Source organism: Cheilinus undulatus, linkage group 22, assembly GCF_018320785.1.
Source record: "Cheilinus undulatus linkage group 22, ASM1832078v1, whole genome shotgun sequence".
In the NCBI taxonomy this organism is placed as follows: domain Eukaryota; kingdom Metazoa; phylum Chordata; class Actinopteri; order Labriformes; family Labridae; genus Cheilinus; species Cheilinus undulatus.
The window spans coordinates 11,228,165-11,372,343 of NC_054886.1; the positions used below are offsets into that span (position 1 = coordinate 11,228,165).

Sequence of the window (144,179 nt, forward strand, 5' to 3'; positions counted from 1 at the left end):
ACGGGAGCTTTGCAAGATGGATTCCCCAGTAAGAAACAGGGAAACTGGTGTATCCATCTTCTTTACAAGGTTATGAAAAATCCCCCCAGCATCCGACAGTTCCCATAAAAATTCTTGAAATTTTTCAAGCAAATTTCCTCAAAATATCAATGACAGTCACTGAAAATTTCATATCAAATTCTCCAAACATTTCAAGCAAATGAGTGTAATAGCAGAAGTTCTGACTGAGTTGTAGGACAGCCATAGGTGCACACAGGGTATGAGAAGGTTAATCTATATTATGACTGGACTTTTCTATTTCTGTGACATTAATACTTCCCATTCTCCTGTGTTCTTCCGTGTTTTGTCAGCGTGTTTATCAGAGGAGAGGTGAGCTTTTGTCTCATAAATAAACCCAGAACATGACTTTGCAGGTGTGTCCTGATCAAAGTTTTCTCTTTATTACACAACCAGCTCTATAATATCTTTTAGTAATGTGCCGTTTGATGGACATCCCCACCCAGCATGTGAACTGCTCAGAGGTCAGAAAGCACATGCATGCAGAGGAGGACACACCCTGACTATCGATCTCTGTTACTCATTTACACATTCTGTAACTTTGAGAAAATGCAACGATTGAGCATCCATCCCTCTGCAGCCACCGCCCATCACCTCCACCATCACATCCACCCAGTGGTCCTGCTGCCCCCGCCCCTCGTCCTCCATATATAACCCAGTCTTCAGTGTCTTGCTGTCTTCCTTCCTGCTAACTGCTAACAGTTAGCCATGGACTCTTTACATTTTATGATCCTGCTCTTGTGGATGTGCAGCTGTGGAGCAGGATACGGGTGAGTCGACCCCGAAAATCAACAAATAAATCCATATGATCATCATCAATCGCTCCTAATAATCAATAACTGTCATTTATGTTTAAAAAGATCTATAAATGAATAATCAAATGGATTATTTGAACCTAAAGTGATCAATGTAATGATATTTTTTCATACTGACCTGATTAAAAGATGCTGAGTTTCTCAAAATTGATTCTTTTGTGCACATGTGAGGAGCTGATCACTTCTGATAATCAATCACTAATATTGGCCAATTGAACACATTTATATCTACTCAATTTTTACATAAATAAAAGCAGATCAATGGCTAAAACTTTCTTAAAATTAAAAGAATGTAATCAGGATGTCTAGAGAATTTTTATAAACCATTAAAATTTTAAAGAGTATTTGGATTTGTATATTACACTGTGGGGGATCTCCAGGCCAGCACAGAAAGACAAAACTAGGAGTGTTATGGGCAATGCAATGGAAATGAAGGACAGTTTCGGGATATTTTCATATATTTCATACTTTAAGCTCTTAGTTATGTGTGCTCAATGCTTTTACTTTTATTTCTTTTAAATGTGCTTCATTTAAATATCATTTTGTAATTGTTAACCCTTTTAATGTTAAAAAACTTTTGGAGTTAAGTACTTCAACAATGCCCCTCAGTGGATGATGTGATGTGAATCAAGTTTTATTGCCAGAACTGCACCTATTGGACATATTTGTGTGTGTGTGTGTGTGTGTGGGTGTGTGTGTGTGTGTGTGTGGAGGGGGGGCTAGAAAATGTCTAGAGCGTGGTAAAATGTTGAAGCCTCAGCAAAATTCTATACTACTCTTTTTTGCCAGCAATACAACAGAAATAGAGCCCTATTTCAGGATATTTTCATATTACTTCTATTCAAAGTTCTTTTTTAATAGCATACTAGTAAATCACTGTCGATGAACTTGCATTACCTTTATTTCTTTAGCAGTTAATCAGTGATGAATTTTCTTTGATTAAACTAATCAGATCGGCCTCTAAACACTCAATGCTGTTTTTACAGTAGATCTTTTCATACAATTAAATCATAAATCTTCACATTTATTATATTTTAATAATTACAACTCCTCATTGTTTATTGCTACTTGTGTGGTTCGTCACCTGCTAACTCAGCTCTTACTGATGGATTCAGTCAACAGGAGATTAAATCAAAACACTCTGTGTTGTATTATTTTTATTTAATTTAAACATGACCTGATGGATTTAATAGATATAACTGCAACTTTGGGACCTTTTTTTAGTTTTAAAAGTGCAACTGAAAACAAAAAGAGAGTATTTTAAATAATTGGTAAAGGGTTAAAGCCTAAGCAGATTTGTACGCCACACTTCTCTGTGGGGATCTCCGGGCCAGCATAGAAAGACAAAACTTGGAGTCTAAAACCCCAGCAATGCAACAGAAATGGAGCCCAAATTCAAAATATTTTCATAGATTTTATATTTTACATGCATAATTGTGTAATCACATATTTGAAAGCCAGTAATGCCCTGGGCTACATTGAACCAAACATCACATAACTAACAGAAAAGCCATGGAAGCGTCAGAGTTTGGGTTTTAACATCTTTGGTTGTGACTTTTCAGTTAGAGGACACTATGGTCATGCTGTCTTTATTTCACTGAGAAATCTGTGAATCTGATGGATCTTTGAGCTGGTTTTAGTTGTAGTTTTTGTAGAACTTGGATTTTCTTTCTGCTAAATTCAGAAAAATGTAAGAAAAACACCACAGGGTTTGATGAGTGTTGTTCCATTTCTTAATTTTCATCAGTGACTGTGTTTATATGTACTTGAGTATGGTTTCTGTCTGTTTGAGTATCCTGGTTTCTGTTTGTGCATGTATCTGTTATCAGAACCCGGGATATTCTAGCATTCTGGTTTGAGAAACCTGGTGTTGCTACCTGGAGAACTCTTAAATTCAACGGGATACTGTGCCATGCAAACACCGTATCCTGTTTTCTAACAGCTGTAGTCTACCTGTACTGGTGTGACTTTGATGAATCTGTTGATTCAACTTCAGACCCTCTGAAATCTGTTGGATGCGGTCGAGGGAGCTGGTCTGAACCGTCAGGAGAGTGAGATAATCAGACAGTCAGGCTTCCAATCAGATTTATCTGTGCACATGTAAATGCAGGATCCTGAATATGATCAGAACAGGGAAAAACAAGAATTGAACATTGGAAAAACCTGAAAAAGAAAACAAAAAACTCTTTGTTTGTTTTGGTTATTTTCTTTTTTTTTGCATCCCAGTTTAATCTGAGCTGCCTTAAAGGGCCATGTGCACTTTCCTCCAATGTTTTATTTTCCCATATTTAAATAGTGATTGGAAAACAGCTTGTTGATTCCTGAGGCTGGCTGCACACCGGAGCTGTGGTTTCAAAACAGTGACCGAGGCTAGTATAGGTGTGTTGTGAGAATTTGTACAACCAGTTCAACAAAAACTAAAGCCACTAAAACAAACATGGAGGCTGATGGACATCATTGGCTGGATTTGTGGCAGTAAAATGATTTTATCGATGACATTAACTTAAAGATTATGAGGACAAATAATCAGTAGTAAGAAGCCTCATATTGTATTGTTTTGGGGTGTTGACACTGGGTCTAAAATCAGTCGGTAAGTAGCCACCTTATCAGGTCAACCATTGTTTGTTTTTTTCAATAACCGAGAGGAAATTACACTGTTATTAATTGGAGCTAAATGTTTGGATTACTTCCTTCATACAATTACATAATCACACCACGCTCACGAGCTTATCCTTAAATGGTTTTCTGTTCTGTGACAATCAAACCTCCTCCAAACATGGCCCTTAATGTTTGTTTTAATGTCTTTTACAGGCTGCAGAAAACCAAGAGAGACGATGGTGAGTTTGATTTAATGATCCCATAAATTTTTACGGTCTTCTTAAACATGCAGATTAAACTGCATAACACATCATATTTAAATTTAGAAGGACTCATCACAGCAGCTCATGTGATCCAGGGTCTGTCCTTGGGACGGATGTGGACTTTAACTCTTTACTGCTCCTTATCGTCACAAACACAACCAACAAACATTTTCACACAGTTAAAACCAGGAATATCAGCACTCACATGAGTGATAAAACCACTTTCCAAGGTCTCCAATCCACAGATGGAAAATTCAGCATCAGAATACAAAAACAAAGTAAACATCTCTTGTCTACAAATAGGAAGAATGTTCATGAACTTCTTCTACAAGATAGAGCTGATAATTGACAGCAGTTTCAGAACGTCTAGTTACCTAAAAAACACTGTACCAGATCTCTTCTAACGGGTTAGGGTACCCTCACTCCTCGCCAGTTCAACCCACTTTTCCAAAATAAACATCCTGTCCCTTTCAAGATGATGTCATCAAAGTTCATAAAACATACTGTCCTTACCTTTAAAGTTGAAGTCATGGCAGCCTACTGTTGTACTCAAGACCACATTATCCGAAACTAAGACTTGCCTGAGACCAGAGTGCACCAAGACCAAGACAAGACCAAGACTTTTTGGGGCAAGACTGAGACCAAGACAAACCGAGACACGACCAAGACCAAAATATCAAATTTAAAAAAAACATGACAAGGTTGAACAGTTAAAGGGTATTCTCTCTTTTTTAGTTTTTAATTGTAATTTTCTTTATAATAAATTTGACAGATAAAACCAAGGTGTCTTCAACTCTTTCAAAGCACACTATGCAAAAATCTCCAATTTTTGTACATTTCTGCAACTAACTTCTTGTAAAAAATAAATCCTTGTATGTATTTAAAAGCCACTGACAAGTCTGGTATTATTTTAAATATCTGAAAATGAGATGTTTATCTACATTTGTCAGGTGAATGAGGCCTAAAGTAAGTGTTTAGAGGTATTTTTGACTGGAAATAAGATGGACTGATGTCTGAGTTTTTGCAGGTGTAGCTATTTGTTGTTACAGCAAGTGCCCCTCCTTATCACATAAATGAAGTCGAAGAATAGCAGATCAGTGCTGGTCTCGACCAGTCTTGATGGAACATTCCAAGTCCAGCCAGTCCGAGAACAAGACAAGACCAAGTAAAAATGCTCTCAAGTCCAAGACAAGACCAAGACATTCAAAATGTGGTCTTGAGACCAGTCTCAAGACCAAGACCGTTCTGGAGTTCTACAACACTATGGAAGTCCATAAAACATTCCGTTTTGCCTTTGCGCGAAGGCTAGTCTAGGTCCTGTCCTGTTTAAGTAGACAGTCCTAGTAGTTTTAACCCAAATACGACTAGCCCTATACACCAACTGTCTGCCCCTTATGTTGACTGTTCTTTGATTGGAATGGCCTACTAGCAAAAATGGAGGGAAAAAGCCCTAAAATCTTTAACTTATGTTGAGTGTCCTTTGTTGGCAACCATTGAAAAAGTGGGTGGAACCGACAAGGAGAGAGGCAGTTTCACCCACTTTTCTAAAAGTTGCCAACTATGGACTACTGTTTGGCCAACACTTGAGGGAAAATGCTCCAACATTGCATCCTTTTCTTTGAAGATGATGCCATTAAAGCTTAAAAAACATTCCATGCCATTTTACCACACCGTAATCCACCAGTTAAGAGTTTCAGTCTGTCTATAGGGATTTACCGTGCTATAATTAAATTGATATAAAGACACTTGGGGGATTTTTAAGGGGCTGAGACCCCCAGTCCCCCAGAGGTACTATTGGGATAGTCAAAATGTATTTTCATACTATTTTTTACACTAATAACCCCTCTTTGCACTCAAAAATACATGTCTTATTCATTTGAAGTCATTATAGATTTAACGTTCAGATACGATGCACATCTATAATGATCTTGAGGCCCCAAGAATGGGTCCTAGGCAACTGCCTATTTTTACAGATGGAAAAAAGGGACCTAAAGAAGGTCTAAAACCGAACAGAGCAACAGCAACAGCTGAAAAGTAGCCAAACAACCATGCGATGGGCCATAGAACTTGGCTTCAGAGAAGAACTAACCTTAAGGGAAAGCAAGAGACCAAAACCGGGAAGATGTCCAAAAAGACAGAAGATTGAAATACACCAAGCAAGCCACCCGAAGGCTGTAGGGCTTGGTACCCTTTAACTAGAACAGCTGGAGACCAAAAACAGGGCTATGGCCAAATAAACAATGCTGGATAAAGTGTTGACCAGCCATGTAATGCGTCACAGTACTCTGTAACCTTACCCTAAACAGTCCAACTAAATTAACTACTTAAAAGAAAAGCTTTAGACTTAAAACATGATCATGTCCAGAAGGAACAGACTGGAAAGGAGCCAAGCCAACCAATGGGCTGTAAGACTCGGCATCCTCCCCTTAACAGTGGTTTATTCACAGTGACGTCTCCTGTTTCTGTTTCTCTAGCAACAGTCCTAGCGTCCTGTGACTTTAATGAGAACAGCAACAAGTTTTGTAGCTTCATTCAGGATGAGACAGATGATGGCGAATGGATCAGACAACAAGGAGAAACCTCGACACCAGATACCGGCCCTCCTGGAGACTATCCTGATGGAGGTCAGTCTTGAATACTTTATTAGATTTTCACATATCTTATTGCTAACTCCTCGTGGCTGACCCATAGTAAACCAATGTGTCTGTTTGCAGCGGGATACTACATCTACCACGAGGGCGATAGCGTGTCATATGGAAAGAAGGCTCGTCTGTTGAGCCCGACCATCTCCTCATCATCCAGTCAGATCTGTGTCCGTTTTCATTACTACATGTATGGAGCAACCCTTAACAATGTTTTCAAGGTTCTGGCAAAGAGGTCTAGTGGAGATGACGAGGTCTTCAACAAGATCGGACCCCAGAGCCCATCCTGGCTGCTTGGTGAAATCACAGTGTCAAAACCCAGTGATGAAAATGTTGTGGTAAGTGTTGTTGCTGAAGGTCTAAGAGGTCAGCTGTTGGGACATGAAGACTTTGTGGTTTCAAATATCAAGTGTGCATCTTATGCTGACATGCTCAGGACAGCAGGGAAGGGAAGGGACAACTGCTGGACACAAGAGTTACACCAGGTGTCACCAGGTATCGTCCCATCTGGTCAGCTGAAAGGATACCTGGAGAGATTGGTTATTGGCCTGGGGCAGGCCTGGAGGATGGCCCTCAAAAGGCCAGAGAAGTACAGGACCAAGGTTGATCCAGGGAAGTTGGCAACCTGGCGTATGCTCCTATTCCTGACCTGATCTGGCCGACTGGTGATCAGTCCATTATGTAGTCATGTGTGTAGCTAAAGGAATGACGAATGAGGGCAGTTTCCTTTATTAACATAATCTAGGACGCTTACTATACAAGCAGCAGATCCCACAGCAGGTCATGCTTCTTTATGTAGCAACCTTTGGCATAGCATCAAGCGTGTCCGTGTCAATGACAAATAAAGCATGTCTGTTCATAGCTCAGTTAGAACCCCTTTGTCAAGAAACACACATGACTTGTAGCTATAAATACTTTTCTTCCTTACCAGTTATAAACGGCACTTTCTTCAGTCATTTATATTTGGCAGTGTGGCTGTTCTAAGAGGTACCTACTCTTCCTGTACCTATGTGGAAAGCCTGGGGCAGGGAGACGAGCAGCAAAAACCCAGAGCAGAGCAGGCTTCAACAGCAACAACAGAATGACCCTTATTAAGTTACAAGCAAACTAAAGGCGGAGCTGGAGTGGAGGAGAGATGCAAAAAGCAGCTTGCAGAAGGAGCAGCGTGATGTAGCAAGACTAGAGCAGTTTATATGACAGCATGAGTGTGATCAGCCAGTTGTGAGCTTAGAAGCTAATCAGCTGGCTGTTACATGATGAGGGCCTGTGTGAGATCTGCTGATCTCAATTAGGGCAGCTCTTGACTCTGTGGCCTGCCTGAACTCATGCTATATGTCAATATCTGGAACAAATAAAGCTGATTGAACCGAAAACATCTTAAACTTTGGTCATACACTAATGTAGTGTGGTGTCTGCTTTATTTTAAGTGTTATTTATGTCTCTTTTCCTCTGCAGATTGTGTTTGAGGCTCAGAGAGGCTCTACACCTTCCTGTGACACATCTCTAGACAACATTGTGATTACTGATGGACCCTGTGACAGTGAGTTTACACCCATCTACACTCACATATACTTACATGAACAAGCATTGGTTTATCACTGATTGTCTGAATTTTTAATCCACAGCCTGTATTACTAGCTGCAATTATGATGATTATGTCCTTTGTGGATGGACTGTTGAAAACGACAATGACGAAATGTATGGATTTGAAATGTGGAATGGGCCAACTGATACTGATGGCACTGGTCCTGAAGATGACTTCTCCAAGCCTGGATGTGAGTGGTTCTTCTTGAAATACTTATGATATCACACAATAGATTATTCCTATTTTTATACTCCCTTAAGAGAAATTTGTCCTGAACTAACACTATGATACATGTTCTGTTGGATTCATTGACCAAGGAAAGTATTGGATGAAGTCTGGGTGATGTCCGTTTGGGTACTGAAGCTGTCTTTTGAGTCCAATCCATGTCAATCACCATGATGATAAGGCTGCCACAAAATTACTTTAGACCTAGAAACAGACAAAGAGACGGAGTGAAGGCTAGTCTTAAGCCTCCTGAATAAAAAAACACCTATAACATACTGGCTTGTAGTCACATCAGCCTTTGCCCTTAATTATGCTGATTGTGTCTTTCTTTAACAAAAACAGTTGGAGATCTTTATCACTAGAATACATTTATTCAAGAATCTCAACCTTATGTTGACTGTCCTTTGTTGGCCACTTTTGCCAACAATGGCCTGCTGTTTGGTAGCAATGAAGAGGAAAAATCTTCAACCCCCCCAGCTTCACCAACACTCTGTCCCCTGCCTTTGAAGATGTCTTTAAAACTTATGAAACATTCTTCTCTTTCCTTTGAAGATGATGTCATCATTTTAAACCTTATATCTAATCTTAAATTCTCTATATAATTCCACAACAACTTGTTGTATGGTGTTGTATGGTATTTATTGTATAATATATTTTGTCACATAATATAACGTATCGAAATTTAGCTCATTTTGCCATATTGTATGCTATAATATTGTATGGCATCATACCTAAATGTATGTAACACAATGTACCGTGATGCAGCATACCTAGACGCAGCATACCGTGACGCAGCGTGCCATGACACAACATACGGTGACTCAACGTACTGTGATGCAGCGTACATGACACAATGCACATAGCACAACATACCATTACACACTGTTCTCTAACGCATCTTACCGTAATGCATTGTATCGTAAGGCAATGTACTGTAATGCAATGTACCCCAATGCAATGCAACTTACTGTCACGCAATGTATGTAACACAATGCATGTGACATAATACACGAAACACAATGTACCATAACACATTGTACTCTAACGCATCTTACCGTAACGCAGTGATTCCCACTCACTGGGGTACTTGTACCCCCAGGGGTATGCATAGTGATGTAGGGGGTACGTGAAAATAAAAATAAAAATACGATTTGAAAACAAAAAATTATTAAATCACATAAAAATAATTCACTTTTATTTTTAATTTTTTAGATTTAATTTGTATATTATTTTTTATTATTTATTATGTATGCTGGCCCTTGAAAACCTGTCAGGTTTCAACCAGTTGTTCCAGTAGTTAAAGTTCAAACTGGCAGATGTTTGTATTGTGAGCTTTGATAAAGGCCTGAAGTGTTGGCAGAAAGGCTGGAGGCTGGATTCATGAGGCATCTTGGAGAAGGAAATCTGTCCTGAATTGTCCAAGATTCTTATAGTAACGTATGTTCAGTCAGACACCTTTCTCATTAAAGTTGTGGTGAGTTTGTATTTAACAGTTTCAAGTTCATAACTGAATATGTTCTAGAAATCTTAATTTCTTTTTTCAAATGTGAACTGGTGTTGCTCACTGAAAATGCTGGTAAATAAATCTATTTTGTGAGAAATATTTCACTTTAAGAGATTTTTTTTTGTATGTTATGCATGTGAAATGTGGGAGGTGGGGAAGGCGGCAGGCTTACAGACACTTTTCTTTTTCTAGCTGCTATAAGCACGTGAGAGTAGGGGGTACGGGCTGTGAAAAGTTTGGGAACCACCGCTGTAACGCAATGTACCATATTGCAGCATACAGCATAATGCAACGTACCTTAACCAAAACATAGAATGTTATAATGATGTTTTATCAAAAGTGATTTGTTATATTCATTGCCTTAATACAATCAGCAAATCTGGAAGACAAGAGTGTTGGGTGCAGGGCATCCCCCAGGGTTCGGTGCTTGGTCCTCTCCTATTCATTATATACCTGTTACCCCTTGGCCATATCCTGCATAACCACGGTCTCCATTTTCATTGTTATGCTGATGACAAAACTAAATATCTCCACCACCTCCATCACCACAGATACACAGATACTTCACTTTGAACAACTGCCTCACTGCCATAAAAACCTGGATGTTCAACAACTTCCTCTCACTTAACTACAGTAAATCTGAATGATCATTGGCCCAAAATCCCTCACCAAATCTGCCAAAAACTTTAACTTACACATTGACTCATCCACCCTATCCCCCTCCCCTCAGATTTGCAACCTTGGTATTATTTTTGATCCCCAACTCACATTTCAACAGCATGTTACACAAATCACCAAAATGGCCTTCTTCCACTTAAAAAACATAGCCCGCATCTGTCCACTACTCTCCTTCTCTGCAGCTGAAACTTTAATCCATGCATTCATAACATCCCGACTTGACTACTGTAACAGCATTCTATTTGGCACATCCTCCAAAATCCTCAATAAACTTCAGCACATTCAGAACTCTGCAGCACGCCTCCTCACCCACACCCTGTGCTTCAAGAACTCCACTGGCTCCCCATCCCCTTCCGTATTCAATTTAAGATCCTCCTCCTCACCTATAAAGGCCTAAACCAACAGGCCACCCCTTACCTTATTGACCTCCTCCACCATCACATTCCTACCCATACCCTCCGCTCCTCTAACTCCAACCTCCTCTCCCCACCATCTACAACCAAGTACCGAACCTGGGGGCACAGAGCTTTCTCCATCGCAACCCCCTCCCTCTGGAACTCACTCCCAACACACATTCAAAACTGTTTATGTGGACTTTATCTACTTTTATTGTTCATTTATAAGTGTTCCGCATTGTTTTTCTGCATTGTACAGTGTCTTTGAGTTTTATGAAAAGCGCTTTATAAATAAAAAATGTATTATTATTTTTGAAACTAACTCGTTGGATTCCTGCGTTACATACTGAGAAAAGTAATTTGTTACGTTACTGTGTTATCTGCTTCTAAAGTAACTCGTTAGAGTAATTTTGCATTAGTAAATATTAAAACCCTTTAGCCACTCGTTCCACTCGGTGGTTGTAAAAACAACAGATAATGACCACACGTCTGCATTCAAATGTGCAGACTCTAATGCCAATGAACAGCGTAATTTACAGCCCAAAATATGTATCTCTGCAGCCTGAGAACACCGCTAACAGACAGCTCTTTAACATGCACACAATCTGACAACAAACTGAGCAGAGGCAGACAGAATCACCCAAATGCTGTGCTTAAACCGCGCGTAATTGAAACAGCTGATTCAAAGAAAGCAAACTGAGCTTTTAAACTTACGTTTCACCAGGATGCTGTTCTTGTCCCTTTCATTGAAAAATCCATCATAATGGGGATAACTCCACAGTGGCCTGCTGTCCTCTCTGTAATCTTTCTCTCAACAAGCTAACAATGCGCGTGTAATGGCACAGAATGTTTACTTTGTGCTGGCATGGCGCTACGTGCCAACATGCCAACAGGACTACAGGAAGAGAGAAGGACAAACAGAGCAGATGCTACAAGGCGCTTCTTTTATTCCTCTCTCTCTTTTTGAAGCCATGGAAGAGAGAGGAAATTTGGGATTTTTCTTTCAGTAACGGATTACTTTTATGAAAATGTAACTAATAACGGGATTACTTGAATTGTAAAACTAACACGTTATGTCAATCGTTACTCCAAAAAGTAATCTGAGTACTCTCACTGATTACTTTGTAACGCATTACCCCCAACTTTGGAAGAGAGTAATGGATTATTTCTGTTTGCAATCAGAGCAAAATGCCCTCCTTTGTAAACATGAAGACAAGCAACATCTTGAATAGTGCTATAGTAGTTATTTAAGTAAGATCCATAATAATATCTAAGTTAATATTTTAACATAAATGCCGGATATACACTGCAAAGTCAGATGTCTGACATCAAAGATAAATTTTCACTTCAGAAAAAAATATCAACAATATCTTAGCTAACAATTTGTTGGTCTTCAGTTTATGCATGCTAATTTAGCTAATACAAAGTTACTGTAAATCATCAGTATTGTGATTATTTATGAAGTTTTCCTTTATCAAAACTTAAAATAGAGGTTCATTTTGAGTATTGCATTTTCAGTTGGCTACTACATGTTGATGGACTCCCAGTGGGGTAACTCTGGTGAAAAGTCTAAGATCATCAGTCCTCTTGTAACTCCGGCCTCCGGGTGTCTGGACCTCACCTTCCACTACACCTTGTATGGTACCAGTAAGAACATGGCCATCAGCGTTCATACCATTGATACCAGTAAGAAAACAGATAAATATCTCCGCTGATAAAGACTCTCAGCCAACATTTTTTTTTGTTTGACTTAATTTCATTCTTCCATTTCCAAGGTGGAGTTCTTGGACCTGCTCTCTTTAACGTTAGAGGGAACATGGGTGAAGGATGGAAACCTGCCACGGCCCGCTATCAGGGATCTGCTGCTGTTAAGGTAAGCACTGGATACCTGAGTGTCTGTGTTTATGATTAAGAATGAGCCTGAAAAATAAAAAACTTTATTGTCCTGTTTCAGTTTGCCATTGTTGGGACCTTTGGTGAAACTCCACTCACAGATATCGCTGTTGATGATGTCTGCATCTCAACCTGTGAAGGTAAAGACTGACCTAAGGCTGGATTATAATGCTTTTGTAGAAACCCAAAGAATTAACTGTGTTGAAGTTACCAAAGTAAGGTCACCATTTACCCACCAAGCACTAAAAAAACTTCATTTGGTGGGGTAGTTGTCTAACAGGAAGTAGCCACATAAGGTGGCTCTACCAATCAGCGAGCCACCACTGAGCCAGCATGTCAGTGTGGGCCCCATATGAGTTCTGTATATGTTGCAATATTTGTCCCATGTGGGCTCGTCCATGTTGGCCCCACCTGTGATTAATTCTGGTAGGATCTACCTGGCATCCCTCAAGATCTGGCCAATATGGGTCTCATGAGGTTTACCACCCGAACTCCACATGTGTAGAGCCGACATGAAACCTGAACACAAGCCCACATAGGTCTATATTGCAGACCATATGTAACCCATGTGGGGCCCAGATGGACATGGTGGATGGGGAGGGTTAATCAAAGCTACTTTCCTCTTTATCAGATGTAAGTTAATGCTTTGCCAATGATGATGGTTTCAGGTTTGAACTGTTTTTATATCTACAGCAACACAAACAACTCCTAAACCACCAGGTAACAACTGTGGGTCCATCTGGGAGGACAACCTAGATGTTAGTTTTAATATAAGTGAAATGTTTTTAAACATGTTTGAAATGTGTCAGCCATAGGTTGTCTCATGGTCAAACTGTTATTTTTTATTTCAAGCACCACCAACAACTCCTCGACCACCTGTGACAACTCCAAAACCAGTCACTACTACAACACCAAGTATGTCATGCCATTGTCAAAATTGGGTTCTGGTGCTCTTCCTGTTTTGTTCTATATTCCCATTAACCAGCTGTTGTGTTTCTGCTGTCCAGATCCATGTCCTCCTAATGCAGAATACATCGATTGTGGTCCAGCTTGTATCCCCACCTGTCAGGAACCCTCCACCAACTGCACCGGCTCCTGTATCAGTGGCTGCTTCTGCAAACCAGGCTTTGTCTTCAGGGGACGGCACTGTGTGCCACTGGAGCAGTGTGGCTGCCTGGATGACAACAACAACTACTATGAGGTCAGACATCCTGCTTGTTATTGCACATGCTTTACTTTTAATGGTGGTTTTACTGAGTAAACCCAGTGAGACTCTGAAAACCTTACTGGTCCTGATTCTCGATGAATGTTGTTTCAGCCTGGGGAGATCATATACGGAGACGGCTGCTCAGAGCTGTGTCGCTGTGCAGGGAACTACTCTTTTGAATGTGTTGACAACTCCTGTGATATCACTGAGGAGTGTCGGGAGGTTGATGGTGTTTCAGGCTGCTATCCTAAAGGTAACAGAAACTGTTCCTGACATGTCTCAGCTCAACCTTGTCCTCTGAGGCCAGCATGGTCCCTGGAGATCTCTTGTCACCAACTGTTATATTCTGACTCTTTAGGTTGTGTAAACTAAACCTTTGAATTCAACCAGTTTTCCTTTTCTATTTCCTTTAGGAACATCTTCCTGCATAGCATCTGGTGATCCCCATTACACCACCTTTGACAAACGAAAGTACAACTTCATGGGCAACTGCAGCTATTTGATGTCTGCACCTTGTAATACAACATCTCTGCAGTACTTTGAGGTCCATGCTGACAATGAAAACCGCTACAACAGGCCCACCATCTCCTATGTGAAAGCCGTACATGTGTATGTACGTCATGTGAAGATCTCAATTCTCAAAGGTGGAACCGTCCAGGTAAGGAATGAGGAGAGGAATGGACACAGATTGCTTTGATGGAAAATGCGTTTATTTTACAACCGATTAACTCCTGGTTTTCTTATCCAGGTGAATGGGACCAATGTCAACCTGCCTGTGTCTCCAGCCCCTGGTGTCTCAGTACACAAATCCGGAAAGCACTACACAGTTACAACAGATTTTGGTTTAACTGTTCGCTATGATGGGAACCACTTCATGGATGTCAAAATCATCAAAGAGTGAGTAAAAATTAAGTCAACTTGTCAGCATCTTGCAAGGTTTTCAACTTGGTTCCACTGATTTTTCCAAGATCTCAAGTCTGAATTTTTATCATTTACAGCTATCATGACTTACTCTGTGGACTGTGTGGAAACTATGATGGAGACACCAAAGACGACTTCCGTAAACCAGATGGATCATTGACCAACAACCCCAATGACTTCGGACACAGCTGGAACACTGATCCTGAGTAAGCAGCATGCGTTTGTATTTCTGGATCCCTCTAAATGACTTTCCCAGTATTGCTCAAATGTAATTTATCAAACGGCTGGGTCATTGGATGGGGATTGAAGCAAACCTTGCTTTTCACCTCGAATCAACCCGGTTGAGGAAGCTTGTGATCTTCCTATGCACCGCCATTTGGAGGTTTTATTTAGCCTTCCGATGGGGGTTGGTCCCGAGCTAGATAGATGGATTATGTATCCTCTTTTGCCTAGAATTTCTCTGAATCTAAGGACAGCCAAAAAAATGTTGCTGAGCAGATGGAATGGGATGGCTGGTTCAGCCAGAATCCTGTTAAAACATCCAACCGACCTCTTACAGTCACCAGAGATGCTGTTACATTCTCAACCAGGTATTCCAGATGCTCCTCTCTCCAGCAATTGAAAATGTCAAGTTTTCCAAGTCCCTCCGTAGAGTTCCAGATAGAGTCTGGGGCCTTCTCCCAGTTTGAGCCCATCATCAATAACCAGAGATAAATTTGACTGACTTCCTGATACAGAGCTTCTTTGACTGTTAATCTTTGTTGGCAGGTGTAACAAGAAACCGAACACCACCATCCCTGATTGTAATGACGACGAACAGGACCTGTATGAAAGCTCTGGATACTGTGGCATTCTTCTGGACAAAACGGGTCCTTTTGCTGTGTGCCACCCCAAAGTCAACCCCAATGTAAGTCACTTAATACCACTTCATTATAGCCTTATAATTACAAGATACACACAACTGAATCCTTTTATTATGACTCATAGTCCCAAACCCATCCCTCTTCCATTCCTTTGTGTACCAACAGTAAGTCTAGGTTGATTTTGTCCTCTTGCTACTTATGCCTTGTTGTCATCCAACATCCAATTTCAGCCTCATGCAGTCTCCAGTTTCCTTCAGTCCTTCAAAAACTGGTGACATGGGACTTGGCCTGTAGTGCTTATAAAGAAACCCCTAACTCCTAAATATCCAGGATATAGTTTGAACTGAAAGGATATGATGTTGGGTCAGTTTATCAAGGTTTTTCCATAAAAGACACTCCACTTCGTTGATAAAACTTTGTGTAAACAATGCCAAGGTATGTCCATGTGGCCCCATAAAGGTTCATATTTGAGCAGCAATGTTCATCCCTTGTGGGCTTGTCCACAGGTTCCACTTGTGATTGCCCCTGTAGACCTTACGTAGGATCTACCTAGGATCTCTTGAGATGGGGCCTATATGGGTCCCATTTGGGTTGATACCACTTAAAGCACACATTTATGGGACCAACTTGGAACTGGCAAGCATGCCCACCTGGGACCCATATTTCAACCTGCATATAAACCATATGGGGCTCAAATGGACATGCTGGCAGAGTGGAAAGGTATATCATGGCTGTCTCTTTCAAATCAGTGGCAAGTGCTTTAAAAAAAATTGATCAGACATGGTGTCTAATGCACAGGTAAGGACTTGTAACCTTTATTCTTGCAGAGTCATTCTGGAGGTCTACTTACCAATCAAAGACTTACCAAAAGTAAGGGGTTGTTGGGTTTGATCCTTAGTTCACAACCCTATCTAAACCCCAAATCAAAATTCATAAATGACTAAGGGAGTTTGTCTGATACAGATTTTGATAGGTAGATTGATAGATAAGAAGATTCCCTGATCTCTTCTCAGGTCTTGCTAAAAACCACAGGTCTTTATAAATTACATTGGGTGACTCAGTAATAGACAAACATGCTCTTGCTGGTGTAAACCATGAAAGACTGAAGCCTGTAACGTTAATGCATGCTGTCATGGGATTTTAAGACAATATCTTGTTTCTGTCTCCAGAATTACTTCAGGGACTGTGTCTTTGATCTGTGTGAGCTGGATGGAGCCCAGAACATATTATGTGAAGCCATTGAAGCATATGTCAATGAATGCCAGGACCGTGGGGTCAACATTGGATCCTGGAGGAATGAGACCTTCTGCCGTGAGTACTGACTGAGCGAGGAGATGGAAAACTGATAATACAGTCATGGGACATGGGCAGAGTTACACAGTGGCAACTACTGCTGCATCTAAAGGCTTAAAGTATATTTTCCTGAAGGCAAAGTAAGTGCATAAATGCCTTAACCCCGAATACTTTCAAATGGCCAGCAGGGGAAATCTTTAGAGGGTGTGTTTCTACAATAAAACTGTAGCATCTTCTTTAATTGTGGCCTTAAAAAGTACCCTACTAATCAAAGAGTGAAGCTGCAGTGACTTCATCCATTTTTTAAACACAGCAAATACTCAACCCTTCTTGTCAGTATTAAGTAGAGTCATCTTTGGCTGCAATCACAGCACTGAGTCTGTGTAGATGGGTTTTAATCAGGCTTGCACATCTGGACACTGAAATTTTACTCCATTCTTCTTTGTAAAACTGCTTATTCTCTGTCATGTTACATGAGGATCCTACGCGAACAGCCCTTTTTCAGTTCATGTCCAGCCACAAATTCTCTATTGGATCGAGGTCTGAGCTTTGACTTGACCCCTCCAGAACATTCCTCTTGATGTCATAAACTATTTCATTTACCCTCTACCTTTACAAGCATCCCCACAGCATGATGCTGCCACCACCATGCTTCACAGTGTGGATGGTGTGTTTGTGGTTATGTGCAGTGTTTGGTGTCTTGTCTTATGGCCAAAAAGCTCCTTTTTGGTCTCATCAGACCAAAGAACTTTCTTCCACTTGACCATGGGGTCTCCCATATGCCTTTTGGTAAACTGTGGTCCATATTTAATCTGAGTTTTCTTCAACAGTGGCTCTCTCTCTGCCACTCTCCTACAAAGCTTTGACTCTTGAGGAACCTGGCCAATGGTTGTTGTATGCAAAGTCTCTCCCATCTCAGCTGCAGAAGCTTGTAACTCCTTCGGAGTAGTCATAGATGTCTTGGTAGCCTCTCTCACTAGTCTCCTTGCACTGTCACTCAGTTTTTGCAAATTGCCTTGATCTAGGCAGATTTGCTCATGTGCCATATTCCTTCCATTTTTTGATAATGGGTGTAACTGAACTCTGGGGCATGTTCAGTCCCTTAGAAATGTTTTTGTATTCATCTCCTGACTTATACTTTTCATTAACCTTTTCTCTGAACTGCTCGAAGTGCTCTTTTGTCTTCATGGTGTAATGGTAGCCAGGAATACTGGTTAACCAGTGACTGGAACTTTGAGACTCAGAAATCCAAATTATATTGACAATGATTGATTTCTAAAACTAATAAGCAGGTAAAACAAGCAAGGGGCAAATTCTTTTATGGGCTCTGTACCACAGAAGTAGTTCTGAGAAACGCATAGGTCATGCACTCAGCTTCTGACTCTCTTCCAACCTTGTCACTAACTTTAGTCTCCTTTCCTCCCTCAGCTCCAACATGCCCCCCCAACAGTCACTATGAGCCCTGTGCAGACCCCTGCCAGGAGACTTGCGCAGGAAGGCCTCCCTCCTGTAGTGGACCGTGCTCTGAAGGCTGTGTGTGTGACCCTGGCTACATCCTGAGTGCTGGAAAGTGTGTTAGCCAGAGTTCCTGTGGCTGCAAACACAACGGACAGTACTATGAGGTAGGTTGGACTCTGACCTGGTTAAGGTTTAGACCTGGTTGTTCTGACATACCTCAGTGCCTTTTTAAAATACAAATATGCAGTTCAAATGTTTGTTTTTTGTGTGTTTTAGCCTGGAGATGAGTTCTATGTTGAGGACTGCCTGCTGAAGTGCATCTGTAATGCTCCCTCAGTTTCGTGTTCAGCCTTTGACTGTCCCCCAATGACTGAGTGTAAAAACCAGAATGGAGATCTGGGATGCTATCCCATCGGTATGTGACCATCCATAAGAGTGAACCTTTGTGTTGTTATTTAACAAAACGAGGTTTTAGAGCCAAACTAAGAACTCATTTTTTAGTCTAAATGTCATGTGGTAACAAGAACTTTCAGAGGCAAATGGAGAGTCCTGCTGCCAATCCAGCTGGCTTGTAACATCAGCCCTGGAACCCTATAACCACAGTACCCTCACACAGCACACAATCATAGGCCCTCCCTAAGTCCACAAACCACATGTAGACTGGATGAGTATGCTTAAATCCTCTTTCAAGAAGGCCCACAAGAGCTGGCCCACAGTCCCACAGCCAGGACTGAATGTCCATTGGTCCTTCTTTGACCGAGGTTTGACCATCAGCCAGACCCTCTTGTCCAGCACCCTAGACTGAATAATATGATACCCTGAGAGTTGGAGTATATATATATCTAGTCCCCCTGTTTAAAAATGGGAACCACCACTGCCACTCCACAGATACATACCAAGATTTACACACAATGTTGAAGGGTTTTGTCAGCCAAGACAGTCCAACAATGTCCAGAGCTGCTGACATCTCAGGCCAAGTTCCATCAACACCTGGCACCTTGCCCTTGAAGAGGTATTGCAGTGCCTTTGACATGGATATTGTTTAAAACCCTTCTCTCCTGCTGAAAACAGCCTGAGCCAAGCCCTGCTTTCCCTCTTGAGTTGAAAGCCACTGGGGCTGATGCCCTTCAAATGAACACAGACATACCTGCTTCTTTCAGAAACCATTGGGCCAGCCTAGCCCAAAAGACTTCCCTTCTCAGCCTGATGCCCTCAACATTGTCATCCATCAGATGGTTGAGCTTTTTCAAAAGCCATTTCAAAAAAGGTCTGAACACAAAGCACTTGGGCTACATGTCCCCAGCCTCTCTAGAATGAACAAGAAATACATTTTGGGCCGGTGGTCAAGGGCTTAATGGACAAAGGCCTCTGCAGTTTGCTTCCTATGTGTGAATGAATGTATTAAATCTATAATGAGGGATGGTTTAATGTTCTGACATCTTTGATTTATAGCACCAGTAACCACTGCTAGACCACCTGTGACAACTCCTAGACCCACTACACCAAAACCATCAACTCCAGCACCACCAACCACTAGACCACCAAGTATGACATGTCCTTTACAAAGTTTGCTTCTGGTTTCAGGAAAACATAAAATTCTGTATGATCTTCCTGTTTTGTTCTATATTCTCATTAACCAGCTGTTGTGTTTCTGCTGTCCAGATCCATGTCCTCCTAATGCAGAATACATCGATTGTGGTCCAGCTTGTATCCCCACCTGTCAGGAACCCTCCACCAACTGCACCGGCTCCTGTATCAGTGGCTGCTTCTGCAAACCAGGCTTTGTCTTCAAGGGACGGCACTGTGTGCCACTGGAGCAATGTGGCTGCCTGGATGACAACAACAACTACTATGAGGTCAGACATCCTGCTTGTTATTGCACATGCTTTAATTTTAATGGTGGTTCTACTGAGTAAACCCAGTGAGACTCTGAAAACCTTACTGGTCCTGATTCTCGATGAATGTTGTTTCAGCCTGGGGAGATCATATACGGAGACGGCTGCTCAGAGCTGTGTCGCTGTGCAGGGAACTACTCTTTTGAATGTGTTGACAACTCCTGTGATATCACTGAGGAGTGTCGGGAGGTTGATGGTGTTTCAGGCTGCTATCCTAAAGGTAACAGAAACTGTTCCTGACATGTCTCAGCTCAACCTTGTCCTCTGAAGAGCCAGCATGGTCCCTGGAGATCTCTTGTCACCAACTGTTATACTCTGACTCTTTAGGTTGTGTAAACTAAACCTTTGAATTCAACCAGTTTTCCTTTTCTATTTCCTTAGGAACATCTTCCTGCATAGCATCTGGTGATCCCCATTACACCACCTTTGACAAACGAAAGTACAACTTCATGGGCAACTGCAGCTATTTGATGTCTGCACCTTGTAATACAACATCTCTGCAGTACTTTGAGGTCCACGCTGACAATGAAAACCGCTACAACAGGCCCACCATCTCCTATGTGAAAGCTGTACATGTGTATGTACGTCATGTGAAGATCTCAATTCTCAAAGGTGGAACCGTCCAGGTAAGGAATGAGGAGAGGAATGGACACAGATTGCTTTGATGGAAAATGCGTTTATTCTACAACCGATTAACTCCTGTTCCTTTCATCCAGGTAAATGGGACCAATGTCAACCTGCCTGTGTCTCCGGCCCCTGGTGTCTCAGTACACAAATCGGGAAAACACTACACAGTTACAACAGACTTTGGTTTAACTGTTCGCTATGATGGGAACCACTTCATGGACGTCAAAATCATCAAAGAGTGAGTAAAAATTAAGTCAACTTGTCAGCATCTTGCAAGGTTTTCAGCTTGGTTCCACTGATTTTTCCAGGAAATCAAGTCTGAATTTTTATCATTTACAGCTATCGTGACTTACTCTGTGGACTGTGTGGAAACTATGATGGAGACACCAAAGATGACTTCCGTAAACCAGATGGATCATTGACCAACAACCCTAACGACTTCGGACACAGCTGGAACACTGATCCAGAGTAAGCAGCATGCGTTTGTATTTCTGGATCCCTTTAAAAGACTTTCCCAGTATTGCTCAAATGTAATTTATCCAAAGGCCGGTCATTGGATGGGGATTAAAGCAAACCTTACTCTTCACCTCGAATCAACCCAGTTGAGGCAGCTTGGGAACTTCCTTTGCACCTCCATTTGGAGGTTTTATTTAGCCTTCCGATTAGGGTTGGTCCAGAGCTAGATAGATGGATTATGTATCCTCTTTTGCCTAGAATTTCTCTGAATCTAAGGGCAGCCAAAAAAATGTTGCTGAGCAGCAGGAATGGGATGGCTCTTTCAGCCAGAATCCTGTTAAAACATCCAACTGACCTCTTACAATCAACAGAGATGTTGTTGCCAAGGCAGCATTCTCAACCAGGTATTCCAGATGCTCCTCTCTCCAGCAATTGAAAATGTCAAGTTTTCCAAGTCCCTCCGTAGAGTTCCAGATAGAGTCTGGGGCCTTCTCCCAGTTTGAGCCCATCATCAATAACCAGAGATAAATTTGACTGACTTCCTGATACAGAGCTTCTTTAACTGTTAATCTTTGTTGGCAGGTGTAACAAGAAACCGAACACCACCATCCCTGATTGTAATGACGACGAACAGGACCTGTATGAAAGCTCTGGATACTGTGGCATTCTTCTGGACAAAACGGGTCCTTTTGCTGTGTGCCACCCCAAAGTCAACCCCAATGTAAGTCACTGCATACATTCAAACACAAATGATCACTTTAAATAACTACCATGTGAAGAATTCCGGGTAAAATTCTAAAACACCGTAGAACATTATTAAAACATCAGTTAACTGCTCTGGGCCTCAGCTCACCTGAGGGTCCAAGACCTGCAAGAAGGGATCTGATGATACAGCTACAAAGATGATCAGTAATCTGGTACTACTTGCACTCATGAATTACCTTTTACATGATGATCGTCATAGCCAGTCCATGACTTGCACAAGGGCTGAGTCGCAGCACCACCACTTGAGTTCAGATCAAGGAGGTCATTCAATCCGATCTCCCCACCAAGGTTCTCCAACAGTGCTTAGGAGGGCATTTCAGTCCCCCAATAGAACTGTGGAGGTCCTAGATGGAACCCCTTTCTGAGCCTCAGCTAATGATTCCAAGAAGGCTACAGACTCAAAACAGTTTTTTCTTGGTGTTTTTGGTGACATTCATGGGAGCATATGCCACTTTGGCACTTTGCTGCTTCCACTTTGGTCCTGTACTGCTCCAACCTCCTGATGGCCGTTGTCCAGGTCTGTGCCAACCCATGCCCAATCTCTTGAGGATTCTGACAAGAGTCACACTAGTGTTTGTGTAGGAGAAAGAACTGTACTGGACATAAATGGGCACAGCAAAATCAATCAATAACACATAAGCAGAGACTTCTGTGGTTTCTTCATGCAAGTGGAACATTTCTTGCAGAAGGTATCAACTTTCTGATGAGAGCAAGGCTCTGTCCTCTTTTTGGAGGGCAGCAGCAGAGTTCTTTCAGTGTCCTTCAGATTCCAGGGGCTGTCTGTGGCTCTCTTATCGGGGTCATTCCTTGATGTCAAAGAGAGGGATGAGGGAAAGCTCTGGGTGCTAAAGGTAGGGAACAAATCAACACAGTTGAAGCAAGCTGGCCTGCTGCTGGAATGGCGATGAGGGGGGTCACAGGACAAATTTATTGGCTGTGGACCCCCTATCAGAGAAAATAATGTGTCCTTTTCACACCTCAGTGGGAAGTGCTACCAGGACTTCCGGAAAGATGAGTCTCTCAGGTCTCCTGATGCTTCGTTTGAAATGTCTCTCCAGCCTACAAAAACAGGTTTCTACAGTGCTTGCTAGGCCTGAGTCTTTGTTGTCCACATGGCTGAGCCCAACAGCAATGACCTTGTGTCTTATGTCTGGCCAGGATTCATTAGTGGACAAGCAAAACCCTGCACCACAGTAAGGTGGGAATTAAGTGCTGGGACAGGAATGAAAATTGAAATACACAACAACAACACAATCGTGTTCTTTTTTATATTTTAAACGAAGTCAACATTCAATCCTGGTTATAGGTTTATGTTTTACATCTCTATTTGGTAACTCTGAAAAGCTGCAGATATGAAGATTCCTTGCACCTGAAATCTTTATAGAAGTCATGATTGTCCTTAATTGTCCAATCATTAGTTTTTTTGTGTTTGGTGACAAAATCTTGTCTTGTCTCCAGAATTACTTCAGGGACTGTGTCTTTGATCTGTGTGAGCTGGATGGAGCTCAGAACATTCTGTGTGAAGCCATTGAAGCATACGTCAATGAATGCCAGGACCGTGGGGTCAACATTGGACCCTGGAGGAATGAGACCTTCTGCTGTGAGTACTGACCAAGTGAATGAACAGACAGCTGATTGGTGCATAGAGGAAATTAGGGAGGGCTGGGCTGGATCAACTTGGTAAAGATGGGAAGTTCTAGTGTCCTGGTCATCCTAATTGGGGCCCAGTTAATTTGAAAAGTACAACAAAAAAAAAAGGGTCAGATTTAAGGGCAGGCAACGGCAGCTGCTATGACACACTGATCACCAGCAGTTTAAACTTGCTTTTGCTAAATTTGGCTGCTCTGATGAATCCCAAATGGTGCTAAATAAAGAGTCTCCAAGAAGCCCAAAATAGCGTCTTCTTGCTGAGCTGAAAAGATCCTGAAGTCAATCAATAATTATCAATTCTGCTTTCAAAGAAGAAGTCTAATAATTAATGAGTGAAGTTCAAGTGGCTTTAACCATTTTTGAAACACAGCAAATGCAATTGTCTGGGTACTCTGAGTTGTTTAAGTATTGCAGGAGTAATTCTGAGACCTTGACAGGCCATGGACTTATTTCCAGTCTCCATCACCCCAGTCACTGACTTCGGTTTTCCTTCTTCCTCCAGCTCCGGCATGCCCCCCCAACAGTCACTATGAGCCCTGTGCAGACCCCTGTCAAGAGACCTGCTCAGGAAGACCTCAGCACTGTAGTGGACCATGTACTGAAGGCTGTGTGTGTGACCCTGGCTACATCCTGAGCGCTGGAAAGTGTGTTAGCCAGAGTTCCTGTGGATGCAATCACACCAACGGACAGTACTATGAGGTAGGCTAAACTCAGAGCAGGGTTAAAGCAATCTGATGGTTAAGGGTAGGGGCTTGTCATCCTGACATCTCTCAGAGTCTTTTTAAAATGTAAATTTACAGTTGAAATGTTTGTTTTTGTGTGTTTTAGCCTGGAGATGAATTCTATGATGATGACTGCCTGCTGAAGTGCATATGTAACGCCCCTGATGTTACCTGTTCAGCCCATGTATGCCCCCCTATGACTGAATGTAAAAACCAGAATGGAGAGCTGGGATGCTATCCCATTGGTAATCAAGCAACCAAATGAGAAATAAGATTAACCCACAGATTCTGGAGGACAATCCAGATATTAATCTAAGTGAAATGTTTTTTAAACATGTATGAGATGTGTCAGCCATAGGTTGTCTCATGTTCAAACTGTTATTTTTTATTTCCAGCACCACCAACAACTCCTCGACCACCTGTGACAACTCCAAAACCAGTCACCACCACAACACCAAGTATGCCATGCCATTGTCAAAGTTTGGTTCTGGTGCTCTTCCTGTTTTGTTCTATATTCCCATTAACCAGCTGTTGTGTTTCTGCTGTCCAGATCCATGTCCTCCTAATGCAGAATACATCGATTGTGGTCCAGCTTGTATCCCCACCTGTCAGGAACCCTCCACCAACTGCACTGGCTCCTGTATCAGTGGCTGCTTCTGCAAACCAGGCTTTGTCTTCAGGGGACGGCACTGTGTGCCATTGGAGCAGTGTGGCTGCCTGGATGACAACAACAACTACTATGAGGTCAGACATCCTGCTTGTTATTGCACATGCTTTAATTTTAATGGTGGTTTTACTGAGTAAACCCAGTGAGACTCTGAAAACCTTACTGGTCCTGATTCTCGATGAATGTTGTTTCAGCCTGGGGAGATCATATACGGAGACGGCTGCTCAGAGCTGTGTCGCTGTGCAGGGAACTACACTTTGGAATGTGTTGACAACTCCTGTGATATCACTGAGGAGTGTCGGGAGGTTGATGGTGTTTCAGGCTGCTATCCTAAAGGTAACAGAAACTGTTCCTGACATGTCTCAGCTCAACCTTGTCCTCTGAAGAGCCAGCATGGTCCCTGGAGATCTCTTGTCACCAACTGCTTTATTCTGACTCTGTAAGTTGTGTAAACTAAACCTTTGAATTCAATCAGTTTTTCCTTTTCTATTTCCTTTAGGAACATCTTCCTGCATAGCATCTGGTGATCCCCATTACACCACCTTTGACAAACGAAAGTACAACTTCATGGGCAACTGCAGCTATTTGATGTCTGCACCTTGTAATACAACATCTCTGCAGTACTTTGAGGTCCACGCTGACAATGAAAACCGCTACAACAGGCCCACTATCTCCTATGTGAAAGCTGTACATGTGTATGTACGTCAGGTGAAGATCTCAATTCTCAAAGGTGGAACCGTCCAGGTAAGGAATGAGGAGAGGAATGGACACAGATTGCGTTGATGGAAAATGCGTTTATTCTACAACCGATTAACTCCTGTTCCTTTCATCCAGGTAAATGGGACCAATGTCAACCTGCCTGTGTCTCCGGCCCCTGGTGTCTCAGTACACAAATCGGGAAAACACTACACAGTTACAACAGACTTTGGTTTAACTGTTCGCTATGATGGGAACCACTTCATGGACGTCAAAATCATCAAAGAGTGAGTAAAAATTAAATCAACTTGTCAAAATCTTGCAAGGTTTTCAGCTTGGTTCCAAAGATTTTTCCAGGAAATCAAGTCTGAATTTTTATCATTTACAGCTATCGTGACTTACTCTGTGGACTGTGTGGAAACTATGATGGAGACACCAAAGATGACTTCCGTAAACCAGATGGATCATTGACCAACAACCCTAACGACTTCGGACACAGCTGGAACACTGATCCAGAGTAAGCAGCATGCGTTTGTATTTCTGGATCCCTCTAAAAGACTTTCCCAGTATTGCTCAAATGTAATTTATCAAACGGCTGGGTCATTGGATGGGCATTGAAGCAAACCTTACTTTTCACCTCGAATCAACCCAGTTGAGGCAGCTTGTGATCTTCCTATGCATCACCATTTGGAGGTTTTATTTAGCCTTCCGATGAGGGTTGGTCCAGAGCTAGATAGATGGATTATATATCCTCTTTTGCCTAGAATTTCTCTGAATCTAAAGGCAGCCAAAAAAAATGTTGCTGAGCAGCAGAAATGGGATGGCTCTTTCAGCCAGAATCCTGTTAAAACATCCAACTGACCTCTTACAATCAACAGAGATGTTGTTGCCAAGGCAGCATTCTTAACCAGGTATTCCAGATGCTCCTCTCTCCAGCAATGGAAAATGTTAAGTTTTCCAAGTCCCTCCATAGAGTTCCAGATAGAGTCTGGGGCCTTCTCCCAGTTTGAACCTATCATCAATAACCAGAGATAAATCTGACTGACTTCCTGATACAGAGTTTCTTTAACTGTTAATCTATGTTGGCAGGTGTAACAAGAAACCGAACACCACCGTCCCTGATTGTAATGAAGACGAACAGGACCTGTATGAAAGCTCTGGATACTGTGGCATTCTTCTGGACAAAACAGGTCCTTTTGCTGTGTGCCACCCCAAAGTCAACCCCAATGTAAGTCACTGCATACATTCAAACACAAATGCACACTTTGAATAACTACCATGTGAAGAATTCCAGGTAAAATGCTAAAACACCGTAGAACATTATTAAAACATCAGTTAACTGCTCTGGGCCTCAGCTCACCTGAGGGTCCAAGACCTACAAGAAGGGATCTGATGATACAGCTACAAAGATGATCAGTAATCTGGTACTACTTGCACTCATGAATTACCTTTTACATGATGATCGTCATAGCCAGTCCATGACTTGCACAAGGGCTGAGTCACAGCACCACCACTTGAGTTCAGATCAAGGAGGTCATTCAATACGATCTCCCCACCAAGGTTCTCCAACAGTGCTTAGGAGGGCATTTCAGTCCCCCAATAGAACTGTGGAGGTCCTAGATGGAACCCCTTTCTGAGCCCCAGCCAATGATTCCAAGAAGGCTACAGACTCAAAACATTTTTTCTTGGTGTTTTTGGTGACATTCATGGGAGCATATGCCACTTTGGCACTTTGCTGCTTCCACCTTGGTCCTGTACTGCTTGGACCTCCTAATGACCGTTGTCCCGGTCTGTGCCAACCCATGCCCAATCTTTTGAGGATTCTGACAAGAGTCACACTAGTGTTTGTGTAGGAGAAAGAACTGTACTGGACATAAATGGGCACAGCAAAATCAATCAATAATACATAAGCAGAGACTTCTGTGGTTTCTTCATGCAAGTGGAACATTTCTTGCAGAAGGTATCAACTTTCTGATGAGAGCAAGGCTCTATCCTCTTTTTGGGGGGCAGCAGCAGAGTTCTTTCAGTGTCCTTCAGATTCCAGGGGCTGTCTGTGGCTCTCTTGTCGGGGTCATTCCTTGATGTCAAAGAAAGGGATGAGGGAAAGCTCTGGGTGCTAAAGGTAGGGAACAAATCAACACAGTTGAAGCAAGCTGGCCTGCTGCTGGAATGGCGATGAGGGGGGTCACAGGACAAATTTATTGGCTGTGGACCCCCTATCAGAGAAAATAATGTGTCCTTTTCACACCTCAGTGGGAAGTGCTACCAGGACTCCCGTAAAGATGAGTCTCTCAGGTCTCCTGATGCTTTGTTTGAAATGTCTCTCCAGCCTACAAAACCAGGTTTCTACAGTGCTTGCTAGGCCTGAGTCTTTGTTGTCCACATGGCTGAGCCCAACAGCAATGACCTTGTGTCTTATGTCTGGCCAGGATTCATTAGTGGACAAGCAAAACCCTGCACCACAGTAAGGTGGGAATTAAGTGCTGGGACAGGAATGAAAATTGAAATACACAACAACAACACAATCGTGTTCTTTTTTATATTTTAAACGAAGTAAACATTCAATCCTGGTTATAGGTTTATGTTTTACATCTCTATTTGTTAACTCTGAAAAGCTGCAGATATGAAGATTCCTTGCACCTAAAGTCTTTATAGAAGTCATGATTGTCCTTAATCGTCCAATCATTAGTTTTGTTGTGTTTGGTGACAAAATCTTGTCTTGTCTCCAGAATTACTTCAGGGACTGTGTCTTTGATCTATGTGAGCTGGATGGAGCTCAGAACATTCTGTGTGAAGCCATTGAAGCATACGTCAATGAATGCCAGGACCGTGGGGTCAACATTGGACCCTGGAGGAATGAGACCTTCTGCCGTGAGTACTGACCAAGTGAATGAACAGACAGCTGATTGGTGCATAGAGGAAATTAGGGAGGGCTGGGCTGGATCAACTTGGTAAAGATGGGAAGTTCTAGTATCCTGGTCATCCTAATTGGGGCCCAGTTAATTTGAAAAGTACAACAAAAAAAAAAGGGTCAGATGAAAGGGCAGGCAACGGCAGCTGCTATGACACACTGATCACCAGCAGTTTAAACTTGCTTTTGCTAAATTTGGCTGCTCTGATGAATCCCAAATGGTGCTAAATAAAGAGTCTCCAAGAAGCCCAAAATAGCGTCTTCTTGCTGAGCTGAAAAGATCCTGAAGTCAATCAATAATTATCAATTCTGCTTTCAAAGAAGAAGTCTAATAATTAATGAGTGAAGTTCAAGTGGCTTTAACCATTTTTGAAACACAGCAAATACAATTGTCTGGGTACTCTGAGTTGTTTAAGTATTGCAGGAGTAATTCTGAGACGTTGATAGGCCATAGACTTATTTCCAGTCTCCATCACCCCTGTCACTGACTTCGGTTTTCCTTCTTCCTCCAGCTCCGGCATGCCCCCCAAACAGTCACTATGAGCCCTGTGCAGACCCCTGTCAGGACACCTGCTCAGGAAGACCTCAGCACTGTAGTGGACCATGTACTGAAGGCTGTGTGTGTGACCCCGGCTACATCCTGAGTGCTGGAAAGTGTGTTAGCCAGAGTTCCTGTGGATGCAATCACACCAACGGACAGTACTATGAGGTAGGCTAAACTCAGAGCAGGGTTAAAACAATCTGATGGTTAAGGGTAGGGGCTTGTCATCCTGACATCTCTCAGTGTCTTTTTAAAATGTACATTTACAGTTGAAATGTTTGTTTTTGTGCGTTTTAGCCTGGAGATGAATTCTATGATGATGACTGCCTGCTGAAGTGCGTATGTAACGCCCCTGACGTTACCTGTTCAGCCCATGTATGCCCCCCTATGACTGAATGTAAAAACCAGAATGGAGAGCTGGGATGCTATCCCATTGGTAATTAAGCAACCAAATGAGGAATAAGATTAACCCACAGATTCTGGAGGACAATCCAGATATTAATCTAAGTGAAATGTTTTTAAACATGTATGAGATGTGTCAGCCATAGGTTGTCTCATGTTCAAACTGTTATTTTTTATTTCCAGCACCACCAACAACTCCTCGACCACCTGTGACAACTCCAAAACCAGTCACCACCACAACACCAAGTATGCCATGCCATTGTCAAAGTTTGGTTCTGGTGCTCTTCCTGTTTTGTTCTATATTCCCATTAACCAGCTGTTGTGTTTCTGCTGTCCAGATCCATGTCCTCCTAATGCAGAATACATCGATTGTGGTCCAGCTTGTATCCCCACCTGTCAGGAACCCTCCACCAACTGCACTGGCTCCTGTATCAGTGGCTGCTTCTGCAAACCAGGCTTTGTCTTCAAGGGACGGCACTGTGTGCCACTGGAGCAATGTGGCTGCCTGGATGACAACAACAACTACTATGAGGTCAGACATCCTGCCTATTATTCTCCATATTCAGGAATTTATCAGACTCATGAGGGAGGTTCTACTGAGTAAACCCAGGGAGACTCTGAAATCCTTACTGGTCCTGATTCTCGATGAATGTCGTTTCAGCCTGGGGAGATCATATACGGGGACGGCTGCTCAGAGCTGTGTCGCTGTGCAGGGAACTACTCTTTGGAATGTGTTGACAACTCCTGTGATATCACTGAGGAGTGTCGGGAGGTTGATGGTGTTTCAGGCTGCTATCCTAAAGGTAACAGAAACTGTTCCTGATATGCCTCAGCTCAACCTTGTCCTCTGATAACAGGTTCCCTGGAGATCTCTTGATATGAGGTTCTCCAACATAGAACTTGATCCCTGATAATCTTTTAATGTCTTTTAATCGTTTTCCCTTTGAAGAGCCACTTAGGAGGATCTGTCACCAACGGCTTTATTCTGACTCTGTAAGTTGTGTAAACTAAACCTTTGAGTTCAACCAGTTATCCTTTTCTATTTCCTTTAGGAACATCTTCCTGCATAGCATCTGGTGATCCCCATTACACCACCTTTGACAAACGAAAGTACAACTTCATGGGCAACTGCAGCTATTTGATGTCTGCACCTTGTAATACAACATCTCTGCAGTACTTTGAGGTCCATGCTGACAATGAAAACCGCTACAACAGGCCCACCATCTCCTATGTGAAAGCTGTACATGTGTATGTACGTCAGGTGAAGATCTCAATTCTCAAAGGTGGAACCGTCCAGGTAAGGAATGAGGAGAGGAATGGACACAGATTGCTTTGATGGAAAATAAGTCTATTTTACAACCGATTAACTCCTTTCTTTTTTTTTTTTTTAATCCAGGTGAATGGGACCAATGTCAACCTGCCTGTGTCTCCGGCCCCTGGTGTCTCAGTACACAAATCCGGAAAGCACTACACAGTTACAACAGACTTTGGTTTAACTGTTCGCTATGATGGGAACCACTTCATGGACGTCAAAATCATCAAAGAGTGAGTAAAAATTAAGTCAACTTGTCAAAATCTTGCAAGGTTTTCAACTTGGTTCCACTGATTTTTCCAGGAAATCAAGTCTGAATTTTTATCATTTACAGCTATCGTGACTTACTCTGTGGACTGTGTGGAAACTATGATGGAGACACCAAAGACGACTTCCGTAAACCAGATGGATCATTGACCAACAACCCCAACGACTTCGGACACAGCTGGAACACTGATCCAGAGTAAGCAGCATGTGTTTGTATTTCTGGATCCCTCTAAAAGACTTTCCCAGTATTGTTCAAATGTAATTTATCCAAAGGCCGGTCATTGGATGGGGATTGAAGCAAACCTTACTCTTCACCTCGAATCAACCCAGTTGAGGCAGCTTGTGATCTTCCTATAGACCTCCATTTGGAGGTTTTATTTAGCCTTCCGATGAGGGTTGGTCCCGAGCTAGATAGATGGATTATGTATCCTCTTTTGCCTAGAATTTCTCTGAATCCAAGGGCAGCCAAAAAAATGTTGCTGAGCAGCAGGAATGGGATGGCTGGTTCAGCCAGAATCCTGTTAAAACATCCAACCGACCTCTTGCAATCAACAGAGATGTTGTTGCCAAGGCAGCATTCTCAACCAGGTATTCCAGATGCTCCTTTCTCCAGCAATGGAAAATGTTAAGTTTTCCAAGTCCCTCCATAGAGTTCCAGATAGAGTCTGGGGTCTTCTCCCAGTTTGAACCTATCATCAATAACCAGAGATAAATCTGACTGACTTCCTGAAACAGAGCTTCTTTAACTGTTAATCTATGTTGGCAGGTGTAACAAGAAACCGAACACCACCATCCCTGATTGTAATGACGACGAACAGGACCTGTATGAAAGCTCTGGATACTGTGGCATTCTTCTGGACAAAACGGGTCCTTTTGCTGTGTGCCACCCCAAAGTCAACCCCAATGTAAGTCACTGCATACATTCAAACACAAATGCACACTTTGAATAACTACCATGTGAAGAATTCCGGGTAAAATGCTAAAACACCGTAGAACATTATTAAAACATCAGTTAACTGCTCTGGGCCTCAGTTCACCTGAGGGTCCAAGACCTGCAAGAAGGGATCTGATGATACAGCTACAAAGATGATCAGTAATCTGGTACTACTTGCACTCATGAATTACCTTTTACATGATGATCGTCATAGCCAGTCCATGACTTGCACAAGGGCTGAGTCGCAGCACCACCACTTGAGTTCAGATCAAGGAGGTCATTCAATCCGATCTCCCCACCAAGGTTCTCCAACAGTGCTTAGGAGGGCATTTCAGTCCCCCAATAGAACTGTGGAGGTCCTAGATGGAACCCCTTTCTGAGCCTCAGCTAATGATTCCAAGAAGGCTACAGACTCAAAACAGTTTTTTCTTGGTGTTTTTGGTGACATTCATGGGAGCATATGCCACTTTGGCACTTTGCTGCTTCCACTTTGGTCCTGTACTGCTCCAACCTCCTGATGACCGTTGTCCCGGTCTGTGCCAACCCATGCCCAATCTCTTGAGGATTCTGACAGGAGTCACATGAGTGTTTGTGTAGGTGAAAGAACTGTACTGGACATAAATGGGCACAGCAAAATCAATCAATAACACATAAGCAGAGACTTCTGTGGTTTCTTCATGCAAGTGGAACATTTCTTGCAGAAGGTATCAACTTTCTGATGAGAGCAAGGCTCTGTCCTCTTTTTGGGGGGCAGCAGCAGAGTTCTTTCAGTGTCCTTCAGATTCCAGGGGCTGTCTGTGGCTCTCTTGTCGGGGTCATTCCTTGATGTCAAAGAAAGGGATGAGGGAAAGCTCTGGGTGCTAAAGGTAGGGAACAAATCAACACAGTTGAAGCAAGCTGGCCTGCTGCTGGAATGGCGATGAGGGGGGTCACAGGACAAATTTATTGGCTGTGGACCCCCTATCAGAGAAAATAATGTGTCCTTTTCACACCTCAGTGGGAAGTGCTACCAGGACTCCCGTAAAGATGAGTCTCTCAGGTCTCCTGATGCTTTGTTTGAAATGTCTCTCCAGCCTACAAAACCAGGTTTCTACAGTGCTTGCTAGGCCTGAGTCTTTGTTGTCCACATGGCTGAGCCCAACAGCAATGACCTTGTGTCTTATGTCTGGCCAGGATTCATTAGTGGACAAGCAAAACCCTGCACCACAGTAAGGTGGGAATTAAGTGCTGGGACAGGAATGAAAATTGAAATACACAACAACAACACAATCGTGTTCTTTTTTATATTTTAAACGAAGTCAACATTCAATCCTGGTTATAGGTTTATGTTTTACATCTCTATTTGGTAACTCTGAAAAGCTGCAGATATGAAGATTCCTTGCACCTGAAATCTTTATAGAAGTCATGATTGTCCTTAATTGTCCAATCATTAGTTTTTTTGTGTTTGGTGACAAAATCTTGTCTTGTCTCCAGAATTACTTCAGGGACTGTGTCTTTGATCTATGTGAGCTGGATGGAGCTCAGAACATTCTGTGTGAAGCCATTGAAGCATACGTCAATGAATGCCAGGACCGTGGGGTCAACATTGGACCCTGGAGGAATGAGACCTTCTGCCGTGAGTACTGACCAAGTGAATGAACAGACAGCTGATTGGTGCATAGAGGAAATTAGGGAGGGCTGGGCTGGATCAACTTGGTAAAGATGGGAAGTTCTAGTATCCTGGTCATCCTAATTGGGGCCCAGTTAATTTGAAAAGTACAACAAAAAAAAAAGGGTCAGATGAAAGGGCAGGCAACGGCAGCTGCTATGACACACTGATCACCAGCAGTTTAAACTTGCTTTTGCTAAATTTGGCTGCTCTGATGAATCCCAAATGGTGCTAAATAAAGAGTCTCCAAGAAGCCCAAAATAGCGTCTTCTTGCTGAGCTGAAAAGATCCTGAAGTCAATCAATAATTATCAATTCTGCTTTCAAAGAAGAAGTCTAATAATTAATGAGTGAAGTTCAAGTGGCTTTAACCATTTTTGAAACACAGCAAATACAATTGTCTGGGTACTCTGAGTTGTTTAAGTATTGCAGGAGTAATTCTGAGACGTTGATAGGCCATAGACTTATTTCCAGTCTCCATCACCCCTGTCACTGACTTCGGTTTTCCTTCTTCCTCCAGCTCCGGCATGCCCCCCGAACAGTCACTATGAGCCCTGTGCAGACCCCTGTCAAGAGACCTGCTCAGGAAGACCTCAGCACTGTAGTGGACCATGTACTGAAGGCTGTGTGTGTGACCCCGGCTACATCCTGAGTGCTGGAAAGTGTGTTAGCCAGAGTTCCTGTGGATGCAATCACACTAACGGACAGTACTATGAGGTAGGCTAAACTCAGAGCAGGGTTAAAACAATCTGATGGTTAAGGGTAGGGGCTTGTCATCCTGACATCTCTCAGTGTCTTTTTAAAATGTAAATTTACAGTTGAAATGTTTGTTTTTGTGTGTTTTAGCCTGGAGATGAATTCTATGATGATGACTGCCTGCTGAAGTGCGTATGTAACGCCCCCGATGTTACCTGTTTAGCCCATGTGTGCCCCCCAATGACCGAGTGTAAAAACCAGAATGGAGAGCTGGGATGCTATCCCATTGGTAATTAAGCAACTAAATGAGGAATAAGATTAACCCACAGATTCTGGAGGACAATCCAGATATTAATCTAAGTGAAATGTTTTTTAAACATGTATGAGATGTGTCAGCCATAGGTTGTCTCATGTTCAAACTGTTATTTTTTATTTCCAGCACCACCAACAACTCCTCGACCACCTGTGACAACTCCAAAACCAGTCACCACCACAACACCAAGTATGCCATGCCATTGTCAACGTTTGGTTTTGGTGCTCTTCCTGTTTTGTTCTATATTCTCATTAACCAGCTGTTGTGTTTCTGCTGTCCAGATCCATGTCCTCCTAATGCAGAATACATCGATTGTGGTCCAGCTTGTATCCCCACCTGTCAGGAACCCTCCACCAACTGCACCGGCTCCTGTATCAGTGGCTGCTTCTGCAAACCAGGCTTTGTCTTCAAGGGACGGCACTGTGTGCCACTGGAGCAATGTGGCTGCCTGGATGACAACAACAACTACTATGAGGTCAGACATCCTGCCTATTATTCTCCATATTCAGGAATTTATCAGACTCATGAGGGAGGTTCTACTGAGTAAACCCAGGGAGACTCTGAAATCCTTACTGGTCCTGATTCTTAATGAATGTCGTTTCAGCCTGGGGAGATCATATACGGAGACGGCTGCTCAGAGCTGTGTCGCTGTGCAGGGAACTACTCTTTGGAATGTGTTGACAACTCCTGTGATATCACTGAGGAGTGTCGGGAGGTTGATGGTGTTTCAGGCTGCTATCCTAAAGGTAACAGAAACTGTTCCTGATATGCCTCAGCTCAACCTTGTCCTCTGATAACAGGTTCCCTGGAGATCTCTTGATATGAGGTTCTCCATCATAGAACTTGATCCCTGATAATCTTTTAATGTCTTTTAATCGTTTTCCCTTTGAAGAGCCACTTAGGAGGATCTGTCAACAACTGCTTTATTCTGACTCTGTAAGTTGTGTAAACTAAACCTTTGAGTTCAACCAGTTTTCCTTTTTTATTTCCTTTAGGAACATCTTCCTGCATAGCATCTGGTGATCCCCATTACACCACCTTTGACAAACGAAAGTACAACTTCATGGGCAACTGCAGCTATTTGATGTCTGCACCTTGTAATACAACATCTCTGCAGTACTTTGAGGTCCATGCTGACAATGAAAACCGCTACAACAGGCCCACCATCTCCTATGTGAAAGCTGTACATGTGTATGTACGTCAGGTGAAGATCTCAATTCTCAAAGGTGGAACCGTCCAGGTAAGGAATGAGGAGAGGAATGGACACAGATTGCTTTGATGGAAAATAAGTCTATTTTACAACCGATTAACTCCTTTCTTTTTTTTTTTTTTAATCCAGGTGAATGGGACCAATGTCAACCTGCCTGTGTCTCCGGCCCCTGGTGTCTCAGTACACAAATCCGGAAAGCACTACACAGTTACAACAGACTTTGGTTTAACTGTTCGCTATGATGGGAACCACTTCATGGACGTCAAAATCATCAAAGAGTGAGTAAAAATTAAGTCAACTTGTCAGCATCTTGCAAGGTTTTCAGCTTGGTTCCACTGATTTTTCCAGGAAATCAAGTCTGAATTTTTATCCTTTACAGCTATCGTGACTTACTCTGTGGACTGTGTGGAAACTATGATGGAGACACCAAAGACGACTTCCGTAAACCAGATGGATCATTGACCAACAACCCCAACGACTTCGGACACAGCTGGAACACTGATCCAGAGTAAGCAGCATGCGTTTGTATTCCTGGATCCCTCTAAAAGACTTTCCCAGTATTGCTCAAATGTAATTTATCCAAAGGCATGTCATTGGATGGGGATTGAAGCAAACCTTACTCTTCACCTTGAATCAACCCAGTTGAGGCAGCTTGTGATCTTCCTATGCACCTCCATTTGGAGGTTTTATTCAGCCTTCCGATGAGGGTTGGTCCAGAGCTAGATAGATGGATTATGTATCCTCTTTTGCCTAGAATTTCTCTGAATCTAAGTAGCGCCAAAAAAATGTTGCTGAGCAGCAGGAATGGGATGGCTCTTTCAGCCAGAATCCTGTTAAAACATCCAACTGACCTCTTACAATCAACAGAGATGTTGTTGCCAAGGCAGCATTCTCAGCCAGGTATTCCAGATGCTCCTCTCTCCAGCAATTGAAAATGTCAAGTTTTCCAAGTCCCTCCATAGAGTTCCAGATAGAGTCTGGGGTCTTCTCCCAGTTTGAACCTATCATCAATAACCAGAGATAAATCTGACTGACTTCCTGAAACAGAGCTTCTTTAACTGTTAATCTATGTTGGCAGGTGTAACAAGAAACCGAACACCACCATCCCTGATTGTAATGACGACGAACAGGACCTGTATGAAAGCTCTGGATACTGTGGCATTCTTCTGGACAAAACGGGTCCTTTTGCTGTGTGCCACCCCAAAGTCAACCCCAATGTAAGTCACTGCATACATTCAAACACAAATGCACACTTTGAATAACTACCATGTGAAGAATTCCGGGTAAAATGCTAAAACACCGTAGAACATTATTAAAACATCAGTTAACTGCTCTGGGCCTCAGTTCACCTGAGGGTCCAAGACCTGCAAGAAGGGATCTGATGATACAGCTACAAAGATGATCAGTAATCTGGTACTACTTGCACTCATGAATTACCTTTTACATGATGATCGTCATAGCCAGTCCATGACTTGCACAAGGGCTGAGTCGCAGCACCACCACTTGAGTTCAGATCAAGGAGGTCATTCAATACGATCTCCCCACCAAGGTTCTCCAACAGTGCTTAGGAGGGCATTTCAGTCCCCCAATAGAACTGTGGGGGTCCTAGATGGAACCCCTTTCTGAGCCCCAGCCAATGATTCCAAGAAGGCTACAGACTCGAAACAGTTTTTTCTTGGTGTTTTTGGTGACATTCATGGGAGCATATGCCACTTTGGCACTTTGCTGCTTCCACTTTGGTCCTGTACTGCTCCAACCTCCTGATGGCCCTTATCCAGGTCTGTGCCAACCCATGCCCAATCTCTTGAAGATTCTGACAAGAGTCACACTAATGTTTGTGTAGGAGAAAGAACTGTACTGGACATAAATGGGCACAGCAAAATCAATCAATAACACATAAGCAGAGACTTCTGTGGTTTCTTCATGCAAGTGGAACATTTCTTGCAGAAGGTATCAACTTTCTGATAAGAGCAAGGCTCTATCCTCTTTTTGGGGGGCAGCAGCAGAGTTCTTTCAGTGTCCTTCAGATTCCAGGGGCTGTCTGTGGCTCTCTTGTCGGGGTCATTCCTTGATGTCAAAGAAAGGGATGAGGGAAAGCTCTGGGTGCTAAAGGTAGGGAACAAATCAACACAGTTGAAGCAAGCTGGCCTGCTGCTGGAATGGTGATGAGGGGGGTCACAGGACAAATTTATTGGCTGTGGACCCCCTATCAGAGACAATAATGTGTCCTTTTCACACCTCAGTGGGAAGTGCTACCAGGACTCCCGGAAAGATGAGACTCTCAGGTCTCCTGATGCTTTGTTTGAAATGTCTCTCCAGCCTACAAAAACAGGTTTCTACAGTGCTTGCTAGGCCTGAGTCTTTGTTGTCCGCATGGCTGAGCCCAACAGCAATGACCTTGTGTCTTATGTCTGGCCAGGATTCATTAGTGGACAAGCAAAACCCTGCACCACAGTAAGGTGGGAATTAAGTGCTGGGACAGGAATGAAAGTTGAAATACACAACAACAACACAATCGTGTTCTTTTTTATATTTTAAAGAAGTCAACGTTCAATCCTGGTCTTAGGTTTATGTTTTACATCTCTATTTGTTAACTCTGAAAAGCTGCAGATATGAAGATTCCTTGCACCTAAAGTCTTTATAGAAGTCATGATTGTCCTTAATCGTCCAATCATTAGTTTTGTTGTGTTTGGTGACAAAATCTTGTCTTGTCTCCAGAATTACTTCAGGGACTGTGTCTTTGATCTATGTGAGCTGGATGGAGCTCAGAACATTCTGTGTGAAGCCATTGAAGCATACGTCAATGAATGCCAGGACCGTGGGGTCAACATTGGACCCTGGAGGAATGAGACCTTCTGCCGTGAGTACTGACCAAGTGAATGAACAGACAGCTGATTGGTGCATAGAGGAAATTAGGGAGGGCTGGGCTGGATCAACTTGGTAAAGATGGGAAGTTCTAGTATCCTGGTCATCCTAATTGGGGCCCAGTTAATTTGAAAAGTACAACAAAAAAAAGGGTCAGATGAAAGGGCAGGCAGGGCAGCTGCTATGACACACTGATCACCAGCAGTTTAAACTTGCTTTTGCTAAATTTGGCTGCTCTGATGAATCCCAAATGGTGCTAAATAAAGAGTCTCCAAGAAGCCCAAAATAGCGTCTTCTTGCTGAGCTGAAAAGATCCTGAAGTCAATCAATAATTATCAATTCTGCTTTCAAAGAAGAAGTCTAATAATTAATGAGTGAAGTTCAAGTGGCTTTAACCATTTTTGAAACACAGCAAATACAATTGTCTGGGTACTCTGAGTTGTTTAAGTATTGCAGGAGTAATTCTGAGGCCCTGATAGGCCATGGACTTATTTCCAGTCTCCATCACCCCTGTCACTGACTTTGGTTTTCCTTCTTCCTCCAGCTCTGAAATGCCCCCAAACAGTCACTATGAGCCCTGTGCAGACCCCTGTCAGGACACCTGCTCAGGAAGACCTCAGCACTGTAGTGGACCATGTACTGAAGGCTGTGTGTGTGACCCCGGCTACATCCTGAGTGCTGGAAAGTGTGTTAGCCAGAGTTCCTGTGGATGCAATCACACCAACGGACAGTACTATGAGGTAGGCTAAACTCAGAGCAGGGTTAAAACAATCTGATGGTTAAGGGTAGGGGCTTGTCATCCTGACATCTCTCAGTGTCTTTTTAAAATGTAAATTTACAGTTGAAATGTTTGTTTTTGTGTGTTTTAGCCTGGAGATGAATTCTATGATGATGACTGCCTGCTGAAGTGCGTATGTAACGCCCCCGATGTTACCTGTTTAGCCCATGTGTGCCCCCCAATGACCGAGTGTAAAAACCAGAATGGAGAGCTGGGATGCTATCCCATTGGTAATTAAGCAACTAAATGAGGAATAAGATTAACCCACAGATTCTGGAGGACAATCCAGATATTAATCTAAGTGAAATGTTTTTTAAACATGTATGAGATGTGTCAGCCATAGGTTGTCTCATGTTCAAACTGTTATTTTTTATTTCCAGCACCACCAACAACTCCTCGACCACCTGTGACAACTCCAAAACCAGTCACCACCACAACACCAAGTATGCCATGCCATTGTCAAAGTTTGGTTCTGGTGCTCTTCCTGTTTTGTTCTATATTCCCATTAACCAGCTGTTGTGTTTCTGCTGTCCAGATCCATGTCCTCCTAATGCAGAATACATCGATTGTGGTCCAGCTTGTATCCCCACCTGTCAGGAACCCTCCACCAACTGCACTGGCTCCTGTATCAGTGGCTGCTTCTGCAAACCAGGCTTTGTCTTCAAGGGACGGCACTGTGTGCCACTGGAGCAATGTGGCTGCCTGGATGACAACAACAACTACTATGAGGTCAGACATCCTGCCTATTATTCTCCATATTCAGGAATTTATCAGACTCATGAGGGAGGTTCTACTGAGTAAACCCAGGGAGACTCTGAAATCCTTACTGGTCCTGATCTCGATGAATGTCGTTTCAGCCTGGGGAGATCATATACGGGACGGCTGCTCAGAGCTGTGTCGCTGTGCAGGAACTACTCTTTGGAATGTGTTGACAACTCCTGTGATATCACTGAGGAGTGTCGGGAGGTTGATGGTGTTTCAGGCTGCTATCCTAAAGGTAACAGAAACTGTTCCTGATATGCCTCAGCTCAACCTTGTCCTCTGATAACAGGTTCCCTGGAGATCTCTTGATATGAGGTTCTCCAACATAGAACTTGATCCCTGATAATCTTTTAATGTCTTTTAATCGTTTTCCCTTTGAAGAGCCACTTAGGAGGATCTGTCAACAACTGCTTTATTCTGACTCTGTAAGTTGTGTAAACTAAACCTTTGAGTTCAACCAGTTTTCCTTTTTTATTTCCTTTAGGAACATCTTCCTGCATAGCATCTGGTGATCCCCATTACACCACCTTTGACAAACGAAAGTACAACTTCATGGGCAACTGCAGCTATTTGATGTCTGCACCTTGTAATACAACATCTCTGCAGTACTTTGAGGTCCATGCTGACAATGAAAACCGCTACAACAGGCCCACCATCTCCTATGTGAAAGCTGTACATGTGTATGTACGTCATGTGAAGATCTCAATTCTCAAAGGTGGAACCGTCCAGGTAAGGAATGAGGAGAGGAATGGACACAGATTGCTTTGATGGAAAATAAGTCTATTTTACAACCGATTAACTCCTTTCTTTTTTTTTTTTTTAATCCAGGTGAATGGGACCAATGTCAACCTGCCTGTGTCTCCGGCCCCTGGTGTCTCAGTACACAAATCCGGAAAGCACTACACAGTTACAACAGACTTTGGTTTAACTGTTCGCTATGATGGGAACCACTTCATGGACGTCAAAATCATCAAAGAGTGAGTAAAAATTAAGTCAACTTGTCAAAATCTTGCAAGGTTTTCAACTTGGTTCCACTGATTTTTCCAGGAAATCAAGTCTGAATTTTTATCATTTACAGCTATCGTGACTTACTCTGTGGACTGTGTGGAAACTATGATGGAGACACCAAAGACGACTTCCGTAAACCAGATGGATCATTGACCAACAACCCCAACGACTTCGGACACAGCTGGAACACTGATCCAGAGTAAGCAGCATGTGTTTGTATTTCTGGATCCCTCTAAAAGACTTTCCCAGTATTGTTCAAATGTAATTTATCCAAAGGCATGTCATTGGATGGGGATTGAAGCAAACCTTACTCTTCACCTCGAATCAACCCAGTTGAGGCAGCTTGTGATCTTCCTATAGACCTCCATTTGGAGGTTTTATTTAGCCTTCCGATGAGGGTTGGTCCCGAGCTAGATAGATGGATTATGTATCCTCTTTTGCCTAGAATTTCTCTGAATCTAAGGGCAGCCAAAAAATGTTGCTGAGCAGCAGGAATGGGATGGCTGGTTCAGCCAGAATCCTGTTAAAACATCCAACCGACCTCTTGCAATCAACAGAGATGTTGTTGCCAAGGCAGCATTCTCAACCAGGTATTCCAGATGCTCCTTTCTCCAGCAATGGAAAATGTTAAGTTTTCCAAGTCCCTCCATAGAGTTCCAGATAGAGTCTGGGGTCTTCTCCCAGTTTGAACCTATCATCAATAACCAGAGATAAATCTGACTGACTTCCTGAAACAGAGCTTCTTTAACTGTTAATCTATGTTGGCAGGTGTAACAAGAAACCGAACACCACCATCCCTGATTGTAATGACGACGAACAGGACCTGTATGAAAGCTCTGGATACTGTGGCATTCTTCTGGACAAAACGGGTCCTTTTGCTGTGTGCCACCCCAAAGTCAACCCCAATGTAAGTCACTGCATACATTCAAACACAAATGCACACTTGAATAACTACCATGTGAAGAATTCCAGGTAAAATGCTAAAACACCGTAGAACATTATTAAAACATCAGTTAACTGCTCTGGGCCTCAGTTCACCTGAGGGTCCAAGACCTACAAGAAGGGATCTGATGATACAGCTACAAAGATGATCAGTAATCTGGTACTACTTGCACTCATGAATTACCTTTTACATGATGATCGTCATAGCCAGTCCATGACTTGCACAAGGGCTGAGTCGCAGCACCACCACTTGAGTTCAGATCAAGGAGGTCATTCAATACGATCTCCCCACCAAGGTTCTCCAACAGTGCTTAGGAGGGCATTTCAGTCCCCCAATAGAACTGTGGAGGTCCTAGATGGAACCCCTTTCTGAGCCCCAGCCAATGATTCCAAGAAGGCTACAGACTCGAAACAGTTTTTTCTTGGTGTTTTTGGTGACATTCATGGGAGCATATGCCACTTTGGCACTTTGCTGCTTCCACTTTGGTCCTGTACTGCTCCAACCTCCTGATGGCCCTTATCCAGGTCTGTGCCAACCCATGCCCAATCTCTTGAAGATTCTGACAAGAGTCACACTAATGTTTGTGTAGGAGAAAGAACTGTACTGGACATAAATGGGCACAGCAAAATCAATCAATAACACATAAGCAGAGACTTCTGTGGTTTCTTCATGCAAGTGGAACATTTCTTGCAGAAGGTATCAACTTTCTGATAAGAGCAAGGCTCTATCCTCTTTTTGGGGGGCAGCAGCAGAGTTCTTTCAGTGTCCTTCAGATTCCAGGGGCTGTCTGTGGCTCTCTTGTCGGGGTCATTCCTTGATGTCAAAGAAAGGGATGAGGGAAAGCTCTGGGTGCTAAAGGTAGGGAACAAATCAACACAGTTGAAGCAAGCTGGCCTGCTGCTGGAATGGTGATGAGGGGGGTCACAGGACAAATTTATTGGCTGTGGACCCCCTATCAGAGACAATAATGTGTCCTTTTCACACCTCAGTGGGAAGTGCTACCAGGACTCCCGGAAAGATGAGACTCTCAGGTCTCCTGATGCTTTGTTTGAAATGTCTCTCCAGCCTACAAAAACAGGTTTCTACAGTGCTTGCTAGGCCTGAGTCTTTGTTGTCCGCATGGCTGAGCCCAACAGCAATGACCTTGTGTCTTATGTCTGGCCAGGATTCATTAGTGGACAAGCAAAACCCTGCACCACAGTAAGGTGGGAATTAAGTGCTGGGACAGGAATGAAAGTTGAAATACACAACAACAACACAATCGTGTTCTTTTTTATATTTTAAAGAAGTCAACGTTCAATCCTGGTCTTAGGTTTATGTTTTACATCTCTATTTGTTAACTCTGAAAAGCTGCAGATATGAAGATTCCTTGCACCTAAAGTCCTTATAGAAGTCATGATTGTCCTTAATTGTCCAATCATTAGTTTTGTTGTGTTTGGTGACAAAATCTTGTCTTGTCTCCAGAATTACTTCAGGGACTGTGTCTTTGATCTGTGTGAGCTGGATGGAGCTCAGAACATTCTGTGTGAAGCCATTGAAGCATACGTCAATGAATGCCAGGACCGTGGGGTCAACATTGGACCCTGGAGGAATGAGACCTTCTGCCGTGAGTACTGACCAAGGGAATGAACAGACAGCTGATTGGTGCATAGAGGAAATTAGGGAGGGCTGGACATAATCAACTTAATTGAGGCCCAGTTAATTTGAAAAGTACAACAAAAAAAAGGGTCAGATGTAGGGCAGGCAAAGGCAGCTGCCAAGATACATTGATCCCCAGCAGCTTAAACTGGCTTTTGTAAAATTTGGCTGCTCTAATGAAGCCCAAATTGTTCTAAATAAAGAGTCTCCAAGAAGCCCAAAATAGTGTCTTCTTGCTGAGCTGAAAAGATCCTGGTTCAAGTGGCTTTAAACATTTTTGAAACACAGCAAATACAATTGTCTGGGTACTCTGAGTTGTTTAAGTATTGCAGGAGTAATTCTGAGGCCCTGATAGGCCATGGACTTATTTCCAGTCTCCATCACCCCTGTCACTGACTTTGGTTTTCCTTCTTCCTCCAGCTCTGAAATGCCCCCCCAACAGTCACTATGAGCCCTGTGCAGACCCCTGTCAAGAGACCTGCTCAGGAAGACCTCAGCACTGTAGTGGACCATGTACTGAAGGCTGTGTGTGTGACCCCGGCTACATCCTGAGTGCTGGAAAGTGTGTTAGCCAGAGTTCCTGTGGATGCAATCACACTAACGGACAGTACTATGAGGTAGGCTAAACTCAGAGCAGGGTTAAAACAATCTGATGGTTAAGGGTAGGGGCTTGTCATCCTGACATCTCTCAGTGTCTTTTTAAAATGTAAATTTACAGTTGAAATGTTTGTTTTTGTGTGTTTTAGCCTGGAGATGAATTCTATGATGATGACTGCCTGCTGAAGTGCGTATGTAACGCCCCCGATGTTACCTGTTTAGCCCATGTGTGCCCCCCAATGACCGAGTGTAAAAACCAGAATGGAGAGCTGGGATGCTATCCCATTGGTAATTAAGCAACCAGATGAGGAATAAGATTAACCCACAGATTCTGGAGGACAATCCAGATATTAGTTTTAATCTAAGTGAAATGTTTTTAAACATGTATGAGATGTGTCAGCCATAGGTTGTCTCATGTTCAAACTGTTTTTAATTTCAAGCACCACCAACAACTCCTCGACCACCTGTGACAACTCCAAAACCAACAACTCCAAAACCAGTCACCACCACAACACCAAGTATGCCATGCCATTGTCAAAGTTTGGTTCTGGTGCTCTTCCTGTTTTGTTCTATATTCCCATTAACCAGTCATTGTGTTCCTGCTTTCCAGATCCATGTCCTCCTAATGCAGAATACATTGATTGTGGTCCAGCTTGTATCCCCACCTGTCAGGAACCCTCCACCAACTGCACTGGCTCCTGTATCAGTGGCTGCTTCTGCAAACCAGGCTTTGTCTTCAGGGGACGGCACTGTGTGCCATTGGAGCAGTGTGGCTGCCTGGATGACAACAACAACTACTATGAGGTCAGACATCCTGCTTGTTATTGCACATGCTTTACTTTTAATGGTGGTTTTACTGAGTAAACCCAGTGAGACTCTGAAAACCTTACTGGTCCTGATTCTCGATGAATGTTGTTTCAGCCTGGGGAGATCATATACGGGGACGGCTGCTCAGAGCTGTGTCGCTGTGCAGGGAACTACACTTTGGAATGTGTTGACAACTCCTGTGATATCACTGAGGAGTGTCGGGAGGTTGATGGTGTTTCAGGCTGCTATCCTAAAGGTAACAGAAACTGTTCCTGACATGCCTCAGCTCGACCCTGTCCTCCGATAACTGGTTCCCTGGAGATCTCTTGATATGAGGTTCTCCATCATAGAACTTTTGATTTTCTGCTGGCCCCCAATAAAATCAATATAGCCTTGCTCTCATCAGAACATTGATTCCTGATACCAACGTCTTGTCACTTGCTTGATGAAACCATGGAAGTCTCTGCTTGTATGTTGTAGATTTTTTTTGCAGTGTCCATTTATGCCCGGCACAGTGCCTAAACCCGGATTCCATTTACCCTTGTTTAGTTGGGAATACAGTCATTTTTGAATCCCTGATAATCTTATAACCAACAGTTTTCCTTTTTTATTTCCTTTAGGAACATCTTCCTGCATAGCATCTGGTGATCCCCATTACACCACCTTTGACAAACGAAAGTACAACTTCATGGGCAACTGCAGCTATTTGATGTCTGCACCTTGTAATACAACATCTCTGCAGTACTTTGAGGTCCACGCTGACAATGAAAACCGCTACAACAGGCCCACCATCTCCTATGTGAAAGCCGTACATGTGTATGTACGTCATGTGAAGATCTCAATTCTAAAAGGCGGAACCGTCCAGGTAAGAAATAAGAAGAGGAATGGACACAGATTGCTTTGATGGAAAATAAGTATATTTTACAACCAGTTAACTCCTGGTTTTCTTATCCAGGTGAATGGGACCACTGTCAACCTGCCTGTGTCTCCGGCCCCTGGTGTCTCAGTACACAAATCCGGAAAGCACTACACAGTTACAACAGACTTTGGTCTAACTGTTCGCTATGATGGGAACCACTTCATGGATGTCAAAATCATCAAAGAGTGAGTAAAAATTTGAGTTGACTTGTCAACATCTTGCAAGGTTTTCAACTTGGTTCCACAGATTTCTACAGAACCTCAAGTCTGAATTTTTATCTTTTGCAGCTATCGTGACTTACTCTGTGGACTGTGTGGAAACTATGATGGAGACACCAAAGACGACTTCCGTAAACCAGATGGATCATTGACCAACAACCCCAACGACTTCGGACACAGCTGGAACACTGATCCAGAGTAGGTTTTTGCAACTTCTTTTCATGAAATTGAGCCAGATGAAGTGGTATGGATTCAGACTCTCTCAGAGTGTCTTCCTTTAGAAGTCTTCATGGTATGTCTAACCAGGAGGACTCCAAGCAGTAGTCCTAGAGATAACAGAAGAATTCACATATCCCATCTGGTTTGGCAATGCCGGTGGAATCCCTCTTATAGAATTGGAAAGCACTGATTGAGCGATAGAAATCTTGGTTACCTAGCCATATCCAGAGGACAGAGGCTCTCCTTTATGTCATTATTTTTTAGTTTAACCCAACCAGGCCACATACTGGGAAACCCAATCACCAGATTCTTGCTTTCAAGCTCTCCCCCAGGGTTTGGCTTAAAGGGGTGTTGGAATTTGTAATTCTAGATTTTGGTTATTGTAAAAACATTAATAATTATGATTATAATTATCAATAAAGATGAATACAATTTTTAATCAAGACTGATAAATAACGAGGCACCACCCTGTAAACAGGGAATAACAAATAGCCAAATCTGCCACCACTGAAACCCAACATCAGATAAGTAGTAGAGAATGAGTGGATGTAATGTTTAACCAGAGTCTGTCCAAAGACCAAACCATTCTCTGTTATGCATCTTGGTACTTGTTGTGGTGGCAGCATTCTCAAAAGTTATTTTAGATGTCCATTATTCGAGGGATGTTTTCTGCTTCTTTTGGAAAATGTCAAATATGATGCAGGTACTCTCCAGAGGACGCCAGATGTGCCATGGATTCTACCTCCAGTTAGGCATACCTGGAAATCGCCTGTTCCCTAGAGGTTCCTGATCAGATTCTAGATAGTCCTATCATTGCAATAACCAGGAAAGGACAGACCTCCACAAACAGAGCTGTTTTTTTTTTTTTTGTTTGTTTTGTTTTTTTTTTCACTGACAGTTTTTGTTGACAGATGTAACAAGAAACCAAACACCACCATTCCTGGATGTGATGAAGATGAGCAGTACCTTTATGAAAGCTCCGGATACTGTGGAATCCTGCTGGACAAAACGGGTCCTTTTGCTGTGTGCCACCCAAAAGTCAACCCCAATGTAAGTAGCAACATCTAGTCCCAGCCTAAACCCATATCTCTGAAAATTTGCAGATAAGACAATTACCTGAACTTAAAATTCCAATACAGGTACACCAAGGATCCTTTTCATCAGTAGCCTTAAGTATATTTGACAGAAACAGGGTTAAAACATCTTCAAACTGTGCTCTTTTTTTGTAACTACAACTCGTTTCTGTGTTCAGAATTACTTCAGGGACTGTGTCTTTGATCTGTGTGAGCTGGATGGAGCCCAGAACATTCTGTGTGAAGCCATTGAAGCATACGTCAATGAATGCCAGGACCGTGGGGTCAACATTGGACCCTGGAGGAATGAGACCTTCTGCCGTGAGTACTGACCAAGTGAATGCTTGGACAGATAACTGGTTGATAGAGGAATTCAGGGAGGGCTGGACATAATCAACTTGGTAGAGATGGGAAGTTTTTGTGGCCTGGTCTCCCTCCATAGGGTCCAGTCATGATCATTCCAAAAGTACAACATGAAGGCCATGGCCTTAATCCTTTGTACTTACTCCAGATTCCCTTCCTTCCCCCAGCTCTAAAATGCCCTCCCAATAGCCACTACGAGCCCTGTGCAGACCCCTGTCAGGAGACCTGTTCTGGTAAGCCTCCATCCTGTAGTGGGCCCTGCTCTGAAGGCTGCGTATGTGACCCTGGCTACATCCTGAGCGCTGGCCAGTGTGTGAAGAACACAACCTGTGGTTGCACAGATTCTGATGGACAGTACTACCAGGTGGGTTAGACTTATAGCAGGTTTATGGTTTAAAGTTAAGTGCTATGGTGGGCTAAAAATCCTTATTGAAAGTCTTCAAATAGACTGTTACTTTGAAGAAAGTCACTTAGCTGATTGGCCATTATTTTTCTCAAGGATCTTGGCAATGAAGGAAGATTAGATATGGGTCTATAATAAGCTAAGGTGTCTGAATCAAGCCTTGTTTTTTTTTAAGTAGAGGTTTAATTACAGCTAATAATGACATATTTATCATGTCCAGAATAGACTTGCTAACCAGATGAAAAACTGATGTAATCAGCTTGGTTGGGATTAGGTCTAAAAAACAGGTTGATGGTTTAGACGTAGAGATAATTGATCTTAGGTCTTAAAGGTTAATCTGGGAGAAAGAGGTGGGTATCTGGTGTAAAAGGTGAGTTTTAAAAACTAACAGTACTAATTCCCTGAATAACTAGTGATAACTGAAGTTTTCTAATATTTGTGTACATTTTTGACCCGTGTTAACTTTTTTTTTTTTTTTTTTGTAAAAGACAGTTAAGGTTAGGAACTGGTAATCCTTTTACATTCCTGAATATGTTTTTGAGTTTTAATTCTCAATGTATAAATGTGTGTTTTTTGCATGTCTATGTGTGTTTTAGCCCGGAGAGGAGTTTTATATCGACAACTGCCAGTCAAAGTGCATTTGTACTGCCCCCAGTGTTACCTGTTCACCATACGAATGCCCCCCAATGCACGAGTGTAAAAACCAGAACGGAGAGCTGGGATGTTATCCAACCGGTAAGAAAATTTTTACTTATTTTTATGCATTTATATAAAATATTGGGAGGGCAGAACTTCCCCCTTTGCATCTGATATTTAATTCTATGAAAAAAAAATTTATTTATCTATCATATAGTGATGGAAGTTGTCCTTAATTTTGTCTCCGCACTAGAAATCTGTCTCATAGAAATAAGGTGTAGTTTACAGAACAGTCTGGTGTCTGTACACAATGGTCCACATTTTCATTTTTTCCATTTATCAAATATAAGAAAGAATCCCAAAATACCCGACCCATACCTCTGACTTTTTTGGCACCCTTTTGTAAGGTGCAGGCATACCTATCCTACTGTGCCAAACTGTACTGGACCGACCAGGACCACCCTGTGGAAACTCAAACTGTGTTTGTGATGGCTGGTTTTGTTGTGATGGATACCGTCTCATTCATTTAGCTGGTTTCTCTTCTCCCAGGCTCTCAGGACTGTGTGGTTTCTGGAGATCCTCACTACAGCACCTTTGATAAGAAGTTCTACACCTTCATGGGAACATGCACCTACACGCTGGCCAGAACCTGCAAGAACAACACAGGTAGGAACACATAGGTCTAAATCAGTGCTGAGAAAGGCACTAATAAATAAAATACATTGAATGGTTTCAATTCCTGCATAGTAAATTTACCCACAACCACTACAGCTCATATGGAGAAAGGTTTTTTTATTTCTCTGGATATTAACCCTAAATGTTGTAGAATCAATTTGTTATAGAACTTAACATCTGCTAGAACCCATCCCCACATTTCATTACCCAAATATCAAACGTCTCATATGTGCCTCAAGTCATCCTGTAAATTAACCTAAGACCAGAAGATGGCACCATAGCCACAACACAAAAAACAACCTTCAGTTAGAAACAAGCTTTTATGAAAACGCAGATGTGCTTTATGGATATTTAAAAATGTAAAAAATCCTGTATATGGTGTTTAATCTCCTCTGATCCTGCATCCACAAACATCCTATTTGGCTTTCCTGCAGCATAGTCATCGCTTCTGCTAGTCGAATTTTGGAGATAATTGTCCAGAATGTCCTCTGAAGTTTAAGTAATTCACTAAAAATGTTGGGAGAATTTGTTATAAAAAACAAAAATCAGGAATTGTCTTGGAAATTTGAGTGTACTTTCCTAGAAATTTTGAGGATATGTTTGTATAATTCAGAGTTACATTTGGAACTTTTGGGAAATTTGTTGGGAAATTGTAAGGTATAAGCATAGGAAACTGGGAAATACATTTGTAATTCTTTGCTGTTTGATCTGAATCAAAAATCATAGTGGAAGTTGTTTCAAAATTTTCAGCAATTTTCATAAAAATTTCAGGGAACTTGTCTGGATGCTTGGGGGATTCATCATTTACCTGAATTTGTGGGGAATGTATTTGTAAAATTTGAGGACTTTGATAAGACATTTTTGGGGAGAATTTGTTTGGAAATTATCAGGCATTTACAAGAAAAATTATGGGCTGTGTTTTTGTAATTTTGGGGAATTTAATCTGAGTTTTGGGGGGATTAAATTTGAAAAATGTATTTATCAATTTTTCTAATATGTGAATATTTGGGAATTTGATCAGGAATTTTGGGAGGGAGTGTCCTTTGAAATATTAAAGATTTTTCATGGAAATTTTAGGGAATTTGTTTGGATATTCAAGGGAATTTTAGAGACATTTTATGGGGAATTTGCTTTCAAATGTCCTGCAATTTACATGGAATTTTGGGGGAAATGTTTACTGGAATGTTGAGGAAATTCTAATACCTAACCCAATAAACCTTTACTGTCAGCTGTACCCCTCTGTGTTTTGGTTTTCTGTCTTGCATAAACTGCTGGTGATTCAGTTTTAATGCTGAATGAATAAACTACTGCTGCTAACTGAATAAAAGTTTTTCCTATTAAAGTTGCTATAACAGGAAGTTTCCCAGACCCTTGATCACCTTTTGAGGCTAATTTAACACCTGTGATGTTTTTCAGGTCCCTGGTTCTCTGTGGAGGGGAAGAACGAGGAGCGAGGACTGCCAGGTGTATCGTACCTGAAGAAACTCTATGTGACAGTGAACGGAGTCACCGTGACCATGATGAAGAGCCGGAGAACGCTGGTCAGTGTGGACATAGATCATTGTAACATGCAGGAACATGTTTCCTACTCCTCACACGGCTGTTTCACACTCTGAGTATCAGGGTACAACAACACTCTATGGAGTCATTATCGTTGCGTTCAGCACATTTTAACATTGAGAGAGCAAGACATAGATTTTTGGCTCAGATTTTTCTTTGTGCACTTGCTAAAACTCTCTTTGCATAATCTAATCATATCTCGGCTCTTGGATTTTATTTTACCAACCAATAGGAAATGGCTATGTGGAGATAAAGTTTTGTACACTGTCAGAAACACTTTTGTAAGTGTGCAAACAAAATTTTGTTGGCGCACAGAAAAGTGTCATGAAGAAGTTTTTGTAGTACTCCATACTTTAGCAGAAAACTTTCTTACACTTACAGAGTAATTTTTGTTTGTCCCTAAAGTTATATATTTATTTACATGCGCAAAAAAGTTTCATATAGACATACAAAACTTTCTTTATGTCTATATGAAACTTTTTTGTAGTAGTTGCGTAATTTAGCAAAAACTTTTCATACAGTCACAGAGTAAGTTTTGTTTGTCCCTGACATTATACAGAGTTTTTTTACATGCATAAACATAGGTACATATACAATTACACAAAGTTTTGTACGTGAGAAGACAGAAAAAATGTTTTGCTTGTGTGCAAACAAAATTTTCGTACATCTACAGAGAAATTTTTGTTTGTGTATAAACCAAATTTTGTCTGAAGTTTTGTATGTGCAGAAAAAAGATCTGTTTGCATAGAGAAAGTTAAATACACAGGCAAAGAAAGTCTGATACGCTGACAAAGTTTCTGATGTGTGCAAACAAAATACAGATTGGCACAAAAGCAAAGGAAGCTTCGTACACGCACAGTGAAGGTTTTGTACACTTTTAAACTTTTCCCCTTAATTTGTAAAGTTCATCTGTGAAACAGTTTTTTTTTAGTTACAGTTTGGTATATTTACCTTATTTTACTTCAGTTTTATTGAATTGATTCTGTGGTTCATAGACGTGAGGAAGCAGCAGAGCTGAGAGTCCGCCTTATACAGCATGTGGCCACGCTGTCAGTCCTGATTTCCTGTCCTTCCACCTTTTTCCTCGATCTCATCCTCCTTCCATCTTTTTTAAAACCATAATCCCAGAAATCTGTCTGTGCTGGTCCCGGTTTCTCTGATCCGTCAGGTTTTAAATCCCAGCGTGCTGAATGTTTGTCCACGTTTCTTATAATCTGTGATAAATCTGATTTCATCAAACTGTCAGTAAACAAGTGTTGACCGCTCTGTTTGACGTCATCTCTGCAGGTGAACAACCTGAGGGTGGCGCTGCCTCACTCCCCCTCTCCCCTGATGTCCCTGAGCCTGGCCGGCCAGTACGTCACACTGCAGACCACCTTTGGCCTGGTGGTCCGCTGGGATGGGAACCACTATGCTCAGATCTCTGTGCCCAGGTTGGTGGAGACGTTCTGGTCCTGAGGATGAGACTCAGAACATCTATCAGACTGACAAGATTTTAAAAAACACTGATTTAGTCAGGATATTTAAACATCTCTTATATGATGTGTATTTTTTTTTTTTCTTCTTTTCTTTATTTGGAAAATTCATAAACAGAACAGGGTTTATAGAATTTCCACTCCAGTGTTTTTAAATTTCATCAAAATCACTTCTTCAGGTTGTTGCTGTCACTGATATGACAATCCAAGCATTTCTGCTCCTGTATAACATTTTTACAAAGAAAATGGGTACATAGCACAGACTTAAGTGCCAAATATGTCCAGTTGGAGTTATAAATGTGAATTTACTCCTATGTTGAATTTTCAGAGAAAAAGACAGATGCAAAGTTAATCCCTCATTAGGATAACATCTGGATAATCAAAAACTCCTCTGTTGTTTTCTATAGGTGTCAATAGACTGTGAATGATGGAGGTAAAAGCCAAACATTTAAGCTGTTATTTATATAAAAAAGGCCTGAGTATCAACCTCAGAGCACAGAGACCCTCCTGAAACTGTAGGCATTCTTATTTTTTTGTTTTTGTGGTCTAAACATGCCCAAAAACTCACCAGACATTCCAGAAAATATTTGAAACAAACTCAGTTTGCAAATGACCCATTCTGCAACTTTGAAATCAAAGATTGAACATTGATTACGTCTGCTTCGACCACATATCTGGACATTTGGAGAGAAAACTTGAGAATCAACCAAAGATAGAAAGACTGCAGGATGTGATAATCTGAATCAAATCCTACTCTCTAATCTCCAACAAACAAAAGAGATTTTTTTTTTTCCCTTGGATTAAGAAATGATGGGAGCAGCTGAAGATCAGCGGTCTTTAGGATCATAAATCCTTTCTGATCTTCTATTGATGATGTCTGCTCTCCAAATATCACACTCTCATTTATTCTTCCAATCATGTTTGATCTCTAAAGACTCCTTAAGGCACTGCTCTTCCTCTCCTAATCCCTTCTTGTCTTCCTCCCTGCAGCTCCTACCATGACCAGATGTGCGGTCTGTGCGGCGACTACGACGGAAAACCTGACAACGACTTCACCAAACCAGATGGCGTCCAGGTCGGGAACGTGAATGACTTTGGGAACAGCTGGCAGACGGAGGAGGATGAGGACGACTCGTGAGTTCACGTGCCTCATCTCTCTCCATCGTAATCGCAGAATTTCTGGAATTCCTTCAGGCTCTGATAGAAAAGAGAGCATGTGAGCGAGCCACATGTGACGCTTTAATCTGTACACGGGCTCGCTGAGGAACGGCGTGACAGTCAAATATTTTATTCTAAGAGATCAGCGTGACACTTTGGCCTCAAAACAGGGATTTCCGCTTTATATGCAGCCATTCACCTCACCATCAGTGCATAAGAGCCTGTCAGTGCATCTGCATGCATCTCAGCCTGCATCTGTAGGTTAACCATCAGATATAGGGAGGCCACTACCTCAGGCCCTTGCTCTAAGGGGCCTCAAGGTATAGTCTTGATAAGTGTGCCTCACAAACAAGGTATACGCCTGAAATGATCTAAAGTGATTCAGACACGTATTGTCTGGCCCCAACATCAAGGTTCAAGACCCTCAAAAAGCCGCAAAATGTCTTAATATCAATCCAGTCCACTTCATTTATATAACAACATTATGTGCTGAAAATGTGTTCAATATCAATCTGATGGGCCTGCATGCAAAAGGGAAGAATTGAATATTTTATAAGATTCAAAGACATTTTTGGAAATAGAGAATGGTATGCTTTAATAAACTGTGATGACATCACCTTTAGAAAAAAGAATGGAAAATTTTATACACTTTGATGGCATAATTTCAGGAAGATGATAGAAAGTTTTTTAATCATCCTTTAAGGTTGAATGAATGGGATGTTTTATTAGCTTTGATGGCATCATCAGTCAACAGTCAACACAGTAGAAAGACTGTTGGTAAATACAGTTCTTATCATGGGGTGAAGTATGCAGAACTTTTTTTTTAACTTATCTTTTTTGGCTTAATGAAGGATTGTCTTCTTCTTCTCTTTCAGCTGTACTCCTGGCACCGGCCCCGGCCTTGACTGCGACCCCAGTGTAGAGGATGAGATGGCCAAACCAGACAAATGTGGCAAAATCAGTGATGTTAATGGGCCCTTCAGGTGAGAACCTGATCTGCAGAGATCCTCTTCTATTCCAGTACTTTGTCATTTTATGTTCTGTAACAAAACAACACAGGCAGGGAACGTAATCCCTTCTGAAAACTAAAGCACTGTAGATAGCAAACACGGATGTTTAAATGCTTGTAAAAAGACAGAGAACAAAGTATGAGAAAACAAGATAAATCGATATTTATCTTATAAAAACAAGCATTCCTTTGTACATGTGTGCAAGTCTTTATATTTTTCATTTTACCGACCTTCTCCACCTAAATGACCCCTCCCTTTAGTTATCAGCTCGTTTTATCCATCAGCTTGGGCGTTCCTGTGTCTGATAACACACTGTCATAAACACCAATCAGAGGGTGGAGCTGCTTCAGATAACAACAGCATTCACATCCTCGATTATTGGTCCAATTAAGAGATGACTTTACAACTGTACTAAACAAAGGTGTTTTATTTTGAAAGGGTCAGTGACTAAAGATCACACATGTCCATAAATAGCCCCAACATGGAGATTGTGTTATCTGTTTAGATTATCTGACTTCTTAATCTGGTTTCAGGTTCTGTTAAGCTCCTTGTTCTTGGAGTATCACATGGACCGGTGAACGTCCCAGACACACCTGGGCACACCTTTAATGATTCATACAGTTTGATAATAACAGGCTGAATAAAGTCTAAAAGACACTTAAAGAGAAAAGGTCCCTATTTTAACCATAAAAGGCTGCAGGGGTGTCTAAACTACGGTCCGTAGGCCAGCTGTGTTCTGTGGTCCATTCTTTACATCCTTCAACCCTGCATCTACAATACAAACATCAGAGCCAAGTACAACTGGTATTTTAAGGCTTAAATCACTTTTTAAAAAGTAAATATTTGAATTTTATGATCAGGTCTGATCTCTATTAAAAGATTCATGCAAAAAAAATCAGATTTAAAAAAAAAGTAAAGTATTCTTATTGATATATTTGTGTGGCATCCATTTTTGGCCACTTACACACATAATAATTTATTAAAATCTTTAATTTAAAAAATAGTAATGCAAGAAAAACAAAGGATTGCTCATTAGCATATTCAAGGCTGTGATAATCCCATTCAAGGAATTCCTAACTGGCATTTAAAGAGTTACATTTCGTAAAATCACTCAATATTTGATATTTATTATCAGGAAGTTTAAGTAAATTGCTTAAAATGTTGGGAAATTTTACTTTGAAAATATCAGGAGTTTTCATTGAAGTGTTAAGGAATTTGAATAATTTGGTGAATTTTCAAGTCTTTTCATTGAAATTTTGGAGGAAATTTGTTTGGAATCTTTCATTTTGCATATTCACAACATTATGGTATATCTGTTTTAAAGTTTTAAGGCATTTTAATTGACATCCGGGAATTATTTTATATTTTTCTATTTTGTTTAATCTGAACTTGGGGGAAGGGGAGTTGTTTAATTTTTTTGTATTTTGGGAAATGTATATCTTCATTTTTGGGAAGAGAGGTAGTGTCTTGGAAATATTAGGGAATATGTCTGGATATTACATATAATTTTCAGGATTTAAATCACAATTTACATGACAGTTTTGATGATTTTTTTAAATTGGGATGTTTGGGCTTCATGATAAAATTTCACTTTAACTTTGGAAAATATTTGAAAAAAGGTAGGGGTCTTTTATGGCCTACTTTAAGATAATATTAAATACAATTTTCACAGAAATTTTGGGGAATTTAGAATTTAAAGAAATTTGTGTTTATTTTGAAAAGGAAAATTTCCAAGAAATTCCTGTGCAAAGACCAGAAATTCTCCTCTAATTCAGGTAGTTTCTAATGTTTCTGGGGTGTACAAAATTTTTTCTGTGCTCTAAGAGAGTTCCAACATTCTATCGCATACTCACACATCATCTCAGTCCACTATCAAGCCCTATAGCTCCAACTCAGTTCCTCCTGCAGACTTCATTTTGGCTTTAAAAAGGAGACAAATTATTCAGCTATTTATGCTGGGCTCATTTTTTAAAATTTATTTTATTAATATTTTATTTATTTTCTTATTTTTTATCATTACTGTTAAAGTTTAATTATGATTTTTGGATCTCAGACTTTTATAATTCGTGTGTATGTGATAGAGTGTTTGGACTTTCTTAGTGAGATCAAAGCAGGAGAACCCCCTCATAGCAACAATGGGCAAAGCTAACAGGATTGGTCCATCCTCTTCCTGTTTTTCCTGTTGGTTCGTTCAGAGAAAAATTCAAAGAGCAGAAATACATTTAGAGCTCAGAGAAAGTTTTGTATGCCACAGAGGAAATGCAGAGTCCACCTGTATGAGAGCAGAATGGTTTGAAAAAAAAACTCTCTGAAGTGATGGACTGTCCTCCTGATTGGTTGTTTACTCTCTTTCAGGGACTGTATCTCAATCGTTGACCCAGAGCCCTTCTTCCAGAGTTGCGTGTTCGACATGTGTCAGTATAACGGCAATCAGAGCATTCTGTGTGACTCCCTGCAAGCGTACACCGACGCCTGTCAGAGCGCTGGTGCCAAAGTCCACCAATGGAGGAGTCCAGAATTCTGCCGTGAGTCTTTATTAGAGGGGTTTATCCCTGATATTTCATCTACAGTAATTCACGGCCGTGAAAATAACTTTGATTTACCAACTTTCCATGGCTTCTTTTCTCTAACAAACTCTCAGAACTCTTCTTAAAATTCAATTATAAGTTTAAAAGTTAAAAACAGGAGGATTCTTCATCCAGGGAGCTAAGATTGCTGACTTAACATCCCCATCTTAATCTTCCTCCCTCAGCGTTGACCTGCCCCCCTAACAGCTCATACTCACTCTGCGCGAGTTCTTGTCCGGAGACCTGTCTCGGTGTGGTTGGTCCACCCGGTTGTGAGGACGTTTGTGTTGAGGGGTGTGAGTGTAACCCCGGCTTCATCCTCAGTAATGACAGGTGTGTCTCCATTAAAGACTGTGGCTGTGTGGACGATAACGAATCCTACCACCCGGTGAGTCTGAACCACAACCACTGAGGACTTTATAAACCGAGCCTTTAGGAAGTCTTTACTTCATTATAATCTGTGTATATTATAATGTACCTGCTTGCTGTGTATAATAAAGGTGGTCTTGTGTTGGTTAGGTTGGTGATAACTGGTACTTGGAGGGCTGTAATCAGAAGTGTCAGTGTCACAGCGGAGGTCTGATCCAGTGTCAGGACAGCAGCTGTGCCCCAGCCACTGAGAGCTGCCAGCTACAAGACGGAGAGTATGAGTGTCTACCTGTGGGTACGTTTATAATCTAAAATTGTTAATTAGCTGCGCACACCTCTCAAAAAACAAAATCCATGGTGCGCCGGTAGTCGAGTGGTTAAGGCGCATGCCATATACGCAGGCGACCCGGGTTTGAATCTGGCCCGTGGCACTATTTCCTGCATGTCTCTCCCCACTCTCTCCCCTGTTTCCGACTCTATCCACTGTCCTATCAAATAAAGGCAAAAAGACCAAAAATAAATCTTTAAAAAAAAAAAAAAAAAAAAAAAAACACTTCTAGGACTTCTAGATCCAGAACTCTCAGGAGGGGCTATGTATCACTTCTGGACCGGGAACAACTGGGATCCACAGGAGGATGAATGGATAGATAGATGGATGGATGGATAAATGGCTGATTGGATCGATGAGTGGATGGATGGATGGATGGATGGACGGATATAAAAACACTATTATCACCATCATAAGGAGGACTTCCAGGTATATCATACTGGGACTCTATGGAGGGATTATATATCTCATCTACACTGAGAACACCTGGAGATCCCCAAAAGGAGCTGGAGAATGTCCCTCTGAATGGGGATGGATAGATAGATGGATCATTGTAAAACAGTTCTGTTTCATCAGGACTCTCTGGTCTAATCTGATCTTTAGACCCAATCATGTCTAATTTTTAGTCTCATTTATGATGGCCTAAATCACTGTCAAGTCTTAACTGAACTCCTCTTCCTCTCTACTTCAGGATCAGGTATCTGCTCGGTCTCTGGTGACCCTCATTACTCCACCTTCGACAAACGTACCCACCACTACATGGGCGCCTGTTCCTACACCCTCACCAAACCCTGTAATGAGTCCTCCGGCCTGCCGTACTTCACTGTGGACACCCAGAACGAGCACAGAGGGAGCAACAAGAAGGTGTCGTACGTCAGAGCGGTGGTGATCAACGTGAATGGAGCAACCATCATCCTTGGGAAGGGACGCAAAGTACAGGTACGGTGTTTGACAGAGGCTGGTACGCTGTCTGACAGATGCAGGTACAGCATCTGACAGATGCAGTCTCTCTCTCTGATATCCAGGTAAACGGCACTGCAGTCGTCCCTCCTGTCACCACCATCAGCGGGGTCAAAATCTACCTGAGTGGGAAGTTTGTGGTTCTGGAGACCTCGTTTGGTCTGAGGGTCCGTTTTGATGGAAACCACCATGCTGACGTCACCCTGCCAGATTCCTACAGCGGTCTGCTCTGTGGCTTGTGTGGTAAGAAACACTTGGTACTGTTTTTGAGCAAAGTTTTATCCTGAAGAATAAAACCCCCAGCCAACAGAGAGGTTTCCTCTTTCTACAGGAAATTTCAACGATGACCCCAAAGATGACAACCTGAAACCAGACAACACGCCGGCAGCAAACACCAACGAGCTGGGAGACAGCTGGCAGGTTCCCGACCCTCGTCCTGAGTAAGTCCCTGATACACATAAATACACAATAATTATTATGCTGTTGAGACAGCTTTATTTTAATGGCAGACTCTACCTTAAGATAAAATCTGGGATGTTACAAAACTTAACTTCATCAGGGAGTAAAATTAATTTCAAGGACTTTAAGTGTTTAAACAGTGATGGTTAAAACAAACAAATCTTTTTTTATTTTAATATATATATATTTTTTTCATTTTAGCTGCACAAACGGAGGAGGACAGGAGGACTGTGATGAAGATGTGGAGGAAGACGCCAAGAAACCGACCAGCTGTGGCATGATCACTGATCCTAATGGTAATGGATTTATGAGCTTTAAATATTCCCTTAAAGGAAATTTAGCTGGATAGGAATTTATTTTATTTAATTTTGATTGGATTGGATTTTTATCATATATTCTTTGAATTATTTTTAAATTAATTTATTCTTTTAATTATTCATTTTATTTATGTATATGTATTAATTCGTTGTATGTAATTATTGACACTGATTTATTTTACTTTCCTTTTTTCTATTTCAATTTTCAAATATTATTTTATTTATTTAAATTGTATTTTATAAGAATTAATTTTAATTACTCTAAAGTCCTTATTTTCACTTTGTTTTGATATTTGTTAATAAATTTGGTTTAATAATTTGGCTTTAGGTCTTAATATTCTCTCAATATGATCACAAAAATGAGTTTATAACAGGATACTGCAAAACTCATGTTTGACCACATGTTCTTAAATGATGCAATTTTTTTGGTAATTCAAAACAAGACATGTTGTACTATTGGGTATACTGGCTTCTATCAGTGCTGCCATTGTATGCTGATGATGTTTGATTTTACCACCATCACCTCAAAATTGAAATTCTAGTATCCTAACAACCCTACTTTACAAGAAACACAAAAAATGAGCTTAAGAAGAGCCCTTTATTGATTAATTAAAAAAATCTCCAGCAGTGCGATCTGAAAAAACTCGCTAAATGTCTTTGTTTGATACCTAAATGTTAAAAAATGATAAGAATGACAGTGACAATGCAGTAATCTGTTTCTGACTTTTAACTCTAGGTATCTTTAAGCCATGTCACGCCGTGGTTCCTCCAGAGTCATTCTTTGAAAACTGCGTGTACGACATGTGTGCGACAGGCGGGCAGCCTGTGGCACTGTGTCAGGCTATCGAGAGCTACGCTGACATGTGTGCCGCTGCAGGAGTGTCCATCGCCTGGAGGAACAACACCTTCTGTCGTAAGTTTCTGAGTGCAAACATGTCTGATTTGCTTTGCTTTCATAGTCCCATGATGTCTCATTACTACAGTATAAATAAAATCTCTAATGTTTTCTAATTTCCTCCAAACCTCTTACAGCACTGAAGTGCCCCCCCGGCAGCAGCTACTCCCACTGTGCCCCTGCCTGTCCTCAGCCCAGCTGTCAGAACCCCGCAGGAGAATCATGTGACCTGCCATGTGTGGAGGGGTGCGTCTGTAACCCTGGACTCATCCTCAGCGGAGACAAGTGTGTCCCACTAAGCGAGTGCGGCTGCACAGATGAGGACGGGAAGTACCGACCGGTCAGTCAGAGTTTAATCCTATAGACATGAAGGATATGATGAGTCCAGACAGGTGGTAACAACTGTCTCTGTGCTCACTCTAAGGTGGGAGACTCGTGGTTCTCAGAGACGGACTGCTCAGAGCGCTGCAGGTGTAACAGCAACAACAACGTCACCTGTGAGCCGTGGGTCTGCAGCCCCGCCCAGGAGTGTAAGGTGGTGGACGGCGTGCTGGACTGTCACTCTACAGGTAAATGCAGCAGGAACACAGCCAGATGATCAATTTACACATGCAGCATAAAGGTTGAGGTCAGACGGCACAGACTTTTGTCTGTTACAGTGGAGTTAGAGAGAGAGAAAGGAGAGAATGACCTGAAGGAAAGGAGCCACAGGTCAGATTTGACTCCAGGCCATCATGTCAAAGACAGCAGCCTCTGTGGGGGTCACAGTCATTACCCCTAGGCCTCTACTATTTTTAAACATTTCCTTTTTTTGGATTTGCAATGGCGGTCCATCGATGGCACATAATGTAGAGGTAGAGATGTTGGTGACTGTGTTTTACAGTTAACAAAAAAACAAAGAGAAATAAAAAACTGTTTGTTTTTCATCCTTTTTTTGTTTTGATCAAAAAAGGAAGATCAAACAATGGAAAAATGGTGATGGAACATTCTTTTTTTCCCTGTATTTGTGACCTGCTGTAGTAGTAAAAAAAGAATGTTACATCACCAGGGTTATTCTTTTATCTTCCTTTTTTTGTTCAGAACATAAAAGCAGTAAGATGTAAAACAGTTTTCATTTGATTCAGTTCTTTCTGAAAAACAAAAGACAAGAAATTAAAAACTTTTTTGTGTCATTTTTATAATTTGAATTTAATGAGAACTTCCAAGGACCATGGGTAGATTTTTTCCACAATTTCTTCATATCATAATTAAAACTTTAATTGTAAAACAGCTTGTTTCTTGATTTTGTATTAATAATATGAAATTATAGTTATGTTGGCTACAAAGAACACTGAACTGTGTTGTAGTCAGAGCTTCACAAACTTACTTCAAATTCAACTCATGCAAATTTGTGTACAGGAAAGGCTTGGCAGAAATTAAAAAATACAGGGGGAAAAAACAAATCAATTTTAAGACTAGATTGTAGTTACAACTTACAGGACGCCTACCTGACATTTTTCCCTATATTCACACTCAGGTAAAGGTGTATGTATGGTAGCTGGAGATCCTCACTACTACACCTTTGATGGAGTGATGCACACCTTCATGGGAACCTGCACGTACACTCTGGTGGAGGTAAGTAGTACAAATCTGCCATGTTTATGCCACTGATCCAGTTTTAAAGGTGCAGTGTGTAATATTTAGCCTAGTAGCATTTAGCAAAACAAGCTTGGTTAAAATGAAACATAACATTTATAAGTAGATTGATCTAAATTAGTGTTGACATCTGATAACACATTTTTTAAATTTATGTTTTAAATTAACTCAGAATAAGCCTTTTATTCATACATAGGGAGGGTCCCCTCCAAGGACGCTGCTATCTTGGATTTTTGCATTTTGCCTGTTTCTATGGCACCATAGAAGGAACCAAATAACAGTTAAGCATGTATTGATTTTTAAACTTAACTGGTTCCCACAGTTATCACCAGAGAAATGAGCATCACATTTCAGAATTGACTGTGAGATGTTGATAGTCCCAATTTTACACACTGCACCTTTAATCAACATATTACAAGGAGAGGTGAGAAATATGAGCCAATGATAAGGACTTTCTTTTTTTTTTTTTTTTTTTTTTTTTACATAAAAAGTAAAATCATCTTTTCTCTCCAGGTGTGTAACACCACCCAGGTCACTGACTTCACTGTTGTGGCTAAAAATGAAGAGCGTGGCCAGCCAGAGGCCTCGTACGTCCGCTCAGCTAAGATCTACCTGCCTGGTGATCAGGTAGTGGAGCTTCAGAAGGGCCGCAGAGTTCTGGTAAAGATCAGGTTTGATGGATTTAGACCACTTGATTAGGATTAGGCCAAAGTGTTTTGATAAATGTGTTCTCTTTGCTCCCAGCTGAATGGACGTCGAGTTAAGACCCCGGTCACCATTGATATAGCTGGCGCTAAGGTCATCACCAGCGGCTCATACAGTCTGTTGGACACCAACTTCGGCCTGCAGGTGAAGTTTGATGGAGTCCATCACCTGGAGATCACTGTGCCTGGAGAATACTTCAACAAGGTACCGACTATAAAATTAAATGTTTTTATTGATTAGAAACACGCTAGAGCCTGTACTAACCTCCCTCTCTATCCAGCTGTGTGGCATGTGTGGAAACTACAACCACAACTCTAACGACGATAACCTGAAGCCCGACAAGCAGCCAGCGAAGGATGCCATTGAGCTGGGAAACAGCTGGAAGGCAGAGGGAGACAGTGATCCTGGGTCAGTCCATTACTCTGGTTTCATTCATAATAATCACAATATTAAATCAAATATAACAAATAAATTTTCAAGTACAAAATACAGACAAGGATGTATACCTTTATTGTCTCCAAGAGGCTACTAGAAACAGCTTATTATCTGATATAGCCATTTCATAATAAAGGCATCCAAACAACATAACGCCTGAGCAAATTTACTATGGAAAAACAGACAGAAATAAAGTGTTTGTCATTGAATTATATTAGCGTAAGTGAAGCTCCTACCAGCAGGAAGTGTAGTTCTGTAGTTTTTTAAAATCAAAATGCATCATCAATAAATCTTGAATCGTTCAATCACCTTCCTCCTGTAGCTGTCAGCCCGATGAGCGCCCTGACGTCCATCCTGACTGCACCCCAGAGGAAGAGGCTCAGTTTGAGGCTCAGTGCAGCGCCATCCTCCTCTCTGATGCCTTTAAGCCCTGTCACTCTCTGGTGCCCCCTGAGGCCTTCCTGGGTAACTGCATATATGATATGTGTGAGTATGACGGCATGCAGGCCACACTGTGTGACAACGTGGAGGCGTACGCTCAAGCCTGCCAGAGCGCAGGAGTGACGGTCAGCTGGAGGACCAGCACCTTCTGTCGTAAGTCCCCACCAAAATAAAAGCCCTTGTTAATAATAACCGCAATTTCATCCCTGCTTGACATTTGTTTTTTCTGCTTTGCCCCCCTCAGCTCTGCCCTGCCCCCCTAACAGTCACTACTCAGACTGCACTGCCCCCTGTCCCCCCACCTGCTCAGACCTGTTCCCCATCTTCTGCCACCTTCCTCCCAGCGCCTGCGTGGAGGGCTGTCAGTGCGACGCCGGGCACGTGCTCAGTGACAACAAGTGTGTTCCACTGGACCGCTGTGGCTGTCTGCATGACGACGAGTACCATGACGTGAGTCTAAAGACAATAAAGGTCCTAACATGAGCTGAGGGAACAAACAGGAAGTCTAATGAAACCCTAATGTTTTCAGGTGGGAGACTCGTGGCTGACGGATAAATGCGCTGAGAAGTGTACCTGTCAGCAGGGAGGAAAAGTCACCTGTAACGATCACAACTGCAACCCCAACACGGTTTGTTCCCTGGATAATGACGGAGAGCTGTACTGCAAACCAACCCGTGAGTTTAACAACACCAACATCAGCTTTTTAGACGTCAACGCCAAGGTCAGACCAAAGATTCAAAATACATTCATTTCAATACATTCAATACAATTCATTTTCAGGTGTGTTTTGTTTTCCAAAAGAAACTTTAAATGAAATTTTGTTCATTTTTCATGGTCAGTGTGTTTACAAAAAACAGATTTTTAATATTAAATATGAAATCCAAAGTCAATAAAAACAAGCTGTGTTCTTATCAAAAAGGAAGATCAACAAACAGAACACTGGTGATGTAACATTCTTTTTTCCTGTATGTGTGACCTGCTGATGGTGTTTTAGAAAAAAATAACATTACATCACCAGTGTTACATTTTTAGAAAACAAGAAAATCCCAGAAAACAAATAACTACTGTCCATTTTTAAGCCTTCTGAAAGAGCCAAGTGCAGTTTTTATTTTTTATTTTACCATGTTTTGTTTTCCTATTTTTAACCAATAAATGAGAAACAGCTCCTTCTATAAATTTGAATTTCCCCTTTCAATTAAAAATCCATTGACCATAGAATACATTGATGTATTATCAACAGCCCCCATGGTGAAACAGTCTCAGTAGACACTGTTTGCTCTACTCGTTCGAGGCAACACCAGATCTTGTAAAAAAAAAAAAAAAAAAAACTTCTTCAGGTATAACAAAAAAAAAAAATCAACCAAAGATGGGATATCTCCAGCCACCAGCTCATGGCAACAATTCTGTTCTCCTGGGTTTTCTGTTGAAGCGCTGTGGTTTTTAAGGTTTTGACAAGAAATGAATGTTTATAGCTAATAAAACCTAATCCAGACCACAGATTCACAATGAAACTGTTTTAGATTGTCACAGGAGTCACTTCTGTGTGAACTGAGCTGTGGCTGCTCAGGTCAGAACAGTTGATGGTGTTTCCTATGATTCAGTTTTTCAAATAGCAAACAGCTTGTTTTAGGATGTTGCAAGCAGATAAATGGAAATCTTAATTAATCATAGTTAATAAAGTGTACAACAGAGCAAAAAAACAAAATAAAGAAAAGATTGACAGCATCATAAGAAGAAAAATATATTTTCAATATAATATACTCTACAAAAAATCCTGTCCCCTCCATCAGCAGCACACAGTGCAATACGAGCCAACTCATGACAAATTCAAGGCTAAATTAGCTGAATAGCTAAATTTGTTAGTAAAAGTATTATTCTCATCAGATATTATAGTCTTTATGAGATTCAATATGCAAAGCAATTTAAGTTTATTATGTTTTAGGAAATTGCACTAATATAGAAGTTTGAAATAGAAATTTGCAGTAAAAAAACAACAGAAAGAGAGGAGTCTCAGCCGCGGTCTACAACAGTTGCAGTGGTGTGAACTGAATTAATATTGTGAGTTTTAACCTGTCTCTTAATCTTTGGTCTGAACTGAGCTTTACACTTTATCAATTTTAACCTTTAATATGCACCTAAAACTAGTTTAAAAAGATTTTATTTCTCTGTTTAATGATTTGATGTTCTCTATCCTGTTTATTAGAGTTCAAGCGCTGCACAATCTCTGGGGATCCTCACTACCGAACCTTCGATGGCTTCACTCATCACTACCAGGGTCCATACACATACGTCCTGGCTCAGGGTCACAATGTGGAGAACGTTAACCTGGAGATGTTCAAGGTGAGAGGGAAGAACATCCGCCGTGGGGGGAACCGCCGAGTGTCCTTCCTGGATCAGATGTTCATCACCGTGTACGGCATGGATGTTCGATTCCTGCAGAAGAGGACTGTCCTGGTCAGTTCATTCTCGCTCTTTATCCTTTAAAGCCTTGTGTTTATTTTCGGATGTTTCTCAGTGTTAACTAAAGAGTTCTGTTCTTGTCTTCAGGTGAATGGCGAGCGTGTTTCTCCGCCCCTAACCCCGGTGAATGGTCTGACCATCACAATGAACTCCCAGCAGATTCAGCTGACCACCGACTTCGGGCTCACCGTGCGCTTTGATGGAAAGAGCAGAGGAGGTGAGAAGAAAGCTCTCCCAAATTCGTTTAACCCTTCGGCCTCTGGGAAAAATATCATAAATTTACATGAAAACCAGAGGAATACTCAAGGTTAACTCTGCATTCAAGAGACTTTTGTAATGAATGTGTATGTGATAGAATGTTGGGACTGTCTCAGTGAGATCAAAGCAAATTTCTCCTGGAGAACAGCAACAATGGGCAGAGCTAACATGATTGGTCCATCTTCCACCTGTTTCCTATTGGCTGATTCATCAGAGCAGAAATACATTTAGAGCTCAGAGAAAGTTCCGTACGCCACAGAAAAATCAGAGTGTCAGTTTGAAAATCTAGGAACAAGGAGGCAGTTTACAGAACAAAGGTCGGTTTGAATGTAAAGACTGAAGAAAATCTGAGCACAAAACTAATTAGTCATAATCTTATAACATTAAAATGTGCTCTGAGTTTTGCAACACTAATGACTCTATTATTGGGGTTTAAATATCCCTGAACATGTGGACTACAAGTTAAATAATTACAAGTATGTTTCTCAAGATTTAAGTGATAATTTCCAATAAAAATCCTGATGTTTGTGTTTCAGAGATCGTCCTGCCTAGCACATACACCAACCAGGTCCGAGGTCTGTGTGGCAACTACGACGGGCTGACCAAGAATGAATACATGAAGCCAGATGGTGTCGTGGTCAGAAATCTGAACACGTTTGGAGACAGCTGGAGGGACACAGACCGCCAGGCGGATGGCATGAGGAGCTTCGACCTCCCTCAAACTGTCCACGTCCACAAGTAGGAAACACTTCCACAGAAAACTGTAGCATTGTTCTTTAATTCTAAGACTGAATTACTCACTGGTATTGGTCTTTTTTGTGCATAGGCGTGACGTAGAGACGGATCCAGACTCAGGCTTTGAGACGCCAGACTGCTCTCAGTCCCAGCTCAGCAAGTACATGAGTGTGTCTCAGTGCGGCGCTCTGTCCGACCCCGTTGGCGTCTTCTCACGCTGCCACCAGTTGCTACCTCCACAGCCCTTCCAGGAGTGAGTCCACGCCACTTGGATGTGTGTTACTGTGCTGATTTTAGTTTGTAGAGTCTAACAGGAAGTGTTTTTTGGGGATTTCAGTGACTGCGTGTTCGACTTGTGTGCGGAGCAAGGCAGCGCAGAGCTGCGATGTACCAGCTATGAGGCCTACGTTACTCTCTGTCAGGAGCAGGGCATCAACCTGGGAGCCTGGAGGAGACAGCTGGGCTGTGGTGAGACACTCTGACCTAGAAGTACATGTATACAACTGGGAAAATGTCATATAAAATTGAATGAAACCCACTGATTGTTTTCAAAGTAATCAGAAGTTAATACTTACAAGTAGTGTCAAGAAAATGTCACCTCTCTACAAGATCAGTGGATTTAGGTTTAGGTTGTTTGTAGTGAAGAACTCCAGATGGAGACAGGAAGTAAATCTGCAGAAGTGCTGTCAAAACACCAATGTGCTGTCCTGTTTACAGCTCCAACAACATGTCAAATAGAAAATGCAAACTGCCCGTCCAGCCTCACTGGTTGTGATGGGAAATCTGTCTCTTTTTAGAGGTCTGGATCATCTGGCTCAGACCAGTAATAAGAGCTGGTCTTTAGGCTTCCAAACAGCTCTTCTTTTGCTACCAGTTTGACTTTTAAAATGTGTATCAGAAAACAACAAAAATGAAGAAAGGAAACTGGCTCTCAAGCAAAAGCCATCTCCTGGTGTTCATGTAAGAACCAGAGCCAGCAAGTAGAACAGACTGGTTCATGAACGACAAATCATTACTTGGTCTTCTATACAGATAGACTAACAATATTTCCCTTAAGTTGAGTGCCCTTTGTTAGTACATTTCAGAAAAGTGGGAGGAACCACGGAGGAGCCCTCCAAAACTTTAGCCTATTATTTGGCAAAAATGGAGAATGGAGGGAAATTACCTAAAAATGGAGAGAAAATTGCCCAAGAATGGAAGTAAAATATAACCTTACAAAGCAGATGGAAACGCCTAAATCCATGTTTCTCACTGGTGAATCTGTCTTGAAAAGCTCCCGTCTAAACTGTTTCGGCCCGGGCCAGAAAGTGACAGGACCAATCAGTGTGGAGGGGCAACTTTACTGGCGCGACAGAGTCGTGATGTAAGCAAGTAGCGACAAGAGGCCAGTGCAATTATTGAGGAAGACATAAGCGTGGATGCTGTCAGCGCCAGTTTTATCGGAACTTGACGACATGTCTTTGTTAAAGAAGAACAAAGCACTGCATTGTTTCTTTGTTTGTTTTTTCAAAAACGACAAAAGTCGTGGACTGACATGTCTACAGTCACCATGGTTCGCAGCGTTATGCAGTTCTCTATGGAATTTACTCCTCAGTAGTGATGCACCTCTGTAACGGTTACATTACGAGTTTTGTTGCTCTGATTGGCCCATAAAGATATGACGGACAGAACGTTCATCCAGTTACCCTCCAAGTGTTTTTTCAAAGGCTCCACCCTTTCCCAAACACTGTCTATGCAAAGTTTTCCAGGCGTGTCAGGTCAGGTAAAATAGCCCAAAATGACGGTGATCCAGATCAGTCCCAAAATCTAATCAGTTCTTCCTTATGCCATTTCTGACATTTCCTGAAAATTTCATCAAAATCGGTCCACAACTTTTTGAGTTATGTTGCTAACAAACTAACTAACAAACTTACAAACTAAGAAACCCACCCGATCACATAACCTCCTCGGCAGAGGTAAATAAAGAGACACAATAGCCAAAACATGGAGGTAAAATAGCTCAAAAATAGAGTGACAATAGCCACAATATGGAGGTAAAATAGCCCTAAATGGAGAGAAAATAGCCCAAATTTAGAGGGAGAACAGCACATATGTGGAGGAAAAATACGCAAAACATGGAGGAAAAATAGCCCTAAAGTGAGGGGGAAATATGAATGAATGAAGCCCTTAAATAGAGAGGGAGAAAGTTAAAAATCAGGGGGGGAGCCCTAAAATAGAGGAGTGAAAAACAACTAAAATTGAGGGAAATAAAACAAAATGGAGGTAGAAAAGCCCTAAAATGGAGGGAAAAATGTCCTCAGGTAAAAAGGCCAAAAATGGAGTAAATACAGCCCTCAAATAAAGTGGTAAAGAGCACAAAAATGGAGGGATGAAGCCCTCAGCTTCACCATCATTCTGCCCTTTGATGATGTCACCTTTGAAGTTTTAATTTTCTTTGGAAAGATGATGTCATCAAAGCTTTCAGAACAGTTTGTTCCTGATTTTTCCATTCAGGCCAGTCTATCCTACCAGTGTTCATTCCAGTCTAACCAGTTATCCAGGAGGTTTATTGTCTAAATAGTATTTTATCATGTCCTTTAAAAGCATGTTGATCAAATGAGTGCTTTTTATGAAATATTGACCTGTCATTGGCCCTGAATTTTATTTGGATCTACTTTTAGACCTTTCTGTCCTCCAGAGGACTTATTAAAGAAATTGACCTTTAAAACCAGACCATTTTAAGGTTTCTTTCTCTGTTTCTCCCCATCAGTCCTCACCTGTGGCGCCAACAGCTCCTATACCTCCTGTATGACTTCATGCCCCGCCTCCTGTTCTAACCTGGCGGCGCCCTCTGAGTGTGAGGAGGTTTACTGTGCTGAGGGATGTAAATGTGATGCTGGTTTCGTGATGAGCGAGGGCGCCTGTGTGCCGTACACCCAGTGTGGCTGTACATTCAACGACAGATACTATCCTGTAAGAGACGGCGCTCTGATAACCATGTGACAGTGATGTCATGTGACCTCCTTCTAACCCTCTCTGTCTCCATCCTGTAGCTGAGTGAGAAGTTTGTGACAGAGGATTGTTCTCAGGCCTGTGAATGCACCCCCACTGGGGTCACCTGCCAACCAAAGGGCTGTGATAAAGGATTTGTCTGCGCCATCTATGAGTTCAAACGAGACTGCTACAGAGGTATCAATCAATCAGTCAATACATTAATCAATTCTCAGTATTTGATTTTACTCAGAGGTTGATGGTCTTTGGTTCGTTGTGTTCAACAGCCACCAGTAAAACTGTACTCAATTCCTCTAACAGTGAGGCAGAGCAAGTTTAGAATTATCAGTCAGCTGATTTTGGTATCTTCTCTTGCAGAGAGTCCGTGTCTCAGTCACCCCTGTCAGAACGGAGGAACCTGCAAGGAGGGCACCAACAACACCTACACCTGTGACTGCACCGACGGCTTTGAGGGCGACTACTGTGAGGTGGAGATCATCCCACCCCCCGACAACGGTAAGACTTGCTCCGTCACTCTAGAAAAATGTGATAGTAGAGCCTCCATGTTTGTTTGACTGTTAAGATTTACTAAAACATTCAGCTTGAGAAATCAGACCTGAAACATGAAATATCAGAGATAAATTCCTGTTTGATGTTCAAATATGTATTTCAGAGGAGAAATGGATCATCCTGATCGCGGTCCTCGTCTCCGTTGTGGCCATCATCGTCATTGTGACGACAATTGTCTGTGTGTGCAAGAAATCCAAGTAAGTGTGAACCTGAGGAACGTCAGAGTATCTGTCTGTAGATTTGTGTCTGTCCGTGTCTGCTTCTACGACTGCTGAGTGACATCTGCAGAAATTCATGATCCATCCCTGAGCCCACTGCAGCGTTCAGAGCAGACTGAGCAAACAATCGGTTAAAGTCAGAGGGAATCAACGGGGGAATGATGAGGGAAAAAAACGAGTTCATGTCCACCACTGTGTTTGAGAGCTGTAGAAGTATAAAACACCCAGTTGGTGATGCTTCCGAGTAGTGCTGCACAGTTTGGTAATAATGTGTGTTTGCTATAATACTGATAATACTGTAGTTAAAATCTAATCCATAAAATGCATCATATGTCGACATGATTGGTTATCAATAAAAATGCAGAGAAAAATTATAGTTTAGAAGAACACAAAACATTCAAATATTAAGTAGCATAAAAAATACAAAACTTGAAGTTTTTCGAGAACTGCTTTATAAATAACTAAACACTAAAAAATAAAGTTTTCCCATTTTTGGAAATAAAGGTACTCCTACAAAGGTCAGTTGTGGCTCTATTGTAAACTTAAAGGCAGCCCGCAGACATTTTAGTGAGCATTTACAGTAGTTGTAATACTAAGATAATAACATTCTTTTATGGTATTGTGAATTTGCACAGCCTGACATCGGGATTGCAGTTTTGAGGTTTTGATTTCCAAAAAGACATTAAAAGTTTTTCATGTTTTCTTTTTCATGTTTGAGTCAAAAAATGAAGCTCAAAGAACAGAAAACTTGTGATCTAACATTCTTATTTTTCCAGTGAGTCACACAAATGGAAACAAGAATGTTACATTACCAGGGCTCTGCTCTCTGATCTTACTTCTTTGGTCAGAACATAAAAACAGTAAGATGTAAAACAGTTTCTCGTCTTATTCAATTCCTTTTGAAAAACAAAAAACAAGAAATTTTTTTTTTTTTTTGAGAACAGCAAGATGAAAAATGAAATGCTTTTGATTTATTCACTGATTTTTAGGGGAATAAATCAGAAACAACAAAAACAAAAAACAAAAATGGAAAATGAAAATCAAGAAATCAATAAATTGGAAAACTGAAAACAGTCTGCTTTTCATTTTTTTGTTTCAAGATTCTCAGGAAATTAACAATTAACTGTTTTTCCTTTTCTATTTCTCTTTTTGTTTCCCAAAAACAACTGAAGGACTAAAAAACAGTTTTTATTCATTTATTTTTGTATTCCAACCAAAAAAGAAAGATCAAAGAACGGAACATTGGTGATGTAGTATTATTTTTTTCACAACACCTGCAATGGGTCACTGATAAAAGAAAAAAGGAATGTTGTGTTACTACTGTTACATTCTTTGATCTTTCTTTTATTTAACAAAACAAAAACAACTATTTGTTAATGAAATGCTTCTAATTCTTTAATTTATTCTTGAATAACAAAACAAAACATTTATTTTTGTATTCTGTTTTTGTTTTTCAATTTAATATCAAAGTGCAAGTTTTCCATGTTTGGCTTTCCATTTGTTAAAATGGTAATTAGGAAACAGCTTGTCTAGTAGTTTTGGATTTCTCTTTTCAAACTATAATTTGGTTGGCTGTAGCTTCAGATAGCCTTGGGCGATGTAATGTGAAGTCAGAGAATAACTGTGACTCATCACTGTAAACGGCACGAAACATGAATTAGGTACAGCAACAGAACAGCAGCTTGCTTTCATATGTGTCAGTCTTAGACAGAATATGCAGCCTTTACGATCAACAACACACCCTGTTATAAACGAAGAAATTCTCTGGTTTTGAAACTGCTGGAAATATTTGAGTCAGTGTCAGTTAATGTCAGAACTCAAGAAATACATTGAACACAGATGAAGTCAATCTTTTAATAATGTAGACATTTTAGAGCAAATAATCAACATATTGAACCGCTAAATTGGAGTAAAATCAGTTTATTTTGGGTTCATAGCCCATACCCAGTTTTCAGCTTGTACTCAGTGTCATTCAGTGAAACTGTGGCATCGATCCTCGCCATCAGCTCGTTATATTGCTCTGTCTTTGCTCTGAACCTGCGATGAGGAGGTTGAGGATGTGATCAGATAACAGAAGGTGTCATTTTCATTGCAGGTCAAAAGCTTATGTTATTCAGCAGTCATATGCTCATAGGTGAGACAAAATTAAAATCCTCGCCGTGATTGGGAATCAGTGGTGTGAGGCCTGGGAGAGGGGCAGGGTGATTCCAAATCTGTCTGTCATCTCCGCCATACGGCCATGTGGTCAGAATTGTGGTCAAGTTCCTGTTTTAACCTCTGTCTTTCTCTCCGCAGGAAGAAGAAGATGAAGAAGGGTGATAAGAAAAACATCAGCATGAAATCAACGTCGAGTAAGAAAGATCATCTTTTCAGACTAAAACTCAGATTTATGATCATAATTTCAGAATAAAACACAGATTGATAGATTATCATTTCAGAATAAAACCCAGATTGAAAGATTATCATTTCAGAATAAAACCTACATTTATAAAATGCATTCCAGACTAAAACTCAGCTTTAAAAATTATTATTTCAGACTAAAACTCAGATTTAAAAATTTTTAAAAAAAGATTTACTGGTTATCATTTCAGAATAAACTCAGATTTATGGATTATCATTTTAGAATAAAACTCAGATTTACAATTATCATTTCAGACTAAAACTCAGATTTAGAAATTATCATTTCAGACTAAAACTAAGATTTATAAATCATCATTTCAGACTTAAACTCAGATTTATGTTTTATCATTTCAGAATAAAACTCAGATTTTAAGATTACCATTTCAGAAAAAAACTCAGACTTTTGGGTTATAATTTCAGACTAAAACATAAATTTATAAATTGGCAGTTGTTGAAAAGATGTCTTAAAGATGTCTTTGGTCAGCGTTGGGAGTTCTGAAACAGTTTTAAACTTTTTCAACATCTATTCAAAGACGTCGATTCAGCATCGTACTGAGACAAGAGTCTGTGTGGAAGTCTGACGTTCACATCATAAATTAAATAAGCACATTTGATAACTTGTTACTATCCATCAGATAGAAGCTAACGTTAGCATTCAGATATGTTTGAAAACAGTAGTAGTAAGACATAATTAATTTGTATATATCTAGTACTTTCCAACCAAAACAAAGCCATTTGCCTGATTTCATAAAATTGTATATCTTGACCATTTCCTCTCATCTTCAGGTGTTCCTTATAAAAATGTGGATGATGAGCGAAGGGACAAAACTACCGGAATGTGAAGATAAAGCACTATCATCTGAGGAAACAAGGACCTGTTAAAGATGAAGACAGTAGTTTATTTTTGAGATTGTGAATATTGTTGTTTTTGTTTTTTTGCTGTTTAACTTATGCTTTGAATGTAATTTTGAGTTCAATGTGAACATTTAATCAAAAGAACAAACATCTCTGAAAATGTATTTCTGTATTTTTGGAATTAAATACTTGTTAAAAAAAGTTACAGTGAGTTTTTGTCCTAAAAGGAACTAACAGGAGTCAGAGGGAAAAATAATGACTGCAGACCTGTAGAGACTTATTTGACTTCACATTTTTAATTTCTGCATCAAAGAACAGCTATGCTGGATTTTAAAGGAGCATAAAGCACAGTATCATCTGTGTAACAATGAAATACACTTCTGATCAAAATTTTAAGACCAGTTGAAAAATTGCAAGAATTTGTATTTTGCACTGTTGGATCTTAAGAAGTTTCTAAGTAGAGCTTCAAAATGCAAAAAGAAGAAGTGGGAGTGAGACAAAACAACTGAGTAAACAATTTATTGGAAAGAGCAATTAAACTGAAATAGGCTGTTCATCAGCAACTTTATTCTTTATTTTGAAAGGAGGTGTTAACAAACACTACATTTTCAAACTAGAAAAGCACTCAAAGAGCGCAGAACTCCACCATAAGCCCTACCTCCCAATAGTGAAGAATCCTTTAAAAACATTCCTGGATTCAAACGGTGATCCGGATGCCTCCCAAAATTCGCCAATTACTCCCTCCCCTGTGGGGTGGAGACACAGTGAGGCAAAGCATTGGCTTCGCTACATGTGGACTGTCATGGCGGAACCACCCATGGTCTCACCGGACGACTGAAAGTCATGGCAGAGGGTGGATATTCCTCTATTCCTCCCAGCACTGTGAGTATGCTCACTACAGTTCGCTGTCTTTCTCTGTTATGCTTCGACTTGTCTCCTCAACTGGGCATGTGTCTTTCAAACTCTATAAATTCCAAAACTTTGAATAAGTTATTCATGTCCACCATCTCCTGGTGTAAAGTGGTAACAGCACAGACCTCGGCCATTAGCCCCATCTCCCAATAGTACAGAATCCTTTAAAAAATTCCTGGATCAAGACGGTGATCCGGGTCACTCCCAAAATCTAATCAGTTCTTCCTTATGCCATTTCTGATATTTCCTGAAAATTTCATGAAAATCCATCCATGACTTTTTGAGTTATGTTGCTAACAAACAAACGAACAAACAATCGAACAAACCCACCCAATCACATAACCTCTTTTGCGGAGTTAATTAATACAACAAATTTGAACTGGCTAACCAGGTAGTCACCTGTAGTGTTTAATAACAAATATTACTTTTCTTTATGTTTATTAATGCCTTAATAGTTTAACATTTTAACTCGAGGCTCTATGGGAATTATCTCACTTTTGTCAACAACCTCTAGTGGCCACTAGATGAACTGCAGCATCTGGAACTTGGTGTTTTTGGTAATTTGTTGAAAAAAATGCAAACATTGGTGCTGGCATGGCAAAAATAATTCAGAAATCTTGAATTATTCAAATATCAGCACAGCCTCCTGGACATATCAGTCCACAGTTTTCTGGTTTGGGATCTTTTATGTTAATATCCTCCAAACCATCTACACAAACATGTGTCAGTAAATAATAATAAAAAATTGTTGTTTTTTTTCCTCATTTAAGCATCATAGTTTAAATCTGTTCTGTTAAAATGCAGATGTTTACTGCTAAGGATCAAATCCAGACCAAAGAATCCCCCAGTAATACTTTATTTCATTCAAGTTGACAGAAACCAGCAGATTTATCAGTTCTCTTTAGAACAGTGTCACTGCAGACATTTAAAGGAGCGTTAATACAAATGACAGTAGAAGAAGGCACATTCAGTTTGTCTGTTCACATTAAAACAGCCCTGTACATTCATGCTCTTTAGACTTACGTGTTTAAAGCAAGCATCTCAGATATAAACACGACCTCTCACTCCACATTCTCTGTCTGATGATTCTGATGTTTGAGTGAACGTCTCCTCTGATTGGACAGATGTGATGGACTTATGTATTTCACAGAAGGTAAATACTGTAAACCGATTTTAGAAATGTCTGAGATTATCTACACAAACAGATGTCGACAGTAGCATTCACCCAAATTTTATACATTTTTCAAGCCCACAGACACACAAAGATATCATTGGGATTTTTCAGCTTCAAAAATTCACTAAATCTCTGAACTTGATTGGTTTGGACATTGAAATGGGAAGACTCCAATTTAGCAAATAATATCTGATATTTAAAACTTGAAACTCTGGGTCATTTTCAGATCTAATATAAACTTAAAGTTTAAACTCCAAGACCAGACCAGAGGTAATACATTTCAATAAATCAGTGATTGATAAGTGTAAGAAAAAAAAACAATCAATACCTAGGCTGTAAACCACTTCTTCCCCCTTCTAAAACTACAGAAGATCACAAGGGCCAAACAGGAGAAAGAAATAAGAGGATGATGTATTTTTAAATTAGCACTTCAAGAAAAAAAAGGAAATGTTGAGAATAAAGCTGAAATGTCATTGATAATGTTAATATAAAAAGTCAAGTTAAGAGTCTGTTCAGAATAATGTTGATGGACTATTTCAAGAATACATTTTAAATGTCTTGAACGATGTTGGTTTATTATATAGAGAAAAAAGTTAAAGCATTAAAAAGTCAGTTAAAATGTCATGAAAACTTATAATCTATAATCTTGTTTTAAAAGTTGAAATGTTAAGTTAATCAAATTAAATTTGTTGAGAATAAACTCAAAGTCTTAACAGAAATGTAAAGTTTCAACATTCTTTAATATGCACCTATATTCACCATTTTAACTCTAATTTTTCTCTTGAAACCTTTTGCTCAGCATTTTGATATCAATCTTAACAATTTATGTTAACTTTATGCTTAAGATTTCAGATTTTTGATCAACATTTCAACTTTTGAAATTTTGATTGGAAGCTTTTTTTTAATTTGGACTTTTTGGAATCCACTGCATGGAATTTTCTTCAAACAATTTCAACCTAATGCCCAATTTTATTTTGTTTTCCTTTTTTGTTTGTTTGTTTTTCTTTTTCTGAAAATTTTAACTTGATATTTAAATATTCCTCTCAACATTTTGACTTTATTCAAAGTCCATTTCAAGTTTATTTGTGAGTTTTTTCCGCTCAAAATGTGGGCATTATTTTTTAAAATTCATTTAAAGTAATTACACTCTTATATTTTTAACTTTGATTACAAATTTTGATTTGAGCTTTTTATTGACATTTGGACTTTGGAATTCAAATTTTTAACATTTTAAATTTCTAATTTCCAATTTCTAAAACTTTGTTCAAAATTTTTTTCTTAAAATTAAAATTTCAGATTTATTTACAAAATTGTATTTTAGTTTTTTAGGGAAATCTGAAACATTTATTTGAACTTTGTAAATGAAATTTCAACTTATTTTAGCATTTTCACTTAACTTACAGAATTTTACCAAAGACTGATTCTTAATTTTTTTCCAAGCATTTAATGAAACTAACTACGTTTCATTTTAAGTTTATTATAGATTCAACTTTTTCCACAAAATTTTGACTTTATTTTTAAAATCTTATTTTAATACTATCAATCATTTTTTCCCAATACTTGGATATAACACAAACACTAACGAAAACACCTGATCAGTATTAACTAAAAATACCAAATAATTTAGGAATGCTTATCTGGAGTTTTAGGAGGAAAACTGGAGTGACTCTGGTGTGAAAAACTCGATTTAAGACATGACAAAGACGATATCAGTAAAATAAGCATTAATCAAAATAAAACCTCTTGCAGTCTGCAGACAGACGAAGAGCACCATACTGAGGCCTTTTTAGCTTTAGACTGGTGTAAACATCTCTGGATTTAAAACAAGAGTTACACTGTAAAAATTGAATGCTGCTTCACTGTAAAAATTTGGAATGTTTTAAAAATATCCAACAGGTAACCCAACAGTGAAACAAATACGAATAATAAGCATTTAAAGAGCAGAAAGTCAGGTTTAAATAAATCAGCATTATTTAACAACAACAACAACAACAACAAAAAATCCAGTCTAAGTTAAGAGCGTAAAACACTTCCTGTCCAGAAAAAGCAGTAATAAAAATTAAGCTTTAATCCAGTGTAAACCCAAGATAGCTTAAAAATCATAAAAATAGTAAATCTTCAAGTACAGATATCACCTAGGCCATGTTTGTTGAAGGCCAAGAAGAAAACCTGAAGCCTGGCTCATATTTCTTTTCTCTATTAAAACACAACTTATGCTAAATTATTCAGTAGGTTAGATGAATTGTCAGATTTCTCTGGAGTTTCCTATTTAACCCACCAATATAGCTTCCAAAAATAAAACAAAAAGCAACAAAACTCTCCAAAAGTCTTTAAAAGCTCCTAAAACTATAAATATGAACAAAATAAGACAGCCGAGAAAACAATCCTTTAAATAAAGCACTTCAACAAAATGCAATAAATCTAATAGAAAATTGAAAACCACAAATAAATGGCTCAGTTATCAAATCCACTTGAATGATAATGGAAGGAAATACAAATTTGACTGGAATGATATCAATGGAATGATTGTCTCGTTAAAGTGCAAATCCATGAAATGATAATCCAGGGCATTAATAATCCAGTAAAATACAAAACTATTGACATTAAGAAAAGAAACCAATGAAATTATTATTCAGGGAGTTAACACTCCAATAAAATAGAAACCAATAAAATAAAATAAAAAATAATAATAATCCAGTGAACTCAGTCAAACTATTCAAATATGGAAGGATAATCCAGTAAAATGAGGAGTGATGGACCAGTGAGATGACTAACCAGTGAAATGACGGACCAGTGGAAAAAAAAACCAGTGAACTAAATGAATGACATAATCTGGGATGCCAAGTGGTCATCTCTGTGTGGTAATGCCCATGTATGAATGCTGTCACCCTCAAAGAAGGAGTCCTAGGTTTAGATAAACTTAAATAAAAGCCTGAAAATAAAACTGAATGATGAGATAAATCTGAGTAATGAACAACAATAGAGAATGATTATCCAATGAGATTAAAGTTAGCTGAAACCAACATCTGCTGAGAGGACGAACCAGGGGAGAAAACACTGGAAAAATAGACTTAAATTACAGAAGAGAATTAGGGCCAACATGATTTTTCCAATCTGACATTTAAATCAGAATTATGACTTTGATCTTAGAATTATGACTCTAATCCGAGAATTATGAGTTTAATCTCAGAATTCCATCTCTAATTTCAGAACTCTGACTTTAATCTTAAATTTGTGACACTTATATCAGAATTATGACTATAGTCTCAGAATTACGTCTCTAATCTCAGAATAAAGATTTCAGTCTCAGGATTCTAAAATTAATCCAAGATGTCTGAATGTTATCTCAGGATTCTGGCTTTGATCTCAAAATTCTGACTTTAATGACACATTTCTGACTTAAATCTCAGAATTCCAACTCTAATCCCAGAATTTTGACTTTAATCTCAGAATTCTGTCTTTAATTTTAGAATATTAACCTTAATCTCAGAATTCTGAATTTAATCTGAGAATATCAACTCTTATTTTAGGATTCTGGCTTTAATCATGAAATTCTCACTTTAATTTCAGAATCCTGACTTTTTTTACCCCCAGACCTTGAAACACTTGTCTGAAGAAAATTACTTTTCCTTGTCCCTAATCCTCCTCTCTATCAAATAACTGAAGTTCAGCAGACTAGTGGTTTATTCTGTACGTCCCTAATTCAGAAGCTGCTGTCCTTTAAAGATGGCCGCTCAGGCTCAAACCCAACCTGTGGCTCCTTTCCTACATGTCATTACTCTCTCTCTCTGCCTGATTTCAGACTTTATCCACAGTCTTCTCTAATAATGATTATTATAAGACTAAAAAAGTTAAGTAAATGGAATGATGATCCAGCAAAGTGGCTAATCAGTAGAATAAGGGATATCGGAATTATAATCCAGTGTTATGGACAGCCAAGAGATATTTAAATGTGAAATGTTGATGAGGTGAATACAGCACCTAGAGGAGGTTAGTGATAGCTAACCAGTGAACTGAGTAGACCAGTGGAGTGAAAATCCAGCTAAGATTTTAGGCCAGATTTGTAATTTGGTGAGACAATGAACGTGTCAAACAATATTCCAGTTCAATAAAACAAAACAAAAACTAGTAGAATGAGACAGCAGTGGAACGCTTACCAACATTAGATATAAAAGGAATGATAAAACCAGTGAAAATTTAAACCAGTGAAATGATACAACCTTGAAAAGCAGATTTGTTCTCGTCCATCTTTGTTTTTCTTATCATCTCCATCCTGCAGGATCACTCCTGCTTTAACTTCCTGTTATCTCCATCTCCTCTCTGCTTCTTTCCTCATCTCTCAATCAGCTCCCTGTCTCATCAGTTTGCCATCTAGTCAGCAGTTTTTTTTTCTCCTTCAGGCGATGGATGAGACTCTGCAGGTTGAAGGACAATTTTATGTAGCTAAGTTTAAAGTGACAAATCCAAACTTGAACCAGAAGTCAGTAATCATAACCCAACCTAAAAGTGACTAATCCAAACCTAAACTGAAAATGACTCATCTTAACTAATCATAACCTAAACTTAAAGTGATTAATCATAACCTGAATTTTGTCCTAAACTAAACTGATAGACTCATCCTAACCCTGATGATCATTTAAACTGGTTTTCTTACCTGCTGTGCGTCTCTCTGATTGGCTGCAGCACTAACACCTTACACTCTCTCTTTGCGATCTTATCCACGCGGAGGGCGGCGTGCCCAGGGTGGATGAGGACAGTTCGAGTTGATGGAGACCCCACAGGAGGCATGACGGCCCGGTGGTCCATCACACTGCCTGACCTGCAGACAGCAGAGACACAGGATCACCAGAGGCTGTAGAAACGTGTTAAATAATCAAGTAAACATTGGAGGACAGTGAAGGCACCATGGTGATAATCATACCGGACGTGGTGAGTCCTGGTCGGAGGCTGATGAGAGAAACTCTGAGAGCGGCCCAGGCTGTGTCCATCCTGTAGCTCAGAGATGGCTCGGCTCGATGACGGCGATGAAGATGGAGGCTGTTTGAGTGGTGATGGGGGCTCTATGGGAGGAGACGAGGTAAACTGGAGCTTCAGCTTCATGTTCTGACTCAGCTGTGGAAGAAACACAAGGAAAAAACAACAGAGGAGAAGGAGTTAAAGAACAGGGGTTTCCTTTGGAGTTTTCATTTCAGTTTCATTATTAGAAAGCAAATAGACCAACAATCTTTCCCTTTAGTTGACTGCCCATCCACTTTTACCAAAGTTGCCAACTGTGGCCTACAAAAAAGGCCTACAAGCGAAAGGGCCCCCAGCTTCACAAATATTCTGTCCTCTTCTTTAAAGATGTCCTCTTTTAAAGCCTTGAGGCTTTATAGGATGACATCATCAAAGCTTTTTAAACCCTCCATCCAGTACCCTACTAAGTTTAAGCTAAGATAGTATATTAGAGTGTCTTTAAAAAGCATTCTTATGATAACATGAGGGAGAGAAGAAGAAGAATGCAAAAAGGAACTAAAGTAAGGAAACAAGTAGAAGGAAAAGAAATGAATAAAGGATGAATGGAAGAAAGAAATCAAGAAAGGAATCAAGAATGTAAAGACTGAAGGAAGGATGAATGGAAGAAGGGAAGGAATGAAAGAGGGATGAATGGAAGAAAGGAATCAAGAAAGGAATCAAGAATGTAAAGACTGAAGGAAGGATGAATGCAAGAAGGGAAGGAATGAAAGAGGGATGAATGGAAGAAAGGAATCAAGAATGTAAAGATGGAAGGAAGGATAAGTGGAAGAAAGGAATGAAGGAAGGCAATAAGAATGTAAAGAAGGAAGGATGGATGGAAGAAAGGAATGAAGGAAGGCGTGAAGAATGTAAAGGAAGGATGGATGAAAGGAAGGAAGGAAGGATGGACAGAAGGAAGGAATGAAGGAAGGATGGATAGTAGTAAGGAATGAAGGAAGGTAGAAGGGATGGGGAAGGAATGAAGGATGGATGGAAGGAAAGAAGAACAAAATGGAAAGGAAGAAATGAAGGAAAGAATAAGGGAAGGAATAAAGGCATGGAAGGAAGAATGGATGAAGTAATGGAAGGAATGAAGACAAAAAGAAGAAAGGAAGGAATGGAGGAAGGAAGAAGGGAAGTAAAAAGTAAAGGAAGGAATAAATAATGGAATGAAGAATGAATGGATGGAAGGGAGGAAGGAAGGAAAAAAGAAAGACAGGAAGGAATGAAGGAAGGACAGAAGGAATTATGGAAGGAATAAAAGAAGGAAGGAAAAAGGAAAACAATGAAAGGAAAAAAAATAGAAATTAGTGAATGAACGAAAGAAAGAAACAAAACAAAGAAAGACAGAATTGAAATTGCTCTGTACGTGCTCTTATTATTTTTCATTTAAAGAATATCTAAACAGAATCAACAGACTTTATCTATGGAAAAGTGAGAGGATGTTTCAATTTGGTAACCCGTAGAGCCAGTTATTCTTATTTTTCATTTAAAGAATATTTAAACAGAATCATAAAGACTTTAGCTTTGAGAGGACATCCTGGTCGATACCTCGTAAAGTCCAGCGTGAAGGATCTGGAAGGCCACACTGAAGGAAAGGGCAGAGCCTTTTCTACATCGTCCCAGGTGATTTAAAGGAGACTGACAGACCACAGAGATCGACCCTGAGTCCTTCTGATCCCCTTTATGAGCTGAAACAGAAAACAATGAGCATATGAAGGTAATGTAATGTTTTAGTAATTCTCTGTAGCTGCAGATCTCTGCCCCTTTAAGCAGCTGGTAAAATGATTTAAGTTCATACCAGACATTTTCAAACACTATTTCATTTCATTGTACTGTACTTTGATATTTCATCATCTCTGCTTTCAGCCTGACACTCCCTACAAACAACTATCTAATATCTACTGGATATTTTAACGCTGACTTCACTGAATAGTTTACATCTGGATCATGGTAACAGCTGGACCAGGGCGGCTGACGTTAACTCAGAACAGCACAGACACTCCCTGAGTATGATGGATATCACACCCCTGGGTCTTTGCTCCATTAATCCACCAGGGTTTGAGATATGGAGGAGGGTACATTCATCTCTCTCCTGTTTTTCAAAATACAGCTCTGTAATAATGTGGAATGAAATCAGAAATATTTCACTGAGATTCAGAGAAATCCAGCCTGTTTGATACATGTACATTCAAAGCCAAGAAGGTAAAAATATTACAGTATTTCTTCCCTACTTGCAGAAATTCAGCCCAAACTTAATTAATGATGAACCGTTTACAATAGAGGACCACGGCTACTAAAAATATTTTGGAGATACAATTTTTTTCAATTCTTGGATAGACTTAAGAATTAAGGCTTAATCTCAAAACTCTGGCTTTGATCTCAGAATTCTTACTTTAATTTCAGATGTCTGACTAAAATCTCAAATTTTCTGGCTGTAATCTTAGAATTCCAATTTTAATCTCAAAAGCCTGATTTTAATCTCAGCATTCTGACATTAATCTCAGAATTCAGACTTTAATCTCAGAGTTCTGACTTTAATTTTAGAATTCTGACTTTAATCTCAGAAATCTGACTTTAATCTCAGAATTCTGATTTTAATCTCAGAGTTCTGACTTTAATCTCAGAATTCTGACTTTAATTTTATAATCCTGACTTTAATCTCAGAATTCTGACTTTAATATTAGAATTCTGACTTTAATCTCAGAGTTCTGACTTTAATCTCAGAATTCTGATTTTAATCTCAGAGTTCTGACTTTAATCTCAGAATTCTGACTTTAATTTTATAATCCTGACTTTAATCTCAGAATTCTGACTTTAATTTCAGATGTCTGACTTTAATCTCAGAGTTCTGACTTTAATCTCAGAATTCTGACTTTAATCTCAGAATTTGGATTTTAATCTCAGAATTTGGATTTTAATCTCAGAGTTCTGACTTTAATCTCAGAATTCTGACTTTAATTTTATAATCCTGACTTGAATCTCAGAATTCTGACTTTAATCTCAGAATTCTGATTTTAATCTTATAATCCTGACTTTAATCTCAGAATCCTGACTTTAATCTCAGAATTCTGACTTTAATCTCAGAATCCTGACTTTAATCTTTGAATCCTGACTTGAATTCCAGAAATCTTGCTTTAATCTCATTATTCTGGCTTTAATATCAGATTTCTGAGTTTTTAAAGACAGAATTTCTCTAAGTCAGAATTTAAATCCCAAATTCAGACTTGGAAAATCCTCAGAATTAGATAAACATTTGCTTTCCAAAACCATGTTTTTACTGTCCCTAATCCTCTTCTTTAACTTTTAATCTCAATAACTGTACAAAGGGGCTTGTGAATGCCAGGTCCAGAGGCAGCCTGTATTTTGGTTGTCTGTACATCTAGACCACTCATGTGAGCGTGACGTCCCTAGATCACTGTGAGGTATTTTCTTTAAACTTTGCATTAATGCCCATTCTTCTTCTTTAGTGGTTTTTCAATGCAGTTGGCATTCTAAATGTTGAATTATTGACTACTCCTAGACTGAAAGTATGCATGCATTCTTTTTCCTACACATTTTTGCACAGTGTGCAAAATGTGATCATTCTCACCCGTTGAGTTCCAGACCAGACGGACAGACAGGAAGTCCTGTAGGTCGTTGAGCAGGGTGTATTTAACCCAGAACAGCTCTAAAGGTCTGACCGCTCTGGGACAGGAAGCTGTCATCACCAGACGAGGGCGATCCAGACGGATACTTGGCAGTGAGTAACAACTGGAGATAAATCTGAAGAGAAAGAGAATATTGCAGTAATTTCCCTTAAATTTGGGATGCCTGATCACATTTTCCTTTGTTTGTTTGGTTTGTTAATCCAAGAATAAGCGTTTAGAACATCTCAATAATAAAACCTATGAACTGAAAGAATCTTTGAAAAGTCATAAACCATTTCTGCTGCTTTCAATCTCCTCACTACTGAAGGTTTTGATCAGATTTAATTGAGGCATTAGAGACTAAAACAGCATGATCTGATGGTACATCCATCTCGCATGCAGTTTAAAAATCAAATTAATGAAAATATTGGTTCTGACATGACAATATTAACAGCTGCATGGAGAAAAGGTTTGATGTGGATGTTAATTTTACTGTTTCTATCTGTTCTCGCTATAACGTACATAAAGTTAAAAAGTAATCTGCCTAACTCAGTTTAATCTTAACACATTATTTAGACATCAATCTACAATCTCTCCACCTGCAGCAGTCAGGTCAAAGATTGTTTAAACATTGACCACAGGTGTAATATTTACCTGGTGTAGGGCAGAGCTGGGGGGTACCACTGTAACACAGCCACCAACGGGACTTCCAGACCCTGCGTAGATAAATACAACAGATACGGGACACATAGTTAGGTTAATGTTTCATATGATTTCTAAAGAGAATGCTGAGTCAGCATTAACAGGTCTTATGGACATTTTTTTTTCTTCTGCTCACTTTTTGGCTCGCTTCCTTGTCAACAAAATTCAACTGATTCAAACCATTCAAATGTCAAAATATTCAGTAAAACTAGGATGTCATTGGTATGACTTTTCTAAGACATACCATTCAACCTTTCAGAGATATTTAGCAATTTCCGAAAAGTTAGGACTGTCAATACTGAGAGGATCAAAGGATTTCACTGGTGAAGTTAAACAGCCATAGTTTGGTACCCCACCCCTAATCCTGACATTTTATTTACTGCTGGCCTCTGTAAACTGTAACCATGGGAAGGTTTTCTGATTGGTACAGTGATTTTCTTTGACACTGATAAAGACAGGAGACTAACTGATGGTGTGAATACAGCAGACATCATGTCCTCTCACCTCACTGGAATCTTCTTCTTCTGTGTTTTGTAGCTGAAGCTGGAACAGGAAGTTCTGCTCCTCCAGGGCGCTGAGCATGCTGGGCAAACGTGATGATTCGCTGTCCATTCGACAGAACGAAGCCATGGAGACCTCAGCTGATTGGTGGCTGCAGAGGGACAAAGGAAATATTGGTGAGGAGACTTTGAAGGCATTAGACACTGTGTCTAGTGTCAGCGTTTGAGTCTCACCAGACGTTGTCAACTATGAGGACTGAACCATCAGGCATCATGGGGAGGTAGGATGAGTTGTAGTTTGGAAGAATCTTCATGTCTCTGAGACAAACTGCATCCTGGGAACTGCAGTTCAACACTGAGGAGATGGAAGAGGATTTATCAGCTGCTTTTAAGAAGGGGTGAAGATTTTAAGGGTTATGTCTGTGGTCTACCACGTTTTTAAAACCAGTTTAGACCTGGAGGTCATCTGGTATGTAGTCATCCTTTATTTTGAAACGTTAGGACCGTCTATTCATAGATCTGTGTGTATTTGTGTAAATGTTTTGTGTAGACTGGGCACTCAGGTTCACCTTTGAGGACTGTGAGGTGTTTCCCTGAAACGCTGATCTGCTGACACTGAACACTGGGAGGAGGAAGAACATTCAGGAAGGTGCTGACTGAAATGAAAAACACAACAGTAAGAAAGACGTTAAACCAGGAACTTAAAATCCAAAAACAGAGTCAAATTAAAGGTCTGGTATGCAGGGCAGTCCATAAGGGGGGATAAAGGGGAGAGGTTTCTGGGTCCCAGCCAAATTATGCTGTAGTACAATGAAGCCTTTTTCACAATGTAAAAAAAAAAAAAATGGGTAAAAAAGGGACATAAACGTGTGAACAAACTTGAACGTTGGTTAAATTTGGCAAAAAGTGGTTAAAAGACGAAAGTGGAAAAAAGTGGCAAAGGTGTAACCTTGCAAGACAGATGGATACACCCATTTCCGTGTTTCTCACTTGTGAATCCATCTTGCAAAGTTCCCGTCTGAAATGTTTGGGCCCGGTTAGAAAGTGACAGGACCAATCAGCGATGAGGGGCCCTTTAGGGTGCGGTGGAGTCGTGACATAAGCAAGCAGGAAGACATTAGCATGGATGCTGCTAAAGCACCAGTTTTATCAGAACTTGACGATATTTCTTCGTTAAAAGAAGAACAAAGAACAGCAGTGAGTTGTTTTCTTCTCAAAAATGACAAAAGTCGTGTACTGACATGTCTACAGTCGCAAGGTTCACTTTATTCAGTCCTTATGGAGTTTACTCCTTCGGTAGGGGCATAGCTTGGTAGCGGCTACATCACGTGTTTTGTTGCTCTTATTGGCCCGTAAAGATGTGACGGACAGAACATTCATCCAATCACGCTCCGAGTTTTTGTCAAAGCCTCTGCTCTTTCCCAAACGCTTGATATGAGAGGTTTTTCTGATGGATGTGTGAAACAAATTTATCTGGCGTGTCAGCTTCGCAAAGAAGGGCAAAAAGCAGCAAAACAGGGTCTAAAGTGGCAAAGGGACACAAAGTGGTAAAGAGGGGTTAAAAGGTAGCACAAATAAATAATTTTAACATGAGAACCCAGCAACAGTTTAATAAACGTTTTACTTCAAAAATAAAGTAACTGTTAGCCAGGATGCTAGCACTAAAGCTACCAATCCAACACACATGCAATGTTATAATCAATAAATCACAACTGGGGAGGACCCATTCTCTGGGTTTGTCAGAGGCCCTGTCAGTTCTGTGGGCCATCACACTGGCATGTTGTGAGTCATTGTATTGAGGCTGATTTTGTTGAAGACACTCAGTAAGGGGTAATGATGGTCAAGCTTTGAAACAGCACTATTGCAGAAACTCTCTGTGAAATGACCACCCTGTGGGCCTTACCCTGGGCCTTGAAAGAGCTCTGGTCTCGTCTGAAGGTCTGTGTTGGACTGCGGAGCTGCAGGAGAGTCAGGTATCCGTGCTCCCTCACTTCCACCTCGTCTTCATCCTGCTTCCACACCGTCACCACCACCTGAACACAAAGAAGAGGAGAAAAGGTCAGTCTGACATATGAGGCACCATAGGATTATGGGTAATGTAGTGCTGTTGACTAAGGTAGTGAAAAAACATGATTTTTAGATAATCAAATCTAAAAAGCAGCAATGCTAACATGTTTTCCACACCAATAAAGCTCAATGAATTGAAATTATCAGTACAGATTTATACCCAAGAGGACAAAAAATAAAATGTAAAAACAAAATCAAAACAGCAGAAAGTAAAAAGGGTAAAGCTACAGTGTACATCAGTCTCTAACTCAGTTTTTCCCCTTAAGAAGAACACATTTCTGGTTGTTTTGAGTTTTATTTTCTTATTTTTGCTGTCTCATATACACATTTAGACCCATTTATTAAATTACAGACTTATTAAATTATAGTATATGATTTTAATATGTTGGTGTATGACTGTATGACCTTTGCTTTGACAGTGTTGACAGGAAGTTTGTCCAGACAAACAGTGAGACAGAAGACAGCCTGATCATCCAAAACCAGAGCGGCCTGTAGGAGACATAAAGAGAAGTTAGAGAGCGACATGTGACGACTAAATATGAGAAACTAACAAGGGGTGGAAGGTAACCCATTGTATTTATGGTACTTTTTAGTGTATTTATACCTGTTGAGTAGTTGTTAAAATCAATAGTTTCACTTTTACGTCAGTTTCCTCTTAAGGAAGTACTATACTTCACTGTATTTACAAAGCTTCTTCTTCTTTCTGGTTTTCATAACACAGAGGCTCAACAGTTAGCCCTAAAGGAGCTCTAAATCATATTTTATCTCACATTTGTCTGGCCTTTTAGCCTGGAGCTCTCAGCCCTGCACCAGCATGTTTAACAGCCAATGTGGTTGATTCTTAGCACATGCTGCAGTTATGTCAACTGCCTTTTTCTTTCTGGAAATGTTGGAGGTCCTCCTCACTGTCTGCAGAGAGGTGGGCTGACACGTGGAGACATGAGCAGGTTTACAGTCCTGAGAATCTGAACGTTTAGTCAAGTCTGGACTAATCTGAGGCACTGAGAAGGCGCAAGAGGCAGAGGAGAGTCTGCAGCTGTTTGTCTCTGGGAAACTGATAATACAAAAGGGCTGCTGTGTTAGGACTAAAATCAGGATCATTTAGGTTGATGCAGAGATCAGGATTACTAAACAAGATTTGAACACTATGGCAAACGAGTAAAAAAGAACTACCAAGGGTGATTAGAGGCACTAAAAAAATGTGAGAAGCAAATTTTTTTCCAAAATCAAAAGTTAAAGTCCTTACTGAGATTTGAGTCAGAAATTTAACTTCTTTTTTGCAGAATTCTGACTTTGATCTCAGAATTCTGACTTTAATCTCATATTCTGACTTTGATCCTGGAATTTTGGCTTTGATCTCAGAATTTCAAAAATTTTTCAGAAATCTGACTTTGATCTCAGAATTCTGACTTTAACCTCAGATTCTGACTTTGATCTCAGAATTTTGGCCTTGGGTTCAGAATCTTGGCTTTAATCTCAGATTTCCAAATATTTTTTAGAATTCTGACTGAGATCTCACAATTCTGACTTTGATATTACAATTCTGACTTTGATATTAAACTTCTGACTTTGCTCTCAGAGTTCTGACTTTGATCTCAGGATTCTGACTTTGATCAGGGAATTGTGACTTCAAGATCAGAATTCTGTCTTTGATAACAGAATTCTGACTTTGATATCGGAATTCTGACTTTGATATTAGAGTTCTGACTTCATCATCTCCATCTCACCTTCACTGGTTCCTTCCCACCCTGTCGCCTGTCTCTTCCTGCATTACTCTGTGTCAGCAGCGGTCTGCAGTTGATGAATGCCTGACCTCTGTCCTCCCTCTCCTCCTCCACCTCCTCCTCTTCATCCTCGCTGCAGCTTGACGCCTGGATCTCCGGCTCAAGCTCATCGCCTCTCTGCTGTTGGGTCTCAGCAGCACAAATGCTCGCCAGAGCAGACAGAGAGCCCGCCAAGTCTCTCCAGGAGGGGGCACCAGAGCCATCATCCTTCACAACTGTGTCCTGGACAGAAGAGAAGTATTTAAACCAGAGTTATAAACTTTATTATGATTTTAGCAAATGGGTGGGACATGTGTTTTTTAGATAACTTAAAGGGAAGCTCCTGCACACTGTTTAAATCACACAAATGAGGCTGCAGTTGATGAGTGAGATCATTTCACAGCTGAGCATCAAAGGTTGTCCTGTTCTGAAGGCTCCTCTAAGTAAAGCCCTCTTACCCCCTACAACACAGCATCCATCTGATGAATCCTCCATAGTCCAACACCCCAAAATTCACTGAGGGCCAGTTTTTCCTCTTTTTTGGTAAACATCCCTTTTAACCAAAGCCTCAAATTAGACTTATTAAGTGGCTTACAGCACAAATAACAGACTTACAGACTTTGCATGCATTAATAAAAGACAAAATATGAATAAAATGATGAATAAAGGTTTAAATACTGAGCGAAAGAAAGTCTTATCATTAAATGATAAATTCATTTATTCATTTATATATGTACGCTAGACCTAAAAATTTAGTCCTTAAAACATACTTAAAAGTTTAAATGAAGGTGGATGAACAAAGAAAAAGACTTCAGCTGACAGAGTGACAAAAAAACTCAATGAACTTATTCATATTTATAGCCAATAAAGGTCGACAATATTGGCCAATATATAAAGCTGAAATAGGCCAATACTAACATAAGAAATAGATCAATAAATACAGTCAATATAGGCCAAAAATTAAAGACGATATGCCTTTATTTACACCTTATGTTGAACAATGTTAATTGCTGGTATAGGCTGATATTTACAACTGATTTAGAATAATAACTACAGTTAACATAGGCTGATATTTACAGCTGATAAAGACTGATAATTACAGCTAATTTAGGCTGATATTTACAGCTGATATAGACTGATAATTACAGCTAATTTAGGCTGATACAGCTGATAAAGACTGATAATTACAGCTAATTTAGGCTGATATTTACAGCAGATAAGGACCGATAATTACGGCTAATTTAGGCTGATATTTACAGCTGATATAGACTGATAATTACAGCTAATTTAGGCTGATATTTACAGCAGATATAGACTGATAATTACAGCTAATTTAGGCTGATATTTACAGCTGATAAAGACTGATAATTACAGCTAATTTAGGCTGATATTTACAGCTGATATAGACCGATAATTACAGCTAATTTAGGCTGATATTTACAGCAGATATAGACTGATAATTACAGCTAATTTAGGCTGATATTTACAGCTGATATAGACTGATAATTACAGCTAATTTAGGCTGATATTTACAGCTGATATAGACTGATAATTACAGCTAATTTAGGCTGATATTTACAGCAGATATAGACTGATAATTACAGCTAATTTAGGCTGATATTTACAGCTGATATAGACTGATAATTACAGCTAATTTAGGCTGATATTTACAGCTGATATAGACTGATAATTACAGCTAATTTAGGCTGATATTTACAGCTGATATAGACTGATAATTACAGCTAATTTAGGCTGATATTTACAGCTGATATAGGCCAATATTTACAATAGATATATGTCAATATAATGATGTTAAACACATGTCAGAAATGTTTTGTCTGACCTACCAATCATTTTCATCGTCAATAAGACTTTACCTGCTGATAATGCAATCACTTTGATTAAATAGTGTGTAGCTAAAATAATCCCATCAATCATGTTTCCTTGATTATTGGCAGGCCAATGATATGATCTGTGTTGACAGTCAGTGACTTGTGCTGTGCAGTTTTTATTTTGTGGAACTGCTTGGTTTTGATTTCACTGATGATGTTGATACCTGTAATTTAGCCTTATTTTGATTTATTTAACTATCCTTATTTATTCCCTATGACTGTCACTGATAATAGCAGACTTTAAAGCCTCGCTATAATACAAATGAAAATATAACTTTATCAATATACGTTTTAATACCACAACAACAAAAATATAAATGTTGTACTACCATTATTTAGCAATTTCTTATATGCAATCGTGAACACTGACTTAACTGCAACATTACGCTGGCATGGTTGAAAAGTTGTCAACATTTTAGAGCAAATTAGACAGTTTTTAGTATCTCCTCCCCTGTCTTCTGAAATAGCTGTTGTTTTTGAAGCCTATTTACCTTCTGTTATCATCCATTATTTTAAATACCGTGTTTATAACCGCGATATTTTAATTTGAAACCTAAAATATTGAAGTATGGTCACTTTGACAGCTTTACCTTGAACCTCAGCACTAGTGTCACCTGGACAGTCTCTCCCAGGTAAACCTGCCTCCTCTTCTGTACAGATGACAACTCTGATAGATCCGGTAAATCCGAGACAGGACTGGCGGGAAAAGTGATGAAATATTCACAGCTGGACTCCATTATCAAAATAAAATCGACATTAATGTAAACAAACAAGAGCCGGTACAGACGCGGATAGCTCGGAATCGGTAAAATCCCCGGATGTTGGTCAGTCTTTTTACAGGTAAAGCTGTCTAGAACATTCTGGTGTCATTATTTTAACAGGAATCACTGTTAAAGTTGAATTTAAGTGATTATAAGATAACATCGCTGCTCTACTTCCGCTAGCTATACAAACAACAGGGTGGCTAATCGAGTCAGAGCTGATGTCAGACAGTACTAGTCAATCCTCAGACACGCAGACCACGGAACATTTTAGCTCCGGTAAATCCAGTCAGTCTATACCTGACTAAGGTAATGGGATAAGGTAATAGTTTCACTAATAACCCAGGTAAAGTTCCGATTTAAAGACGACAAGACAGCCTTAAAGGCATACTGTTAGAGGATAATCCATGCCGGATACTGAGCTTTATCCAGACCGCACTAATCAATCATAGAGCCACATCACCATGTTGGGACTTCCCAGTGGTTTAAGGGCAGGGATGCCCGATTTCTCTTTTATTTTTACTGGTAACACAGATAATGGAAGCACATTTCAAAATTAATAATTTATTAGGCTTTTCAGAATTTGGAAAATAATCAAAGCTAGGCCAACCTAATTCTGATGATACAATGTTTTAAAAGACAAATGAGATAGATTGTGAATGCAGAATAATTTAGTACAGTCTCAGGATTAAAAATTAGTGTTTGTAAATCCATACTATTTCCACTTGAGGTGTGCATTTTAACATATATTTATGGGATTCATGCTAAAATACCTACAGCTCATTCAGATAGTATTCAGACCTCCTTCACTTCTTCTATAGAGAGGTGTGTGCCTTTCCAAATCGTGGCCAATGAATTTGATTTACCACATGGGGGACTCCAGTCAAGGTTTAGAAACATCCCAGCAAAGATCCACAGAAATGGGAGGAACATGAGCATCATCGCTGCACACCTTGACGTCACTTGATCTTTGATAATCATGAATAAACAAGACACCATCAATTTCTCTGAGGTTGATTATTTCTCCTCGAGGTTGCAGAGTTCATGTTCCTGTTAATGATGATGAAAAATGAAACTTTTGTTCTCAGGATAAATCACTGAAATAATTTCACACAGCTCTGACAATGTTTTCTCAGCTGAGATTTAGTAAAAGCAAAAATATAATAAATGATTACTGAGTCAAACTAAATTTCCCTCTAGCAGTCCCTCTCTGCTTAACAGGCACGTTTAAAAATGTTTTGACCAACAGGAAACACTCCGTGGCATGTACAGTTGAAACCAGAAGTTTACATACACGATATAAAAAGGCACATAAAACTTTTTTTTTTCACCGTCTAACATTAAATCAGATTAAACTTTTCCTGCTTTTGGTCAATTAGGATTACCAAAATTATTTCTATTTGCTAAATTCCAGAATAATGAGAGAGATCATTTTTTAGACAATTTTTTATTATATTCTTGAGAGTCAGAAGCACACTGGGTTTTCCAAACGGACAATGACCCTAAGCATACTGCCAGACTGGTTACAAAGTGGCTTAAGGATAACAAAGTCAATGTTTTGGAGTGGCCATCACAAAGCCCTGATCTCAATCCCACTGAAAATTTATGGGCAGAGCTGAAAAGGCATGTGCGAGCAAGGCGGCCTACAAACTTGGCTCAGTTACACCAGTTCTGCCAGGAGGAATGGGCCAACATTCCTGCAAACTATTGTGAGAAGCTTGTGGAAGCATATCCAAAGACCTGACCCAAGTCATACAGTTTAAAGGCAATGCTACCAAATACTAATGAAATGTATGTAAACTTCTGACTCTCAAGAATATAATAAAAAATTGTTTAAAAAATGATCTCTCTCATTATTCTGGAATTTAGCAAATAGAAATAATTTTGGTAATCCTAATTGACCAAAAACAGGAAAAGTTTAATCTGATTTAATGTTAGAAGGTGAGAAAAAAAAGTTTATGTGCCTTTTTATATAGTGTATGTAAACTTCTGGTTTCAACTGTAAACCAAATAGAAGTTCATCAAAGATGAATCTAGAGCTAAAGGTTAATGAATTAGTTCCTTAAATAATTCAAATGTACAGTTAGGCTCATTTCTTTCTGTTCCAGTTTCCTAAATTTTAACATTTGCTGGTTTTCTTTTCTTAATATAACAAAAAATATTAATAACAACAGTGTCCTGGATGTCTTAAGTGAAAGCAGACGTGTTGTTGGAGTTTAAGAATCGTTGCTTTTATTCAGTACAAGAAAAAAAAAAACATCTTTAAGGATCGACAGGAAGTGTGCGATCCACTACAAATTCAACAAAATAAAATACAGTTTCAAGTAAAAGCCGATCTGCTGCTCTCCAAACAAAGTCCTCAGATATCCAACAGCTTCAGAAAAATGTCCTATCAGTAAAATGCGGCATTGAAATGACCTGCAGAGTGAGGAAAGGATGGAGCATTTTAGTGATGATGGCGGTGGATCACAGCATGAACCGGAGCTGCCGCTCGATTTCAAGATTCAAAGACACAAGACGCCATCAGGGCCCGTTTAGACCTGGCATTAAAATCCTGTATGGGTATTCAGACATTGAGCTCACTTTAGTACCCGAGTCCGTCGTTGAGGATCCCAGTCTTGGATCTGAGGTGGATGTTAGTGTGAGGTATAAACGGGGTCTGATGTTCAAACAGATACTATGAAACAGACAACATGTTCACATATGAAACCTTTAACATCAGAAACACGCTACAGAAATCACAGTACCAGGACAGAGGCGCGGTTTTAACCCAGACAGAAAACCAGATCATCATGATCATCATGAGGGTAGACCACTGAAGATCAGTCTGTCCAATCAGAGATGTTTGTTTAACCTCCTTAGACCTAATCTTTAGTTTCTAATGTAGTTTTAGTTTCTCCCTCTTCTTTGGGATAAGAGTGACCTGGTTAGTTTAAAAGTCCAGCATTGTCTTTCAACAGGAAGTAGGTTAGACCAAAAATGAAGTCCATAAATCTCCTGAAAATCCTGTTTCTGCAGAAAACCCAGACCTGAATCGGTTTTACAGCAGATGTTTAGGCTGAGTGTTGTTGAGAGACGGATGGGGGACTCAATTCAACTAAATTTACACTAGAGGGTCTGAGTTTAGTGAAAAAATTTCCTTTAAAACCCACATAAATCCTCTAAAATTTCAGGGAAATTACCATAAGTTTACAGGAAGATTGATCAAACTCTTGTTTAAGTACCCCATAAAAAATACCTTAAAATATTTAATATTTCCCTAATGTCTAAGTGAAATCTTATCATAATATTCCTATAAAAATTTTTGAGAAAATTCTAAATACATTCCTGAGATTTTTCAAGCAAATGATCATATTCCCCCAAAAAATACAAATACATATCCCAAAACTTCATGAAAATGACAGACAATTCATCCAAACATCCAAACAAATTCCCTGAAATTTCCTTGAAAAATTCTTGAAAATTTTAAAGGACACCCTGCCCCCCCTTAATTCCTAATACATTTCCCAAAAATTTACTAAGAAATTTCCAAAATTTCCATGAACATATAATAATATTTTAAAGCTTAGTTCACCCAATCTAAAAAAAAAAAAAAAAATTAACAAAAATTTCAAAAGTGAATTCTCCCTAAAATATCTTATCAAATTCCCCAAAAACTAAAATTACATGACACAAAATTTCATGAATATGACGGAAAATTTCCACAAACATAAAAATAAAATTCCCTGAAACTTCCATGAAAAACCATAAAAATTTCAAGGCGCTGAAGTCCTAAAAATTTACAAATAAATTTCCCAAATTTCCATTAAATGCAAAAAATTTCAAAGCCCCCCTCCCAAAGCCAAAATTCCCATGAAAATGCAAAAAGAAAAGAAAAGAAAAAATTCCAATCTAAATTTTCCCCAAAATGTTCGATGAAACTCAATTATACAATAACAAAATATTCAAACAGACCTCCAAATTTCCATGAAAAATTCAGAAAATGTTCGACAAATACTCCCAACATTTCAGGGAATTATTAAAACCTCAGTGGACGTTCTAGATAACTATCTCAGGGTCTCAGGAGGTTAAACCACATCATAAACATAGTAATACATCTGGAATATACTTCACTGTTCTGGGTCTTTAAATACAAGAACTTCATACTGTTTAAATTCATAGTAAGATCTAATAAAGGCCTCATATTCATGAGAGTCAACATAAGAAATGTTTTAATGATGATGTGGAAAAAATACTGATCCTTTCCATGGTCCTTTCTGGAGTTATTTTACCATCTGTTAAACTTAAATGTTGACTTAATTAAAGGTATTACTGATATCAAATAGACCTTTATGGTTCAGAGTTGTACCTTTGAATTCAATGAAAGTCCAAGCATTCCAGCATTTTAAAGGTTACAAAATAAAGTACGGTTAAGTTTGTTCACATGTGAAGTAGAAGAACATGTCTGTGAGCATATGTACATCTAAAAATAAAAGTACCAGAGAACGACTCGTACAGGATGTTTAGACACTGAACGCATCATGTTTAGACAACAGTTCACCCCGATGCATTCAAGAATAAACAGAGGACTGTTATTCACATTTAAAGAGCATGTGCATGTTTCTGCTGTGAAACAGGTCAATAAGTCAAGAAAGTGTTCTAAACGCCACATTTTCACTTAAATATTTGACTCAGGAGACATCAGGAAATGTTCCATGAAATGATTTATAGAGATATTTATATCATAATTTTAGAGACAAAACCACATGGATGGTCAGGAAGTACTGTAAAATCAGGTGTATAAGACACACTTTTAAGTGAATGCTATGTTCACTGTCCATGCTGTATCTTTTATATATTCATTTTTCTGCTCAGTAATATTTAGTTTCCCCTTGTAAAGAAATTGGACATTTAGGGCTTTCATTTTGAAAGGGGAGGAACAGAAGTGTGGTGCTTTGTATTGACAAAAGGACTGAATGATTTTGAAAAATATCGAATTATGACTATCATTAAGACACTCCTGGTACCTGGTCATCTCTCTCTGTTCTTGTTCCTAATAGGAAAATACATACTAGTGCCACCTATATACCAGATTTTACGGTAATCCTCTCATCTCTTTTAAATATACTTTTTATCTCATAATACATGGATGCTTATGAGTGATACAGCCACCTGATGAAATCAGTATCATATCTCATATTTAATAATCAGATTAATGGTCAATATGAAGAATTATTGATCAGATATGTTTTCTTAATGTCTCCATGAGCTTGTTTTGATCGTTTTAAGTTAAAAAAAAATATCCTTAAATGCAGAAAAAAAACACTGAATCATTGATGAATTATGGACCGGCCATAATCAGAGTAGTGTTTAACATGAAGATGAGTGTCTGATAAATACAGTATGTACAGTAACATTAGGAATAATCTGTGGATTTAAAGCCATCTGTGTCCTGTAAGGCATCAAATCAATCTTCATGACTGATGGTTCATCAGTGAGAGCGTGAATGGTTCAGTTTTAAACACTTGTTCTGGGACATTTGTGAAGCTATGGTGGCTCTAAAGGGACATTTAGAGTCAACACAAAGATTCCAGAGATATTTGTTGTTGTTTTGTTGTACTGAGTCGACTATGCACTGACATTTCATATGTTTGAGGTATGATTTGGCAGATATGTTTGAAATCTTTATTTCTCTCTCTCCGGCTCGCCGTCTCTGCCTGCTGATGAACAATCTCTCTTTCATGGGAGGAAACAGAGGAAGCAGCCATCCCAACATAAAGCCGTACACCCGATCGTCCCCGCCAGGCCGCCTGCTGTAAGGAGACACTATTCACGCCGTCGCTTCGTCAGAGAAACGCTTTGTCTGAGACTCCCAGCTTCAGTCAGTCAAAAGTTCAACGTTGTTCAGACACAATGAGAGCTCTTCAACATGCCGAGCACTGCTTTGCCAAGCTTTGTTCTCCACCTGAACCTGGAGATGGCGAGTGGCTCTTTTATACCGAGTATCACAGCACGCAGGGGCTGAGGTAGACCTGGACGGGGCTCAGGTATCTGCTCACTGCTCCTCTAAGAGTATAGCAAACTACGGATGGTCTTAAGAGAGTGATTTAAATCTGGTTGAATGGGAATTTTAAGGGCATTTAGTCTAAAGAAAACGCTCCAAACACTGTAAAAAACTAGACTTTTTAACCTGCCTACCTGTGCTTTCGTGATTACTCAGGGTTTATAGGCAAATTCAGGATGACACGGCCAAGGTACAACTTTATCCACTTTTTCTAGATCGAATAACAAGCAATGCTGCTGAATCCTATTGGTGCTATTGATGCTGTCATTCACTGTGCTTGTTTACATCCAGATATTAGCATTATGGCAGCACTGATCAAGACTTTAAATGTTTAACAGGCAGGAAAATGGTCCAATGGCGTTGCTCGGTGATTTGAATAATGTTTCAAGTTCTGGTTCTGTAACATCTAAGATCATATTTCACATATTTCACCGCTGAAACCTGGCCTGCAGCTTCAGTAAGATGTATTAACACCACCAAGTGGCTAAAGTAGAAGATTAAAAACATCAGACTATAAAAACAGCCGTTATAAAGAAAAGGGTCATGTCTGAGTGCGTTATCACAGTCATTTGTTGTTTGCTGCAAACAGAGCTGGTCTCTGTTTGCAGCCTCAACCAGATAAAATCAGTCTTTCTCTTTGTTGTAAAAACCTTCAGCAGTGAAGCTCAGAGAAAAAATGAGCTTCAAGAAAAACCAGTTGGACATCTGCAACAGGGTGAAACTATTCTAGAGTTGTCTGATGTTGACACACCGCTGACAGATGTAGAGACAGTCTGTGTTTGGTGGCTGAAAATCCTTTTTACAACAAGTGAAAGGACTCGTAAGGGTGGCCGATTATCAGGGTTTTGGTCATTCAGATACCAATAAGAGATGTAATTTTAGTCCATACGTCCATCCTCTGCTTTAACAATCTGTCTTCAAGGCTGACCAGAATGCTCTGTCCCTCCTCTGACTCTAACATGAGCCCAAACATCATCCCTGTGGCTTTCTGACCATGAGAGGAAGGAATGTTTTGTGAGCTTTGATGGCATCATCTTTCTCAAGCCTTAGATGCTTCAAAGGATGGCATCATCAAAGGCAGAGGACGAAATGTTTGTGAAGCTAAGGCCTTTGTCCCTCCATTTTTTAAAAACAGTTGATCCCAGTTGTCAACAAAGGACAGTCACCAACAAGAAAAAGATTGTTGGTATATTTAGTGTATGTTCTAATAATGATAGAGCGATGAAGTTTTCTGAATTTATTTGTACACTGTTGTAGCCACAAACTAAGAGGCTAGTGCCTATGTACAATATGCTATCCTTAGAAATTTGAGAGAAAACTCAAAGGTACAAGACTTTATTTCTAAAGGTGAATGAATAATAGGTTCACTGCACCTGCATATTCAATAGTTTCTGCATCTATAGTGTTATTTAGTGAAAAAAGGCCCTATTTGCACAGGATAGGTATCACCCATGGACCTCTGGTAATTTGTGCTGATCCCGTGGAACGTGGAACAAGCCCTATCTGTAATTTGCAGTATAGAATTTTCAAAATGAAGACTTTAAAGAATGACATCATCTTCAAAGGCAAATGATGGAATGTTGGTGAAGCTGGGGATGTTGGAGGCTTTTTCCCTGCCTTTTTGCCAAATATTTGGCCATAGTTGGCAACTTCTGATGAGATCATCTTCAAAGGCAAGGCTGGAATGTTTCATAGGCTGTAAAGGATGACATCATCAAAGGAAGAGGACAGATTGTTGGTGAAGCTGTGCATGTAGGGTGCTTTTCCCCCCATTTTTACTAATTATTAGGCCATAGCTGGCAACTTTTTCATGACATCCTCAAAGGCAAGGATGGAATGTTTCATAGGCTCTAAGAATGGCACCACATTTGTAAGTCTGTTAGCTGTGAATGTTGGGGGTTTTCCCCCTCCTTTTATGCCAAATATTATATCGCCTTCCATTTACCTTGAAAATTGGATGTCAGAGTATCCGAGTTGGATGTTCCAGTTGCTACCAGTTGGTCACTCTGGCTACTGAGTTCAGGGCACATTTGTGATGAAATATGTGACTGGCAACTTGGAATTTTTAAGTTACAAGCCATAATTAGCAACTTTTGATGACGCCATCTTAAAAGGCAAGGATTTCATGTTTCATAGGCTTCAAAGCATGATTCCAACCATCTAAAGCTATTAAAGACCGATATCATCAAAGGCAGAGTATAGAATGTTGGTGAAGCTGGGGATGTTGGGGGCTTTTTCACCTCCAATTTTGTCAAAAAAATGGGCCATAGTTGGCAACTTTTTTGAAAGTGGGTGAAACTGTTCCACCAACTTTTCCAAACATTGCTAACAAAGGCCAGTCAACAAACAGCAAGATATTTTTGCTGTATCTGTGTTCTAATTGTCAAACTGAAATGACTCAATTTAAGTTTCCAGGATTACCACTTGGTATCTGAATGACCGAAACAGATCGCATATGTAGGGGTTATAGTTCTGCATTTATTGTTCATAAGTGATCATATTAGCTGCTTCTCTATGCATTAATAAGCCATCATATCTGCTGTGATTGTTTGCTTGTTTTGTGGTTTTACTTCATAAAATCTCCTGAAACCTTCAAACAGCGGCTGACTCACTTTTCAAACTTTAATACTGAGCTGATAACAGTGAGGAGTTGAGGGAGTGTTTGCAGCATTATGAAATAGATGATGGAGTGTGGCTTTAAAATGAATCAGCCCGCGCGGATATGAACCTCGTAGATAGACAGGTCCATGCAGCTCCCTCTCCGACGGATGCTTCCCCACTGATAAAGAAAACTCTGATAAAGGCTGATCTCAGATCTCCTGCTGTATTATTAAGACGAGGTCTAAGGTTCTGTTTTCGGCTCAGAGAGAAACTCAATCCTGATTAGTTTTGTCACTTAATGAGCACCGTCCTTCAGTGCTTCAACAAACCATCAACAGCAAACAAATTTTCAAAGACTTCATGAAGGCATTTTTACCTCTCACCAGTTACCATGTCTGCAGAAAAGGAGCAAAAGATCTCAGTTAAAGACATGGGCCAATATCAGCTTTAACTATTAACCTTGGACTGAGCCTATGAATCTATCAGATATGGGTATAAATCCATCATGGCGGTCCCTTCCTCAGAGCTGTTTGGTAACCCATGAGAGGTAAAATCAGGACGTATGTACCTTTAAGAGCATGCTCTTAGACTCCTGGCGTCTAGAACCACCATGTGATAAATAAAGCTCATTGTGTGTGTGCTAACGTGACCATGGATGAACAGCAGCGGGACCTGCAGGCTCATCTCCACTCACTTCCTGCCGAGACTGGACTAACACACGATGTGGTTCAGCTGCAGAGGTCAAAGGTCACATCCACACAGCCACACTGAGAGCAGCAGCGTCTGTCAGTAAGAAAACAAGCAGAGAAGAAGAAGAAGAGCAAAGGGCGGGCCTTTCTCTGGTATAAACTGGTCAGGTCAGAGTTCGGCGCTGTGCGTCCCTTTTTTTATTTATTTATTTTTTTTTAACTCAGCGGACTATCTGAGCCGTCCTTTTCCTTCTGTCAGCGTCTGGTTACTTCTTCTTAATCGGCTCCCATCCCAGTCCCTCCCCCCGTCCCCCACTGTCCTCCCCACTGCCTCCCCTGCCCTCTCTGCTGTCCTGGACGAGTCCCCTCTTAAAAAGGGCCCCGCAGCGGGGGCCCCGCCCTGCTGCCCAGCCTGAGGGGGGGCTGCCGGGGCTGCCCGGGGGAATTGTTTATTATCCAGCACATCTTTGTATTGGATCTCAGGGCGGATCATCCTCAAGCACGCCATCCTGGTGGCGTTGTCGAGGCCCGGCTGCAGCTCATAGCCTAGGATCTTCACTAGGCCGCTCTGGAACGGTCGGATGTTTCGGTCCCGAATCCTCTGAGCCTCCACGGGCTTCCCTCCATCCCTGAGACAAACCCGGGCCAGCTCATCTCGCCGCATACGCAGTAGAGCCACTTCCTGTTCCATGTTAGTGTGTCCGAACTTGTTGATCTCGTCCCAGAAGGTCTTATTGAAGGTTTTGTAGAGGTACCAGTCTAAGGCATTCCATTGGCGCAGTTTCTCCCGCTGGTCGTCCGTCAGAGACAGGTTTGGAGCAGCCTTTGCCTGTAAACGCCCTCCTCTCCCACCAACGCCTGCAGCTGCTGCCGCCTTACCCACCCAGCTTCCCCCAATGCCCCCAGTGCTGCTGGGCTTCTGCTGCCGTGCGTTCAGGCTGAAAGAGACAACGGCGTCCAGCGGCCAGCAGAGCGCATGCCTGAGCAGGATCATGGACTGGTCGAAGTACTCAGAGATCAGGATGAGCTTGAAGGCGCGACGGATCATGGATTTCCCTCGCTGGGCCAAAGCCTCAGAGAAGTTGGCGTTGTGGTCGAGGCCGAAGTCGAACCACAGCAGGTTACGGGCGTAGTGGTTGTTACGGAGACGGGGGTCATAGTATTTCCTAGGGTCGTCCGCGAAGTCGCCCAGACCTTTGGCTTTCCTGAAGGCTGGCGCCACCTCTTTGTAGTAGGCAAATGACGACTCGGTGAGGGCTACGGGGTCCCTGATGATGGAGAAGTAGAACGTGTCTGCTGGCATCACCTTCTCCACCTGTAAATAAAAAAAATGAATAAAACTAAACTATCATATTAATCAGAGACCATTGGATGTCAGTGAGTCATTTTGTACATGCACTCTTGCATATTTCTTCATGTTTAATAATGCAAAACCATGTATTTGACCGAAAAAGCCCTCTGCTCTAAGGTCTAGGTTCAAACTGCAGTTTGAATGATCCATCTGATTTTTTCAGTGTCAAACAGCATGAGTCACACAGGTTGAAACAGATATACCGTATTTTATATTGGCTGATCTTGAGTCAGGTGACATGGCACCATCTTTGTCATCACAAAGCTCAACAGTTACCACCTACTTTTTTCATATCTGTTAATCTGAGCAGCAGCAGCAGACAGGTGATATTCTTGGGTACCATCAAGCTCCACAAGTCAGAAATGTCGGAGTGGCACTCAAGGATTGTGGGTAATATTGTGCTTTTTACCCCAATTCAGTAACTCCTCTACATGTGAAATGTTCTCCATAAAAATCACTTGTCTTGCCTACAAAATATTTTTAGTGCTTTCAAAAATCACCAAGTCAGACACCTTAAATAGAGGATTCTGAAGTGTTTTTACATTTTCTCACACACTTTTTTTGTTTAACTGGCAGTGAAGATAATGCTTACATGGCCCAGGATGCATTTCTCCTCATCACTGCAGAATATACCCTCTCATTACTTTCATATCTCACCTCAGGCTTATTGAACCTCATGTGGTTGCCCATGATGTTGAACTCAATGACCCGGGGCCCTCTATATCCTTTCACCCGGTGAGCGTTGAAGGGCAGCGGGTATCCCAGCTGGTAGCCCAGTGGCAGGGCAAAGCGGAGGTCTCGCTCCTCTCCGAAGCGGTACAGCATGTTGAGTACAGTGCTGCTGGCCGTCTTGTGGGTCTTCAGGAACATGATGTGGGTGTGGGGCTGACAGGAGCCCAAGGAAGGGCCCTGAGCATCAGGGGACGAGAAGATGGAGCGAGCAGCAGGCTGGACGCTGCTGGAAGACAGGAAGAAAGAGGAGGGAGTTAAAGGCCGGCTACTCAGGGGATAATTTAGGACACATTTGGGTCTGATTGGCACTGAAAGATGGGGTGTGTGGCCCAGTTCAAGGGTGTCACAACGAGTTATTGTCCAAATACTCCTCAATGTGGTGTCAGTACCATTATTTTACTGCTCACAGATAGGGCTGTATGGAAAGCCATTTGAGTATATATTTGATATCAATGAGATCAACCGTCATACAGCTCTACTAGTACTCACAGCTTCTCAGGACTAGTACTCAATTCGGGTACACTAATATGAGACTACTACTTGGACTACTAGTAAACCTAAATGCCTACAAGTTGATGATTTTTAGATCACTAGTATTACTGATAAATCCTAAAACTTTTACTCGTACTACTAAGAGCAAGCTAGTGGAGTGTGTTCAAGCATATGGAAAGTCATTTGAGCACCTACTTGATATTTGTGATATGAATCCTTTAGTAGCTCTACTAGTACTCACATTTTAAGTCTAAGTAAAAAACTCAGTTCAACTAAATGTTGGCCTACTATCACTAATATCAAATATATGCTCAAACGGCTTTCCATAGGCCAAAAATGTCCACAAGCATGAATAGTGGACTGTTTCTGGCCCTACTAGTAGTACTGGAACAGTAAAATTGTTTAGCAGTACTACTAGTAGGGCCAAAACAGTCTTTTAATACTACTAGAGAGCATTAAATTGTCCACTATCACTTTAAGTAGACCTTTTTGACTTCTCAGTATACCAGTATGCAAAAAAAAAACAACAATCTGCTAGAACAACTATACTACACAGTTTTACACAACGGTAGAAAACTGTTTGTATGTGTCCACACTTTTGAGTGTTAATTTAATACTTTTCAATATGGTTTTTAACACTGGACCAGTGTTACTCCAACACTGTCTGGTGTTAAAAATTTACACTGGTGAACAAAAAGTAGTGTTGAAAGTACTCTACACTAGTGTCAATGTTAAAAAAATTAACTATATCAGACTACACTTAACTCTGGTTTGTTAACACTGAGCATGTTACAATTAACTCCACTGGGTGTAGAATATTATGGATGACCCTCTCCCACAAACTTATTTAACAACAAAAAACGAGACATCCATGTTTCACCAGAAAATGTTTATTGAAAATCAGGTACCCCTGATATCATTGACTGCCACCTCACATTTTACAGCTGTAGCATTGTGAGGTATTTTATGGCAATCATAGAGCAATGAGGCAGATGAAACATGCCCTGAGTTGAAAGACAGCACTCTCTCCATTCTTAATAGAAACATATTACCATAGTCAAAGATAAACAACTTAGAAGACAACTACACTCGTGGTGCAAAAGTGTTAAACATCAAAAAATTAAGAACTTAAGATAATTCAAGAAACATGTGTTAAGTGAACCCCAGCAGTGATCTCTGTACAACAGGCAACATTTAAATACAGCTAAACATCTACATACATCTAAAACATCAGAAACACATCTAAAAACCCTGCACAAAGGCATTATAAGAAAACTCTGCCCCCCAGATTTGAAAATGCAGTAGGTGGGGCTTGGATCAATTGACTCTCTATAGAGTTGGACTAACACTGGTGCATTAACACTGTCAAACAACTAACACTTATGGCCGTTTACTCTGAATGGAGTTAAAATTACACTTAGAGTGTTAAAATCAACACTGAAACATTAACAATGAGAATTCAACACTCCAGTTTTTGCTGTGTAGTAGAGCATTTTTCAAGTAGTAGTAGCAGTAGACAGAATGTTTGCATTAGAGGTTTTTAGCTTACTAGTCAAAAACTAGATCTTACCAGTAAAGCAAAATTGCAAAATGTAGATCTGTAGGCAGAAAACAAAATTGGGTTGTTTTTGTTTTCTCTGTCTTGAGTCTAAATTTAACATCAAGCTGCCTGAAATAGCTGAGGGCACATTATTTCAGCTTCTGTTTTCCTATTTTTAAACAGAAATTGTGAAACAGCTTCTTTCTTGATTTTGAATTTCAAATTAAAAACTGTTGACCATAAACTATACTGTCCGCCCACCTTACAACTTATCCTCAAACTTAAAGTTCCTCAGGTTGTCCGTGTAGGTTTGACTACATCAAGGCCATCCAGTGCTTGATCAGGGTTCTAAAATTTAAAGAACCCTATTCAAGTCCAGTTGCCGTCTAGGAGTTCCTAAGGTCCTAATAATCAGGAATGAATCAAATGATTCCATGGAAAAACAGCTTGACACTGGTGTACATATTCATGTCGTATTTTCAAATATTTTGTGGTCTTAAGGACAGAAAACGGCCTCCGTTAAGGAGAATGAACCTCTAAACCGTCTGTTCAACAGTCTTAGAGCATTGCCCCACCACGGCCTGCTGTTCCAGCATCCCACTTCCAATCAGAGCGTCTGTCAGGCTGGAGAGCCCGGGTCAGTGTGCGGGCAGCCAGTTGTTCTGCTGTGAAGGCGGTAACCTTAAACTCCCCACGGGCCCCAAGAGCCAGATGTTTGTGGAGTAAAAGAGTTAATGATCCTCCGCAGACAAAAAGGGAGAGGCTGGAGGAGGAGGGATTAGGTTTGAGAGTATGAGCAGGAGCCCATATGGAGATTATTTAGGGGTTAAAAGGCAACTTCAGGGTTAGGAGGCTTGTTAGATATTACAACACTAAAAATGGGCATTGTATTAAATGTATAGCTCATATGAGAGCTGAGTGATATGGACCAATCAAATCCTGAATTTCAAAACACAAGATAAATCCGGATATTTTTACATTATGAGAATAACAAATGGATGTCAATACAACAGGATGATAAACTTTAAAATGACCACATTCATACTTGATAATGTGGAGGAAATTTTCCAAATGTCACAGATAATGTTTGAAAAATGCCTCCACAGCACCCCCTTCAAATTTTATTTTCAAGGGCCACCATAAACATTACTTTGAGCTACATGAATGAAGCTTGGTGAGCTTACCTGGCTTGAAGGGATCTCTTAAAAAAAGCCTCTTGAAACCACAACCAAACAGGAAAGCCACCATTATGAATAAATTAGCTGAATTTGGGGTATTTTGGACCATTTGGCCCCAAGGGCCACAACCGGACAAACTTTTCCTAGGTCACTCGTCTGATCAACTTGGTGAACAGTAAGAGGAGATGTTAATGAGGACAAGCTATAAATGCCTTGTTAAGAAGTCAAAGGGTGTGGCCATGATGGCTCATCAAGTTTTGATGCTTTGCCATAGTGCAGTAGGACTCAGTCCCACTTCTAACTTTAACCCCCCGCCCTTAATTTTTACTGCCTCCTTCAGAGCTACAGGTGTAGTGGTGATATCTATCACTAAGAAACAGGACAACCCTTTCAATTCCTGATTCCTTATCGGTAGCTGCTGACAGCATTTATGTAAACAGATGAGACAACCATATCGGACAATTCTACACTTTGGGAATTTAAAAAAATGTTTGTTGAAGTCAAAAGGACAGCGAAAGACTATTTAGATCCTCCCAGGAAGGTCATTAAATTAAAAATGAGAACATTACACTTTGTATGTGAGGTAGCACTGGCCGTCAACTGTAGGTGGCATAATGACAAAGCAAGATAGTAAAATGTAGAAGTAATCAGGCCTGGACTGAAATAATCATACTGTAAAATACAAAGACTATGGGAAAATTTATGTTAGAGCTGTTACTGGCTTCTTGCAGTAGGTAGGGCAGGGCCTGATCATAATCAGCAAATCTGATATTTCACATTAAAGTTACAGTAGCTTCCTGTGAAATTGGTGAGATACACTATATTGCCAAAAGTATTTGCTCACCTGCCTTGACTCACATATGAACTTAAATGACATCCCATTCTTAATCCATAGGGTTTAATATGAAGTCGGTCCAACCTTTGCAGCTATAACAGCTTCAACTCTTTTTGGGAAGGCTTTCCACAAGGTTTAGGAGTGTGTTTATGGGAACTTTTGACCATTCTGCCAGAAATGCATTGGTGAGGTCACACACTGATGTTGGATGAGAAGGCCTGGCTCTCAGTCTCCGCTCTCATTCATCCCAAAGGCGTTCTATCTGGTTGAGGTCAGGACTCTGTGCAGGCCAGTCAAGTTCATCCACACCAAACTCTCTCATCCATGTCTTTATGGACCTTGCTTTGTGCACTGGTGCACAATCATGTTGGAACAGGAAGGGGCCATCCAAAAATTGTTCCCACAAATTTGGGAGCATGGAATTGTACAAAATCTCTTGGTCTGCTGAAGCATTCAGAGTTCCTTTCATTGGAAGTAAGGGGCCAAGCCCAGCTCCTGAAAAACAACGCCACACCATAATCCCCCCTCCACCAAACTTTACACTTGGCACAATGCAGACCAAAAACTAGAAACCTGGGTTGAATGGTATGCTGGGGTTGATTGTTTGAAGTCATGAAGGAGGAAAAATTCATTATTCAAACACTGAGGCCAGATTGTGGCCTTGTTCTATGGTGAAAATTCAAGCTTTTGACAACTTTAGATCTCCATCTTGTCTAGAATCAGCAAAATAGTTCTGGAGTCAATCAGTTGAAATCTGTCTGACTAGTTTGTTAAAATGTGAGACCTGTAAAATGTCTTAAAACAGCAAAATATGACTATTGCCCTTTATGATCTCCCTTCCTGTACATACTTTTATAAGACAGTATATTTGTATTTTGTTCATCTTAACATGATACATATGTGTACCAGTCTTCGTGCATGTAGCTGAAACTATGTTGAGGGACCCTGTAGGGCCATTTTTTGAAAGACATGCATTTTAGCAATAGAATATGTGCATTTTCACCAGGACTGAAGCATCTGTGAAATTTGGTGAGTTTGGGGCATGTTAAGGCCTCCAGATCAAATATTTATTTGCTGGAATAACAGTAAAAAGAAGAAGAATTCCTTCAGTTTTAATACAGTACTTGCTCCAAGGTCAGTGCTAAGGCCCTAATTATGATATCGGTTTGTTGTTGCAAACTTCGAATCTGGCTGATGATTCACCAGGCATTCCAGAAGATTTCCCATTCCACTCAGTTCGGAGTGTGTCTCTGAAAAGTCTCGTTTGGAGGACCATGTAGCCCTAGACCTTCCCCCCTACCCCTTCATTCAACAAGAACTGGGACACCCTAACACTACACCAGAAATGTGGGAGTAGGGCTAAGTGGCAGGGGAGAGGGGGGATTGGGACTAAGCCCAGTCTGCCTTTAAACTTGTTTGCAGCACTTTGCAAGTATGCCACAACTCCGAAGGCCCAGCCAGTCCTGCTCTAGCCTTAGTTCAGGTTTAAAAACTTGTACATAACCACCTCTTCACATCCTCTCCTGATAAACGCTTTGTTTGGTTTGAGCTGAGGGTTTGTTAGGCAGAGTTTGTATTTTTCTGTGTTTGTGGAGAGGATTAAACACATGAGCAGCAGAGCAGAGAGAAGAGTGTGAGTCAGTGAGGAGGTGTGTCTGCCGACAAAGCAGCCTCACAAACACTCATAAACATGGACTTTTCCCTCAGAAACAGAGGGAACACAGTGAACCAGTTAGACCCAAGGATCTGCACAAACACCACACTGCAGCAGAGTAATGTTCATGGAAAAATAGACAATCTCTGCATTATTATGTTTGAAATAATACCACACAAGCTAGAACATACATTCAAGACATTCTGATTCTTAAAGTTTAAGAAATTTTTAGTTCATGAAGCAATTTAAAACTACTGGAACAAAAGTAACCTGACACACAAGACACACCAAGACAGATGGAACGTTGCATGGAATGTTTTTGAGTTATGATTACATATTTCTTAAAGGCAAGGATGGAATGTTTTATGAGCTTTGATTACATAATCTTTAAAGACAAGGATGGAATGTTTTTATGAGCTTTGATTATATAATCTTCAAAGGCAAGGAAGCTGGGAATGTTTTTGAGTTATGATTACATATTTCTTAAAGGCAGGGATGGAATGTTTTCTTAAGCTTTGATTACATAATCTTCAACTGTAAGTGTGGAATTTTTTATGAGCTTTGATAACATAATCTTTAAAGGCAAGGATGGAATGTTTTATGAACTTTGATAACATGACTGTTAAAGTTAGAGAGGGAATGTTTACAAGGTTTTGAAGGATTACACTATCCTTTCGATGTCTATTCAAACCTAAAAATGATGACATCAAAGGCTGACAACAGAATGATAAGGAAGCTGGGGATGTTGCGGAATTTTTCACTCCATTCTTGCCCAATAGTAGGCAACTTTTGGAAAAGTGAGTGGAACTGGCAGGGAGTGAGGGAAAATCTCACCAGTTCCACTCACTTTTCAAAAAGTTTCGAACAAAGAACAATCAAAATGAGGGGATGACTGTTGGAATGTCTGTGTTTGGATGAAATTATCCCAAAATTATTGAGAATTTAATTAGGGCTAAACGATTTTGGAATATTGTAATTGGGATTTGATATGCGATTATTCCTCAACTTTCTTTTATTCCTAAACAAGGGTTGAGCAATTCTTTAAAAGTGTCTAATTCTGATGACTTTGACTTGTATTGCAAATTGGATATGAATTATTTTAATTGGAGGGTTTTTGTCATTCTTATATTTATTATGAAAAAAGGACAAAAATGAAGAGGGTAGGATATTTGTAGACTACTCTAAAAAATGGCACCTGAATGATTTCATGATATGTCATGCGTGACATCTCTGCTGCAAAAAAAAGCTTAAAACTGATACACAAATTTCAGGTGCACCTTTTACAATTTGAAAATTCCAGCAGGCCATATTGCGATTTAATCTAATTTTCGATTAATTTCCCAGCCTTAAATTGAATGGTATTGTAGTTTGGTCTAGTTGGAGGAGTTTGCCTGTGAGTTTTGATAATTAAACACCAGAAATGACTAATATCAGGGGTGTGGGACTTCTACATTTGTCTCTGTGGTACCAAACAGGGTTCAGAGTTTGTTTTTTACTAGAATTATATTAAAGTTTAAAAACTCAGGTTTCATAACAGTCCAGAAGCAGATGTGGTCACAAATTTCCACTCCTGAAGCTTTAAGCACAGCGTATTTCCCTCCATGTCTCTATGTTGGTTCCTCTGCGTGGTTCTTGTGGTCACGGCAGTCATATGATGATCTGACTGCTGCAACAAGTCAACTCGGGACGCATACGTTTACAAGGGCACGAGTTCTTGTTTTGGTTAAAAGACAGATATAAAGAATGAAAAAGCACCAGTGTTTGAGTTCAATAATACTCCTTATCATGACTTACGCTCAAAGAAAATGCTTTAAGTGGTGCAAAAGCACAAACCAGGCAAGTATTATTGTCTTAGCCATCACAGAGTATTATAAATTTCTGTTTTTTTTAGATTTTACAAGCAAAAAATTAGGTATGAATTGCTTCCATCAAGGAATGCTTTTTATACATTCAAATAAGATTTTTATTTAAACTTGGACTATAAATGTGGTCTATACTATGTATAAGAAGATATTTTATAGAGTCTTTGTTGTTGTGGCATCAGGAAGTTACACAACTGGACCACTTCTTTATTGCTGTGCGAATTTTTATCTCACCGTTTCATGGGAAGTCAATGTAACTCTTATATGCTATGCATCTAATTTGACATGATTCGGGTTTGTCCCTCTACATATTTTAATGTGTACTTAAATGTGCATTACATGTTCTTGCTCATGCACCATGAGGTCTATATTATGTGTAAAAAGATATTTTATTGAGTCTTTGTTGTTGTGAAAAGCTAGAGAGAATTTTGATATTTTGAGACCATGACTTGGTTTTGGTCTTAGATTTTTTCTTCAAACTTTCCTTTTTAACCTGTCTTTGTGCTCTAAACTGTCTGCTTGTGCTTAGATTTCCTCTGTTAGTTTTTCTCTATGGCGTATGAAACTTCCTCTTCGTTCAAAACACTTTTTGATTTGATGAACCAACCAGTAGGAAACAGGTAGAGGAAAGACCAATCATGTTAGCTCTGCCCACTGTTGCTGTGCGCATTAATTTAGAGGGCCTTATTACCTAGTACTTCTATTGTAATAAGCAAAAATCATCTAGTCATTTTCCAAGAATAAGGTGACAATAACCTTGTAGTAGGTTGGCATTTTACCAAGTGATAACTCCATAATATTACAAAAGTATTTACCTACTATTAATGTATTTATAATCAAGAATTCCTTGTAATATTGAGGCAATTCTCTTACAAATAAGATGACAATTTTCTATACAAGTTTCTTGATAATTCCCAGGTAATTTCTTTATTCTGACCCGCTAAATTAAAATGAGACCTTCCTGACTAATTTTTCAAGGGTTAGGGGTTAGGGTAAAACACCACTGTAATTACCCCCATATTCTTGAGAATTTACTTGCTAATAACCACATTTTACTTATTACTAAAAAATTCCTAGTAATTGGGGCCCACTAAAATGAAGTGGTACCAGAAAGTTAATCCTGCATAAATGGCTAAAAGAAATGTGTCTACTTCTTAAAATCTGTAGGAGTACTTGAGTTGGAGCTGCAGGGCTTGGAATTCCATCATTCTATCCCATGCACACTCATCGTCAACTTCCTGGACCCTCTACAGGCATGAAAAGTTTTGTCTGTTTGGACCATGCATATCCAAATACTTATTAACTACTTCTTGTTAAAAAAAATATATGTAAATTTGAGGGCTTGCCATTACCACACCCTTTGAGTTTTAAACATGAGAAACATAGCTTTTCATCATTTAGGTATCTTCTAGCTGTAGGTCAAATTTCACTCATGTCAGAGTAACACCACAAAAGGGGTCATCCTAAAAAGGCTCCTAGAAATGGCCAAAATTCACACTTTGTCTCAAAATGGCAGAGGTCTTGTTGGGAATTCACCATGATAACAACAGAATTTTTTTCTCATCCCAGGAAGCTGAATATGTCCAGAAATTTTCATTATCTATGTGCAACGCCTGAATCACCCATGTTCTACAATAATAAAACAGATAATATTTACCAGGCACACCACATGTGCCAGGTTTGAAGAGTTTTCCAATATGTTAAGGCCTGGAATTTCAATAGGGGCCTTCGGTGCTAGGGCCCTAAAAATATTGATGTAGAAGAGTTACCTCTTGTTGAAGATGACCCCCAGCAGCTGGCCAGCGAAGGCGATGGCCACGAAGAGCAGCAGAGCTTTCCACATCCAGACCGGACCCAGCCGACCACACACCAGCCATCGCAGCATCCTGAGGGGGAGACAGGGGAGGAAGAAACAAAGATGGACATTAATAAAATGATGAGGTGAAGGAGCAGGAGGTAAACGGAGGAGGGAGGGAGAAAAACGAGAAGAAGAGACAAGTGTGGGAGAGAAGAGGACGAGGGGGAGAGAAGAGGAGGCAAAAATAGCGACGTGGAGAGTCTGAGTCATAAAACAAACATACAGAACCACCATCCTCACCATCGTCTTCATCGTACATATAATACAAATGAGCAGAAACACTCAGGAGGTGTTGGAAAGCAGCTCAGGGATTATTGGATGATTTTTAGGTCAGCCCTGGGTGAGTGTAGGCAGAAATTTCACATTAGCATTAATAATCGCTCCGTTTTAATAAACCGCTTTAGGAGAAGATGCTGCCTGACAGCTGTGAAGACTAAACGTACTCCAAAGAAGAAGAAGAGGGTTTATCAATTTATTGAAACTGTGCTTTAAAAGAGTCAAAATATTGAAGACGTTTCCATCCTGGTGTTTTAGAATGGCATAATCAACGTTAAATCAATAAATGATGTTATCAATAAGACCCAAAGCTTTAAAGAAAATACAGATCAGGTGTCATACTTATAACAAAGAAAGAGAGAGAGAGAGAGAGCTCTTTATATGCATCACAAACACGTCAGCTACATTTTAGTACCTGGGGCTCCAAACATGAGATAGGAGGCTGGGTAAGAGCTACTTGCATGAAAATTGGTACATATATGCATCATGATTAGCTACAAAAAAAGTCTCTTGCGACCTCCTCTAAAATGTACAGGAAGTGCACTACAAAGGGCTAAAGGTCAAATTTGGGCATTTTTGGGCAAATTACACAAGATTCATATTTTAACGAACTAGTCCAAGGTATTTTTGTCGACTGACTCCAGAATTTTTTTGCTCATACTAGACAGCCTGGGGATCTAAAGTTGTGTGTACTGTAAGTTTACGCCATAGAGTTTGGGCCGTGACCAGAGCTGAACTTGAACTTATTTTTGTGGTTTTTGTTGTAGTAAAAATACACCAATAATGCCTTATAACTTTTTTGTGCTCATGTCAACCACCACTAAACTTCACAGGGATGATCACACATTGATCCTGACTACATTTATGCATCAATATCATTTCTTTGTCACAGCGCCCCCTTCTGGCAATCTCTGTTTTTAAAAATGTTCCCTTTAAATATTCAGCCCCGGCTGTACACCATTCAGCCTAGGCTTATAACCTGTAAAAATGCCTCTTGGAGCCACACTCAAATCCCAACAAGAAGTTGACCAGCTTCATCTTTATTTCAAAATAAATCTTATGGTGCCAAATTACTTTAACCTGTAATGACTTTGGTATACGATATTCTGTGATCTTCCTTTTTTGCAAGTCAGCAGTGTCATAGTGAACCTGCCATATGCAAACATCTCATCATAGCACCCCCTTCTGGCTACAGGAAGTGACACAAATGGGTCATATCTTCATTGATCTTATTGTGCTTAACCTATTGAGCTCCAATTTTGAAAGAAAGGCCTCAATACCTGGCCACAACACAGATATGTTTCATTGAAGGATGTCTCACTGGCAACGGCAAGCATTTCAAAATCTCGCCAATTTGACAGGAAGTATGCCCAAACTGTCATACCAAACATCTGATTGCCTCAAAATTTCACATGTAGGATCAAGGTCTGCACCCATACATAGTCAAAGGTTAATTTCATCATTTTGATGTAGAAGCCCTACTGGCATCAGGAAGTGACACAACTGGGCCACTTCTTTATTGCTGTGCGAATTTTTATCTCACCGTTTCATGGGAAGTCATTGTAACTCTTATATGCTACGCATCTAATTTGACATGATTTGGGTTTGTCCCTCTACATATTTTAATGTGTACTTAAATGTGCATTACATGTTCTTGCTCATGCACCACCTACTGTGATAAAGCAGAAGCATCTCTAACATATAATGTCCTATTTTTTCCTCATTTAATATGATAAATAACAGTCTTCGGAGGATCAACATGCTTTCTGTGCTCTGCTTCAGCATACAGCACTGGTTGCTTACACCCAATTATTCCCACAGTCCTGTAGTATCAACACACCCCGACATACACCGGGGTGTGAGGGCGCTTCAGAGCTGCTTGCAGCAGTAGTTTATCTTGTTATCTTAAGACAGCAGAGCTATGATAGTATGATAATTTCTCAAGACTGAGACAGAAAACAACCAAAATTTACTCTTTATCATGGCAAAATGGAGCAAAAATAAACATCTGCATGCATCTCCACCAAGGGCTTCTGTATTTATGATGCTTTTTAAACATGTTTGTTTTGTCTCTGTCTAATCATCTGTTCCGTTTAAGGTGCAAACCTAAACATTTTTTGATTCAACATTTAAATGGTTGGACATTTTGGTGAATTTTGGTTTCGATTTATCATTTCACAGGCAGTGGGATCTGTTTTCAGTTGTGTTAAAAGCTTAGATGCAAATATTATATCATCTCCATTAGTTATGAATCAAAATGCAACCACAATATCAGTCAGATAATCACATTATGGCTATATTTACCCGTATGGTGCAGGATTGGTCCCAACAGAACCACAGCGAGTATAAACAATGATCAGTATCATCAGAGGTTATTAAAAGGATCTTAAACATCTGCTATTAATCAGTAGAAGCTGTTTGTCTCTCTAAAATATGATAACGTGTCTTCTGCTGTGGCCTGATGTGCATGAAAATGTGACACTGAGCCCTCCAGGCTGCCGAACATGCTGGGAAAAGATTTGTCCTCCATATAGCTTAAAATAGTCCCTCTGTGTTTTCATTATGAGGATGAGGAGAGGGAAAATTAAAATTTAAAGGTCTGTTAGTGTGGAAAGACAGATATTTAATCCACAGCAGCTCTATAAGAACCATATTAAAATCATGCTCTTGCTCTCTGAGACGGCCCCTTTAAAGTTGCCGTCAGGACCTCCGTGGGGGTGTGATGGTCGTCATGTCACATGTGTACAGTCACCATGCTCGGTCGTGCCTGGAGCACGGCCCACGGCCCGATCACTGCACCAACGCTGCACAATCAGTGAATGTCAGGAGGAGAACGCCTCAATGCACCCAGAGCAGAGAGGCTTCATGTTTCTGAGCACTTTTAGACCCAATGTGACATTTGTTCAGAGCTAGCTGTTTCCTCAGACCCTCACAGTAACCACACAGAGAGACTACAGGAGCCATAAAACCCCTCCAATCTCTTAAAACAGTCTCAGAGGGAGAGCAGACGTGGTGTTTGCAATGTTAGATCAGATACAGGCTCAATGCAAAGATATGAATTTGTGCAAGTTGAACAATTTCAAGTCAAGCAAGAAATTCACTTAAAGCTGACGTGGATCAGAGCTGATTTCGTGAGATTGCATCAGATATCGTCATTCCAAACTCCAGCCTAAAAAACAGCGCTTTTAAAATAGGTTACTCATCTTTTTTGAGCATCATGGTGCAGTTATTTCAGCATCCTTTCACTGTGGTTATTGTCTTTAAATTTGAATAAAATACATTTACTATGGCGCTCAAAATTAGACCTCTTTCTTGACTTAATTTATCTTACTTAAAAATGTCCTGAAATCTAAATATTTCCTATATTAGCAGCAAAAATGAAGGTTTAATATTCAACTAATAAATGTGTGATCAAATATATTTTACACAGAGCCACAAAAACATCAGCATAATATCATTCTAGACATACAACAACATAAAGGTTATATATTGATATCTACAGAAAAAACTACTGCCAGTCTTTACAACCAAAATATCAGCTGCAAATATCAGATATCAGTCTAAATCAGCTGTAAATATCAGTCTAAATCAGCTGCAAATATCAGTCTAAATCAGCTGTATATATCAGTCTATATCAGCTGTAAATATCAGTCTATATCAGCTGTATATATCAGTCTAAATCAGCTGTATATATCAGTCTATATCAGCTGTAAATATCAGTCTAAATCAGCTGTATATATCAGTCTATATCAGCTGTAAATATCAGTCTAAATCAGCTGCAAATATCAGTCTAAATCAGCTGTATATATCAGTCTATATCAGCTGTATATATCAGTCTATATCAGCTGTATATATCAGTCTATATCAGCTGTATATAGAAACAATATCAGCTGTTAATATCAGTCTATATCAGCTGTATATATCAGTCTATATCAGCTGTTAATATCAGTCTATATCAGCTGTATATATCAAACATAGTAAAATCCTGGAGTACAATCTTATTCTGCCTGCAAGAGAACTACGGCTTAGAAGAAGATTTATTTTCCAGTAAGACAATGAGCCAAAGCATACAGAGAAAGCTACACAGAAATGGTTAAAGACAACAAGGGGAATGTTCTGGAGTAGCAAAGTCAAGACAAAAACCACAGTCCAACAGAGAATTTGTAGCTGGACATGAAAAGAGCTGTTCACGCCCTATTCCTGTGTAACCTGTGTAAGCTTGGGCAGTTTAGCAAAGAAGAATGGAGTAAAATTTGAGTGTCGGGATGTGCAAGGCTGATTGAGATCAATCCACACAGACTCAGTGCTGTGATTGCAGCCAAAGGTGATTCTACAAAATACTGACTAGAAGAGGCTGAATATGTATGCAGTCAATTATTTACATTTCGATGTTTAAGTGATACTACTTTGTAGAAACCTGTTTTCACTTTGCTATTAACAAGGCTATTAACAACGTTTTATGTAATTTTTTGTCAATAAAAAAACCCAAGAGGGTCAATATTCTTAACAAGCACTGTACAACTTCCTGCCAATGTTTAAAAGCACTATAACAGCTGTTACTATTAAACCTACTAGTATATCAGCAGTAAATATTGGCCTATATTGGCAGTAGATACCCACCCATATGGGCAGTAAATTTTGGCGCATGTCAGTTGTAAATATCAACCTATACCATCAGTAAATTTTAATCAATGCTGTTGTAAATATTGACTGATATTACCAGTATCAGTAAATATCAACCCCACAATGTCTGTACACTGATATTTTTCACAGATTAAATGTAAAAAAAATGGTTTCTATTTGGTTAAAAACAGGAGTTATTTCTGTGAACACTTCCTGAAGTGACTGAGCCAACATGTTCACAGTCCATATGAAGATATTAAGTTATTATCTAAATAGGATGTCAGCATGTTCTTTAAAATTTATGGCAACATGAGGGGGAAAAGCTGTTAAAGAGGCACCACTAACCTCTTAACTGGTAGCTTGGACTCCCTTTATTATTATCAGCTCCATTACAAAGTATGGACGCACAGACTAAAGCTGGTATCTGAGTGACTGAACTGCAGTCTTAAAATGTAAATAGAGCCACCATAATGTGTTAGCATCGAGCTAACAGAGTACCTCCTGGCCTATCAGAGAGAAACAGCGCCTCCCTGTGGAGAAGAAACTGCCAACCACCTCTGCTGGTTCCCTCTGTGTGTCTACGGCCCCCAACCCCTCAGACAGCCCGACTACGGCCCTGCTCTGATCACACAATAAGACCAGCAGACATCACCCCCAGTCTGCTCCACCACCTCCTCTATAACACAGCGAGAGACCGACTCAAACACCCACGGATACCCATGGTCATCCCCGGTACCAGTACCGGACTCCGGCCGTGATGTACCGGAGGAGTCGGTGTTGAAGGCCTCCGTCTGAAGGAGCTCCTCCACCCACTCCTCCTCCTCCTCCTGCTGCTGCTGCAGCCTTTCTCCTCCACAGACCCCGCTCAGGAGGGTTCGTCAGATTCCGCAGACCTTCACCGAAATAACCTGCATGTTCCCTATTATTCCCGCACATTTCTGACGTCACCACCCGTCGTTAATCGTGCCTTCGTTACCTGGCTCTCCGTCTGAAAAGCAGCATCTCTGAGTCCCGGGGCCGGTCTCCGTGTTGCTCTCGGTGTTTGGGTGCAGCTGCAGACAGCTCGGAGCATCTCGGAGGATTTTTCAGGATCCGGATTAGACCAGGCCGTGGACCCGGACCCAGAGCTGGCCCGCGGACCCACACGGAGCCGCAGAGAGGGTTCGGAGGGTCCTGTAGTCCAGACCCGAGTCTTTAACGGAATCTGACCAAGCACCGACAGCTCTACCGATCACTGCTGACCGTGAAAACCCAAAGGAGACACACGGGGGAGGACTTCCGGTCATTTTACAAAATAAGAGCACGATAAGACACGCAGGCAGTAGACCTGGTCTGACTGACTCTTAACAAGAAAGATACCATAAAGTTTTTTTTAAAAAAGCAAATTTAAACTTTTCATATTCTTGAAGGTCAGATGACAACATACTTATAAGGTTTAATTCACCATTCTGGTTTAATTCAAACTGTCAGAATATTTTAGTAAGTAGAATAAAGTTATTAGTTAGTTATTAGTTATTACATTGTCTAAATAGCAGGATTTTAAACATTGACACTTGGGTGGGGATAATTTTTGTCATTATACAATTTAATAATGATTTTTGTTACCCAGAGGACCACAGTTAATTTATTCTTAATGCTAAGGGGCCAAACTTTTACAAATTGTCAAAAAATCTAATTTTGACCACTGTGATTGCAAAAAATGTAATGACAGAGAGGGGAAATGCTTTTCTTATCATTTATCATACACACAATAATCTTTTTAAACTCAGGTACCAATAGAAAAAGTTAATTTCATAAGATAAACAGAATCATATCCAATTCAAGCAAATTTTTCAATGCAGTCAACTAAATTGTTTCTTGTTATTTTTATAAATTTTACTTGCTTTTATTGTGCAAATGGACCTTAGCCTAAGTGTCACGAGGAAGACTGTTTAATTTCCGTTCAATCTTTCATTCATGAATAATTACTCATTCACCCTTTCCCTGCTCTGTTAACACTCTGGTAATCAGCTAGTATGGGTGTCTACTCCATTAAGCTCTGAGCCAATCCCATTTTGCCATGAACTTTCTCCATCCAATCATCCTGCTGCTTTATAATTTTACATCGGTTCTCCTCTCCACCTCAGCCAGTGTGTTGTTTCAGTGTGACCACTACATCCCAGCTACCTCAATATCATGTCACTGGTGCAACCCTCCTCCATCCCAGCTACCTCAATTACATCTCACAGGTGCAACCCTCCTCCACCCCGGCCTACTATATTACATCACATTGGTGCAAGCCTCCTCCACCCCAGCTATCTCCATTAAGTCTCATTGCACCAACCCTTCTCCACCCCAGCTACCTTAATTTCATGTTACTGGTGCAACCCTCCTCCATACCCAACCACCTCTAATAAATCTCATTGGTGCAACCCTCCTTCACCCCAGCTACCTTTATTACATCTCCTTGGCACAACCCTTCTCCATCCCAGCTATCTCCATGACATCTCATCAATGTCAGAATCAAGCTCCTGCATCCTTTCATAGCCCCCACTAGACTCCATAGGGGGTATCCTGTACTGCTGTTGGCCTAATGGGCCCTCCTTCAAGTAAATATAAATAAAATCACCATGGATTCTATCTGTCAAGGATGTTTCACATGTTTAAACATTTCTTAACTTGAAAATAAACCATTGTTTGGCAGTACTGAATGGTAGTTGTGAAGAGTATTGTACATTAGGTTCCATTAAAATTCCATATTATCTATGTCAGTATCAGCACACCTTAGTTGTTGGAAAGGGTTTGCAGAAATCATGCCTGTTGTTCCCACAACTTCAGAAAAAGTACTACCTGCATCATTTGTTCTACATAACTATTAGGTGTATTAACAAAGTCTGACTTCCCTGTTAAATGGTCCTCAGAGGCTGGTAGACCCACCAGGTAGGATCATAAACACCAGGTAATAAACACCTGTCTCAGCAGGGATCCTGGCTCAGTTTAGTGCTCCTGTTAAAGACTCTACTAAATGTAGGAGCAACTCAGAGCTCACTACGTTTATGAGAAACAGCTGGCAGCAATGAGACACCTTCAAATAAACATGTCGATGACCGGGCTTTTATTTTGAAGGCGTACCGGATGTGCTCCTCGCGTGCTTTGTTTCATCTGTGCGAGCTGGACAAATCAGGATCGCTGAGTCTGACGTCATCATGTGATGCTGACAGAAAGGCATCCGGAGAGAAAGCAGAGCAGCAGAGCAATCCTCTCTGACGTTGGCAACAGTTTTGATTGAACGATCAACGCAACGTGGCCGAGACGATGTCATCGATACGTTAACGTTTAATGATAGCAAAAGGAATGAAAGATTTTAAAAACACAGCTGATATTCAGCTGTTTAATGTGTAAATATGTGAAAATTATTTTTAGTATTTTGTCTCATTGTAACATTTCATTTCTGTTCTATGTTGCTGGTACATTTTGCCCTCTACTGAGCTGTTGGAACAACTAAATTTATTCCAGTAAGGGATTACTAAAAACGTATCTTATCTTATCTTGGATATACTAAAACAAAGTTTTAAATTTATGAGAATGCAATTTTAAAATTCAGAGAATAAAGATTTAGATAGGAATCAACAGGAAGTCATGCATTTTCTAGAAGTCATAAAACTGCATGGATAAAGTCATAAAAATAATGTTTACAATGATTCAACTAGAAAAAAGCCATGAATTTCGAGAGGGACCTGGATGCATCGAGGACGTCCACTTCACTACAGAAGTTGGACTACTTTTGTGAATTTCTTAAACTAAAGTCGTGAATAAAAATGTGAACTTTGGAGAAAAAAGTCGTACACTTCTGACGTCCAGTGTATATACAGCCAACAGATTTTTGATTTCAAAATGGCAAAACCAAAATAAAGAGAAATGTTCTTTCCAAATTACTGTTTAAATACATCATATCGCCAAAAGTATTCACTCACCAATCCAAATAATTGAAATCAGGTGTCCAATCACTTCCATGGCCACAGGTGTATAAAATCAAGCACCTAGCCATGCAGACTGTTTCTACAAACATTTGTGAAAGAATGGGTCGCTCTCAGAGCTCAGTGGATTCCAGCGTGGTACTGTGATAGGATTCCACCTGTGCAGCAAGTCCAGTCATGAAATTTCCTCACTCCTAAATATTCCAATCAACTGTCAGTGGTATTATAACAGGGTGGACGCAATTGGGAATCACAGCAACTCAGCCACAAAGTGGTAGGCCACATAAAATGACGGGGAGGGGTCAGCGGATGCTGAGGTGCATAGTGCGCAGAGGTCGCTACAGACCTCCAAACTTCATGTGGCCTTCAGATTAGCTCAAGAACAGTGTGTAGAGAGCTTCATGGAAGCCCAATGGGTTTCAATGCAGTGGTGTAAAGCACGCCGCCACTGGACTCTAGAGTAGTGGAGACGCGTTCTCTGTAGTGACAAATCCTGTTTCTCCATCTGGCAATCTGATGGATGAGTCTGGGTTTGGCGGTTGTCAGGAGAACGGTACTTGTCTGACTGCATTGTGCCAAGTGTAAAGTTTGGTGGAGGGGGGATTATGGTGTGGGGTTGTTTGTCAGGAGCTGGGCTTGGCCCCTTAGTTCCAGTGAAAGGAACTCTGATTGCTTCAGCATACCAAGAGTTTTGTACAATTCCATGCTCCCAACTTTGTGGGAACAGTTTGGGGATGGCCCCTTCCTGTTCCAACATGACTGTGCACAAAGCAAGGTCCATAAAGACATGGATGAGAGAGTTTGGTGTGGATGAACTTGACTGGCCTGCACAGAGTCCTGACCTCAACCTGGTAGAACACCTTTGGGATGAATTAGAGCAGAGACTGAGAGCCAGGCCTTCTCATCCAACATCAGTGTGTGACCTCACAAATGTGCTTCTGGCAAAATGGTCAAAAGTTCCCATAAACACACTCCTAAACCTTGTGGAAAGCCTTCCCAGAAGAGATGAAGCTTTTATAGACGCAAAGGGTGGACCAACGTCATAATAAACCCTATGGATTAAGAATGGGATGTCTGGACATCCATATGTGAGTCAAGGCAGGTGAGCAAATACTTTTGGCAATATAGTGTATGTGGAAACAAAACATGAAAAACCCGGCCCTTGGCTCTTTCAGTCAATTCACATTAAACTGGGATTTAAACAAAAAACAAAAAACAAAAAATAAATATGTTTTCATTTTCATAATAAATAATAATGATAACTATAGTTTGTTTTTAATTTTACCATTTTTGTATACTGAGCAAGAAAGGAAGAAAAAAAAATGGAACACTTGCAATTAACATTCTTTTTTCCTTTATATTTTAACTTCTACTACTGCTGTTGTTAAAAGAATCTTAAATCACTAGTGTTTTGTTTTTTGACCTTCCTATCTTTGATCAGAACAAAAAAACAGTAAGATGAAAATAAACTGATTGTAATTATTTTATTTTTTGAAAATCAATAACGAAAAACAAAACAAAAAAGTAAATCTATGTATTATTTGTTAAATTTAATAATATATGAAAAAAGGGTGTTTTCTTGTTTCAAATAAGAGGTTTTTTTTATTTGTATTTATGCTGGTATCTCAGGATGCTTTTCTGAGGACAACACCTTCACTGAGTCACGCAATAAATGAAAAAATTAAATTGACTGCTTGTGGCTGTTTTTTCATATTCTATTCTGTGATTACAACATAATTATGAAAAAAAAATCAGTTTTTTTTTATTTCGTTTCAGACACAAAAATGAGAAAACGAGACATTTATTAGCAGTATAATTTGTTTTTTTAAACAGTTAAATGAAAAAATAGCCATTTTTAATTGATTTGTAACTCAGTCATCATCAAATATTAAAAGAAAAAATGATAAATGGATTCAAAAACAGTCTGTTTTCGTTTCTGTTTTGATGCCCAGTTTAATATAAAAAGCCTTAAAAAAGCCAAGGGCTGGTTTTATTTACGTGTATTGTTTTCCTTTTTTATTTTTTTAACAGCAAGTTGGAAACAGCTTGTTTCTTGATTTTCAATTTCTCATTTCAAATATATTGACCTAAGATGATAAAACTGAAGTTTTAAGAGTAGAAAAATCATAGATTTATGTTGCTGAAGATTTGAGATTACCAATATATCAGGGTGTAGGACACTGAAGTAAATTCACAAATTTATGAAAACAAAGCCAGGTAAAATGGAGAACATCAAGTTTACAAGGCATTCTTACAAATTATAAATTCATGAGAATAAAGTAAGAAGAGAAAAAAGTCAGAATATTAGGAGACTGAAGCCATGCATTTACGTATAAGATTGTCAGTAATTACAATAAAATAATTTGCATATGGTAAAGATAACTGATGTGAATGAAAGCAAATATGCCAAAGTTATAAAGTGAAGGAACAGATTTCAGTTCCTTATTTTATAAGACGGAGAGATTAACACCGTAATATTTGATTGTTTTTTTTTAATCTAAGCATTAATTATCGATAGTTAAATCAGGACTCTGGCGTGTTTTATAGGCAACAATTTCCCAGGAAATGAGCAGATATTTCACAATAGTGGTTATAGGCAGACACTGATGAAAAGGAGCAGAGGGTTAAAAAGGAGGGATCACAGAGATGATTTGGTTCAAACTGATTTTAAATGTTCATATTTACATCCTTGTAAATTTTACTCTATAGTGAGGTGTTATATCTCTCCTGACAGCCCTTCTCCTCCCTCCACCTCCTCTCCACTCATCTTTATGAATAGAAATCTCCTTAACATCATTTAATTCCCTCTGAGAGTACTTCACTGTCCTCAGGAATAATTGGTAAAACTGGAGCATCACCAGAGGCAGAGTAAGGTTCAGTTCAGGTCTGCTAAAAATGGCTGCATCCGACGAGCTCCACCTGCTCCAGTTTATCACCAGGATTCAAACGGAGGAGAATAAAACCTTTAAAAACATGCCTAATTACTCATTATTATATCCTGCTCTTCTTCAGGAGCTGTAAGTGGGATGTTTTTTTAAACAGAACATTTTTATGATCACACAAGCATAAAAATTTCTTGTAACAGAAATGTTCTCTTGTCTGTTAACATAAATGTCATCGATGACTTCTAATGACATATCAGGAACCAGAAGGGTCATCCCATTTCATAGGAGATTTCACCACCAACCTGCAACTCTGTTTGAAGGAGGCACCAGAACTCAAAGGAGTAGGGTAAAAGCTACATATAGGATTGTGCCTCACTGATCCAGAACTTGAAGAGCCGCCATAGCCACAGCCTTTGAGTTATTACCAAGATATTTGTAAGTTTTAATCATTAACATCTCTTCTTACCATGCACCAAAAATTAAGTTGCTAGGATGAATGGTCTAGGAGAAGTTCATCCAGTTATAACCTTTGGAAACGGTCAAAAAATTCCCCCATTTCAGCTAATTTATTCAAAACAGCAGATTTTCCGTTGGGGTTAGGGTATCAGCCCAAGATACTTTTTTGTAGACCTGGTCAAACTGCACAAACCTGCAAAATTTCCTTAATGTAGCTGAAAGTAACCTCTACATGGGCCCTTTCATGAACACTTCAAGGGGACGCTATGGAGCCATTTGCAAACATAATCGACAAAATAGCAGCAAAGAATCCTTTGACCAGGACTGATGCATGTGCCAAATTTTGCGTTTTCCAAAGGCACACCCCATGCCTTAGGGGAGGATTTCAACAATACCCCTGTAACTCTGTTTAAAGGAGCAAGAAGGAAATGGGAATCAGAGGGTTACAATTAGAAATAAGACTGAGCCTAACTGGACCACGGCAAGATATCAAGTCTTGGTGACCTGCCATGCCCAGGCCCTTTGAGATTTAAGGAAGATGTTAATAACTTTTCATCATTAACATGTCTTCTTACTGTACACCAAAGATGAAATTGATAGGATGAATAACCTAGGTGAAGCTCATCAGGTTGTGACCCCTGAAAATAGGCCAAAATGTCCAACTTTGTGCTTATTTCCTGTTGGAGGATTTGGGTTCAAGAGGCTTTTTTTGTAGATCTCATCAAGCTGCACAAACCTGCAAAATTTCATGCATATAGCTGAAAGTAACCTCTATGTGGACCATTTTATGAAAATATCAGGTGGATGCTATTGAGCCATTTTGAAAATGTTATCAGCAGTAAAAGAATTCCCAAAACTTCCATGTAAATTCCTCTAAAATTTCAGGCATTTCTCCACAATCTAAATTGCAAATTCCCAGTCAAATACATTACCAAATTCCCAAAAATGTACTGTTACATTCCTCCAATTTTTATTTAAATGATGGAAATTCCCCCAAACAAATTTCCAAATACATTTGTTAATCCATAATAATCCCCCCACCCACCGACTTCCAGCAAAACTCGCTAAAATATATAAACACATCTCCAAAATTTCTTCAGAAATACTTGAAAATTTCCTCAGAAAATTCTTCTAACATTATAACCACATTAACTTAAATGGACATTCTTACAATTACCCCAAAATTTCTAAGAGCAGAAATTATTACTGTGTGGTAGGGAGGCTGAATGTCCTACTATGTACTCCCCTTTGTTAAATTGTTCATTTCCCCTCCAAATATTCACAATTTATTCAATGAACTCACAAAAACCCATTATTCATCTCCTGACCTCCCTGCTTTATCCTAGTCTCCTCTAAATGCTTGTTTTTAGATCTGATATTCTTGAGAAAATGTTGAGAATGTGCAGGCCTTCAGGGTGGAGCGGTAAAAAGGAACATCAGGGTTTGTCCTGTAAATTAATAAGATGTAAAGATAACCTAAAGTGACAGATTCACACCGGCAGCAGAGAATGTGACGCTGTGACTCTGTGAGGACAAACAACAGCACCCAAGATAGAAATAACACTGGTTTATCAGGACTTAAGGGTGAAATAATCAGGTTTGAATCATGCCGGTGGGAACGCAGGGATTTAAGGACAACTGCAGGTCTAATACATGGTCCATCTCTACAATAGTGAGCATGCTATCAATCCATGGGAAGAGAAAGGACATAATCTTCAAAGGCAAGATGGAATGTTTTAAAAAAGCTTAAAATTATGGCATCATCTTTAAAGGCAAGAATGGAATGTTTTAGAAGCTTAAAATGATGAAAACATCTTAAAAGGCAAGGATGGAATGTTTTTCTTAAAAAGCTTTAAAGAATGACATCATCTTCAAAGATAAGGATGGAATATTTTTTTAAGTTTTAAAGGAGGAAATCATCTTCAAACAAATGGATACAATATTGCAAGAAATCTTTAAAGAATAACATCATCTTTAAAGGCAAGGATGGAATATTTTCAAAGTCTTAAAGGATGACATTGTCATGTTCCAGGATTCCTGAGTTTTTTCAGTGTTTTCCTGTTTATTCTTTGTTATTTCCATGTTCTTAGTTTTATTTTGTAATTAGGTTTCCTTAAGATTTTTCCTAGTTTGTATTTTTTGGTATTTATGAGTGTTGGCATTTGTTCCCTGCCCCCTGTGTTTCATGTCATGTTTAACTACCAGTGTTTGTTTTTGTTTCCATGCTCCCCTCCTAGTGTTACTTATGTTTTGGATATCTTCCCCCTTGTCCAGTGTTCTTGTGCTTTGTGAAGTTTCCTGTTTTATTACCTCCACCAAGGAGATTATGTGATCTGCACGGTTTGTTAGTTTATTAGTTTGTTTGTTTGGAACGTAACTCAAAAAGTCATGGACGGATTTTGATTAAATTTTCAGGAAATGTCAGAAATGGCATAAGGAAGAACTGATTAGATTTTGGGACTGATCCAGATCACTGTCTGGATCCAGGAATTTTTTAAAGGATTCTGTATTATTGGGAGATAGGGCTAATGGCGGAGGTCCACACTGTTACCACTTTACACCAGGAGGTGGCGGACATGAGTAACTTCAATCCCAGCAGCATTTTGGCTGTGTTTCTATTCAAAGTTTTGGAGTTTATAAAGTTTGAAAGATGCACGCCCGCTCGAGCAGACGAGTCGGAGCGTAACAGAGAGAAAGACAGCGAATTGTAGCGAGAATACTCACAATGCTGGGAGGAATAGGGGAATATTCACCCTCTACCATGACTTCCAGTCGTCCAGTGAGACCATGGGTGAGCCTGTCAGTGCATCTGTTGGCACCAGCAGGCAATGCTTCACCAACACAGTCCACCCGTAACAAAGCCTATACTTTGCCTCACCGTGTTTCCACTCGACCGGGGAGGGAGTAATTGGTGAATGCTGTGGTGGGAGGCACATGGGGACAGATCCAGGAATTTTTTAAAAGATTCTTTGCTATTGGGGGACAGGGCTAATGGCAGAGGTCTGCGCTCTCCGAGTGCTTTTCTAGTTTTGCAGTTGCTTTCCCTTGTGTGTGATTTCAATTTTCTTCCTGCCTGAGTTTCCATCCACTTTGTTTACCCCCCTGTGTCTCGTTTGCCCTCACCTGTGTCTCATTGTCCTCACCTGTCTCCCTGTGACTAATCAGTCCCTGTGTATTTAGGTTCTGTGTTTCTCCCTGTCTTGTGTCAGTTCATTGTTTAATGTTGGATGTCTACGTTGCCTCTCCAGTTCCTCCTCGTGTTTGATTCAGATCTCTGTTACCTGCTTTATTATTTTTGAGAAGTAAGTTTTGTTGGAGTTTTTCCTTGGACTTTTGTTAATTAAATTTTAGTTTGTTTAATCAGCAATTGGGTCCTCCATTTTGAGTTTTTGGCACCACAACAGATGTCCTCTTCAAAGGAAAAGCTTTAAAGAGCTTTTAAGGATGGCATCAACTTCAAAGGCAAGGAGTGGAAAGTTTCATATACTTAAAAGAATTTCATTATCTCCAAAGACAAGATGGGATGTTTTAAAAGCTTCAAAAATGACATCAAAGGTGGGGGTAGAATGTTTTATAAACTTAAAGAACGACTTCATCTTCAAAGGCAAGAATGGAGTGTTTTCAAAGCTTTCAAGGATGATATCCTCTTCAAGAACAAGGGTGGAATGTTTTATAAACTTAAAGGATGACATCATCTTCCAAGGAAGAGGACAGAATTTTGATGAAGCTGGAGATGGGGGGGGGGGGGGGGGTTTCTCTTCAGTCAACATAAGAAAAGCTTGTTGGTATATCTATGTTCTAATGATGATAGGGAGATGAAGTATTGTAGTTGGTGTGTTAATTCACCAAGAAGAAAGAAATAAGAGACAACCACTTGAGGTAACATTCCGACTCCATCCTGCTACTGTGGATGTTTTTATTATTTAAGAGCACCATCAACGACCCCTTCCTACTTCTACATCTACCATAAGGATGAAATTGACCCATCCCTGTCTCTCTGACCCTGGCCTCTCATCTTCTCGGTGACTCCACGTTGAGGATTTGAAGGATCAGAGGAGGAAGATGAATGGTGGAGTTCAGTTAAAGCTGATGTTTGTTTTCCTCTCAGAGAATCATGAGAATAATCTTCTCTGAGCTGCTGATGGTGGAGCACGCCATGTTCACCTCAAACCACCAGTGGAAGTGTACTAAAGTATTTACTATCAGCTCACTTAAAGACAGATTAGGGTTTCCTCTCAATGTTGTCCTGTTCTCCTCTTTTGAACTATTAATTCTATCTAAAATAAAGTTTTGTTCATTTACATGGTCTAATGTTTTTGTTGTGTTGTGTTCCTGGGTGCTCTCTGGTAATTTCTGATCATATATTGATTAACAAAAGATATTAAGAAGATACCAGACTCTGAAACAATCACATCCTTAAGATTAAAAAGAACAATGCAGGACAAAGACAGCAGTGAAGATGAGATTAGACGGATTATTGAAGATCCCCTAAATTAATGGGCTGTGTCCGTGTTACTTCAATAAGGGCAGATTTATTCTGTTGTCCTGTACCAGGCTTTCTTGTACCTATTACAGGGCTGCCATGAGACCGGAGTTGAAAATTTTGATATGATTCAAGAAATTAAACAGGATAGACAACTTTTTGATTTGATGTTGTCTGTGTGAAGCCTGTCGTCTGGATCATGGCTGATTTAACATAATGCAAAGGTAGATAACTGCCTGAGGCCTTGTGCTCCACAGTCGTTAGAAACATGCAGCAGACATAAGACTAATATCTAAAACAACTTTCAGTGATTAAGATGTGTGTTTTGAGGGTAAATGTGGGGCTTAAAGTGCATGAAGTAGCATCAAAATAGATTAAATTAACTAAAAAAGTCATGGATGGAATGTTTTATAAACTTAAAGGATGACATCATCTTCAAAGGCAAGGATGGAATGCTTACAAGCTTTGATGACATTAGCTTCAAAAGCAGGGAACAGAATATTTGATAAGCTTTGGTTACATCTTCAAAGGTAGAGGATGAAATGTTTTTTAAGCTTTGAGAACATCATCTTCAAAGGCAGAGCTAGGAATGTTTTATGATGACATTATCGTCAAAGGATAGGATGGAATGCTTTAAATGCTTTGGTTACATCATTTTCAAGGGCAGAGGACAAAATGTTGAGAGGATGGGGATGCTTGGGGCTTTTTCCAGCTTTCTCTTCCAAATAGTAGGCCATAGTTGGCAACTTTTGAAAAAGTAGTTCCACCCACTTTTCCAAAAAACCGCCAACAGAGGACAATCAACATAAGAGGAAGAAGGTTATATCTGTGTTTAAATCATGATCAAGAGACAAAGTACTGTGATAGGTTTGAAACATTTAAACCAATGATAATTTAATGTATGAACATTTTAAGAACCTGTTGTTATGGATGCAGACTCAGCATGTGCAGTATGTAGCGTTGGGGTGGCTAAATTTAGCATTAAAGCCTCTAATCTGTTAACTGGAGCCTTTGTCAAGGAGCAGAGCACCAGCTGCTCCTCTCCAGCGTCGTCCTCCTCCTCCTCATCCCTGGGACCCTTATGGCCCCATTTAGAAACAGCCGTGTGTCAGAAGCACTCGGGGCTGTAGGTAGAATCTTCCAGAAGATGGATATGAAACAGACAGAGCAGCTGTTAGAGATGAAACAGGAATGTTTTCACAGCAGTTTCTCCTTTTCATCTTACTAAGAAAAATCCTCTTAACCCTCCACTCCTGTAGAATGTACACCATTATTTACATTTAACCGTTACACTGCAAATACTCAAGTTTTACACAGGGGATCTGTCTGACTTATAGTCAAAAATATCTTTTTACACCTTCTATGAGCCAGTAAGTCTGGATAAGCATCTGACTTTAAGACATTAGAAAATAATGCCTGAATATGTCTTTATGAGACAGTACACAGACACTTGTATTGTTTTTTCACAAGCTAGTTGTCTTTTCTTATATTCCTCTCGGCTCAGGGCGCAGTTTTGTTTATGTTGGCTGTCATGTCTGTGAGTAGTAAAAACATAGAGTTTGTGTTGCTTCCGGGTCTGCCTGCTTTCATTGGCTGTTGTGGTTATTTTTATGGAGGCAGCTCAGTCTTCAATCATTAATAACAAAAATGTTTGATATTTTCATTGCAGATCATGAAGGCCCTGACTCTATCAGGAGCAGTTAAATGATTACACTGATACCAAACACTAGAGAATGTTTGGGCAAAGAATTAGCTGCATTGAACTAGGCCCCAACATCCCCAGCTTCATGAACATTCCATCTTCTGCCTTCCAAGATGATGTAATCCAAGCTTACAAAACATTCCGTGCTCTGCCTTTTCCAAGATGACATCATCAAGTTTATAAAACATTCCATCTTTGCCTTTGAAGATGATGACATCAAAGTTGATAAAACATACTATCCTTGCCTTTGGAGATGATGACATCAAAGTTGATAAAACATACTATCCTTGCCTTTGGAGACAATGTCAACAAAGTTTGAAAAACATTCCATCTTCGCCTTTGAAGATGGTGACACCAAAGCTTATAAAACATTTCGAGCTCTGCCTTTGAGGATGATGAAATCTAAGTTTATAAAACATTCTGCCCACTGCCTTTAAAGATGATAAATCTAATTTATAAAACATTTTGTCCTCTGCCTTTAAAGATGATGAAATCAAAGCTTTTAAAACATCCCCCGCTTTACCTTTAAGGATGATGACATTGAAGCCTATAAACATTCCATACTCACCTTTTGTAAGCAGGCCAGCCCAGGACCTATCCTGTTGTAGAAATGTTGAGGCCCCAGGCAAAGACCAATTTGAGGCCCTTCCCTAGCTGAATGTGCTTTATATAATTGTTCCCATGGAAAAAAAAGAAAACATTTTGGTTGTTTTCTGGTGGTTCTGACTTATTTCATCATTATGTTGGAGGGTGGAGATGGCTGTTATGCCATGATAATGTAAAACATTTACAATCCTACATTACTCTGTCCTTTGTAATTCTTCATATTTGTGTCCTAATAACTAGAAAATTTAAAAATGTCCCTCTGTCAGCACTTTCTAGCGTCCTTAGATGTCCACAGATGTGAAAGGTGGATGTCAGAACCCCCTTTTACACTGTGCATGAGGGTTTTAAAATCTCATTTTGCCTTCAGAATGGTTGGTGACTGAGGTCCTGGTGGTGCAGAAACCAGAGTTGGTTTGCAGACGAGCAGCTGATTCCCATCAGCGTCACAGAAACTGAATCCCAGAGAGCTCTTGGACGTCTTGTGTTGGGTTTAAAGTTTAAAGAGGCCTTGGTGCTAAAACTGCTGCTGGAGGCAAAGAGAATGCTCAGAGAAGGACACAAGTGAATTTTAAGTCAGAGATCTGAAGTCTACAGTCTGCAGGGAATAGGTCCCTTTAGAACTAAAGCCACCATGATCAGTAGAGAAAGAATGTCTCAAATGTCATCAGACAACCATCAGGTTGGAGGGCAGATCTAACAATCATCAGCTGTTTGAGTCTGACATAAAAACCAGATACATGGGCCCTAATAATAGAGATAAGGTTTTAATGAAGGGGCCCCTGATCCTCTGCACCACCGCCAAGCTACCTTACCTTCAACATGGCCTGTAGCTGCCACTACAACATAAACAGCATCTCCACCTCCATCAGACCAAAGCCCCAAGATGTGACTACACTGATGCTACAGACTCCACCGCCGGGAGGTCCCCACAAGACCACAACAACGCCAACATTACACATAAATAAGAAATGAGCTGTTATCATGTCTAGAACCACTTTAGATGTGATATGACCAAACCACAGAGTCAGTGAATCTGAATGCTCCTTCTCTGTCTGCTGGACTGGGACATCAGCTGGATGGAGAATGTTTTCCTCACTGTATCTGTCTGTTTTTAAACATACAGTAAATCTACAACATTTTAACATTACCTTCATACTCACAGGGGGAATGATGTTTATGTCCCACAACCTGTGAGTGACCGGGGCCACAACAAGAACATGAAACACTTTCATATCCTTCTCTGCTCATCAGGGTAACCAATAACATTCTTTGTGTATTCAATAAATACATCCAATTGAACAAAGCCTGGATATAAAAGTAAACACTGAAATTATAGCTTTGGTTGTTGTTGCTTGATAGATTTAGTCAGAATCACAAGTTAGCTTTAATATCGATGAAATGTTAGCTTTAATATGGACTGCAAGTTAGCTTTATCTTTGATGACATGTTAGCTTTAATATGGACTGCAAGTTAGCTTTTACTTTGATGAAATGTTAGCTTTAATATGGACTGCAAGTTAGCTTTATCTTTGATGACCTGTTAGCTTTAATATGGACTGCAAGTTAGCTTTTACTTTGATGACATGTTAGCTTTAATATGGACTGCAAGCTAGCTTTAGCTTTGATGAAATGTTAGCTTTAATATGGACTGCAAGTTAGCTTTATCTTTGATGACCTGTTAGCTTTAATATGGACTGCAAGTTAGCTTTTACTTTGATGACATGTTAGCTTTAATATGGACTGCAAGCTAGCTTTAGCTTTGATGAAATGTTAGCTTTAATATGGACTGCAAGTTAGCTTTATCTTTGATGACCTGTTAGCTTTAATATGGACTGCAAGTTAGCTTTTACTTTGATGACATGTTAGCTTTAATATGGACTGCAAGCTAGCTTTAGCTTTGATGAAATGTTAGCTTTAATATGGACTGCAAGTTAGCTTTATCTTTGATGACATGTTAGCTTTAATATGGACTGCAAGTTAGCTTTATCTTTGATGACATGTTAGCTTTAATATGGACTGCAAGTTAGCTTTTACTTTGATAACATGTTAGCTTTAATATGGACTGCAAGTTAGCTTTATCTTTGATGAAATGTTAGCTTTAATATGGACTGCAAGCTAGCTTTAGCTTTGATGAAATGTTAGCTTTAATATGGACTGCAAGTTAGCTTTATCTTTGATGACATGTGAGCTGCTTTAAAAAGTTTACATAAGTTTTTATATGGCGTCAAAGTCGGCTTTAACACAGACTACAGGTTTCTATAAAATGTAATGTTCAATATGAACTACAAGTAAACTGTAATCTGGAAAAAAAACGTACACCTTAAATGGGCTGCATGCTAGCTTTAATACCATGAACTACAAATTCGCTTTAACCTACAAGTTAGCTTTAAGATGGACTACAAATTAGCTTTAACTTGGATCACAGGTTAGCTTTAACTTGGACTGCAAATAAGCTTTAGATCGCACTGCAAATTAGCATTAACCAGGACTGAAAATGATCTATCTGGACTACAAGTCAGCATAAACTTGGACAAAATGTTAGCCTTTTAACAGGCTACATACTAGCTTTAATGTGGATTACAAATAAGCTTTAACCAGCACTAAACATTAGCTTTGACTTGGACTAAGAATCAACTTTAACCTTGACTACAAATTAACTTTAATGAGGACTACAAATTTGCTTCTACTTGGACTACAGGTTAACTTAAAGCTGGAATTAAGGTTAGCTTTAACCTGGACAACAAATAAGCTTTAAACTGGAATAAAGATTAGTTTTAACTTGGACTGCAAATTAGCCTTAATTTGGACAACAGGTTTGCTTAAACCTGAAAAAAGATTATCTTTAACCTGGACTAAAAAATGGGTATGACCTAGAAAAAAGTTTAAAAAGACAGTTAAATCCTCTTCAAGCGTTAGTACTGGATTGAATGCTGAAGTTTTTGCATTAAGGCAGGTTCAGCCAATCAGGGATGTCACTATGACACTTTTAGATTGTTGGTAATGTAGTATTGTTGGCTGAGATGTTGACTAAAACGTGTTTTTTCTTGAATAAGTTTGATTACATTCTAAATGTTGTCTCCTCCATGTTGTCTCCTCCAAAAGTCCACCTTAAATGTTTATGACGTTATGGCTAATAATCAAATCTGAAAAGCTGAATGCTTTTGTGGCTGATAAGGGACATTAGGAAGGATAGAGTGGGCATGTCTAAGCCCTCCTCCCTCCCAACCTTTATGACATCATTAAAGACATGTGATGTCAACAAAGGCATTTCTATCAGTTCTAGTCTGAACTCTGACCTGCAGCACGTCAGTTCTATAAAAATGCTACTTTAAAATTGAATAATGTCAGCTCCATAAAAAACTTCTTCTAGTTTTAAATTAAATGAATAATGGAAGCTCTCTACAAAATATCATGTTAGGCTTAAGCTAAATTGATAAAATCAGCTCTAAAAGCTTTGTGTAAGCTTAAATTAAATTAATAATGTAAGCCCTATAAAAACTAATGTTGGCTTTATTTGGACTAAATGTTTGTTTCAAATATACTCTGCTGTTCTCTTTAAATAGCCTTTATTCTACCTGTAAATAGCCTCTGTTTAAGCTCTAACTCATTCTAATTATTCACTTTAACCTGGATCTGTAAAGCTTCAGGTCACTCAGACAAGATTAGCCCACTTGGCCTAAACGGCTGATCAGTAATCTGATTAGCTCACTTTGTGCTTTAAGAATCCAGCACAATAAATAAATAGGATAACACCAATTCAGAATTTACTGATCTATGGTTAAAATTACACAAAGACGTGAATGATTCTGTTATAATCATAAAGTTTAAAGCGTTATTAACAGAGCAAAACGGCCAAATAGAAGACTTTAACAGTGAAAGACTCAGTAAAGTGAGTGATACTTCCGGTGGCAGCTTTCAAAATAAAACATTCACGCGAAAGATGACTGCAAAAATATCCTTTTTAAGTCTATGATTGTAGAAAACTAGTCAGCCAAGGTTAACAAAGGCGTTTTCATTAATAAAGAATCATCATCGATAATTTAAAAACTTAGCCGATAACTGACGGTCATGAAAGATTTCCTTAAGTTTTGGCTTGTTTGTCTTGTTTGTTTGTTTTTATGTTGTTATTTTATTGTTGAATTCTATTAACAAAGTTTTACATTCTTAACGAGTATTTCGAATTTCAAAATAACACTTTCAATAACAGCATAGAAATAAAGAAAACATACTTGAAAATGATCATTTATGACGATTTTCTTTATAAATATGCCACGTTATGATGTAAGTGTTTCACTTGACTCTTATGCAAATATTTTAGTATTAATAAATATGTTTTTATTATATATATATTATATTCTTTGTCCTAATTAAATAAAATGTTCGATAATTTAATTAAGACAAAAACTCTTATTTTTCAAATTAAATTACCTTTCAAAGCAGGAGGTTGTTTATAATTTTGTAACTGATACTGATTTCATTTTATTGTATTATATTTTCAAAAATTTTCTCTAAATAAAGTCCGTTTTATTTAACTATTTACATACATTACATATCTATTTTTATTCATTGTTATAAGAACTTTTTATTTGTTGTTTTTTTAATATACTTTTAACAGTTTCTTCTATCCACTTATTTCAATCATTTAATATTTCATTTTACTGTATTTTTTTTTCAGTCTTCTAAACTTTCTCATTGTAAAATATTTTTATTAACTCATGATTAAGTCAGATTGATTTCCCAAAGAAATAATCAATAATATTAAGTTACTTTTTTTTTTAATCCTACTTTCACTTGGGGGAAAAAGCACTAAGAATACGGAAGAATTTGTTTTCTTCCATGCGTATAAGGACCCTGCTTTTATTTTGAAAGGAACACTTTACCAGGTGTTTTCTCGTGCTTGACTCCCGGTCTCTGAGTATACCGTTAACGTTACCGTTAAAGTTTTAAAGATTAATAAACGGACTCACCTTGTTTTCTCAGGATGTCCTCTCTGTAGATTGTTCATAAAACCACAGCCACGGTTTTAGAAATAAAAGTCCTTCGGTTCTCCCGGTCAGACCTGCAGTTTCTCCCTGTTATTTGAGCAGCTGACGGCGTATAAACTTGGGTGAAGTCTGCGGTGCTGGTGGGCTTCAGATCCCGGACACAGATCCAACCGTGACCCCGTGTAAGGGTCCTGTCATTACTAGACAGCAGTGAACAGACTCAGACTCAGATCTGGTTCTGGGTTTCATTGATTCCCCTCCTCTCCTCCCCCCTCCTCTCCCTCAAGGCTGACACTGCCACCGGCTTAACTCCCCCCTCCCGAGTCTCCCTCTGTCCCTATAGTAGTCAGCAAACAGTGTGCAACAGGTTTCATCCAAACCTTAACAACAGTCAGCAAACAGTCTGCAAGAGGTTGGTCCAAACTTAAAAAACAGTCAGCAAACAGTCTGCTGACTGTTAAAGTTTGTATAAAACCTGCTGAAAACAGTCTGCAACAGGTTTTAGCCAAACTTTAATGACATCAACAGCAGAGGCAGCAGCAGCGACAGGCTGGTGATGGTTTGATGTGATTTATGACCAGAACAGTTCCTCAGGAGCTTCATTGCCCCCTGCAGTAAAACATGTTAATACAAGCTGAATGTATAGCGGCCTACTAGTGCCAGAAAAGGAAAAAAGATCTATAATTTTTCAAAGAAAAAAGAGTATGTATATATTTTGAGATTAACAGTTAATATTTACACGAAAATAATTTTTATTTGTTTAAAAGTTGTGAATGTTGACATTATAGGAGAAGGAAATGTAACGCTTATGAAGTCATAATTTTAGTATATCATAAGATTTTAGATGTACTCTAAAGCAAACTGAAATCCGTGGTTGAATAGTCCTAATTTATGGAAATGTCTCATCTTGTTTTCCATATACTTATGAATGTTAACTCCAATATATTGAGTTAAAACTGAGGGGAGGTTTGCTCTTCTTTTCCCCCTTAAATTTGTGACTGTTTCACCTGAGAAGTTTGAGTCTTTACCCCAAAATGTTACCTTTTACTTAAAAAAAAAAAAGAAAAAAAAGTTTCTTTTAAAGTCATTTTAAAAAAATAAATTAAAATGTATAACCAAAAATGTTGAGGGGTTTTTGAAATTAATTGACATTATAATTTAAAAAATTGTGAATGTTATTTTTTGGGTAAATTAATGACTTTTCACACTCCAAATGTAAATGTGTTTTTAAAGACTTTTAAAACTAAAAATGAATTGATCTTTAAAAAAGAAAAGTTTACACTTACTTTTTAATGAAACATTTTGAGGATTTTTATATAAATTTATAACCTTTTGACATTAAATTTTAAAGGCTGAATTTGTTTCTTTTAAAACTCATAAAATTTAAGTTGTTTGTTTATTTGTGATTAAATATAGAAATGTGATCTTTTAAACTATTAACTATATTTTTGTAACATTTTGACTTGAAAATTTTGAGTTCTTTAAAAAAATGTACAACTTTTAATACAAATTGGTGTTTTTTTGTTTTGTTTTGTTTTTTTGCATATTTTATAAAGTTTAAACTTTTTTTTTTAAATAAACAGATCCTCTTTTTTTAGTGTTGTTTTTAGAGTGACCCTTATAGGCTGTTGTAAATATCTGATAGAAAGTTTGAAAATTAAGTGTTTCTGCTTATGAGGAAGCAGATTGATTAAATCTTCATGGCTGACATCTTAAAATATGTTATGATAATAACAGAAACCAGCAGAGAGTCACATTTTGTCTGTGAAGTTTAAACAAGATGAAAATAATCTACAAGCCATTTTAACCCCTTCTTAATTCCTGACATATGTTTTAATAATGTTAATAATCTAAGAGAGGGGGAGATTTTCAGGGAGGCTTAATCCTGATGGGATAAGCACTTCTGCCATAATGTGGGTGCTGCCATCTTCACTGGCCTCCGTAACTGTAGAGATGGAGGTCAAACCAGCCCCCTAAGGACCTTTGTTTTTTCCTTTGAAGCCTGGCAATCGACAAAGTTTTAGCCCAGAGTAGGCTGAGGAAATGTTTTTATCTTCAATTTGATCTTTGTAGTATGAGCCGGCATAAACAGAGTGTCTCTGCTTCCTGTATGTTGCAACAAGTCTCTTCCTGACTGAAACTTTCACAGAGACATTTAACGTTGTCAGCGCCTGAAATCAGATCATCCATCAGTGAGCAGCTATTCTCTGCACCCCTTTTCACTGTGTTAAAAATATGGAGTGAATATCAAATAACAATATAACAACAAATCAGAAAACAAAAATCAAACAACATCATTCCTATAAGCTTCATCTTCAAAGGCAAAGATGGAATGTTTAACAAGCTTTGATGACATCATCTTTTAAAGCAAGGACGAAGTGTTTAATAAGCCTTGATGACATCATCTCCAAAGGCAAAGATGGAATGTTTTACTGGCTTAGATGTTATGCCTTTGGAGATGATGTCATTGAAGCTTATAAAACATTCCATCCTTGCCTTTGGAGATAATGTCATTGAAGGTGATGACACATCCCATCAGCAGGTTGAACCTTGGGTTTTGTTCTTGGTGAGGATTCTGTAATATTTCCTTGTGATTTATTAACATTCCTCTTTAAATTCATGATTTAGACTGTTCTCTTTCACAGCATGTACACTCCACAGCCACAGGAGGGCGCTCTCTCTTGATTAATAACAGGTCAAACTGAAGTGGGGGTCTTCTGACAGTAGGAGTGTTAACATTAACTCAGGCCTGTTTAAGCACAGGGAATAACAACCTTTAAAGTCACACAACGCCTTCTTGTCTGAGTATCTCTACTTGCTTTTGTTCTGACCTTAGACCATATTTTGGAAACCCCTTTATCCTGGTCCCCAAATCTCCAATGTTATAGGTTAGATAATATTCTTTTCAATTTCATATGGAAAAACAAACCTCATAAATTAAACAAAGTGTCCTCTCTAGCCCTGTAGCTAAAGGAGGGCTTCATGTTTTGACATTTACAACATTCAATTAAATTATAAAATTAGTTGTATTAAATTATATCTTAAAACCCCTGAAAGTATATGGAATATATACAGCCTTTAACTCTTCAATCTTACAATGCTAAAATTAATTTAACTGTGAGAGTACAGTTCAGGTACCTATCTTAGACCTGTTAAAACCGGTCCCCACAGTCTTAACAGCACTTAAAGGAAACTCATCTCTGTCTGGTCTGATTTGCAGATCTTTTTGTGCCATTCTAGATGCACCATAACAATTCTGTCACTTAAGGTAGGCCAAGTTAAGTGTCCATCATGTTCAAGGTGCCACCCACAATTTGTTGTAATTTTTCTTCTGTGGTTCAGGAAGGCCAGACGCATCAATAGTGTATTGCTGCCCTCTGCTGTTTATTATTCAAATGTTCAACAGGTTATCATATTTTTCAGTACAGTTCCATGTAGAAATTCCATCTTTTTTTTCATTTTAGTCCAGTTGTCAAGATTAAGTAAAGTGTGCTGTTGAAGACGGTTTCTTCAGTGGATCCTGGATCTCTGCATAGCTCCCGCCTTTGGCTCAAGAGCCTCTTACAGTTTCCATTTCTCCACATTCACATTTGCCATCAGGAGGTTTCCTTATCAGAGCCAGCTCACTCCTCAGCCCAGAGAGCCCAAATCTACGGTGGCCAAGAGGTCTCACACGATTGCAAATTCAAAACGCCTTGCAAAAAGAAAAACACGACAACATTTGAGAAAAACACAAAAACAAAAGTTCACAACACAAATACAAAAATTGCTGCAGCGCATGAATACAAACACTCAGCGCCACGCATGGATAAATAAACTCGGCACAGCGCAGAGGCAAACAGATTCCACAACAGCACAAAAATACAACAACTTGGCGTGCAAATTTCTTTTGATGTAGACTTTTGAGCTTCAGATATATGTAAGGTATACATCTTGGGAAATGCCTGGGATAATTTCAGAAGGATTTAGCAAATCTTGTAACTACCAGGATTTTTTTGTGAGCCACTTTCATGACGTTGTGAAACATCTGATTTTGATGAGCCGCCATGGCCACGCCCTTTGAGCTTGGTACAACATTTTGCCAACTTTCAGTCCTTCAGGGCTCAGCTTAGTACACCAAAGATCAAGTTGATTGGATCAATACAGTGTGCCACAGGAGCTGCTTTTCTCAAATATTTGAGAGGGCGCCACTGAGTTATTTAGCCATGCTCACCAACAAAATTCATATAATTCACCTCAGACCCCTCCAGGCATTTGATATCTCAAGTTTCATGTCTTTACGTTAAGCTCACGAAAAACTACTTCCTGTCACCATGGCGTCACCGTTACACGTAAACTTTTGACTCTCCACAAAAAAGAATGTACACATCTTAGGATGTGTCTGAGTGAATTCGAGTGAGATTTGATAAACCAGAGTGAAATGGGCAATGATTTACCAAAAGCAATTTTTTTGTGTATTTTTTGAAAATAACAGTTGCAGTTGTGTTCAGAGGCATTCTCTAATCAAGCACATTAAATCTTGTTCAGGCATGATGAAACTCACCTGAGTTATAGTTGTTCAAAATTTGAGGTAAAAAAATTATCGACTTTGATGTTTGCATCCCTTAACAGCCACGCCCTCTTTCCGAAACTCAGATTTTTGTACAGTGCTGCACCGACATTTCCTTCCTGACACTAATTTTATGTGAATACCTTGAGTCATTTAAAAACAGTAAAGTAAAACAATCGTAAAACGTAAAACAATCTGCATCAGCACACAAAATTTCAATGATATTGGACAAAGTGAAAGGAGGGGGCTTTAACTTTGAACACTGTTAGGGGGCGCTATCGAGGCAATTCCTCAAATTTTTTTGTTAGATCCCATAAAATATCAAATCATATAATGGTCAATATAAACATGATATAACAAGGTGTGTCTTAATCAGCCTGTGCAGCAGTATGATTCAGCACTGATTGGGTATAAGGTCGTTGCACTTATGAATCAAGCATCAGTTCATGCAGGACACAGTAGTCATACGCTCAGCTGTGATCAGCTGACGGACAGCTGATTAGCCAATCACACCTCTTCCTCTCAACACAGTGGTGTATTTTTATATGATGTACTTCTCACTAATCCCTCCTCGCATTAATGGTGGTGCATCATAATGCTGTTGCTGCTGCAAAGCTTAGCCTCCTCCACCCCAGCCTCCTCCTTTATAGCACAAGGTCTGTTGTACCCTCTCATTCAGGTTCAAGCTACTAATAATGAATAGCTTTTGAACTTATTTTATTGGATTTAATACACATTGTCATAAATGTATGGGGTTTCTAGCCATGTGTTCCCTGGAAAGTCACTTGTGACATACATCCACTAGAGATGCAACCTGGACACATCATCAGTGATGTTACCTGGAGTCCTCAAGTGTTTGGGGTCTTTCAAACATCATACACTCTCATCCAGGCGACCCAGCTGGGGTTGATCAAGCCCCAGCTTGTGTCTGGGTAGTGCTACCCTACCCACGGATCTCCTTTCTTAATCCACAGCCACCTTGAGGCAATCTCAGCTACCTCCTTGATGGCCCTTTGCCTCCTGGCCTCTGTGATGCCTAGGATGTTGTAGGCCCTGCAGACAACCTGACACGCCAGATGGATTTGCTTCACACATCCGCCTGGGAAACCTTCAATGCTAAGTGTTTGGGAAAGGGCAGAGGACTTGAAAAACAAAGTGTTATTGGATGAACGTTCTGTCACATCTTTACGAGCCAGTCAGAGCAACAAAACATGTGACGTAACCGCGACCAAGGTGCGTGTGCGTAGTTACCAAGCAATAACACGAACCATGGCGACTGTCGACATGTCAGTACATGACTGTTGTCATTTTTTAAAAGAAAACAACTCAGTGGAGTTATTTGTTCTTCTTTTAACAAAGAAATATCGTCAAGTTCTGATAAAACTGGCACTTAAGGCAACATCCACGCTAATGTCTTCCACCATACTTGCACCGGCCTCTTGCTGCTGCTTGCTTATGTAACGACTCCACCGCGCCTGAAAGTACTGCCCCTCGTCACTGATTGGTCCTGTCACTTTCTAACTCAAATGGGTTCAGATGGGAGCTTTGCAAGATGGATTCGCCAGTGGGAGACATGGAAACAGGCGGATCCATCTGCTTTGCAAGGTTACATATTTGCAGATTAGTGCACACATTTG

The 144,179-nt window shown here is 39.8% G+C and overlaps 3 protein-coding genes across 4 annotated transcripts; 1 reads left to right on the forward strand and 2 right to left on the reverse strand.

The window, feature by feature from the left end:
- The first annotated feature begins 3,648 nt into the window (after positions 1 to 3,648).
- zanl (zonadhesin, like) lies at positions 3,649 to 74,286 on the forward strand. Its single transcript, XM_041780108.1, is given in 105 exon segments — positions 3,649 to 3,709; positions 6,208 to 6,357; positions 6,448 to 6,713; positions 7,831 to 7,915; positions 8,001 to 8,150; positions 12,281 to 12,448; positions 12,538 to 12,635; positions 12,717 to 12,795; positions 13,508 to 13,570; positions 13,663 to 13,856; positions 13,974 to 14,115; positions 14,276 to 14,520; positions 14,611 to 14,759; positions 14,861 to 14,989; positions 15,552 to 15,690; positions 16,816 to 16,957; positions 18,368 to 18,561; positions 18,674 to 18,812; positions 19,850 to 19,942; positions 20,060 to 20,253; positions 20,371 to 20,512; positions 20,674 to 20,918; positions 21,009 to 21,157; positions 21,259 to 21,387; positions 21,958 to 22,096; positions 23,599 to 23,740; positions 24,293 to 24,489; positions 24,619 to 24,757; positions 24,908 to 24,970; positions 25,063 to 25,256; positions 25,374 to 25,515; positions 25,679 to 25,923; positions 26,014 to 26,162; positions 26,264 to 26,392; positions 26,965 to 27,103; positions 28,605 to 28,746; positions 29,299 to 29,495; positions 29,625 to 29,763; positions 30,782 to 31,026; positions 31,126 to 31,274; positions 31,376 to 31,504; positions 32,075 to 32,213; positions 33,716 to 33,857; positions 34,410 to 34,606; positions 34,736 to 34,874; positions 35,025 to 35,087; positions 35,180 to 35,373; positions 35,503 to 35,644; positions 35,894 to 36,138; positions 36,238 to 36,386; positions 36,488 to 36,616; positions 37,187 to 37,325; positions 38,827 to 38,968; positions 39,518 to 39,526; positions 39,529 to 39,713; positions 39,843 to 39,981; positions 40,998 to 41,242; positions 41,342 to 41,490; positions 41,592 to 41,720; positions 42,290 to 42,428; positions 43,929 to 44,070; positions 44,523 to 44,719; positions 44,849 to 44,987; positions 45,140 to 45,217; positions 45,310 to 45,503; positions 45,621 to 45,762; positions 46,127 to 46,371; positions 46,462 to 46,610; positions 46,713 to 46,841; positions 47,774 to 47,912; positions 48,115 to 48,256; positions 48,466 to 48,662; positions 49,298 to 49,436; positions 49,887 to 50,003; positions 51,429 to 51,553; positions 52,860 to 53,005; positions 54,038 to 54,181; positions 55,081 to 55,188; positions 57,571 to 57,740; positions 57,968 to 58,170; positions 58,302 to 58,446; positions 59,171 to 59,418; positions 59,505 to 59,682; positions 59,771 to 59,879; positions 60,100 to 60,194; positions 60,952 to 61,128; positions 61,248 to 61,450; positions 61,535 to 61,679; positions 62,627 to 62,724; positions 63,259 to 63,405; positions 63,490 to 63,654; positions 63,731 to 63,858; positions 64,208 to 64,479; positions 64,571 to 64,776; positions 64,856 to 65,000; positions 66,530 to 66,780; positions 66,874 to 67,003; positions 67,581 to 67,782; positions 67,871 to 68,032; positions 68,117 to 68,247; positions 70,529 to 70,731; positions 70,812 to 70,947; positions 71,128 to 71,265; positions 71,423 to 71,516; positions 73,833 to 74,286. Coding segments are annotated over 105 exon segments (16,107 nt in total). The 3' UTR covers positions 73,948 to 74,286.
- A 3,838-nt stretch (positions 74,287 to 78,124) lies between these two features.
- On the reverse strand, positions 78,125 to 93,399 carry trappc14 (trafficking protein particle complex subunit 14). Of its 2 annotated transcripts, XM_041778714.1 has the most exons (13): positions 93,017 to 93,399; positions 90,499 to 90,777; positions 89,177 to 89,260; positions 88,608 to 88,737; positions 87,274 to 87,360; positions 86,939 to 87,059; positions 86,709 to 86,856; positions 86,157 to 86,218; positions 85,466 to 85,638; positions 83,425 to 83,564; positions 81,800 to 81,990; positions 81,533 to 81,697; positions 78,125 to 81,293 (listed from the first exon to the last, which is right to left on the reverse strand). In XM_041778714.1, the coding sequence occupies exons 1-13, from the start codon at positions 93,161 to 93,163 to the stop codon at positions 81,275 to 81,277; spliced, it is 1,746 nt and encodes a 581-aa protein (XP_041634648.1). In that variant the 5' UTR covers positions 93,164 to 93,399; the 3' UTR covers positions 78,125 to 81,274. The 2 variants fall into 2 exon arrangements, with proteins under 2 accessions (XP_041634648.1, XP_041634649.1); XM_041778715.1 differs by lacking the exon at positions 78,125 to 81,293 and having other exon boundaries at positions 81,529 to 81,697.
- Positions 93,400 to 96,677: 3,278 nt separating this feature from the next.
- Positions 96,678 to 120,124, reverse strand: gal3st4 (galactose-3-O-sulfotransferase 4). The gene is made up of 4 exons (XM_041779822.1): positions 119,898 to 120,124; positions 113,934 to 114,050; positions 104,529 to 104,829; positions 96,678 to 103,835 (listed from the first exon to the last, which is right to left on the reverse strand). Exons 1-4 carry the CDS (start codon positions 119,921 to 119,923, stop codon positions 102,750 to 102,752), a joined length of 1,530 nt encoding a protein of 509 aa, XP_041635756.1. The 5' UTR covers positions 119,924 to 120,124; the 3' UTR covers positions 96,678 to 102,749.
- Between the last annotated feature and the right edge of the window lie 24,055 nt (positions 120,125 to 144,179).

Bases quoted from the DNA above. Each gene is read 5' to 3' on its own strand.
- trappc14 (XM_041778714.1), bottom strand. From the start codon at position 93,163: ATGGAGTCCAGCTGTGAATATTTCATCACTTTTCCCGCCAGTCCTGTC. The intron at 89,261-90,498 runs GTGAGATGGAGA...TGTCTCCTACAG, and splicing joins GTGGGAAGGAACCAGTGAAG to GCCGCTCTGGTTTTGGATGA. The intron at 86,219-86,708 runs GTGAGAGGACAT...TTATCTACGCAG, and splicing joins AAGAAGAAGATTCCAGTGAG to GGTCTGGAAGTCCCGTTGGT.
- gal3st4 (XM_041779822.1), bottom strand. From the start codon at position 119,923: ATGCTGCTTTTCAGACGGAGAGCCAG. The intron at 114,051-119,897 runs GTAACGAAGGCA...TCTCCCCCTCAG, and splicing joins CTTTTCAGACGGAGAGCCAG to GATGCTGCGATGGCTGGTGT. The intron at 104,830-113,933 runs GTAACTCTTCTA...CCTGTCTTCCAG, and splicing joins GGGGTCATCTTCAACAAGAG to CAGCGTCCAGCCTGCTGCTC.